General features: G+C 41.6%; 3 protein-coding genes across 3 annotated transcripts; 2 read left to right on the forward strand and 1 right to left on the reverse strand.

Moving 5' to 3' along the window:
- Positions 1-16,121: 16,121 nt before the first annotated feature.
- paqr3a (progestin and adipoQ receptor family member IIIa) lies at positions 16,122-23,901 on the forward strand. The gene is made up of 8 exons (XM_070904317.1): positions 16,122-16,185; positions 17,078-17,309; positions 17,531-17,693; positions 18,702-18,857; positions 22,179-22,376; positions 22,771-22,861; positions 23,156-23,327; positions 23,753-23,901. Exons 1-7 carry the CDS (start codon positions 16,125-16,127, stop codon positions 23,296-23,298), a joined length of 1,044 nt encoding a protein of 347 aa, XP_070760418.1. The 5' UTR covers positions 16,122-16,124; the 3' UTR covers positions 23,299-23,327; positions 23,753-23,901.
- Positions 23,902-27,984: 4,083 nt separating this feature from the next.
- On the reverse strand, positions 27,985-67,595 carry bmp2k (BMP2 inducible kinase). The gene is given in 16 exon segments (XM_070904316.1): positions 27,985-29,411; positions 36,940-37,074; positions 37,421-37,584; positions 38,241-38,491; positions 40,180-40,359; positions 40,489-40,646; positions 40,912-41,060; positions 41,330-41,409; positions 41,496-41,599; positions 42,047-42,179; positions 44,406-44,487; positions 46,098-46,219; positions 48,270-48,412; positions 49,274-49,379; positions 50,960-51,078; positions 67,096-67,595. Coding segments are annotated over 16 exon segments (3,483 nt in total). The 5' UTR covers positions 67,247-67,595; the 3' UTR covers positions 27,985-28,005.
- Positions 67,596-77,316: 9,721 nt separating this feature from the next.
- LOC139284231 (phospholipid-transporting ATPase ID-like) lies at positions 77,317-113,206 on the forward strand. Its single transcript, XM_070904434.1, has 28 exons — positions 77,317-77,380; positions 89,507-89,595; positions 90,635-90,693; positions 93,606-93,719; positions 96,411-96,509; positions 99,676-99,737; positions 101,378-101,450; positions 101,878-101,948; positions 102,236-102,318; positions 102,770-102,928; positions 103,130-103,218; positions 103,793-103,986; positions 104,096-104,304; positions 105,180-105,223; positions 105,408-105,573; positions 105,762-105,950; positions 106,051-106,166; positions 107,215-107,379; positions 107,504-107,615; positions 108,390-108,495; positions 108,585-108,726; positions 109,337-109,520; positions 109,837-110,060; positions 110,585-110,668; positions 110,788-111,033; positions 111,126-111,264; positions 111,951-112,081; positions 112,871-113,206. The coding sequence occupies exons 2-28, from the start codon at positions 89,553-89,555 to the stop codon at positions 113,198-113,200; spliced, it is 3,633 nt and encodes a 1,210-aa protein (XP_070760535.1). The 5' UTR covers positions 77,317-77,380; positions 89,507-89,552; the 3' UTR covers positions 113,201-113,206.
- The last annotated feature ends 7,948 nt before the right edge of the window (positions 113,207-121,154 follow it).

Below are 121,154 nucleotides of genomic sequence, written 5' to 3' on the forward strand. Positions count from 1 at the left end.
TTGGGGCTGATGTGGTTGATCACACTGTAGGAAAGTGAAGGTTCACCACGTCACAAGTAGACTGGTGAGCACCTCTGAGTACTACAACAGGGGGAAAAAAAATCCCCCAAACTGCCTTTAGGTGGAACGTTACAGAAGTGGAATTAGGGTTCTATAACTCTTTGCCATGGTGTTCCTCAAGGAACCTTGTGGGGTTCCCTGTGGTTTTAATTCCTCAGAGCTCTTTTACATTGTGAGATAGCATTATTACATCATAAAAGATCCTACTCAAGCTGCTTTATCTAAAAAAACAGTTCACTTGGATCATGAAAAGGGGAACATAAATTCATGTATTATGTTAGTAACATAATTTAATACTAAAAATACTGAGTGACCCATTAGCAAAGCAAATTATTATTTATATAGAAGCTTTCAACACAGTGTTGTTACAAAGTGTTTTACAGAAGAGGCAAAAGATAAATATTTAAAATCAAAAAAACAAAGAATAAACTACAAAATACAGAAACTCCAACACGACATGTAAACTGATCTTCATGTGTAGATTTGGTGGAATTCCCTTTAAATGTCGACCAGGTGGGACTTCACTGTGGCCGCAAGTGGCAATCACAAGATAATGGCACATTGAATTTCCCATGATTCTCCTGAGTCAGTCGCTTTAGTCGTAAAAGTAATTTTAGTCATAATTTGAGTCATAAAATTCACCAAACTGTCCCAGTAATGTCGGTTACACAACAATATCTAAGTAAAATTAGCTAACGTTCACTGACATTAGCCACCGTAAGCTACTAATCATACCACAACAAGTCAGGCTGCAGCAGCAAAGTGTATTAAACTGTTTTATCACCTAGAAATTAAACATTTCATTATATTTATTAACGCAGTCTTGACCTTAATAGGACTTCCTGCTTAGATAAAGACTGTTATTCATGTTTTTTTTAAATAAGGTTTGTGTTAACTAACAACCTGTCGTTCGTGGACTGTTGTTCCATCTTTCAGCAACACTATTCTGACTCAGTGCCTTCAAGGATCCTCCAAAAAGCCTCCAGCCCATTACAGACATTCATGTCCTCCTGAGGCACACACAAACCTCCCTCGCCTCCTGGAGGAGCATCTGTCTGGATCTCCAGCCCTCAAGGACCAGACAAGATGGCGGGAGATGAGCAGGGAGATGCTCCATTTGCTGCCAACAGGATCCATTTTTAATGCTTGGGGGCAATTTAAAGCCTCCCTTTAATTACATATAGGTCCCAGTATACCAGGAGTCATGGATGGAGGGAATGGGAAGTGTTTGAGGGCTCACTGGCCTCGTAGGTGCTTTGGTTCTGGTCTGGGGACCTCAGTGAGATGCTGGAGTTGACGGCTGACCTCGGCACTGTGAGTTCTTTAAGAAGTTAAAAGCCCCACAAGTGCCAGAGGGGAGGATGAAATGGTCTCCACTTGTGTCTCTCAGGGACAGATGCAGGACTGAACTAGCTGGAAAAGCACTTTCCTGCAGTTGCAGAGGCAGAGCACCTCACACTCGTCCCACCGGTGGATCACCACGATGGGTCAGGACTGTAGACATTAAGAGACACTGACACAGGTGGATTTTTACCTCTCAGGTGCTCACCTGCCGCTGACCTACTGAAGGTTTCAAACCAACAACTCACTGTGTAGGAAACGGACGCAGCGATGGCTTCAAACTTAGAAGAACCGGCATAACGAGCGCTGGGCTGTGAGGTGATTTCGGTGTAGTGGCCACAGTCGGTACTGCAGGATCACATGACGGCTACTCGCCCAAGGTGAAGATTACCGTTCTAAAGTTTTAATCGTGGTTTAAATTCTGAGATCTGTGGACATGGAACCAGTATAGCAACACAAACGTAAAAAAAATAACATGTTATCCAAACATGAAACATATATTTATTGTGAACATGTGCAGAGCTACTTCCTGGTTCGTCTTACCATACTTACCGTACCCACTGTTTTTTTTTTACCTTTGTTTTTCCTTTCAACTCATTATTTTTATATAATATAACTATAATATGATATATACATCTCAGTTCTCATGTTTCTCACCCTAATTTACTGCAAAGTTGCAATATAAACTGCTGAAATAAACTGCTAATCGCTATTAAAACCAAAAAGGTTTGAAGGCAAATCTCAGAGAATCCTTCGGTGTGTGATAGAAAATGTTTTGGCTGCAGCCTGAAGACCTTTGAGTGTCTGTTCAGCAGCATTATGCTCAGCGCCATACATCATCCTCTGTATTACACCGTCTCTCTGTTTGTCTGCTCCGTCCCCTCAGCCTGCTGTAGCTGAACTCTGGCCGCTGCGATGCATCACGGCCTCCGTTTGATCAGCGGGGGGGGGGGGGTCGCGGGCCGAGGTCAGACCCGGTCTCAGACCCGGGTCTTCTCAGTCTCTGGCCTCTTAGAACATCAGGGCGTTTAAGACAGCGATGAAGCCGTCCCTCTGGTGGATTGGGTCACATTGGCGTGTCTGTCACTTAGCCCGGCTGACTCTCCCCTCTCTATCTCCCTCTCTGTCTGCCTGTCAGGATGGCAGATGACAGCGGGGGCCACCGGGGATTCGCCGGCCCCCGGTGAAGCTCCATTTGCTGCCCTCCGTGGAGAATCCCCCCCACCAGCTGTATTTCAAGACCGTCACACTGCTGTCACGGCAAAGACTCCGGCAACAAGGCGAGGCCTCTCCCATAAAACATCAAAAGCGTCCGCTGCAATGAAAACACAAGTGACGGGGGGCCTTGTCAATCTTTACAGCCCTTCGTCTAAGCGACTGTTGCCCACCGCCACGACACACAGCTTCCACGCCATTCATTCATTTTTCATGCTGCGCAGTCGGTGATCCAAACTGTGCCATCTATTCTGCAGCTGACATGTCCAAATGTCTGAGTTACCGTATAATGCCGCACATAACGGAGCTGTCTGTGAAAAGTTTTATGATATGGAAATATGTTGAGAGCCTCTGTGATGAATAGACATGATGGGGCCAGAAATAACACAGCGCAAGCTTTGTTGTGGACATTAAAGCCTTTTTTTTTTTACATGACACTAATATTTAAATGCTGTGCCAAACATTTGAAACCCATTTTTACTCCCTGGTATTAACACTGAATCGTTAAAGTGATTGAATATTGTTAATAGGGTTTAGCAGCAGTGCATAGTACAGGTGTGATACTAAGCACAGTCATATTGTTCGGTGAGGGTTTGGAACAGATTACCATGAGAGCAAACGTATTCCATATTTGAACTGAAGTATGTGCAGTAACAGTGACATAGTGCGGTATCTATGGCAACTAAATTTGCATGTCACAGCTTTCATTTAAAGGCACCCTGTGGAGTTTTGTTACAGTTATAGTTGTTTTCACCAAAAACACGAACAGATTTGTCGAAAATCTGCATTACGTTTCCTCATAAACTTCATACAAAGCAAAGCTTTTTGATATTTTTTTGTAAACCTGCTTTGTTTATGTCCATATGTGGCACATTGTTGTGTTTCTGTGCACTTTACCACCAACTGTTGATCGCACGGTTGTAGTACTCACCGTTACTTACAACCTTAAAGGCCCCATGAAATGACATCTATTCTGTGCTTCCATCATGTGATGTTGACGAGTGTGTGAACAGGGTGTTATATTGGTTCATAACACCGTGAGAGATCCACTTCAAGGGAAACCCAACGGGATGTCAGTTCTGGAGAAAAGGGCTGTTTGGTTTGAAGGAGAAAATGCCTGATGTCTATTTTTTTTGGTTGAGGCGGACTTGTGCAGAATGAGGTCTTGTTTTCTAAGAGGTGACATTGTTCCAGGATGTTAGTCTCCCATTTGAAGGGGTCTTTAAACATCAACACCGCATCCGCACAATATTCACTAATCAATGACCCAAAACCCAAGTCCTGACCCTAGAGCAGCCCTGTAAAGAACTGAGAACCATCCAAAGTGTCCTCTTCTTCACTCTGAAGGTCTACAAGTCAACCTGGTTCTCATAGAGATAGAAGCACAGGAGCTCACACACACACACACACACACACACCACCCCCACAGAGATGAATCCTGTATGCATTATGTCCAGACTGACACGTAAAGAGGCCCTAGATTAACTGCTCCCCCCTCCAGACTTTTTTTTTTTTATCCCCTCCGTTCCAGGGGCCACGCTCATTTACATAAACAGATAATACTTGATAAAAATTTCCATTAGACAAAGGTGAAATGGATCAATTTCTGCTGCCAAGATAAATCTCACGTTTTACACCGACAGGGTCATTACACAAGCCACATTTCAGGAATAATGTATTTAAAAAGTCCGCCGATAGCGGCCATTTCCCGCTTTCCAATTACCTTAAAGAAAAGCTTATTCTGTGGACAATAAAGCACATTACGGCACAATATGATACAGTCCATAAAGATCAGCGTGTTTGATGAGAGGTTAGCGAAAGCTCAGCATATTTCGGAGGGGATGTCACAACCCCGTGGTTATCGCTGACACCTCGCTGTGCTCGCCATGCAAATGTCCTATTATGCCCAGTCCAAATAGATTAAGAGGCCTGTTCAGAAATAAACAGTTTTTTTCCTGTTTTTCTTTTTTTTTTTTCGCTCTCTGCAGTGAAAGTGGGAAGAGAGGAAGAAGATGGGAGGGGGGAAGAAGAAGAAGAAGATGGGTTGGCTGGTTGAGGAGGGAGGGATGGGGGAGGGGGGGGGGTGAGGTGGATTGACAGGAGAGCGAGGTGATGCCAGCGGTCCGGGGCAGGGAGAGAACGGAAAAACTCATTAGTTTGCTTCCACCCCAATTCGCCGCTCTGCCTTTGACCTTGAGACATCCACTCCCCTCCGTGCCCTGCCCACTCTCACCCCCTCCATCCACTCCCCCACCCCCCCAACCCCCCGTCTCCTATTTTAGGTGAATCACACTGCAGGGTTTGGAGTGAGGGGGGGGGGGGCGACAACGGGAGCTGAATGAGGCTTCCTCCACGCTGCAGAATATTTCAACCTGTTTCCCACAAAAATCTACTCGTTTTTAAGAATTTTCTAGAAATTATCGTCCGTATCCTAAAATAGAATACTACCAATAACAACCTGACACGCGTTCATCTGCGTTCGAAGCTGAAATATTGAGCACAAGGTCCACTTTCAGCCACTTCTCTTCTCAGCCTGTTGTGGGACCACCTGTTATCACATGACCAAAACTTCCAGGTCACGTGACTGTGGCCACTGAGCCCACTTCATTTACTGAGAAAGGCTAACAGACGTGGCTGAAAGCTCTGGAAAAAACGAAGTAAGTGTCGGTCAGAAAGCTGGAATATTCTTACTTTTTGAGTTGTAGGAAAATAAGGCTTTAAAGGGAAATTCATGGTATCTTTTTGTCTCTTGTTGAGTCCCTCAACTTTATGGAAGTACAATAGGAGTTCCCCTTCATACTCTTTACTTGAATACAGTTTGGATTGCAGGACTGTTCATTAACAAAAACTAGAGTTAATATGGCTTCCATAAACGCCATACATGGGTACAAAACTAGATGTTGGAATATTAAAATATTCGTCAGTGTTTAAAGACATGACATGAAGAGAAAGACATCTGTTTGCAAAGCTGGAACCTAACTTAAGTACATTTACTCAAGTACTGTACTTACACAAGTACAATGTTTAGATACTTTCATTGAGTGTTTTCATTTCCTCCTACATTTCAGAAGAAAATATCCCTTTCCTTTCACTACATGCAGTAAATTCACACATGATGCATTGCTAAATATTTCAAATATATAGTAGTACTAGTAGCTGTGAGTCTTTCTTTGCACCACCTACTGTAGACTGGCTACAACATTAAAATGCTGCTTACAGGTCAATGCATCAGTACGAATCTGCACGATGAGTGCTTTTACTTTTGTTACTTCAGGGACACGTTTCTGCTGATACCTTTGTCCTTTTATTAACTTGTAATGGAGTTTGTGTTGCGTTGTCACATTCAGTTCGGTCACAACCTGAAGCCAAACACTGAAACTGGATGTGTACAACTAGTGGAGTCAGTGTCCTTCATTACTGTCCATCTGGACTCGCTGCCAGTTTACATTGTTTAGTGATCGTTTACATCCATACAGGTCAGACACGGCCACAGATTTGGAAATGATGGTGATGTTTTTGGTATGAACGCAGCCAGAGTGCCTGAAACAGATCCAACGTGACCTCTCCTGGGGTGACAGGTTGAGGGCTAACCATCCCCACTGTCTCTCTCTTCCTCTCCATTATAGAGGCAAACAACCCTTCTTCTTCCTCTCTTTTGTTCTGACGGCCTCGCTGGCTGGAAACCCCACATCTCCTCTTCTGAGGTATTCATTTTGCATTAAGACGAGCTGTAATTGTCCCTGCGTGGCAGCATGTGCTGTAGACTCGCAGGGTCCAGATGCCTGCAGAGATGAGGGAGGAAACAAAAGAAATCAGCTGCAGAGATCTTCTCTGTCCCACCAACCCCCACCCCCCAACGCCAGGAGACATGAAACCCATTATCTTGATGGGATCAGGCAGCATCCATCTTAATACTGGATTGCATATGATGACAATGATGATCCTCGGAGCAACATGCCACCGGCTCCAGAGCTTCCTGGCGGCAGGTTTGGAGCGAATCCCACGAGAAAAATCTTTTTTAAAAACCCACTTTACAAAAAGGCTCGGCTTGTATCTCAATCTGGTTTAATCCGACTGTGAATTATTTATCAAACCAGATCTGTCTGCTAGTGCGTCTGTCCATCCACGCATCCATTTTTCATCGTCCGCAGGTCCCAATCCTTTCATTTCCTCACTCATGACTTCAATTATTGCCCCGATCTGATGCACTAACTTTTAATAAATCATACCAGTTGAAACAGCCACCAATTGGTGTGTTATTTATCATTGGCCTGATGCAGGAGCCAGTTTTGGGGGTCTCATACACTTAAGCTCATGCAGGGAGTTGATGTCTCTATGGAGGACCCATAACGAGATACCATAGCGCCACCTGCTGCCTTCAGGGGGAAGTAGAGGCTTCATTTTCCTCTCAGTCTGGTGTCTGATTCATTGCTCTGCAGCTGTGAGTCTTTTGTTGTAGCCACACAGCGAAACAGCAAGTAACAACAACTGGGTTCAGTCTGTGATTCACTGTCCTTCACTTAGCTGCTCATTCAGACATTTACTCTAGCTGAGATGAACGCTGTTCGGGTGATTTTGGTGTAATTTTATTTGCTTTTAAATGTAAAAAAGCACAGAATAAGTCAAATTGAAAACACAGTCCATGTGGCCGAGGGGTTTAGGATGCTAAGATCTCCAGTTTGAGTCTTGCCACCTTTATTTCATGTCATTCCTCTTTTCTCTCCCCCTCATCTTCTGTCAGCTGTCTGCTGTTAACCAAAGGCAAAAAATGCTTTAAGAAAATTGCAAAATAGCATGTAAAACAATGATAAAAATGATGCTATGAATTAAAACAAATTGGAAAATTCCAATTATTCATGCTGTAAAAGACGAGGTTGACTAGTGCTGCTCAGTGCTGACTGATGTGGTTAAGATTCTTCATTCTCATATTTTATTAAGCTCCTCCACGATCGAACTGAAAAAGTACAAAGAAGGAAAAAAAAGGAAAAAAATGTCAAATAAAATAATTTGCGAAAAATTACAAACACATTTGCTTTTAATGATTTTGATTACTGTACATTTGAGGTGGTGAAGAACTGAATCCAATGAGCAGAATTACGTTGAAATATAAATTCTAATGATGATCATATTTCTCGTTATATCCTTCTGGCCACACACTGTACAGTCGGCGTCTCCTCCTCACTGACAGACAGATTAGATCCATCAGTTTAATGTTTTATCTGAAGCAGCTCGTGTTCACTGGGTGGCCTTCTGCTGCTGCACTGACGTCCACAGCAGGTGCAGAGCGACCTCCACAGGACGCGGACTGAACTGCAGCCTGATGTCTTCACAGTCAAAGCACATCTGAGAAACACCGAATGATCATCGATGATTTCCAACAGCAGCTCAAGTTCATTTATTTTTACTTTTTAGTTATTGCAGCGAAGAGTCAAAGAGTTAATATTCTAAAAAAAAAAAAAGAGTTATGTTATAAAATATCTTGCATGTTTAATGGATGGAGTGGCACTGAATGAGAGTCTGTTAAGTTGAACAAGTTTCTGTCTTTACTTTGAAGAGATCCGTCAGTTTAATTTTATTTCCGAGTTAGATTTACACAGCAGTTAACGTCAACAAGTTTGATACGTTTCACTGAAGAGGCTGTTTATTGCCGACACTCAGAAAGTTAGATTCTCGTACTCTAAGTAATATCACAAATTAATTCTGTCTTCAGCAGCCGAGTGATAAATAAGAGACATTACAAATTACTGCAGTATTTCCTCATGAATCTTCTTGTATAGTTTGACTAAATAGCTACAGAATGGAGAAAAAAAGCTTTTACTTTTTACAGTTTGATCCTGAGGCATGTAGTGATGGAGATACACTGACGTGGCGACATAAAATATAACACATCTCCGTGAGACTGGCTCACTGGTGAACTCTGGTACGTACACCATGTCTCTCGAATGAATGAAGTTAAATCTTGTAGCATCTCTAAAGTATGCATTTTTTAATTATTTGCAGCCAGTCTCCTACATATGTGCATCATTTTGTTCATAACTCCACCATTTAGAATTTAAAAAATAACCTACTCTCAAAGATGCAGCCCTGATTTTAGAAATACTGACCTCATGAGTCCAAATTCTGACACCAAAAACATTTGTAATATTTTTTCATGATTCATTTACTGCTCAGTAATGATTTTCTAAATGCTATTTCAAAGTCTTCTTCTGGTAGAGACGTAGTTTATCAATGCATTTGATTTGGTTTGTTTTTTTGCCTACAAACAGTCACATTTTAAAGACATTGTCAAGTCTGAAAAAATACGAGAATCTAAATGCCTCCTCAGGTTAAGAAAACCCAAGATGTCCAAAAATAATACTTAAGACATCGGTGTCCTTCCTACTCTTGTAAATCAGCTGTCCATCATCAAACATCACTGCAGTGAATTCACCTGATGAAGTTTGTAAATAAGTAAACGTGCCATCAGATAAGCTACAGAAGAAAGAAACCATTCATCTTTATTTTAACCTTCATTTAACCAGGTAACATTTTCAAAGCAATACTAAAAAACACATAAAATTATACCAAAAAAGGCCAAAAGACTCAACAACGGAGCCATTTACCATAGACTTCATATCAGTCGTAAACTTGTTCATTTCCCTCTGCAGATTATTCACAGTCGTAACAAGTGGAGCAGAAAACATGAAAACGTTCTATCCCATCTCTGCCTGAGCATTAGGGACACGCAGCAAATATACATCTTGTGATTTAAAGGAAATGTCTGCAAAAATAAAAACCAAAGTCCGAACACTTCCGTTTTTGCTCATCGTGTCAGAAACCTGCTCCCTCCGTCACTTCCAGCACTTTGGTCGGACGTATTTGAGCTGCAGGATTACGTGGCTCCGACCGGAAACAAGTTGTTTGAGGTGACTTGTTATAAAAGGTGGAGAGGTAGACGAGTACAAATCACACAATAGCAAAAAAAAAAAAAAGGGGCTTTTTTTGGGTTATGAAAAATACACAATTACATCATTTTTAAAATCTAAATCTTCAAGAAAACCAATCTTCGTCCCATGTAGCGCTGCAGAAAGAGGATAACTCCGGCAGCGCATATGCAGGTCTAATCTACAGTCAGTTGTATATTAAAGGGCTTATTTCGGTATTGTTCTGAAAATAAAAATAAAAAAATAAAGTACCCAGCATACAAAACTCTTAGTGTCAAAAAGCTTAAACAGTTTGTCTGAGTGATGAGGATGGACTTACAATTTCTGATCCATTAAGGATTACCAGGAAGTTTCGTCCAGCTGCAAAAAGTGCAACCCATCGCAGCAGTTGTTTCTGTTCGGAGGCATTAATCTCATTCCCAGCAGCAGCTAAATGTCCTAAAACAACCACCCTGCCCTCCTCCTTAATCCCTCCACTGTTGTAAAAATTGTTTTCGCTTTTCTTTGGAATCCCGGCAGGAATTACAAGATAGGGAACCAGATGTATCTACTAAGACTAAAAAAAAAAAAAGTAAAAGGAAGCACGGAGATTAAGACTAATGCTTTTCAATATTGTTATACAGATGAAACTTTCCACAAAAAAAATTAAACCCAAAAAAAAAAAAAAGTACAAGGAGACTAAGCAACAACGCCATTTCATTCCCAGAAAGAGCTCAGTGGCCCAGATGCTACGAGGATTCAGACATTAGAGCTGGAACATTTGTTGATGCAACATTTCATTTTTAGTTTTTTTTCCCCAGTTTGTGATGTGCTGCTCTACATATGGCCTCCACGCAGACAAATACAGTTGTTGTGTGATATTTCTTGCCTAATAGCAGCTTATTTTTTTAATCAGTTTATTATTCAATTATTTACATGGACGATGCACATTAATCAACATGGACATTTTGGGAAGCTCAGCAGCTAATTTGCAAGTCTCACAACTAAAAAGAGACAAAACAAATAAAGATTTTTTTTTACCAACAATAAGAATAATAGAAACAAATGTTGTTTTTTTGTTCAAGATTATCACATTAAACAATACAATTTTAGTTTATTTGACGAGCCTCTAGGAGACTTTTTGCAGACATGTACCATTTTACAAAAACTATGCAAATATAAACATCCCTCAGACACTGACATGATTCAACTAGCTGAGTGGAAAAACACTTGAAACTGTAATTTCTCCTAAACCGTCCACCAACGTTTGTTTCTGAGCACCTACAAACTGAGAAAAAGGCGTCACAATTACAGAATCAGGTGCGTAGCGGAGCTATGTATTTAACTGTGTGTTCAGTGGGTGTCTGGTGTTCAGTAATGAGAAAATATTTATTCTGAAGGGCTATGAGTTAACAGTTTGAGTCGAGCATAGAGGCTGTTTCGTGTGCAGCTCTGGCGGTGCTGATACAACAGATCGTGAGCTGCAGTTTCCGCGGACAACACTCACCAACGTGAGGCGTTGTGGTTCCTTTGACAAGTTTTTTTCTCATAAATTTACGACTTTAATTTTTTGCTTGGCCCTAATACACCGTCTATGGACGAGCCGTGATAGCCCTATGACGACTTTATGAGGAGGTTCCTCAGGAAGCGTAACTGGGCTCCGTTATAATTATACAAGACTCCTCCCCATGAACTGGACTAAACACGGACATCTGAGTTACATAAAAGTGTTGTTTCAACTGCATAAAATGACTGTGTTTCAATGTAAAACAGGTCCTAACCACATGTTGAGATATATGCTGTGGACTTCTGCTTACTGGGTCAGTGTGAATACAAATATTACATTGTGTGTCCACAATCTGCAGCAGAGATGAACCAGATTTTGCATGTTTTTTCGGTGTTGTTTCCTCATGAAGTGCATCTTTCTCAGGTTGGTTCTTTTCAGGAACATGTAAACAGAGTATTTTCACACTCCCTCCCTCTGTGACAATCTGACTTCACCCCCCGCTCGGTGGGAAGAGCAAAGAGCTGTCCCCGGCACTTTGTGTCAAGGCCTGAAGCACGGTCAGCCAGAGACATCCAGACGTCCTCGATGTGAGGAGCAGAGAACGGGAGAGGAAGAGAAACTCTGTGTGACACAAAGGGGGGGAGGAGGAGGAGGAGGGGGAGGAGGAGGAGGAGGGGGAGGAAAAGGCGAGGCCGCATCAGACGACTGCCGAGCTGCATCCAAGTGTCAGTGTCCCAAAATAGTGGCGAGCAACGACCAGACTGAAGACACCAAACAAACAACAGCTCTCAGATCAAGTAAACATCGGCTAACACACGAGACACAACAAACTGTGAAGCCTCCCTCTGTCTTCCGGTCTCGTTAATCAGAGCTGCGGAGAAAGCAATCGGAGGGGACACCCGTCCTATTAGAGGAGGCTGCAGCCGTCTCTCCCCTCCTCTGACTGGGGTCCTCGCAAACACTTTGCCTTCGAAAAAACGTTGACAAGCTCCCTCTGTGCGGTGCTGTGTGGACACAGAGGACAGAGTCTCGTCTCCAGCAGATGTCTTGTGGCGCCGACTATAAATAAAGCCAATGAGACCAGCCGGCCGCTGACGAGCACAAGCCGCCGCGAGGCCGTGTGAGCTTTGCAAAGGGCCTGTCTAGTCTTGGCACGGCAGGCGGGCTAACATTTGGCGGGGCCTGCGTCGAAGCCTGTGATGCCTGTGAGCTTTGTGTTCAGGGTTTGAGAGGAAAATAAAGATCCCAGGATTTGAGGTTTTATCAAAGTTGTTGGGGCAGGTGGGAGAGGAAATGGTGGAAGCTGAGGTGCACGAAAGAAGCTCGGCGGAGAGACGCCCGAGGAAACAAAAACATGGATGCGGAGGGAAACACGTCGTGCATGTACAGTAACATACAGTCAATTTAGCATGCGTTTAACATCAGTGAGAAGAAGTATAACATCTAATGTATTTACCGTAACGTAATGTGGTGCAACAGTCAAGAGAGGAGTGCACCAGTGTAGCCTTGTGTTTCATTGATGACCCTGACAATCCCAAAGGACATTGGTAGCCCGGGGGCCTGTCTGTCTCTATTTAAACCAGTCTAACAGCGCCTTGTTTGGAGAGGAGAGACTTTCACTTGCCAAGACAGTGTAGGCACCCTCAATTAAGATGTAATGCGGTGCCATTTTATTGCACGTGTCATTGCAGGACGCATCCTCAGTTAGCGCTTCATGAAAGAAAATATACCACGGAGGAACACTTACAGCATCTCTGCGATAATCATCACAAATGAGATGTTTCGACACTGATGAAATGGCCGAAACACAAATCACCTCCTGCGTTTATACGAAACATTCAGAGATTAAGTAGGAGCACTTTAATTTCATGTTCCATTACACGCCGCCTTAGCGCACAATTACGTCGTGCCACATTTCTCCACGTTAAGTCTGACAGAAAAATGGAGGACAGAAATCACGCAATCAACGATTCAGAAAAAAAAAAAAAAAAAAAACGGGGCCGACGACAGATTGTCACAGTGAATCAGTGAACAGTCAGGAAGAAGGTGGTGGGGCGGGAGAAAGGGAGTCGTCCTTCAGTGCATGCGAGAGGTGCGTCCTCTATCATGAATGGACCAGGGTCGGATCTTAAATCCTCTTTGGGTGAACAGCTGCAGTGACGGCTGTAATCCCCTGAAGGAAACACCCAAAAACTCATGAAAGTCTCAAATCAACCATTTCCGACCTTTGTGAAAACCAGCAGGCTCGAGGAGGTGCTGTTTGGACGTGGTTTCGGTGTAGTTGGATGTTCGAATAGTATGTCCTCGTGATCTCAACGGTTACACCCTAAATCACAAATAACTGACTGAATAAATGACTTAGACCACTGAAAGATGAAGCCAATGTGAAAGTGCTGGAAGCTTCCTCTAATGGCCACTACACTCCAACAAAACTCCAACTCTTTATAGGAATAGGTCAACATTTTGGGAAGTGCACGTATTCCCTTTCTTGCAGCGAGTTAGATGAGAAAATCCACACTCAGCCAGGAGGCTATTGGCTTAGCATAAAGCAGCTCCAACACCATTTCTCTTTGTTGATTTGTTCTCTGATGGTGAAGAAGTGAATCATTCAGGAAATTCAGATAGAAAATGCACCTTTAGAGGACTTTAGAGGTGCTGGTACTGTAGGTGTATTTTCTACCTTTGGACAGATCCAGGCTAGCTGTTTCTACCTGCTTCCAGTCTTTATTCTAAGCTAGGCTAATTGCTTCCTGGCTGTAGCGCCATACTTAACACAAATGAGGGTGGTATCGATCTTGTCATGAAGACATTATGGTTTTAATATTTAAAGAAAAATTCTGTTTTAATGCAATCTGGGTTTTAGTTTTGTAGTAGTGGCCATCATTCGTATCACTAAATAATAATATTGAAATCACTAAATAAATAGATGAGATCTGGGAGCGAGGTGACACTGCTAAAATCCCAGATCTTAGCATTTAGTTTGGTAAGTACAATGTTATCATGAAGGACGAAACTACAGAAATAAGTAAGTAATAAAACTGGAATCATCCTTTTATGTAACTTTTGAGAAGAGGGATTTTGAGAATCGCTGTCTCAGCTAGAGGATATCAAGATTGTTTTAAGGAGTATTTGTTTGATTGTCGGGGGACTCAGCGTGTTCCATTGACAAGATTTGGATTTTATGGCTTCTGGTTGACTGGAAAAGATGACGGCAGCAAAAACAACTGAAGTGAAAGATGTGTGTTTTATAACTGATTCAGAAATCGGTGAAAAGAAAGTAGAAGGAAAGGACATATTGTACATTTGCCTGTTTTAGCTTCTTTCCTATGAAAATCATTTGTAGTAAATCACTGCCAACTCTGAGCCTACAAAATCAATTACTAACTGTGAGCAGCGACTGCAGCAGCAGGAGATTCTTGTTGTTTGCCCTTGCATGCACGAGCTACTATCTTAACTTGGCAGCTGACACTTTGCCAGAGTGGATGTGCTGAGAGGTGTATTAGAAGTGATAATGAAGAACACACTTCCAGTTGAGAATGAGGCAATTAAAGAGGGGTGTAAACAGCAGAGGGCGGAGGACTGAGTGCGACTCCCCTCCTGAGGGAATCCTCCAACATCTCTCACACCTGAGAGGTCTGTGGAGAACGCTCGCTCTGATGAGGATTCCCGATGACAGTTAGCGACAGGAGGATGTAACACAGTGCAGCGGGATGACAGCCAGGAGACTGGGAGCTGCCTACATGTAACATGGCCCACACCTGAATATTCCAGCATACCTTTAGGTGTCATATTTTATAAATGATGAGACCTTGCAAGAAGCCTACGGGGCAAGACATCAGACATTGTGTAGCTATTTCCACAGGCCGGGTAGAGCTACGTCTGACGAGTAAACTGAACTGTATGCGGGAAATTGGTGGCGTGCCCCTTACATTAACACATAAATCCCATTAAACGTAAATTTAATCACTTAAATGTAATCTGGGAGCAACATGGTGGCCTGAGGGTTTAAAATGCCAATTGTAATCCCAGTGTCCCCACTTCGAGTCTGGCTGGGCACCATTATCTCAATAAACACTTGAGTTACTTAAAAATAAGATAATCTGTGAAAAAAAGCCATAGGTCACAAACCTTAAAAATAAAAACAATGCAGTGTGCTTGTGTAGTACTTTTTACCACAGACGTTACCACAAACACTAACAGCAGATACATTTTCTTATGTCCTGATTTAGTCAGTCAGACTCACTCAGGCTACAGACGGAAATCATTAAGAGTAATTATAATTTCAAGGAAAGGAAAAAGAGCAGAACAAGAGGAGAAGAGTGCTGCTTTTGCTTGTCTGACACATGTCGATGCAATCTTGTACAGCTATGTAAAATTATATTAACGTTATTATTGACTGGCTATAAATAATTTACAGAGGAGATCACCATTAAGATTTGGGGAACTGATTCAATCCATAATGTTTACATTGTTGCTTCATGTATAATCATATGATAATATTAGGGGTTATAGTTTGTTTTCATGCTAAACATGTCATTTGAATATTTCTGTAACAAGTGCCATACTAGCTTTTTTTTGCCAATTAAAATTGAATTTCAAAGAAAACTTGAAAACTTGAAGCTTTTGCGAATGATGTGAATATTATCTTTTCGCCCTGAAAACGAAATGTAAAGGTTTGTCACGTGCCAATGTAGGATTAATACACAAATATTGTTTATTTTTATAACCAGGTATTTCTTAGTATGTTAACTTTCAGTCAATTAATATTCAACATATTTTGTAAGAGAATTATTGTATGTATTCAATACATGTATTCTTAATTTTGAAGAACAAATCTTAACTCAGGGTCCACTTACTAGTTTTTCCAGCGCTCTCAACCGCATCTCACGGCCTTCACCAGAGGAGTTTGCTCAGTAAAAGTCTGGTTTGTTACCCTGCACACAGATCTGTTTGGGTCTATTCTTTTTACTCAGGCAGTCCTCGGGCACAGTGGACGGGGTCCATTAGTGATGACGTCTCTGGTGATTTGGAAGATGTTGTAGCCGAAACTTGATCAACACTGCGTTGTTTTTGTATTTAGTGTTAACATATGTTTACAAATGCGTAATATGTATTATAAGTCCCAAAATGACACAAACTGCACATATACCAAATTGAAAGGTGAGTTTGTTGTTAAAATCTTGACTCTAAACAAAGCGACATGCTAGCTAGCCGGTAGTAGCCTGTTCAGACAGACTCTCAAACTGGGATTAGTCACTAGTTGCCAAAACGCTTTGACAATTCTGTTATTTTAAGATTGACTTGGTTAACGATAGTATTATTTATCTGGTAAGACTTAATGAATGGTTTTATAGTTAATTTGGTTCTTTGGGCATAGTCGGTTTATAATAATTTACAAAGGAAGCCCGTTATGTCAACAAAATCTAAATTTTTGTAGTCAGTGATGCAATGCTCGCCGTCGCCCTCTATAGTGTATCATTAGCTAACTGTCAGTGTCGATACATTTAAACTTTATTGTTAAGTGTTACTTGGAGTATCAGATGCTTATTGGATTAAAGTCTTCTTAAAAAAAAACTATTGAGCCATGTTTCGGGGACGTTAACATTTGCTTGCACGTCAGGCCGAAAATTGCCATATTATTGAACGGAGTTTGGTATTAGTTTTTCTCTTTATAATCAGAGCGGAACGGATACGCTGGAGATATTTAATGGAGGTAACATAAGATTACATGCAAGACAAGTCGGTGGCCTGTAAAGCAGCTAATTACTGTTAGCTATCTGATATTAGCTCCATTCACGCAGATAATATGGAGATATTAACTTTCCCCTTACGTTAATTTTTGCTCTGAATTCAGGATATCACTAAGATACAGTTTCAGTAAGTTGGTCGCTTGTATTCCTCTTCCACCTGACGCAGTGGCTAGTAGGTCAGACAAACTGACAAGCCACAGCCAAAATGTAACAGCATTTCATTTACAATCTATATGTTTATTGACTTGTAAGATGCAGCAGCCTTGATTGATTCTGATCTGGATCTGACTTTTTGTTCTCAGCTTCAGGTCAGACTAAAGCAGACTCCTCCGGCCCAGCCATGCCTCAGAAACCGCAGAAGAGCGCCCAGACTTCACACTACATTGAGCTGGGAGGTTATCAGTATTGGCCCGTGCTGGTGCCCCGAGGTATCAGACTGTACACCTACGAACAGATCCCAGTGTTTCTGAGGGAGAACCCCTACATCACAGATGGATACAGAGCCTACCTGCCATCCAGACTGTGCATCAAAAGGTGAGAAGCAGAGAACAGAACCTTGGACCTTGCCGGAGCCAAAGGATTGACTTTCTGCATGTTCATACAGCATGAAGATGTTTGAATTTATGTATACATTGGGCTGTGTGGTGTGTGTGTGTGTGGAGATTACTGATCTCAGTCTGTAGTAATAGATGATTTTGAGAGGAGGAGAATGACGTGTTTTTTTGGGTTTTAAAGTTTGTAAATCCTCCGTGCAGCCTCTTCATTCTGTCCAATGAGACGGTGAATATCTGGAGCCATCTGTTGGGCTTCCTGCTCTTCTTCTGTGTCGGGGTGTACAACATGGCCTCAGTGCTGCCGTCCTTCGGCGCCTCCAGAGAGGACTACGTCATCTACTCCATCGGGGTATTCTGCTTCCAGGTACAGGTCTAAGTTTTCCAGTTTGCATCAGCCATGACAGTTGGTAGAAATGTCTGGCTAGATGAATAGTTTGTGGGTTATCAGACCAATTTGGTTGCTTATATCACAGTAAGACTCTGCTTTGGTTAACACGCCAAAACCAGTACAGTAATAGCGCCTCACCTTTGTCAGCTATTCTCAAATGTTGATCATCTTGTTGGGTCAGACCTGCTGCCAATAACGTCTGCTTAATATAGAACAGGAGAATGGCAGAGACAGTGGTGTCAAATCATGTGGATGGTTGAGCGGACAAAATAATAGATATTAAAGATTCAACACAGCTGTCACCTCTGAATAACTCACTTCTGGAAATTGTTTTGAAACTTACACACTACAGTTTTATTTTATGTATGTTTTCATTGTATGTAGTTTAAGTATAAATATCTATATATAGTCTATCTAATGACAAAGCTTTTGAGACCAAATTCCAACACTTTGTTGTTCAATTAATAAACAATGAATAAGTGATTAGTTGCAAAAGATATTTGTTTCTGTCGTCTTTACGTTTGGCCTTGTTTACCTCGGCAGGGCTTATTTTACGTTATGTTATGTGTTCCAGGCTCAATTACAACCAGGTTTCTCCTCCTGTTAAGCAATGTGGTGGTTTCAAATTAGCCAAATATCTTGGGAACATGAATATGTGACAATTGCATGGTGTTACCTTAATCTGAGTGGCTACAGAAGGACATCAGACCTTATCCAAAATATTGGCAGTTATTCGTAACAAATGAAAAATAATCAGTCCAGCAGTTGGCTGGACTAGGCTTGACAACCGGAGTCTTCAAGACCAATTTAAAAAAGATATAAGTCTATAAAAAAGGCAGAATTTTAGCTGAAAAGGCTTAGGACCCTTCTTGTTAAATCATAAATATTTTTCTTCTTGTTGTCTTGTTGTGCATATCACATCCTTTGCTGTTGTAAAAACCCGACTCTCCCCTTGTGGTCTCCTCTGGATCTTACCGTCCTCAGCTGTGTATGCTGTGCTCGGCGGGCTATCACCTGTTCTGCTGCCACCGCTCAGAGAAGACCAGCCGCCGCTGGATGGCGCTGGACTACGCGGGGGTTTCCATTGGTATCCTGGGCTGCTACGTCCCCGGAGTCTTCTACACCTTCTACTGCAATAATGTAAGTTCACCTGCAGCCTGCAGTTCACTCCTCTGATTTGTCTGCATGCCAGTTTATTTCTGCTGTTTTCTTTATGTTGACAGCGTAGGTGGTAAAGCAGCGTCAAGCAGCAGAAATAAAAGAATAGATGCAAAGTATAGACAACTCTGAAACAAGAGCACCTACTGTACACAAATGAAGCATGAAATAAAGTATATAAACCTGCTATAAATGGGAACTACAAAGAGAAATAAGACAAAAATAAAATGCGGCGACACGAAATTTGAAATAGCTAAATACAGAAATTGCACTTGCAAGAATGATGTCTGGTTACGAACAAAAGTTTCATTTGGATTTCACATTCTTGTCCCACTAAATATCAGAATTTGCCTTAAGATTGGTGCTATTGATTAAACAAAAGCTTTTGTTAAGCTTTTTATCTGACTCTCCTGAGCTTGACGATACGAGAGTTTACGTGTCACTGTTTACGTCGGCCAAAAAAACATTTGCAAAAATTATTAAATTTAGTCCAGAAAAAGCATAAAGCTTTAACAACAGCTGCTCATCTGAACTCTTATCTCCTCATGCGACGCACCGCCGTCTCCCTCTGGAGCTGCATCCAGAGCGCCAGTTTCCTTTAAAGACGTTAAATGTGAAAAGCTGCCCTGCGATCCGCTGTGACTCAGTTACACTCCGGCTCAGTTCATTCGCTAACGGCTTATTCTCCTCGTGGACAAACTGCTCCACTGTTTCATATCCTGTTTCCATATATTTCCTCTGTACTCTCGACTATTTTCTTCTATCTGCTTCTCTTCAGAGTTCATGTTTCTTGTCCTAACTCTTCCATGATCTCAGAAAATCTGTCTGACTGCTATGGCTTTTTGGTACCAGTACCAAAACAATACTCTTTTTGACACCTTTACTGATATATGAAAAGCCTATTTCCTGTTGGGAGGGGGGTTTGTTTTGTTTTTCAGGATAATGAAAGAAATGTCTCTAATTTAAGAGCTGTCGTTTTAGTAAGTTGACGACAAACTTTACAGCGGCGTCAGTCTCATCCATGCTTGTTGCGGTTTTTCATGGATGTAGTTCAGTAGCTATGCAGGAAGATGACATTGATGTTCTTAATCTCTCCTAAGAAACTGTGGCTGGTCAACTGTTCCTACAGCAGTGGGCTCGACAACAGACTGATGTTGAAAGGAGGTCTGGACTCAGACAGTCACTTATTCTGTGTTTCTGGATGTGTTTCGGACACATTTTGGTTCATATCATGTGGCTGAAAGCTGCGGAAACACAGTAAGAGGACCTTTTTGATGAGACTTGTTTTTGTCAGACTGCTATTTCCTGGCTCAAGAATTAACTTTAAATGAAAAAATTATGATTCAGAATAGGGACTATCTGATATGAGAATAAGTATGACCACATATTTTGGTACCTATGTGATGCTACAGTACAGACACATTTTGATTGGTCCCAAAAAAGTATGGAGATTTGAGTCTTATGTTACTGTTCTACTCATTGCAGCTTCGTGCACATTATAGATGATGTAAATATGTTTATGTGAGCTTCACTGCGCGCATCATCGCTATAACGTCTAACCACCGTCCTCCCTGGAGACTTCTTAGCTCCACGTCCCCGGCCTGAGAAGCAGTAATTGAATAAAGCTGAAGTGGAGCCCACAGTCTGGCTCTGCTGATTGACTCATTGTTCCTGGTGAATAAGCAACACGACACCTTTGCTGCGCTCGCCGTTTGGAAAACAGCCTCTGATGACACAAGCCTGTTCAGTTCCTTATTCCAGCCGCCCACCACCGTGTTATATGTTTTTTTTTTTTTTTCTTTCCTGGTTGTGCTTCTCTTTTCATTTATTTATTTATTTAATTTTTTTTTTTACTCCTGAAGTATTTGGCTGTGCTCCTTACTGTTCGCTTTCCCCCGCATATTGGAAGCGCCGGGTTATTTTGCCCCCAGAACGCAGCTGAAATCTGCTCAAGCCCAAACCAGATGGCTGCGTTCACGGAGCGGTCCGTCACTCCTGTTCCCCACCATATGACGTTCGCAAGTCTGGGAGCTGTCTCAGCGAAGGGGCCCCCCTGTCCTTGCCAAGACTAGGGCTCCGCTTCTGGGTGGCTCCACTCCTGTGGCAAGCCAAGTCCCTAAAGAAAAACTGCTTTTTATATTTAGCCATTCAAACTCTTGTCTCGTCGAGTGTTTTAGAAATGCAGATTTGGAGGAGAGAACATGGCGTCTGTGAGGAGAAGAGCTTAAAAAATTGGCTGGAGCCAAGCGGGGCCTTGTTCCTGGTGCAAATTTATTCACTGTGAAATTCAGCAGGACTCGTTACATGAGGACGTGTGACTGGACGGAGGCCTACATCCACACAAATGGACAGAAGGGACTGAGACGAGGCTGTCCAGACTGTGCACAGTTACTTATAGAAGTTTAAGTAACAGCGAGGACTTTTAATCATAAGTATGATAAAACACAGTCGGAGACCTTTTTTTAGCACATAGATCTTCACTGAGGAAGTTTGTTTTATCATTCTTTACCACGTCATCTTTGGGTTTCTTTTATCTGCACAGGCAGATCAGACGGTAAAAAAAGCTGAAAATTACCAACAAAGTCTCAAGTGATTTGGATTCATGGCCTCAGCAAACAATTATTTTTTCAATCAAGAAAATTGTTTTTAAAAAATCAAATCAAACTCAAGTTCCCAGAGCCCAAGATGAAGTCTTTAAATTTTGTTTTGTCTGACCAACAGTCTAAAACCCAAATATATAAAGTTTACTGTGATATGAAACGAGAAGCGTTTTGTTTGGAGCTCTAAGAAATAAGTTAAAGTCAAGATTCAGTGCAGAGAAACATACAAAAACAATGAACTCTAGGTGGGTTTCTCTGTGCTGCACATTCACTGGGTCAGCAGTGCCGTGTGCAAAACATGCATTTGCAGTTTACCTGTTTCTACTTTTAATGCATTAACTGAGTGTTCAGTCAGAAACGTGCTGCGGTACCAGCTCAGCCTTTGTTTTCTTTTTTAAAAGATCTTGACTGAATTCATTTCCTTGTAGGTTTTAGTTTGACTCTGACACTGTGTGTGTGTGTGTGTGTGTGTGTGTGTGTGTGTGTGTGTGTGTGTGTGTGTGTGTGTGTGTGTGTTTATGTATTAGATTATATAGTTTTTTCCTCCAGGGACTCTTGAACCTGCAGATACCTGCAACATGTAGATTAAAAAGCCTTGAAATTAACCTGCTTCATTGGAAATGTGAGAAGCATCCGTAGGAGTGTGTGTTTGTAAATGTGTAGACCGTGTTTGATTTGACCTTTGACCCTCCTGTCCCTGCAGTACTGGCGGCAGGTGTACCTGGTGACGGTCCTGGCCATGATCCTGGCCGTCTTCTTCGCTCAGATCCACCCTCATTACCTCAGCAAGCAGTGGAAGCAGCTGCGCTCGCTCATCTTCTGCTCGGTGGCCGGTTACGGCCTCATCCCCACCGTCCACTGGATCTGCATCACCGGAGGCTTCTCCTCGGAGCTCGTCCAGGTGAGCACGCTCAGCGTTGCCTCAGTAACTGGAATATTCACCGCTCTGATTCTTTGTTTGAGAGCTTACATTTGATGCATTGATGTATCTGTAGTATCTGTAGTATGCAGTAATAACACTGCTCAAATTAAAACACACAGCTCTCCTCCAGTACACCGGGCTTTATTCACCTAATATGTTCAGCCATCTTGTCTTTGTCTGGGTGGTAAATTCCTTAATTGTGGAATTGCTATTCTCATATCGGATGAGCAACTCTCTCAGCAGGGTGCTGCAGGATTGTGAGTCTGTTTCAGGTTGTTGTTTGTTGCAGTCGGCCATCCATTGGTATTTTGTTGTGAGTTCTCTCTGCACGTTGTGTCCTCACACTGACTGAATAAATATTTCTTCCCTTTAGGCTTTTGTTCCTCGGGTCCTGGGGATGTACTTCCTCGCTGCATTAGCTCTCATTTTCTACGTTTCAAAAGTTCCTGAACGCTACTTCCCAGGTGAGACTACGTTTTGATTTTTGCTCGTAATCAAATGATTACAACCGGAATGACTTACAGCTCCATAGTTGATCAATGTTATAATACTAACCAGTGAAATGTTCAAAAGGTTGTAGTTTTATTTTTGGAGGGAAAGGTGTCTCAAACAGCTCTGAGCTTGATAAAAATCACACAATATAAAGACAAATGTTAAAGAACCCTTTAGATATCTTCACACACATTACTGTGTTATATCATCACTTATGATCTGTCGCGTGTTTCTGTCTTTGACTCTGGTTTTGCTTCCACCTGCAGGTCAGCTGAACTACCTGGGCTCCAGTCACCAGGTGTGGCACCTGCTGCTGGTGCTGATGTTTTACTGGTGGCACCAATCGTCATGCTTCATCATGGCGCACAGACACGAACAGCCCTGCCCCGACGCCCCCCATCACACCTAGGACGCTGGGATCCCTGACTCTGTGAAACTGTGAGCAGCACTATTACTTTACAGTTTCCCAACTACTGCTAAATATTGTAGTTGCATACGAGAGCTTTGGTATTAGTGCACTTATTCTCATTCACAGATCTTACGGTTGGATATCATTGCAAGCTTTTCGATGCTAGTTCTGATGTAGTAGCAGAGTTTCTATACTAATTACTTTGGAAATCTAAATGTTTATTTCTGTAAAAACTCTTGGATTCATTTGACAAAAGAAGTCAAAGTTCTTAAATCTTGTTCAAACACAAAGCATCTGTACGAGAACTTTAAATGAAATAATCTAAAAGCAGACATTTTGAGCTCTCACAACCTGCTTTTCGATGGGATGTGTTCCAACAGGTGTTGAGGTTTGTTAGTCCGAGTTATGATCATTTTATTTGTTAATGATCTCACTGTTTTTTTTCTCTCTTTAGGTCGGTGAATGTCTGCTCGGGTGGAAGGCGGCGAGACACCATGGACGACGCTTCAGTCCGTCTCAGTGTCACCACAGATGGACTCATTCTTACCTGCAAGTGTCTTCAGTCCACCCGACCTGTGACCTCCGGGATGTGAGGTGACGCGTGTCGAGTGTATATTGTTGAGATAAAACTGGACCTCCTGAGGGATTGTAGGTAACAGTGCCTGAAACAAATCCTGAATCAAATCACTGAAACTACTGAAGCTCCAGCATTTAAAGCATCTGCACGGCGTTCAAATTGACTTTAAAAGCAGCTTCCATCACAGATGCAGCCGCAAAAAAAGTGCCTGTTAATGAAACATCATGTAGCTCTTGAATTAACTTCTGTAAAGTTTTGCTTCCAGAATGCCAGAGCTTTCAACTGATTCACTTATTTTTTTAAGGTACACCATCTGAGAGGTACCCCCCCCCCCCCCCCCCAAAAAAAAATCTATTTTGAATATCGTTCTATTAAATGCTTTTAAAGACAGCTCGTTCTTTAAATTAGGTTAACTGCCTTTGGGCTTCCTTCAGTAAGTAGTCAAGTAAAATCTCCTTTAAAAGGGAAAGAATGTGTGAATGTGAGTAAACAAATCAGTTTTTACAGTGTTGAGATCAGCTGAGCTAAAGTCGACCCAAATCATTTTCTTTCTACTTTGTGGTGAAACTGTGAGGTACTTCTCACGAGAACAAGCAAAAACTAACCAGTATCTTTCAACGCTATTAATGTTTAGATGGAAAAGACCAAAGGCTCAACATGTTATCTTATATTACATTTAGGTTTTTAATAGTGCTGAGTGAGACAGGACGGTGAAATGTACTTGTACTACAGAGACTCAAAGTACCTGATGCTCCAGGTGCTTGTGCTGCACTGCCTCTGTTCAAACTGACATTTATATCAGAAAAGTACAGTTCATTAAAAAACGATGTGGATTACCTACCAGAAGCTTGTTAGAAAGGTGAGTGGTCAGTTTTTCGGGTGTGAAGGAGCAGCTCGGCCTCTAGGGGCTGCTAGTGAGACTTTTAAACTGTGTCCCAATTCTAAACTTTAAACTAATACTGATGTCTACACCATGGAGTAATGTTGACGTGTACGCAGCTGAACAGTAGTAGTAGACATTTCAGTTGCCTGTATGTATCATCCTTCTACCTTCTGTACTTTCATTGTATAGTAACAGAAAAGATGAACAAACTTTTTTTTGAGCACTTATTTTGAATTTCCAAGGATTTACTACCTTCAAGATGTAGCATCGCCAGCCATAATTTCATCCAAGCCTCATTATCAAGAGTGCCCATCATCATATTGCTCAAAAATCTATTTATTCTACATGTGGGCATTTTTTATTGTATGTAACTGTGACTACTGTCAAGCTAAAATTAGTTTGAAATTGGGACACAGTTTTGTATTTAAAGGTTCAAGCACTGATTTAACATTTTGAAAATCTGTATCTGCGTGCATTTCAGTTCATATTGCAACTGCAACTTTTCTCTATACTGTGCAGCCTTGTTATCTACTGTAGATTCAGATTACTCCACTACTTTGCTTTTTCTCTCGACTTTAGAGACTCTTCCACTGTCGGTAAACTCAAACTGTTTTTTCCTCTCCAGCTAATTTAGGGTAATGTGCAATGTTAAAGGTCAACTGTTGTTTTGTATTTTAATGGCTTCATTCCAAAATGCAACACATCCATGTTGGAAAGAAGTCATCTTAACTGAACTGCTCAAAATTTCAAAAATATAAATGTTTAAATTCTCTAAAATGTTGAGTCTTAATGCTTCAAACTGAAATGCAGCATCATTTTATTTCAGTAGGTGTCCAGTTGAATGGTAGCTGTCTCATTTTGGAATAAAAGTCATTCGTTCTTTGTGATATTTAATGTTTTTAAGTTTTAGATTATAGATACAATTTCAGATTCTTTTTGTTGTTCTGTATTTAAATTATTATGTGCTGTCTGTAATGGTTTCTATAAAGCGTGTTGTCTTTGCTAAGCTCTGAGAGACATCAGCTGTGTGTCCAAGACTCATTTTGTAGTAGCTGACATTTTTGTATCTTGACTTTTCATACATGAGCAATCAAACTGCTGAACTTGACTCTAAATAAAATTAACCATGAACTGTTTAAAAAGTGCAAAACTGCTTTGTTTTAAATTCCTCACACTGCAGTGAGATGACTCTTTGTTTATTGCATCAAACAGCAGTATAGCATGATAAATACAATATAAGATTTACCCTTGTGAAAAAAGAAAGAAAAAAAAAAAGATGGAAAGTAGTTGTAGAAATGGTTCGAAAACACAGCAACCTGCAGGTTTAATTCAAACAATGTGCCAATGGTTGTGTAAGTAAATGCAGTGTTTAAGGCTGTCGACGTAGAGTACACACAGAACTAGTTCATGGAAGAATTCTGCACTGAAAAGTGCATTAATGAAGACAAACGACCTGATGTCACATCACAGATTTCTCCGTCACTATTGATGTTTTTCCCTTTTATGAATACGCCAATTCACATTCTGCAGCAGAAAAAAACGTGTTAAAGAGTAACTCTGGAGATATTCTGTACTGTTGTTATTGTCAACAAATTGTGTGTGTGTGTGTATCTCTTATTCCTCTTTGCCATAGAGCACCAAATATGTGTTAATCTGCAGCTGAACGTAGTCCCTAAAAAATACTCCTGTTTTAAGTAAATTACTGAAAATATATATTTGTGACCTGTTTTTAAAGGAATAGTTTGACATTTTGTAAAAAATGTTTCTTTCTTGCCGAGAGGTAGATGAGAAGATCAATACCGCTCTCACATCTGTTCTTTCAATAAGAAGCTGGGGCCAGCAGCCGCTTAGCTTAGCTTAGCTTAGCATAAAGACCGGAAGCAGGAAACAGCTAGCCTAGTTCTGTTGAAAGACAACGGCCTACCAGCACCTGATTAATACATTACATCCCGTTAATTGTTGCACACTAAACTATTTGAATTTTACAGGTTCTGGTAGATAGATTTTGGTACAGGTGGACCCAGCCAGGCTAGCCATTTCCAGTCTTTATGCTAAGCTAAGCTACCTGTCTCCTGACTGTAGCTTCACAGTTATGAGAGTAGTATCAATCTTCTAAACTATCTCTCAGCAAAAAAGTGAAAAAATGTTTTTACTATTACTTAACTATTCCTTTAAAGATCTACACCTTCAGTCGGTACCAATGGGGTTTTGGCTTTTTCCTGGGATTTATTAACAATAACAAAATGTTCAGAATACCGCCAGCCTTATCCTTTCACCAAAGGAATTCCCATTTATTCTTAAGCATAAATTATTCAGAAAATATTACAACATCTAACGTTAGGAGCGCTTACATCGCTGAGAAAACTGCAGATCAGCTTGCGAGTTTCTGTAGGGGTCAAAGTTCTTCAAACACAAACCTAGGCTAGTGGTCTAATGTGGCTTTGTGTTTTATTTCTTCCTTATTTCTAACAGAACGTGCTGAGTTGTAACTTAATAAAAAAGAAAGTTAACAGTACATAGAAGTTTACTGCTAGAAAAAAAAAAAAAAAACAGTTAAGACCCTAAATTTAAACCTGACCCAATTAACAGATCCATAAAATCCGACCCCTCCTAGTATTCAAAGTGTAACGCAACACGTATCGCAGCCACATTTGGCTGCGTAAAGACTACTGTGAACTTATGCATAGAGAAAGGTCTAATAAGGACAAAACAAAGTGGTTAAGGTCAACTCCCAAATGATTCCTCCGACAGGAAAGGCCAACGCCGGCCGATTGTGTCGTGGTTTCCGAGGTACTGTGCAGCAAGGCAGAGCCCAGCTCGGGTAAGGCTTTGTGGTGCTAAAAAAACATATTGGTAGATCAGAAGGCAGGCCATAAAGAGCTTTTTGCAGTGAGTCAAGCGGTCAAACGTTAAGCTTATCATCACAGTACGATTTTCGAGTGGGTTTTCCGTTTCTCCCGGTTCAAACGTCTTTAAAAGCGTTAAGATGCAGCATAAAAGGCTTCTCAGCAAACAGGTACAGCTGAAAGATATGTGGAAACATTACTCGCACTCCACAGGATTTAGGTTTTTGTTATTGAAAGTGAGAGATGTATAATCTTTTTGGATTCTTTTTTTTTTTTTTTTAAAGAAGCGTTAGGACATTGTTAGCTTGTCATTTCATGATTGGTTGAAGATGTTCCCAAGCCAAAAAAAAGGTCAGGGGTTATTTAACAGCAACTGGCAGAGTGGGAAGATGCAAGAAAAGTCACTGCTTCGTGGGAAAAGGTGCACATCCGAACGGGTCGAGCTCCAGCGGCTGTGAGGGCGGCGGCTGCTGCTGCTGCTGCTGCTGCTGAGGTCCACTGTGGATGACCATTTCTGTGAAGGGCACCGCCCCGAAATCATCCATGTTTCTGCTTTCTCCAAGATCACTGTGAAGAGAACCCGTCCAGGACTTGCCATTGGCTGTGCCCATGTCGCTCTTGCCGTCAGTGAGTCCTTGATACTGGCTGTGACGGCTGCCATCCTGAGGATGGAAAGGTTTGGCCCCAAATGGGTCTAAAAGGGCCTCATCCACCGGCAGAGAAGCTCCTTTGTCCTTCCCCTCAGCCATGGTTATATCAACGCTGATGTTCTCTTTAGAGTCAGAGGTGCTAAGGAACTCGTTGCTGCTCTGTGAGTCTCTTCGACCAACCTTCTTGTGTCTGCGGACTCGCTCAGGTGTGCGGTAAGTTGGCTTGTTGGTCTTGCGGCCTCCAGTCGGCGTACCGTGGTGGCGTTTGCCGTTGCTGCCGCCTGCTGTGGCCTCCTGCTTGGTTTTTCTCTGGCGTGACGACAGCTTCTGGAGGCTGCGCTGCTTCAGCCTCTGTTGCTGAGGGCTGGCCGACTCCTCAAAAGACGTCCGGAAGATATCTTCTGCGCTTCTAGAGGTGGTTGGAGGCGGTTCGGTGGGGCCCGGCTGGAAGGGAGAGAAGCCGAAAATATCAATGCCCTCAGGGGAAATGGGCGGCGTTTGGCCCATGGGAACATCACTCTTGCCTGACTTGGAGAGGTTCCGGTTGAATGGCGCTTTGGTAAAAACATCAAACTCATCTGTAGCTTGCTGCTCATGGCTGACTTGCCTGAAAGGCGCTTTGGCAAAAATGTCCGAGCTTTCTGGAGGTCCGACAGGCGAGGCTCCTCCGAGGAAGGGAACAGCACCAAAAACATCCACTGGATCCACAGCTGGAGCAGCTCTCGCTCTGCTGGGCGACTCAGGCGGGGTGATCAGAGTCATGTCAGAATCCTCCAGAGGACTCCTCCTGGTGGAGGCCAAAGCTGCTTTACCAACCAGAGCTTTCTTTGAGCGACTCTTGACCCTGCTGAGGTCATAGTCGGAGTCAGAGCTGTGCTTGTCTTCATCCTCCTCTCCCTCTTCTTCGGAGTCCATCAGCAGAGGCCTCTGTCCTAAAATCTCTGGCTCAGTGTCTTCTCCATGCTCACTGTTCAGGCCTTCTTCCTCCTCTGGCTCCTCGTCCTCGCTGCTTTTCGACGAAGGAGGGTCAGACTCGAAGTCGCTGTCGGACTCTTCACCTGGTCTGCAGTTGCTCTTCTTGCCTGGCTTGTGCTCCTTGGCCGCCACCGGCTGCTGCAGATCCTCTGCCGTGGTTGAGACGGGGGCAGGAACGCTGACTTCCTCATTGGTCTTTATCACATCTGTACCTGCAGAAACAAGGCAAGAGTTAAAGATGTTACCAGTCGTCTTGTATTTTTAATATTCTCTTGAATGTGCCTTTCAAGTTTTGCTTCTTGAAGACTTCTTGATGGTTTTAAGTTTGATGTTTTAAATAAGATGAGTGACAGAAGGAGAATCTTGATGCCAAAAGTACAAGTTTTCATTTCATGAGAACGCCTCATGGCCCCTCTGACCTCCGTAATATGTGGCATTGCTGAAATCAGGATTACTTGGAAGTCCACGAACACAAATCCCAACAGTTTGAAATCACAAAACTCAATATGGTCTAAAAGCTGCTCTGACTTCTCTACTCTGACCCGGCAATAAGAAGCGCAGGCTTAGAGGCGGAAGAAATGAGATGCCCGGCTTTTCAAGATTCACAAAGATTCATTGGTTTTAAATTTAAATCTCACGGTGAAAAGATTTAAACTGTCAGTCACCTCCTTTAGACTTTTATTATTACAACACCATACTTCTGCATTTCTATAAATTCTGACGCACATTTGGCATTTGCTGAAAAACGTGTGCCTTGTGTAAATTTATTTCCAAGACATTTGCATAATGACAATTTAGAAATTAGCCTAATTAGCAAGTGGATAGCCTCCAATTATATTGAAAATAAATTGTGCCATACACAATGAGCCAATTTATTGTTCCTTATTAGTGGAAGCTCTACATCAGAAAGCAGAGAAAGGATCCCCTGCTGTGAACACAAAAATGGAAACCTCTCCACGTCTTCAACCGTCCAAACTGGCAGGACGTGATGACAGATTAGCCAAAAGCTTTGTTAATGACAAAAGAAACAATGCAGTAATAAAACATATTACTGACGAGAGGTGCTCTGCATCTGTTCGCGCCACCCGACTGATTCCCACTTGTAATCACGTTCACAATCTCACACTCTCACAATAGAAACATCTTTAATCATGAGAGGAGACCACAGACCGACACACAGATTTGTTCTGTCGATGTTCGTTTGGGGGGGGAAAAGCTGAAGGATTACACACTGCGTCCGATCTCTTTAAGATACAGATAAGTGGTGGAAAACATGCATGTGATTGTTCTCTTGTCTGATGGGAGATAAAATCTGTTAGAAGCGTCTGACGGGCGGGCAGCAGCTTAGAGAAGTCTCTTCGCTCACCCAACAACTACGACTGAACCGAGACTGATTTGACGAAGCTGCAGAGAGACGAACATTTACGAGACTGAGGGACTCAAGGCTGCTGAAAACAAATGACACAATGCTAATTTTATTACATAACAAATAATTATGTAGTTGGAAAAAGCTCCTTAATCAACAGTTTGGAAATTGTCATTAATGCCAAGTGTTACTTGTATCTGCTTCTCAAATGTTAATGTGCTATTTATGTCATCCAGTCAGTGTAAAATTATCTCTGGTCAGATTTAAAAAAATAAATAAAAAAAGACTTGAAGACGACACTTTGAGAACTTATTTCACATTTTCTTTGACATTTTATAGATTCAACAATAAATCATAAAGGAAAAGAATCATTAGTTGAGTCTTTAATTACGTGTCATTGTGGCTGGAATTCAGCAACATTAAAGAAATAAAATAAACACATACTTGATAAAGTACAGCACATTTTCTCATCATATCCACTGAATGCAGAAGCTGCTTCCCCCCCCACTTCACTTTCTATCCCTGGAACTGAGAAACAGATGTCTCAGATTTTATTCTAACAAATCGCTTAATTGAGGTTAATTTGTTTTTACTTCACAGGACGATTTGTCAGTCTGTCAGATGACCTGTAGAAATGTAAATGACCCCAAAATGAAAATAATTTTTAATAAAAGATACTGTATGTTAAGTGGTTGAGATAATAACAAACTGAATCCGTGTCTGTTCAGGCGAGAATAACGGGATTAGATGGATTAAAATATCAATAGGAAAAGACAATGAATTATGAGCCTGTTTGGGGTCACGTCGCTCTGGAGGACTCACACTTTTAACTTTACAGTGCATCATGTATTTTTAGACCGTTTACTGACTGTGTCTCGTAAAACAGGCTGCTCTGTATATTTAATTTAAATAACAGCATGTTAACCTGATTATTCAATTTCAAAAATGAGAACGTAAGTTATTTATGTAATTTGAAATATGTATTTCAAGGCAGCCGTATAAATCTGAGGAGTACTCACACGTTTGAGGAGTTTTAGCACTTTGTGTCTTACAAACATCTGCTGACATTATTTTACCATCTTAAAAAGACATTCTGATGCTTCTACTTGAATGCGACATCTTTAACGGACTGTGTGTTAGACGTAATGCGACTGCACACAAGAAATAACACTACAGACAGAAGGAAACACATGAAGGAGCACAATTACAGATAAACGTGAAGAAATTTAGGTCATCCATAATAAAGTCATGAAACCTGGAAATATGCCCCTTTTTTTTTTTTTTATGTATTTGAAGGGAAAAAGAGTCAAATGAAAAATGTTAAAAACTTACATTTCCTTGTTTATCACCATGAGGGCTTTAACGTGAACGATGCAGGCCAATGCATCTCAAAGAGTAAAGCTGCTTATGTTTTTATGTTTCACACACACACACACACACAGTCGACATCATTGTGCATTAATGTTTGTTTTGACCATCACTGTACATCCGTTTAGTTTTGTTGGCGTTAGATTGGACGACCGAGAGCTCAAACAAAGACAGCCATGTTAACAACAGGAACATCTTGCACGTGGTGTAGTGGTGGAGAGACTCTAAACTTCCCAAAACTTTAAAAGAGCTATAAAAAAGGAACCAAAGTGAATTTTGATTTTGAATGTTTTTTATTTATCAGTAACATTCTATAAAGAAATACATTCACACTCACAGTATGATACAGGACCTTTTACATAGTCTGTTGCAAAAACAAGATATGTATTAGACAACGTTTTGATCTATAGGTTGTATTCTTTCTGCAGGAGAGGTACCAGGAGCTGCTGATATCGAGTGTAACTAAAACTTATTCAACACTTCTAATGAGAATGACTTAAAATGAAAAGTTCCCAAAGTTTTAGTGATCTGTTCTGGGGCTCCTAAGGCCTCAGCAGGATGTAAAGCTGATCTAGAAAGGGGGGGGGGGGGGGGGGAAACCAGACCCCGAGACAAAGAGGACAAAGCACAGAAAATTTGCAAATGTAAACAATATGTGACAACATATTCAATGTCTATGTTTGCTTGTTCATCCCACAAGTCCTGGGATAATATTTCACGTTTCCTCGCACTTTAAAAAGGAAATAAAGTGCAGTTAATGGCTCTGGTCATCCCTTTCACTTTGATGGTTCGCCTTTTCAAACTATAGATCCATCCACCAATACACATGAACAAGATGTTTCTGAGTATGGCTGTCTTACTAAATGACAAACGAAAAGAAACAAAGCAAATAATAAAATAAACTGAACTGGAATGAAGCAAGGTTTTCTCCACAGAGGCAGTGATGTGAGCGGAAACATGAGGCGGGACATCAGGCAACATTTACTGTTCTCCAAACTTACCTTCAGCTAAACACATGAATTACATCTTACCAGTTAATGTATTTGTACAAAAATGTGTATGATTCATGTCTGCATGGATGACCGTCTCACTTGCTGCTCTAAGGCGGAATAACAGCAGCACAGTGAGGATTAACAAACATACAGCCCTTTAGGATTGTATGGATTTAAAAAAAAGAAACAAAGAAATCAAAATGTTCACCATTTTGACGGATATCATCAGCACGCTCTCGTCAAGCACTCCGTTCAGCACGACAATTTACATTTACACTACTGAATGTGCCATCAGCCAGTTGTGTTCAACATAAAAACAGAAAAATAACACAGTTTAGAGTTTCAGAGTGTGTCAGTTCTCGTCCTATCAAGCAGCTCTACGTTATGTGGGAATAATGCTTCCTAACATCAAGTTCGCGGCAGAATAACTTGTTCACCAGCCTCCAGTATTTTACCAGCCAACGTACTTTCTAATAAAACCTCTCTGACTGTTGGAAAACTCCTCAGTGCCTCATGCATTTCATTTACCTGCCAGCTGATTTGAATGTCTCACTGCTGCTCACTTCCACTAAACATTTAATTCTTCAGCTAAATGTCGTCCGACACTAAAACACAAATCTTTTGTAATCGCTGCGGGACACAAAGCTCTGTCAGCCGTGTTGGTCAGGTAGATAAAATGCCACACGAAGGCACTTTGTATCTGGGAATGGAAACCAAACGACTTCCACTATGAAAGAAACCCTGATTGATGCTTAAAAAATTGCAATAAAAAGAGGAGTTGAATCAAAATGTGCAGTCACACCGCCAGCAACTTCATGGCTTCATAGCTGCTCAACAATTCTGCTGCCATCACAATATAAAATTCATTTTTTAAAGCTGCTATTTGTAGATTTTGTTTTTAATTATTCAGACAGATTCATTAAATGAGACAATCTTGTAAAATGTGGTGACGTTGCTCTGAGGCAGAGTTGCACTGGGTTGGTTGAGTTAACCCGCGGTGGGTGGAGCCTAAGAAAGACCCGCCCATACATCATGCACAGACAGTCATCTTGCATGTCACACTGTGAGACGGGTCTGATAAAAACCTTGGTCGCGATCTGTCAGACTGTACAATACAGGAACGAATGTAAGAGAAAAGTCATCAATCGTCATCCGTCTGTGCTGCTCTCTTGTTTTGAAAATGCAGCAAAATAAACTTTGGCCATAGTCCTGGATTTATATGGGATGTTCTGTTTTTGGCACTTAATGTCACATCAGCGAGTGTATTCTGTCATCTGCAGATGAGGCTCGTAGCGGCAGCCACATCGTGAGAATATCGCCCTACATTTTTAACAGCGTCAGAAAACTGATGCAGGCCGTCTCTGGTCCCCAAAGCTCTACATCAGCTGTCAGAGGCTTTGTCTCAGTGAGGTCCAAGCAAAGACTTCACCACGTTTCCTTTCCTAACTGTCAACTTTGCTATTACTGGGGGAAAAAAACATCAAACAGCTGATCATCAAAACCGACCAAAGTTCACCCAAACAAGGACACAGTGGCACTACCACAGAAGATAAACCCGGGCTTATTTATGCTAATGACAGGATGTTTTTTTTAAAAAGTTGCTAGCGGCGTGTTTGCACAGGAATATTTAACAACCCAAGAATCACCTGGACCCTAAACAACCAACAGACACACTGTGATGGCACAAACACAGGAAGCTAAAAAAGGCTGATCAAAAACTAGTTGCACATTTTTTCATGCCAGCCTGAAGGAATGACACCCAGTCCCAACAAAGTGGGTCCATTTGACCTTTCTGGGTTTTTAATTCAGTACAAAAGTCCCTTCAATCTGTTTGGTTTCTTTCTCTCTTTTTTTTTTTTTTGGTTTTTCCTTTGATCCAATTTGAACTCAAACAGAATTGTATATTCATTAAGTAACAAGTGAAGACAATAAAATATTTCCACACCTACATTCAAGTGCTTAGAGGGTTATATTGCATCATTATCTTGTCTTATTCTACTCTATACTGTAGCCACTGGACTTGCATTAAGCCTGCATGTTTAAGGACACAAGAGATGAATTTACTGTAGAAAAAAAAAAAGTCTTCTCTCACTCTCCTCTAGAAAATATCTAAGTGTCAAAGCGTTGATGCTGTTTATCATTAAATATAGTCTATGATTAGTTACAAACAGCGTTTCTAAACTGCCTATCAAAACGGTAACTAATTCACATTTAAGGAGCGGAAAGAGTACAGAGGCACAGAAGCTTATTGCTGCCACCGATGTAATATATGTAGAAATACTGCACTTTGATATTCACATTGTTGTAGCACGGCTATGATCTGAGTTCAGGGTTAAACCACATGCAGTCTGACTGGTTAGTTAAGCCGAATGAGAACTAATTATCAGGTTATATTAGAGTGGATGTTAACATCGGCCTCCACAGTAAAGTGCACAGTCCACACGAGAACGTTTGAGGCTTCGTCCCAACTATTAAAAAAAACTAAAATCATATTTAGCAATTTGTGAAGAATCTTTGCATTGCAGTTTCAATGGCCGACGAGGGTCAATGGTCTTTTAATGTAAACAAACGGCAAAGAGCCACAACTTTGGAAGTTCAAGTGTTGCCTTTTTTTTTTTTCCTCAATTGGAGTTTATTAGTACCAGGGCTGAGCGATGTTTGGGTTAATTAATATTTGAGAGACATTGTGGATGTGGATTTTACTATGAATGACTTACTGAATCTACTGAACGGGCCTGAAGAGGGAGGGAGGGGTTGGACAGGGCTCTTGTGTGTCACTGGGCTCAGTACCATCATCTTTTACTCAACTTAAACTCCAAAAATCACAAGCCTGTTTGTACGACTTGGAGCTGGGTCATTAGAGCATCTGAAAAAGGTTCAACAAAAAGGTAGAACGTGTGTAACAGCTAGTCAACATGAGAAATTATTTCTCTGGGGGGGGGGGGCAGAATTAGCAACGATCAAAAACACAGGATCAGGCACAAACCATCGAACGAAAGCAAAATACAACCACAGAGTCAAACTGTCTGACACAGAGTCAACCGTCGCAAGCTAGCTGTAAGTAAAATAAAGTGTTGAGCATTGGCTGAACACCTAATGAGGACCTTCATGAAGAGAAGGGAGCTCTGACAGCATGAGAAAGCCTTGAGAAATCAACAACCGTATGCTTGTGATTCATGAAATCTGCTCAAAGCCGTGGTTTTTAATTAGACTGCCTGTGTATTCATTCTTGTAAACCAGTGAGGGACAACTACACGCTATGGTTTATATCATTGTGCACTTCTGACAGCCCTAATTAGTACCGGCTATGTGTCGTGTTCTTCACGCTGACAGGTCGTCACTTCAGCTTTCACTCGTGTTCATATTGCTTTTAGTGCCGATCGAACTTTTTATCCAGCTGCGTTCCTGGTTGGACACAGCGAGTTGGAAGTTTTTCTTCTTTGTCACCAAAGTTTTTTTTATGCACTGAAATTAAAATTGTAGTTTTATGCAAAGCGTCTCACCATGAGCGTACACTGCATAGTGAGACCCCTGTGTGTTAGTAACTTGCTCCAGCCACTTGATCTGGACAGGGAATGTAACCCCAAACCCAGGCAGTTAGTGCCTTGCTTCACCCTGTGAGCTGTAGCTCCAGCTGACTTGCATAAAGGTTTGTTACAGCAGGGCAGTTAGAGATGATCACCACCAAGCTCAGTATCAAAAGCCACAGCTGATTGCAGTGAATTCAGAAAGCGCTTTAAGCACTTCACTGATGCACCCGCTCACGCTTTTCTTCCTAATTTAAATTTCATACTGACAACAGAAGCACAACTATCCTGCTGACTGACAAACAAAACAAAAATCTGCTCATTGGTTTTTAACGCCCCACTGTGGGGTCTGTGTGGCATAGGAACAGAAGAGCTGGACAGGGGGGGGGGGGGGGGGGCAGGAGAGGGCAGAGAGGGGGCAGGTGGCTCCACAGTGTTGGGTCCTCACGGTAGAGACTCCTCTAAGACTTGCCTGCGCTGGCCACAAACGGGACTGAGCCGAACAGGTCCTCTGGTGGGGGGGGCTTTGCGGTGGAAGCAGCAGGCTGCAGTCGGTCCGTTTCCACACTGGCTGTTCTCTCCGCTGGCTTTTCTGTATGTTGGAGGTCACAGAGGGGAAGATACTTAGATCATCCACTGCTGTGACACAGAGGCAAGGTATCTGAACCACATGGATCTCTGAAGGCATAAACACTAAGTCACCTGCAAATATGGAATTATCCTATTGTGGTTGTCACATCTTCTTCAGAACACCTTGTTCTATTGAACCATATCATATGATTTCTTTTGTACAAACTCACAGTTATGACAGTATATACTAAACTAGAGCATTCAGAGACAGAAAACCTGTGTTCAAGACTGCATAAAACACCCATCACTTCCATTAAATATTATTGACATTTTACAACACTGTAGAAATAATCGAAGGGGTCACTTGCTTGCTCTGAGCAGGTCGAACTCCCGGTCGATCAGCTCCTCCTCGGTCAACTTGGAGAAGTTGTCCTCTCCGAAGGGGTTCCAGCCCGACATGTCGGGGGGGTTGCTGACTGTACAGCTCTGAGAGGGAGGCATGATCCCATCTGAAGCTAGCAGAGGGTTTCTACTGTGGAGACAGAACAGCAGTGATGACCTGTTATTGTTAGGATTCACCTCCAGCACACATTGTTGTTGCAGTGATGATATTAATGCTGTGAGATAATATCTAAGAAGAGTTTCGTCTGACGCACGTAAGTTCACAAATCAATACAGTATATACAACAGGCAGTGGGACAAATGAGAGCTTTTTTTTTACATTTTGAACTCACTTTTTGCACGTTGTAAATGAAATGCTGTCCTTTTTATGATCCCACTGGCCTCTTAATATTCCTTTTACCGTTTTTTTTAAATTGGCAGGTAAGCAAACTTTATGTAGCATATGATATTATTAGCTTATGACAAAGTCAGGCTACTATTTGCTCAGCTATAAAATATTTTCCTACAAGAGAGATCTAGGCTATCAAGCCTACTAAATGTTCTGTACAGCGCTGGAGGATTCAATGTGTGAATCCTCATGTTCTGTTGTTGTTTGTGCTGCTATTGCACACGTAAAAATAAAACTTTGTAGGCCTACTGGTATTTTTTAATGGGTCACAGACATTCGTCCATTCTAAATAGTACATTTCAATCGTTATATATGCAATATATAAATTAGCATCTCTTAATAAGGTTTAAAAAGAGAACACAAGTGTCCAACAATACGATAAGTTCAGGGGACATCACCTGGGGTTTGCATATGAGGGATCCACAGGTGACGGGCCCCCCATCTGGCCAGTTCCAGCTCCAGTTCCAGCAGTGGGCGTGGTAGCGTTATAGGAACCCAGCGGAATCTGGAACTCAAGAGGGGAGGACATATAGGGGAGAGGCTGCTGAGCGGGATGATGCTGCTGCGGCTGATGTTGTTGATGATGCTGCTGCTGCTGCTGTTGCTGCTGCTGCTGTTGCTGGACAAAAGCCTGTTGGTACTGGTGCAGCTGTTAGGGAAGGAAGAGAGGGAGAAGAGGGGGAAGGGAATGAGGGACGGACCTTTGATTTCATGGCGCACAATGATGGCAACAAGATGATGAAATGTTGTTAGAAACCAGTTCTGGATTTGGAAAGCTGGGGACAGAGTGGAGGGGAGGGATGAAGGAATGAAAGTCAAACAGCACGTAGGACACCAAACTGAACAAATGAACTCAGTTCCAAACGCAATAAGGATCACCTCAAACACTGGCTGACAGTCTTTCATTTTTGGCCACTTAAGAGGCAGAAAAACTAAACAAAACAAGCTGACTGATGAATAGTCTTAACATATTATCCATAACAGCTGATAATATGTTAACAGTTAGTCACCTATTTACACATGCAGGATTAGCATTCAGTTGAATTCCAATCGTATTCTCCTGTTAACTGTGGTTTGGTCTCTGCCAGCTCTTTCGAAAATATCTGACTCCTTAGCTGCTAAATGTTCCACTTCCTTCTCAAGATAAAACATTTATCCCCTGATGGATCTGGATCAGACTTCTTCAAAGCGGCTCCTTCTCCATTAGAGAATTCACATTAAAAAAAATAAAACAAATCTGCAGCCACTACAAAACCAATGTTAACTTGGAGTCTAGTAGGGCTGTTCAGGGACTAAAGCGCAGATACACAATACAGCAGCTCTGTGCAGATCTTTGAATATAAGAATTAGTTTTATGTGAATTCTTTTAAAAACGTTTAAAACTCAAAATGTTTAATGTTTGTTACCCGTTGCTATTATTTCATGCCTCTAACCAGGTTCTTGTTACTTTAAATCCTAATTTTGCTGCTCCATCCTCTATCTCCTTTTTCCTGTAAAGCACTTCTGTACGCACCACTGTTGTGCTTTTAACGCACTGTACAAACAAAGTTGATCTGATGTCATTACACCATATTACAAATTTGCAGTCACTTAGCAAAGCTTCCTCACCACAATAAGGAGAAGGTCTAAGGAAACGCTGCTTTTCAACATTTAGCAGGTATCTTGGGAGTAAGAACAGTAATTTTGAGCGGTGCTCTCTTCCCCTGCCTGTGAACTGCTTCATATGTCAGGATGCAACACAGAGGAAACTGCTCGATTTCACCCTCTGTTCGATCCCCTCGTGGCTTCCCTCAGACCAGATTGCCTCTGAAATAAAACAGATGGTACGCGTTCGATGGGAAACAGACTAAAAATTGCGTCGCCCTAACAGTACGCATTTGGAGGACCTGTGTTTGTGTGTTTGATTCAGTAGCTGCGTAAATACTAGTTTTCTGAATATTTGGACAGAGTCAGTAGGAAGTTTGAGCGTCTGCTTCCAATGCTGCTTGGCACAGACATGAGGCGATTCGACTGAAGAGGACTGGCTGCCAGTGTTTGGAACAGAGAGAGCAATTTTAGGGCATTCTGATATTAAATGAAATATTCATCTCCGTGTTATTTCATGCTGTGTCTCCATGTGTTTCGCTGTCATTTGCTCAAACTATTTATTGCAGTTTTGGATAAAATCTTCTGCTCTGAAATCCTGTCATGATTCTGAGGTAGAAGCATCCTCAAATGCTTCAGTGGGCTTGTACACGAACAAAAGCAAATTCAGTTTGATGAATGTCCATTTTAACGCAGACTGCAAATTGAATTCAGGCCTCGACAGCTTTGGTTCCAGGTTCTGACAGAACTCACCATGGCTGCGTACTGAGCCTGGGCCTGGGCCTGAGCAACCTGCTGCTGGTACATCGGCTGCATCATCATCTGCTGCTGCTGGAGCAGAGCCTGCTGCTGCTGCTGCTGCTGCTGCTGCTGCTGGATCAGTGCCTGCTGCTGCTGCTGCTGCTGCTGCTGCTGGATCAGTGCCTGCTGCTGCTGGAGCTGGAGGGACTGGTGCACAGCCTGTTGGTACTGAGGAGGGTTGTAAAGGAATTAAAAATCTGAAATGACGGTTCCAGACTTTGACTTCTTCGATGATGCGTTTTGTCAGTGTGGTGGGCGTACCTGGAGGTATTGGAGTTGCTGTGCATGTTGCTGCACTGCCTGTTGTTGGTGGTGGTGTTGTTGCTGGTGCAGCTGCTGTAAACGCAGGTCACCAGGCTGTAGCTGTTGCAGGACTCTGTGCTGCTGACTGCTGGGCTGGGGCTGCATGGATGTTTGCCCTGAGCCAGGGGTGGGAGCTGAGTGGACAGGTATGGATTGACGGATTGATTTACTACTTTGAACACAACATTGAGCACAGAAGCCAGTATTTTTTTTCCTGAAAGTACCATTTGAAACGTTTTTGTGAGTATACTGTAGTAACTGTTGTCAGAAGTTACCACACTTTTATACACATTTTTTTTGTGTCGAGATAATAACATACCTTCAAGATGATGGCAACTTCTATAAATATAAAATATCAACCTCACAAATGTTCCAACAAACCTTTCTGGCCGTTGCTGACGGGTGCTGAAGGCACGGTCATCTTGACGGGGGTGACAGTGTTGGCGAGGGGCAGGACGTTACTGTTTGCCGCTTTTGGCCTCTGTCTGGGAGCTATAGATGTTTCCGTCGGGCCCACGGACTCTGTTATCCTGAAAAGAAGGATCAAGTTGAGGTTTGAATTTCTTTTGACAAATACCAATAAACCATGTCCCTCAACAAGTTCATATGTGTGTACAGGGAGGTTTGCCTAATACAGCACCAAACTGTTAAATCATTCTTTAGAGGACATAAATGAAATGAAAATTATCAACATTTTCTTCTATTATTATTTTGTAATGCATCTATCAGTACCAGTGCTTGTTTGTATGTAATGAAAACACTGAAATAAGAAAACTCTGTTCCCGTCAGTGAGCAGTACCTGGCTTTCGTCATACTTTTCCTCGCAGCGACCTCACTAGCTGTTAGAGGCTCCGGGAGCGACGTAGGGATGGGAGAGTTCTGGAAAAAGGGGCAGGAGAATTATGTTAATAAGAAACAACTGCAAAGGCTAAAACCATGCTGATTGCTTCAGTCCGGTGACTTACAAAGAGATTTGGCACTGGACAGTCTTTTCCAGCTAATTTGAAGGCAAAGTAGGACACTTGGTAAATGTCTGGTCTCTTCTCCAGGTCTGGTTCGAGCATATATCCTGGAAAAGACAGAGACGTCATTTTAGACAGCATGCTGTGCGGAACAACAGTGGCTGATTGACAGAGGTTAATGCGCATCTTCTCTCTTCGGCCACTTGGTGGAGCTGTTGGTCAAATAACTGAAGATCCACTGCAGGATCTAGCTAATGACTGAAACTATATCTTTGCAGCATTCTGTGCAGTCGTGTTATTGACTATACTTTGACACAGTCGAGCCTCCAGTCTTCACCTCAAACACGCCTTTCCTACGGTCATAACATTATAAACTGAAAACAGAAAAAGTACTAGTACAGTACTTCAAGAGTAATCATAAATAACTCTGAACTCTTCAGAACAGACACATACTGTCTATAAAAAAAAGAGAAATATACTAAATAGCTATAAAAAGTGATTCTGCTGTATCATTACACACACACACATTCTGACATGTTAAGTCTCAAACTTACTGATTAAACAGTGCAACTTGAAGGAGAATTTGGAGTTATCTGGAACGATAAAGGTTCCATCACATATGGCAACTTGACTCTCCCCAAATGGAAGTGCGAAGAAACACAGCTTGTACAACAAGCATCCAAGTGCCTGCGGAGAAAACAGAAACAGTAACTTTTAGGGCTGGGTATCGCTTGAAATGAGTTTAATGTGTTCTATTGCACCATACACTTCTTTCTGTGCCTTTCTTTGAGAATTTAAAATATTTTCTATAAAACCCTTCCATATTTTTAACAAAAAGGCCAAACCTCAAATGCATCACAGCTTAATTTTGTCAACACAACAAAGCTATAAAAGAAACTTAGCCTGAATAAAAAATTATTATTCAAAAAATAAGTGAACAAGACTATGAATCTGACCAAGCATTTGATGCCAACTTGCGCTACGTTTCTGATGCTCAGTGCTACAGACGTATATTGTTTTGAAGTCAAAAAGTTGACTTTGCATTTTGATATTCGGCTAGTAATTATCTAACAGTTTAAAACATTTTAACTGAAACTACACGACACTGGAGCTGTAAACCTCCACTCTGGCCAGAACTTAGGTACTTCCCTCATTCCCTGGAGACTATGAAGATACGGACCAACAAGAAGTCTATTTATGAGATACAAGATGTAGCTAGCTGTATATTGTAAAACAAAACTAATCAATCTGTACTTTTCATATGGCTTGAAGGAGAATTATCTGTGGTATTCATCGCAGATAACACATGAAAAATAGACTTCTACAACTACTTAACATGACAAGTAGTGTCCATCCTTGCAGGAAGTGAAGCCCTGACCCTGGCAGTGTTGCTGCCTTTCTCCACCCACTGAGACACACAGGACTGCTTAGCAAAGAATTGACGTTCCTTATTTCAGAGGCTAAAAAGCTGCTTTTAAAAAACAGGCCCGGAGTCTGCTCCCCAGGCAATATGACTGTCCAAACACATCCACATGCAGAAGTGCACTGCTCCCAAATCATATATTCAGCTGGCACTATATTTGGCTCCGGCATCTTTTCGTTGATGATGCAGTTGGAGATGAAAGAGACTTTGGAATTAGCCACAGCGTTTAGGGAATATTTTCCTTTAAGCGCTCTATCAGGAGACGGATATTCTTCACAGTTCTCCACTCAACGAGCTAATCCAGTCTGATACTTAACTCCTAATCTGAGTCAGACAGCATATCTGCCAACAAACCCCAAAACGAATGGATAAATGCACAACGTTTGTGTGAGGGACAATGTATAAAACAGCAGAGTTTCAAACTGGCTAAACATAGAACAGGAAGTGGGAATGCAGGGGGTAGTCCACAGGAAGCTGCTGTTTTTGTTGTACGTCTCACAGTAGTTGTCTTCCTACAACCAGAGGCCTATTTAAAGCTTCTGTTTATTCATTTGCTAATGTACACACACACATATAACTGCCAGTGCAGACTCATACAGATTTATCCACAGTGGCAGGTTCATTAAACATGAAAAGACTGGTTTCAATGGCTGAAAAAAAACATTGTACTTGGAAAAGAGGGAGACCCCTTTCACTGAAACTTGGCTGACAGCTTTGATAGGCACCAGTGTTTTGTTTGAGGGAAGATATTTGAATATCTGTTTTTGGTTTGGTAGTGTCATGTGTATTTTAATTTGCACTGATTTACATAGAGTATGCTCATATGTTTAAATATTTTGGTGCACATAAAAGAAGCGTTTCTTAATAATAAAAAAAACATCTGGAACAACTGATCATTTCAGCAACACTCGTCTTTTTGCGTCTTGATTCAAAGTTGTACAACAACAAAACGGGAACAGACCCAAGCAAAGTGCACATGTTTGTATGCACAAAGTGTCCAATCAACAGCCACATCTTTACACGCCGGCTGTTTTAACTCCCTGGGTTTCAGTGCATCAATTTACAGCACTCCTCAAAATGGCTGCTGTCCAAGTCCTTGTTCCTGCCTCTCCACCTCGCACCTATAAAAGGCCTATTTCACACAAGCTAATAAAGGTCCTCAACTGGGCCTAATTATCTCAAAGGGAGGGGGAAAAAAAAGAAGAGGACAGGCAGCAAGGAGGGAGGAATAGGAGGAGGCGGGGTCCTGGCTTTGTTGTGAATGTTGTTGCTTAATGTTTTATGAGGGAAAAACGCTGTTGGAGAGCTGGTGGACGTAAACAGCTCGGGGTGAGCCTGGAGACAGACAGAGAGAAGAGGAACCTGTCGGAGCAGAGTGACGCCCAGGACACTGCCAGGACAAACCAGCCCTGCAGGGTGCATAACACACACACACACCACACACACACACACACACAGTTACTGTACACACACACAAAGTAGGACCTTACCCATATATCAGCCTTAGTGGTGATGGCTTTCCCTGCGTACAAGTTAATCATCTCCGGCGCCCGATATGAAAGGGTTGTGTACCTGTGAGATACAACAACAGGAAGCAGTCAACGGCAGGTCAAAGTTTAAATGACTAAGCAGTACATTTACTAAAGTAATGTACTTCAGCACAGTCTCGAGGTACTTGTTCTTAATACTTCACCACATTTTAAAAAGGGAAATATTGTATTGTTTTACTGTAGTGTATTCTTTGCCAGCTATAGTTACTTGTAAAATGATTTTACATTAAAAAAAAATGAAAAAATGTGAAAAAAAACTTTATGAATTGATATAGATTAAATTACCCAATATATAAAAGTTAAAATTAGCTCCACCTCAAGCAGCTACAATATTAAAATGCTGTTTATATGTTAATGCATCATTAAACCTGCAGTAACTGGTTTCTTTTTGGCCACTTGGGGACATCAGAAACAAGTTTCCTCTCCTTTAGCTCCGTTTTTTGGTCTCTACCAACTCCTGATGGAGGTATCTGGCTCTTCAGCTGCTAAATGCTCCACTATATTCACCAGCTAGTCTCTAACTGTGTCTGTCTGCCTTTTGGTGCGTGCACTGTGGGTTTTTATAGAGCTCTTTCCCTGAAAACAGTTGCCTGCTGCAGCCAAAAATGACGCTATGAGAGCGGTGAGAGTGAACCAAAACAGTTGCAGCTGGACAGATGTAATAGAGTACTAAAGGCTCTGAGTATTTCTCTCACCACTGCCGAAACACATTTTTCTTTGATGATGCAGCCTTCCAGCAAAGGCTGCCTGCCTAGTTCACCTTTCGGAGTAACAGAGAGTGTTTGTTTTCTACTCAGTCATTCTGATAATAATCAAAGCAGCTGGTTGTGTTTGGAATAAACCCAGCTGAGTTATGAAAATGCAAACAGTCACCACAGTTCAGAGGACTGATGGTTTCTGTACGACCAGTGTCATGAAGACAGAGTTTACACGTGGTGATATACTGCCGATAAGCAGCACACACTGCGCTTTATTGCAGCTATAAATGTGGGAAACGTTAACATGCCAGATCTGTGATTTGACACTACACAGATAGAATACACACACTAACACTGCATCAGACACCGCAAAGCCAAAGAGCAGGAGTTGTGACCACAAAGGAGGGCCACACACCACCTCCAGGAATTGAGGAGATCCAGAAACTAAATTAGAAACTACAAGTCCCTTTTGTGCTTTCCTGTTCGCATTTCCACTGCATCTGAAGAGCATGAAAGACATTTCCATCCCACAATCCATGTAACAATCTTAAGGCAATCAATTGACCAGTCAGCGACATTCAGTAGTGCAAACTCCATCAGCACTCTCTCAGAAGCAGGGACTCTTTGGGGGGCAGGAACTAAAACTGAAACAACACATTTTCTGCAGGTGAAATGCAGGTAAAGTTCCTGCTTTTCTTAAAACAGTCCTGGCTTTTCAAAAGTTTCCAGTCCCAAAGTTCCTGTGATGCAAAAGGCCCACTATATGCTGGTCTTTCACGTGACGGTGTCAACTTCACACACCACCACTACATGACAAGTAAAACAATAATGTTCCAGCAGCCAGAATATAGAAGTGGCAGGTAAATATTATGGTTTTACCAACTACTGTACTGAGTGACACGTGAACTCGTCTTTCACTGACGCTAAAACTTACTTCTTAATCTCGTCCTCCACGGCGGTCACTCCATCTTTATGTGGCAGCAAAACCTTGTGAGTGGCACTGCCAAAGTCACATAGCACATAATTTCCCTGGTCATTTAGCAGGATGTTTTCAACCTGATAAAAAAACAAACAGACAGAGGGTTTAGACATTTTAAGAAAACATGACTCAAATATTGCAAAGGCATTAATTGACAATGACCAAACAGCTCTGCGTTCTGTACAAATTCGCAAAAGGAAGACTGTGGTCATGATTGAGACGCATTCACTCTTTCAAAATCACATTAGCTGTGAAATAGTTTGTGACAGACAGACGAACAAACAAACAACCCTAGCCGAAGCTCATCCCCAATTACATCATAATGGACATGGATGACAATTAGTGGATAAAGTCGCTTGTAAAACCTCACAAATCCCACACCAACACCCAACACTGATTTAACACACAGCGATGGAGTAGTGAGAGAAGGCTTCGTTAAACTAATTCTGCCAGAGGAGTCCCATCATTAGCTGTTCTGTGGCCCAGTAGACAGAAGGCAAATTTAAAAACGGGTCTGTTTCTTATTTGTAGGTTATCAGATGCGTTTCTTTTTTGTTTAAAAAGGTCTCGATTTTGAGATAATACTTTTATTTTAGGGCCACGGCAGAGAGATTCCAAGCATGATAACAGGAGTTAGTCCCGCCCGTGGCACTGATCGCCAGTCCCCCTGCGAGCTCATTGAATCGATCGCTTTTCAACTGAGAAGCTGTTCTTTCATGTCACGATGCCAGACGAGAAGCCGTCAACTCGGTGGAGTGGGAGGATTCAAAGGTCTGGACCCAGGCAAAGGAAAACCAGTATGAGGAATAATTGACCAAACGATAGAAATAAATGAAGGCAGGTGGAGGAAAGATGGCAAACAAGCAGCAAAGACAGAGAAACAGACAGACGAGACTGGCTGAAAGGGCAACAAGGGCATAAAGACGTAACATTTAAAAAGTGAACACCTGAAAATAGAAAGCCAGTAAGGCATTTGTAGGAGACGTGACACAGAAGAGGATGAGAGACCAAAAAGATTTCAAACTCTCCAAAAGGAAAACTGAGCTAATGAAAGTGTCTCAATACTGTTGACAGCTCAGGGTTAAGGGGCTTTTTTTGCACTCTCACTTCCCCTGGCAATGCGTGACTGGGCCTCCTTGGTCTTTTGTGTCCCTGCGATGTTATGTAAGCCATGTAGGCTGAACAGATAGACACAGACAGCGAACAGAGGACAGGCCTGTGGAGCTGAAGGGACCGCACTGTTTAGAGGCCTGTCCAACTGGACAGAGTACAGCGGCCCAGTGATGGGGCACTGAGGAGAATTTAACCAGGGTGGGAAATTACCACCCACAATCAAGTTAGCTGACAGCTAGTGAGGAATTTCAAGATGTACCAGCTACCGTGGCCTGTGCCAAGAGTGAGTGTGGTGCTCTTACAGGAGTAGGTGGAGGAGAAAGAGGAAAAGGAGGTGGATGAGCAACAAAGGGGGGGGGGGGGGGGTATCGGATGAGAGGAAGGAGAGGAAATAAGAGAACGAGCTGGAGGAAGCGGGGGAACGTAAGAGGAAGCAGAGGAGTTAGAGCGAGCTGTGAAGTGAAGTTCTGCTGACCAAGCAGATTCACATCACTCATGCTTCTAAACATCTTCTGACATTAAATTTAATAAACAACACGTTCCTCCTTTTGATCCATTGCTGTGGATGTTGTGCAGAGCACCACGCTTCACAACTTGCGTGCGGGTAGAATTGAGACATCTTTTGGTTTCAGTTCAGGAAGTTTGTAGGTGACTAACTCGCCGGTTATTCTTTCACCGATTCTCTTCCTGTTTCCAGGAATATCAATTTTCCCTTTTTCCCAAAGACCTTAAAAGACCTACTGGGTGAATGTAGAAACTAGATAGCTTGTTTATCAAGCAGATATTCAGAGAATTCTCTGTCTGCAGATTGTGTTTCTTTATTAAATATCTCTGTAAATTGAAAATATTTCGGGTTTGGACAGTTGGTCTAAGAAAACACGCAATCTGAAGATGTGACTTTGGGCTCTGACATTTTATAAAATCAAAAAAGCACTGATAATGAAAAGAATCAATAGTTGCATCTGACCGGTAAATTAAGGTGAAGGGAGAGAAAGGGAGTAATTCCCTCGTCACCTTGAGGTCTCTGTGGATGATGGGTGTCTTGCATTGATGCAGGCGAGCCACGGCCTCGCAGGTGTCACAGAAAATGGTGAGGACCTCGGCCTCGCTGAAGCCCACGTTCAACCGCTGGTTCATCTGCTTCACCACCTGACCAGCTGGGGGAGAGAGGACAGCTTTAGGATTCAACACAGCACCAATACACGCCAGCATGTTTGGTGTTTTGAAAATTGCAAACAAACTTTTCCAATGTGGATATTTTTCAGTTGTCCTGTATTCTTACATTCTACACCCTCAAGTTGACTTGATTAAAACTCAATATTTAAATTATGGCGAATGGTATCTAAATGCTTACATCTTTAGCTATTTTTAGCTATCAGTATAAGTCAGCTACGGTCATATTTTGTGACCATAACAACAATAAGACACAAAACAAAAAAAAGGGAAATGGCACATGTTGTTTGAGTACATGATAGTACCTTCTGCTTTTAGCTTACACGCAGCATAACATTTCAAGGACAATAACACGTGTGCCAGAAAAGTCCAAATGTTTTTGTCGTACTGGGTCTGTTACCAGACGGCCATGAGCAGGATCAATGTTCCTTTCTAAGTAAACAAAATACGTCACCATGTAAAGGCTTCATCTAACTATCGGGTTATTCTCAGTAACCAGAGTAATGTTTGCATGTAAACAACAGACTTTTTATCTAAGAGCAACTTTAACAATATAGCCCGGTAAACTAAACGTAGACAGTTGGTGAATTCGAAGACCAAACACCATTCATCATCTTTACTACAGTATATGACAGGACCAAAAACATATAAAACTCAAATCATTCATTCATTTCATTTAGTTTATTTGTACCAAAACCCAGACCCAAATAAAACTCAGAGAGAACGTCAGATATTACAAACAAAAACCACAACTTCAATGAGGCTGAACTGTGAATGAGTATAAAACATGGTGGTCATATCGTGGTTTCAGATCATGTGTGTATTCACAAACAGAGACGCTGTACCTTTACAGTACTCCATGAGGATCAGGACCTCCCAGACGCTGTCTGACACTGCATTGATTGTGGAGTCCAGGTAGCCGACAATGTTCTTATGGCCTGACAGCTCCTTCTACAGACGGGATGAAAAGATGGAACTGATCAGGACAGAAAGACACAAAAGTATTGAGCAAGAAGAAATAAAGATAGTACTAAATATGGAAGCTGTCTGTCTACTACAGCTCCAACTGCACACACCTCAAAAAACTAAAAATACAAGGTAGCTATTGAGGCGATTACAAAGGATATATGAGGGTTGTGTACACACACTTTTGCCCCTTTCAGTAAATGCTGATGAGTGTTCATGTTTGGACTTTTCTGGACTTTTAGCATTTCTGCTATATTTGTTCAGCAGTGGGACGCTTCTTTGTGTCTTTGTAAGTGGTATAAGCAACAACGAATGTAAAGTGCATTAAAGAGGACAGACAAATCAATCATGTTAGATAAGTTACAGATAAACCAATTAGATTGCCTGAAGTTGCAGACATTTTAAACAGATTTGTTTAGTGCAGTAAAAAACACCAACATGTCAAACTTTGAAGAACACAAACTTAAATTCTGCCTCATAAACAAGCTACTTGTGAGTCCCTATGACAGTTCTTTACACTTCACTATGTATGAGCAGTGTAGATCTATGGAAACCATATCCAAATCTGAGACCAAAGAAAAAATGCCAGTGATCTCAAATAGTTCAACATCAAGCTGAATTCAGTCCAGTCTTGTCTTAACAGTCAAGTAACTTTTTATATTCTTTCATGTTCTTCCACCAAGCCGATCTCTTAACTCCATTAATCTTTCTTACATTAATTCATTCGGGGGATTAAAGCATCCCCGTGTTTTTGTTTGTTGGTTGGTTGCTAAATGCCAGCATGAGAAGAGAGACCGCTGTGTGTTGTGGAAACCGACACACCTAAGGCTACGTCCCAACAGGCCGGGCTGTGTCAATGTTTAAGGTCAGCTGTGTGTGTGTGGGTCTGTGTGGGTGACTATTACACAGCTGATGAGGCAATGAACAGACACACAAAGCTGGCCAAACAGCTAAGAGTGAGCTGTTCACTGACACACTGGGGTCAAACGTTCAAGACGAAACATCTGCTGTTATCCAAGTCGTACATGTTCTGGTAGATTGCAGAATAACTGAGAATATTTAACTTTAAATGACACTAAACACCTTGAATCATCTGCAGTAAACATGGCAGTGCCAGCTCTGTGTGGCAGATCAAAAGTGTTTGTCAATGGACCAGGTGCATTAATACAATGTCACCCAGCCCACAGCCAAAAGCCTTTCGCTCTTGCCAGACTGGAAATGCTGGAAAACAGGATGGGTAAGAAAGATGGCATCAAGCCATTTCTATGCACCTTGCTTCATGAGAGCGTGCGTCTTTATGAGGGCTTGTGTCCCATTAGAAACACGAATCATGTGCTTAAATTATACACCTGAAAACTGAGAATGCCCTCGTGAAATTTTCAGATAATGAGCACAGCGTCTTCAAGTGCAAATTAAGCCCTCTTTGCACAAAAAATGAGAGAAATTCATTTTCCAGCCAGGGAAGGACTGAAAGTAAATGCAGTTTGACAAAACTAAATAAAGACAATAGACAATAAAGACAAGCAGGAAGACTTGAGAGATAATGTCTGTGATGCTGCTCTCACCATGATAGTGATCTCTCTCTTGTAGACATTTAGGTCCGGGACGTTGTTGACATACATCCTTTTGAGAGCGCAGCGGACACCGCTGTGCGTACGAGCCAGAAACACCACCGAGAAGCCTCCTGGAAAAAAAACAAGACGACAAGAAGTTAGCATTACATCAGCACACTTTGCTGAAAATAAAACGTATTTTATGGGGTAATGGTTATCAGGGTTCACTCAGAGACATATTGCTCATTTACCATTAAGGATAAATTAAACAATGCTCACATGAGACTAAGAGTCTAAGACTTAAGGTTAACTTCCACGTCGCAAACTAACTTAACACATACATGGTGAATCAAAACCCCAAACATCTCATTTTGCTGCCCATAAACAGACACTTTAATGCTCAAGTGGTTCAGTTGTCTGTTGACAGGGACATGGTGCTTAGCTGGGGGACCAGTAGCTGTTGTCACTGTCCTGTGTGCTTCTCTGGGTGAGTGGACACTAGCACTGTGATGGGACAGTCCCCAGTCTCATTAGGAGGGCTTCACTCAGTCACTGAGTGGTGGGCATCAAAGTCCACCGGCTGAGGAAGAGAAAGAAAGGATCAACAATAGCGCGCTTGTTGCCCAATAAGTTACCTTAGGTCAGCTGAAAAACAGCATGGATTTGGGTTGAATGAGCAGATGGGAAGGGGGGGGGGTGAAGTGACCAGTGGGCACAAAGGCCTTCATTGAAGAGTGCATCAACACTACGTTTAAACAGATCTCAGCAATACGTGGGGACAGTGCAACACGAAAACCCCCAAAGTACAAATGATTCACGCAGGTTACGTCTCTGAGTGTGGCACTAAACAGGCAGAAAGTCAGACAAAGCAAACATAAACAAACTAAAGCGTAGTGTTTGCTTGTAAGTAGTCACAACAGTGAGTTACCGTAGCAGACATCATTGGATTAGAAGGAGTGACTGATGCTATTCTGCAGCACAGAGGGATGAAGAGGCAGCTAATGAGACAAAAGACAACCTGCTATAGCAGAGCTGCAGCTGATAAAGCAAGGCAGAGCATTCGATAGTGTAAATGACTGGGATTGATTATTCTGGCTATTCTGTTTTTTTTTGCAGAGGCATCAACAATGAGCAGGATCTTAGATTAGCACCTCTACTGCTGACAGCCACAAGGTCAGGTTAGCTGCATATATAGACAAATGATAAAAACCAGAACAAAGACAATGAAAAATACAAACTGCTGATGAGACGACAAAACAAGCAGCTTATAAAACGTTGAGCTGATGCTGCTGAAATGGGTAACGTACACAGAATGACATCAAATGCCCACTGCAAAGGAAACATGACACAGGAGCAGAGATGTGTCAGCGAATTGACTTGCAATAACTAAATTAGAATAGTTAAAATATTGTAACAGAATAAAAAGATATTTGCTGCCTGTGTGAATGGAGCTACCCAGCAGTTGTATCCTCAGACCTGCTGCCATCTCAAAAAAAGACCCAACTGAGGCAAAACAAAGTACAAGAGCCAAAGTTGTTTACGCTGGATGCTGTTCATCGATTTGCCTTGGTCTGCCCTGTGTGCTAAGGTTAGCTTGATGGTCACTCCAAACTGTGAGCCAGGCTTAAATTGATTTCCTATAAAAAAAAAAAAAAAAGGGCAGTTGAGCACAGAGCCATCCAGAGACTTGGGGGGGGGGGGGGTGAGAGTGAACTTTAGGCAGAAACCTGAATCATGACAGTCTTGTGAAAGAGCTACTTTTAAAAACCGCAGGATGCACTTATTTATGACTTTATGTGATGCAGAGTCTGCTTCATGACCCTGCCGTATAAGAAAAAGCTACCTGTGAGTCAACTTGGACAAATCTCAAGCTTTATGTACTTCTTTGACACAAAGATAGAGGATGCAGACGTGGTAAAGATCAAACTTAAATCAAGAATGGAGGCAAGAACATGTGGGGGTTGCATGGGCCGGATGACAAGGTGAAATCCATTTGCTCGGGCGAAGAGGCAGAAAAGAGCAGCTTGTTTAAGCATGCATGGACGAGATGCAAAAGAACAGCTAACCTTTGCTCAAAAACAGAAAACTGAACAAAGTGGAGAGCTACACTTAACATCCCAACTAAATCCACTCCCACTGTGTTGCCTTAACCTAGAGGAGGCTTAGAGGTGCACAAACAACACGTGTGATCTCAGACGAATATTCCAGTCAGAGATCTGCAACTGGAGCGAATAATCTGCCCATCTCTTGTCTACGACCCATCTCCACGATGCCCCAACTACAAGCATCTTGTTACGGTCTACAATTAACTACAAAACTCAGTTATGAAAGTGTCGGACAGCTCATGACAAGGTCACATCCTTAAACTGAATTCATGACAATCCTTCCAGAGATCCCCCGACACCAGCTGTTATCTGTCGGTCATTAGAAACCGACTATTTCACAGATCCTGGCAGCCGGTGTTGACTCTCCGGAGGGGAGGTGGCTTTTGGAAAGTTAAGAGACAACAGAGGCCTCAGCCTGGGCCATCCTACCAAACGCTTTATGTCTGCCTGCTCTGGGACTGACTGGGGCCAGTCCCACATGCTCCAGGATCAGGTTCTCACTAAATCACCACCCTGGGGCTTTTGTTGCCGCCCATGACTATGCCAGCCACGGAAGTGGTACGCTTTTGAGTGTATTATTCTCTTGAGTGGCTCTGGATGGAATGATTTGTTTTAGAGGGGCTTTGTGCCCAGCATACCAACTTCTTGGACAAATAAGGGACCCCTAAACAATACAAAAGGTCCCTCACTGTACAGGAGACTGGCTTCAACCAATGACAACAACATAGCTGTCTGGACTAACTGACACTGGCTACACAGATGCAAACACTAACATGCTACGTCAAACAATGAACGTGAGGAATGCAAATACCTTCAGAGCAGAGACTCCCTCGAAACAGAGATAACAATTCCCGACATCAATGACTTATGAAAAAATTCTACGAAAAATAAAGAGGAGATTTCATCCAATTTTCATCCTCATGTTTTCTTTTTTTTTTATAAAATATTCCCGTTTTTTTTAGCAGTGAAAGGGAACCATTTAGCAAAGCAAACATGTAATATATCTAGAAATTAGTAGAAAGTCAATCCTTTGCGTTTTATTCTTTTCTCTTTATCCTTCCACATCTTAAATATCAACTTATTTATGACTTTTGTAGCTTAGTTAGTTAAAATGTAAGAGCCAAAAGGCTGTAGCTCTTTTGAGAGGTTTACTGAGGTCTAATAAATCTGCACATTTTTATTCCATATTTCATGAATCATCTGCCTTCTCATGTCCTCACAGTCTCATGCAATCTTTAACTCACTACAGCAGAATGACTTGCTGTCACCTGTTTTGTTAACAGATGACGACTTGCTTCAAGTCAGACTGATGCACAGACTGATAATGCATCAAAGCAAGTTTCCTGTGCACAGGAGTGTAACTGAATCCTTTCAGTGTATTAAAGCATCACTGATGGGCATGTCTAACCTCAGTACTCAGCGGCCATTAGTCACATCTCACTGTTATTGTACCTCCCCTCCTGCTGCTCGTCTGTTAGCTGGCTGCACTGTGGAGAGGGGATAGAAGCACTTCACTGTGAGGACATGGTCAGTTGTCAGTGACAGTTGAGAGGAAAACCCCAAATCCATCAGGCCAAGAAGAAAGGAGGGGGGGTACTGACATTAAAGCCTGGTACTGAGCAAGGGCTGTAATTACTGGAGAATTTTCCCCGGCCCTGCATCCAGCGCTAGGGACCCTGACATCACTGCAAAGCCTGACTAACTAGGACAGTCACAGGCAGCCCACATGACAGCCTGTGAAAGAGGATCTCAACAGCCTTTGCAAAACAGATACTCAGCATGCCTTGTGATATAGGCAAAAGAGAAAAAAAAAACTTCAGAAGTGGTAGAGGAGTGTCTCAAAGAGGGAGGATTAGAGGATTTAGTAACATGCAGCAAACAGAGATGATACATTTATGGTTTCTGCTCACAAGGCACAGATGTTGTTCCTCTGAAGCACTCGTCATCTGTGATAACAGACCACTCTGACCGAGACTCTCTGTTCATCTCTCTCTCTCTCTGTCGATGTCACTCATTTCAACGCACAGCTTTATACGTGAGTTAGCATGACATCTCTGCTTGTTAAAAAGCTACAAACTAAGAACGTTGTACAATCTAAAGTGCCTCCTTCGGCTTTGGAGCTGCTTTTAAGAGGCGAGAATGCCATTTCTTTTGGAGAGCATCTGGAGCAGGCTTAGGTATTTCCTCCTGGAGGCCCCCATCCCCTAACATGAACCCACAACACTTCCCTTACACGTCTTAACAGTCGCAAAGCTGGAAGATAAGAGTAACTAGCTTAAAACAATGTAAAGTAGCCTGTGGTTGCACTACATTACAAAAAGTGTGCATTTTAGCTTGCAAAAAAGTTAAAATAAGTAAAAGTGGTTATCTGAATACTTGTATGGTTATACTTGAAATCAGATGAAAAGTAAGGACTGTGCTTTGTGGAACTATTCACTGTTTTCTCTGCCTCCCTTTGCCAGCAAGTCTACTCTTGGCCTTCTTCCTCGGCTTCTACTGAAGTGTTATTTCAGAAGAATTAAACCTGGAAAGGGATCCCCTTTTGGGAAAACTCTTGACAAGTTGGTAATTTGTCCACTGAACTTAAATGAATAGGGTGAAATACTTCAGCAGTGTCATTCCTAAATAAGATATCATCCAACGACAAACATTGTTCCATTCTTCATGTAGATCGACAGGTGCCATTTTTCCACAATAAACGTGGGACTTGGATTTCCATTGACAGGCTTCAAGGTCTTTGCCAGTTTGCCACGCTGTGCCAGCTGCTCTTGCTAATTACCAATAATGACTTTTTGATCCCCAGTGCTTTAGCAAATCCTTTGAGATTTGGAATTATACAGAACTAATGCGGGAAGTACTTTTGTTCTTTGGCCGGGTAATGTAGTAACCAAACATGCCATTCGGTAACTGAAACTAGAGTTACAACAAGTCTGCATAACTGAAAGTAAAAGGAGGCCGCAAACATGTTTCAAAATGTACAACCAACACATGTCTGGCAGTTTCACACTGGGACACTTCATACTTCATACTTCATACTTATTTTCATCTGCAGCCCAAACACAGACCATCCACCCTGAGAGTTTTCACGTTCTTCAGGCACTGACAGACATATCAGTTTGCAAACATCAAGCCCTTGTAACCCACTTTAAACTAACGACTATCCGTTAAGAACGCTGCTTAATCTGTTTCCCTTGAGTCCTCAAAGTTAGTGTAACGACACTCACAGAAGCATCAGTGGCATAGGTTGTCGGCCTGAAATAGGCATGTACTTGCTTTTAGCAAGCAGTTGAGAGATTCCGCACTCGGCAAGCTTTTTCCTGACAGAACACCACACCACCATGTCATCTTTTCTGGACCTTTCAAGGTAGAAATCCTGCTTTGGTTGTTAGATAGATGAAGATGTTTGAAATGGACACATTTTTATTCTAAAATGTATAGCAAGTTAATTATTAATTGTGTCAAGTTAAACATAAACAAAGATAACGCTGCACTTAACTCGCACGTTTCTCATCTCTTTACCACAGTTAACCGAACCAAACTGGAAAGGCTACAAACGCTCTGTCGCTCAAGTTTCCTCCTCCGGCCACGTCAAGTATGCACGGCCATACCAAGGAGATAACCAAGGTTAGTGCAGGTCAGATATTTTTAAACATTTGGAGGTGAGGGAGGCACTCTGCCAAAACACAGAGGAGATAGTGGGATGCTGCAAGCATACTGGACTACAGTGAATGAATGAAAGGTGCATTCAAGAGGGGGAAAACAACTGAAAACCTCAATCTGGCAAATGTTCAAACATCTGGGAGTGACTTGGTCATAAGCAGCATGAGCACGCTAACCGCATTTCAATGTTACACGTTTGCTCGTCATAAAAAAGGCTGGTGAAAAGAGAAAGAGATAAAGATAGTTTTAAGGAATCCAGATCATTCAGAGGGGTGCATTAATTATCAGTATCTTAAATTATCATTAAGAATACTTGGTTCTCATCTAATCAAAGGTTTCAAGTATCTCTGATTCTCTTCATCACACCAACAGGTACATCTGCTCTGTATTCAGCGTCACACTGCTCTTCCTCACAATGGAGAGGTCACTTTCAGCTGGAAAGTGCCTCGTGCATCTGCTTAGTACCAGTGCAGAGTTTAAGCATGACAGCATTGCATGAGCAAACTCTGCCACTCGCTTTCTTTCCTATGATGACGTACTGTCCAAAATATGTAAAGCCATTTGTCCTGAGCGTGGCATTTAAAGGTTCCCTGTGGAGTTTTGGACATCTAGTAGCGCTACGGACCGTTTTTTCCACTGACCTACAGGTGGTGGTAACATGCCAAGAAATGCAGCAATGCACCAAAAAAGGCAGGCAAAAGAAAGACTGCAAGCTAATAAACATGGAAGTTAATGCTGGATTTAAAATGCTTCTAAAATCGGCTTTGCAAATGTTTTGTGAGGAGGGAAATGCATTCAACGCATTTGCTAGAGCTAAAAAAAAAAACCCACACAATGCATTTTGGTGAGTACCACTGAATGTAAACATAACTATTGTTAGTTTACAAAGAAAACTTCACAGGGCACCTATAAGGAAAGGCCACAGAGGCAGGAAATAAGGGTTTATTCATTAGGAAGCTTTGCAAATTTCAGCAAAATTCATGTAAATCTGGTTTCTCGATTACACAATATGTTACATGCAACATTTTATACTACAGCAACGTTTCCTACATAAGATACACGCAAGTTACAAATCTGTCCATGTGTTTTATGCCAACTTTCAGCACTCAGCTTTTGATACTCTGTGCTACAGACACATTTCAGTCAGTACCAAATAAGTGCTGAGGTTTGATAGCCAGCCTTGGGTTGTGAATATGTTGAAATGTTGGCCTACAAAAGAGGTCAGAGAAAGATTCATCCTCTGTGACTCATAATTATCCAAAGGTTGAAATTGAAATCCAGCCATTGGTTTTTGAGATCCTCTCTCCATCCACAATCTTGTTGGTAACTGTCAACACCATCTCGCACTAGATAAAGAGGTTGGACAGACAGAAGGACAAACAAACTGAATGAACAGTCTCAAGTCTCACTGCTGTCAGGGCAGAATAAAATCAGCCAAACCTGACTGGTGAAGAATGATCTCAGAGTCTCAAAGAGTAAACACGAGTCAAACCTACAAACAATCCTGCCTGCTGAAGAAAGCACACTGAGAAGAGCCACAGGAAAATCAAACAGCAAAGCCTCAGTAACAGTCAAGGAAATATTGGCTATTAAACAACGAAAAGCCAACCCCAACTCTGAGCAATGCCCTGTCAGCTTTGTTTTAATCACCACAAATCTACCTCACCTATCTCCCCCATGACACACACCTCAACTCCGGTTTGCACAGTAACTTCTGCCTCACAAGTGAGAACTGCAAACACCACTGCAGACACTTTGTGGTATGCCTCACGAAACTGTCTACCCGGACTACGACTCCCCCCTCCTTATTCAGTTTTCAGTCTTCCACTTTGGCCTATGTGTTAAGCACAGGGGCAATCAATCTCATTTCCAGCCTGACTCAGGTGAAAGATGCAAAGCACTTTAAAAGACAGACACAAGTGCGTGAAGAAGTCTTTCTAAGAAGCAAGTCCATAAAAGGTGATATGAGGAGGTGCAGCGATGAGCGTAGGCCTGAACATCCTGGGCTTAGTGAGCTGGAGGCTTCTGGCAGTCAGCTCTCATACATCTTACCTCAACAGTGTTTACAACTGAGCTGACAGACATAAGTGGCTGTGCTTTGGAGGCTTTATGATGAGACTGGGAAGGAGACAGAGGAGCTGCTGGATGAAAAGGATACACAAGGGTGAAAACATGACAACAACAGGGTCAGAAGTGAGTTCAACACCATCCTGATGTACAAAAGGAAAACAAGAAAGGTGGAGGGGAAAAGACTGCCTTCTTTAAATCAGTTCGGTTATCTGATGAAGTCTCTTTCCAAGATGACATGAAAAGCTGTATGTTCATGTTCATTAATGTTGACCACAGTCTAACGGTCAAAAAAGACCAAAAGGATCAAGGTGTGACTTTGAAAATGTAGTGGGGAAAAATGCTAAAAACAAACTTTGACTTTGAGCAATCAAAAATCCCGTAGTCCCATCACAGTAACATGAAAACTGTGCATAATTTACGATACTGCCAGACTGCGATGAAAAAGAGTTGTAATTTTATCACCTTTTTTTATCACAGCATCTTGAAATGCTGCGTGGACATACGTGAACACATGCCGCTGTGGTGGTGGGAAAGTCAACAGGTAGAGCCGCTTTAACACTATAAATTACTCACCATACAGTAGCCAGTATAATTTCAGTGCAGCAGCAGTTCTTTTGACTCACGCCATACAGTGTAGGTTTAACTTTGACGAGGCACACCGGCTCTGTCGGCTGCAGACCAGTGGTGCTTCGTTAACTGACATGGACGAACCACGTTTTGCACCAACCGATAAGGACGGATAAGAAAGTCCATGTCCTACCATGTTTTTGTAGCTCTGATTTGACGTTACACCCAGAAAGAGATGTATTTTACCACCGAACTGATGAATCTCACAGAGGCAACTATAAATCTTGCATAAGATTACATAGCATTTTTAATGATTTCATATTCCAGTGTATGCCACCCAACAAGCACACAATCACCTTCAAAACAAAGACTGAAATCCGGCCATCAGAGCCAGACAGCCATAAGACTGGCTTTTCCCTTCTGAAAAGGTTTCATTTGATTGTGATAGATGGATGCCTGTAAATGATTCTCCATAACAAAGAAGTGTTAACAACAGGATTAGAATTATAATACTATACTATAAAAATGTTTTTCAGATTCCATGTACCCTCTGGCAGGCCGGAGTGTTGTTAAGGGTGAGGTAACCATTCATCACTTCTGACTCGCCATCCGATCGAGTGTAGTCATGTAGTCAGGTGAACTCACATAAGCCTATGATCAGTTTCCAACCTGTACTTAAGTCTCCCCGGAGAGCCAATTTTGACTAGGAGCAGACTTGGAAACATGTTTTATTTTTGTCCACAAGTCATGATAGCTTATTGACATTTCTAATGTATTGTTTATCACAAATAATATCCAGTTTCTGGTTATCAGAATATTCTATGTTGACATCAAAATGACAAATTTGCAAGCTGCTAGATGACAACCTCTGACTGACAGTTAGGTGCTGAAGAAACTGGCAGAACAGAAAATAACTTCCTGTCCACAAGAAAACAGAAACACTGGACTGGTAGCAACTGTCCACTCCGTTGCACAGACTGCAGACTACAGTCCTTTATGAGGAGTCTGTAAACTTTGAGCTTCTCACAAACAGCACATAGAAGTTGTCCTCATTCAAGGTCAGTACAGCCATGAAAAGAGGCAATATGGCATCCCGATGTGCTGCTGTATTTGATTTGAATTTGTCATTACGCTGCATTAAGTTTTAGACTACTAAATTGAATCCTACATATGTGTCTCAAACACGGAGTGCTGATAAATCCACAATTTGTCAATACACTGATCAAAGACATAAAACGGTCACTAAAAGTGCACTGAAGCAAAATGTTGTAGTGGACAAATCAATGTCCTTCTGTTTGGCATCTCCATATGACCCGGGTTCACTCCCACATTTGGCTTGACGCCCTCCTCACATCGGGTGATGATGAATTGGTAGAAAATAATTCATTTGCAGTTTCACAAAAAGGGTAGGGACGGCAAAGCAGAGAGGCAGATACAGAAGGCCTCAATGAGCAAGCACAAAGGCAGCGATACCCATCACGGGACCAAGTGCTGCGTCGTACCAGCATTCTTTCTAGGGTGCTAGAATAAGACAACAAAGGGGCACAATGTGCCTATTCATCACCAGTACAGTATGCTAATAATGTAGATGGGATGCATTCTCACCGCCCTCCCCTGGCAGAGAGGGAGGATCAAATAGGTGATTCAAAAAGACATTATCAAAAGGAACGCTCTGACCTGCGCTGCTATGAGTGATGAAGCCTCTCTCCAATCATAAGAAAGAAAAGTTAAGACCAGTAGTTTCAGTCAAATTACGATGTTTTTTTTATACGCAGCTGTTGGCAAAGTGAAAGCATTTCAGTGTTTGCAAAAGAGCTTTATCCAACTCACGGTTGAGGGGTAATCAAATAGTCATTTATTTATCTACTTTCACTGGAATTGTATCATGATGACATAATGATATTGTGTTATTATTATTGAGCAAAGTATCATTAAACAAGACTAAGGCTCTGTAAGGCTGCACTACTTACATGGTAAGTGCAGTGGCTAACATCCTGATGGTAAGCAGCCATAATGTTCACAATCTTAGTTTAGCATGTTGACATGCTCACAGTTGCTACTTAGCACAAAACACAAATTACAGCTGAGGCTGATGGCAATGCCAGTAGTTTGCAGAAACTAAAAGTAATGGACAAATTGAAATTTTGACCTGATGGTGGCGCTAGCCGAAAAGTCATGGGATTACCAAAGTTATTACAATTCATCCCAAGGAGGGCTTGAATGTGTGTACCAAATTTCACGGCAATCCATCCAATAGTTGATGAGACATTTTACTCAAACCCACAACTGTGAAACTCACGGTGGCGCTAGAGGAAAAGTCAGTACCAACAAAGTCAGTATGGTTCATCGTCTGTGGATCAATAATGTCTGTACGAAACTTCATGGCAATCCGACAGTCGTTGAGATATTTCAGTTTGGACCAAAACCTTCCAGAGTCGTCTCTTGCGTTGTTTTAACACCACACTCAGTTAGATAGTACCCTCTAACATCATCGTAAAAACACCAAATGAGGGAATATGTGTTCCATCACTCCATCTTGGAAAAATATTGTTATTAATACCATGATACTGATTTCAACCATATCAGTCAGACCTCAGCCAACTGCTTTTCATTTCATCCAAACTGTGTCGGACCCAAAAAGGCAGCAGATATCTACAGTATATTTACTTAACATTTGGCTTTAGCTTTCGTTCATCATATTCTCTGAAACAAAGCAAACACTGCAGAGGAAATTCACAACAAAGAGCTTATCAACTGTATTTCACAAACTGTTTTTCGCATGTCACGTGAATTTGCTCTGCAAATTTCTAATAGAGCAGACGCAAAAAGCCTGTTGAAAAAGCCACATGTTCACTGTTCACAGCTGTTTGCATTTCTCCTGTTTACATGATCTGTGCCTTGTCGTGTTCAGGGAGTCCCTGCGACCAAGGCTGAAACACTTACACTGCTCTCATCTCTTCAGCCCGTCACTTGCAGGACGCCACTATTAAACCCCAGCGTAAACATTTCAAGATTCTGCTGACGGCAAGCAAACCGGGCACATTTGTGTGAAGTCAGCATGTTCAGGGAAAAAGTTTTTTTTTGTTTTGTGACAGGCGTGTGTCACTTGAGGACCAGTCAGCTGAGAGTCAAGCTTGTTTTGAACCTTTCTATAAGAAGAAGGTTAAAATAATGCATGAAAAAAAACACATGGAACCACTAAGAAGCACTACGTCTGCAAAATCTCAGCTGCTTAGAAGATGGACGTGACTCTAATTAGATGAGGCAGTGATGAATTATAACCTTGTTGCTTGTAAAACTGCAAACAAAGGAAGTGAAACCACTGAGCCAAGGTCTTCCTGTTAATTAGAAAGAAGCAGTAACATTTTAACAAGAATTTACCAACGCATGCAAACATGAACTGTTTGCCTTGTACCTCCAGTGGCAGTAGGTACAGCAGCCATGTAACGGCCGTGGTCTGTTGGATAAATAACAGCGACGTACGGGCTATTATGCAAGTTAAGCTGACAACAAGACAAGTTCCAGAGGCAGTTATCTGTTAAATGCTTAGCGGCTGTTCAGCAAACTGCTTGATTAAATATTCTGACTGCAGGTACACAGCGATCAGTTTGTCTGCCCTCTTACCCAGTGACTTTAAGCATCCTAAATAAAACCCAGAGAGGTGTATTCACCAGAAAAACTGGCTTTGTTTCCTGTGGATTTAAAAATACAAGGGTCAACAACATTTAACATGTGCACTCATAAATCCTGCCTTCATGAATCAGCTTTTGTTGACACTGTTTTAAAGAGGTGTTATGATCATTTTGGAGGCTGCAGTTTGTGGTGCTGTTGAATTTCATAATGATATTCCGAGCTGCTTATTATTTTGTCCACTCCATTTATATCAATGAGGGTAGGCTAGATAACAGAATCGCCTCTCTGTATAATGCAATGCAGTGCAGCATGAAACAACACACCCCAAAAGTATCATAAAGTTGAACCAACACCTCCCTACAGCAGTTCCAACAAAAAACTATTACAACCTTGCTGCTTAGGTATAGCTAGACGTGCCTAATAAACTGGAAACTGAGTGTAGATGAGTAGGTGTGACATCTGTACACTTTTCCAGACTTGAAAATCATTCTACAATACAGTTCATATGTGCCTATTATGACGGCCCCAAACTTTGTCGGGCTTTTTGTGCAGCTACCAAACTTTCCAAATCCACAATTTATCAAATTTCTATACATTTCTGAAACTTCCCAGCCCCGACAAGGAACCCTTAATGATAAGAGTTCGTGGAGAAAGGGCGACATGCTCGCAGATGCATCCTGTTCCTACATGTCATTTCTGTGTTCCTCTTGGAGACACCATCAGATAGAGCTCAAGAGAAACCACAGAGGCTAAAGGGGAGAGGAGGGAAATGACTACGCTCCTACTCAATGTAGGAAGAGTCCAGCTGTGCAGATATGTCACTGGAAAAAAATAGCTAACTAACCACATGGCGTCAAGAGAACATTTGAGCTTAACGAAAGTCTAATTTTTAATATATTTGGAGGAAGTGGTGAGATTTGCACTGTTTTGAACAAAGATGTCATTCAAACGTATTTTTATCGGTTCCTCTTCTCCTGCAAACTATAGTTGTGCGTTTGGCTTTAAGGGAATCTCGTGCTTTTCATTAAACTGGCACAGCTGCTGGATAACAGCTGAATAAGGGAGTGGGAGATGAGCCTCTCAAAAACATCACGTGATCTACACAGTACCTACACATCGGTCACATAAGTGACCCAGTGGCACACACTGTCCAGCAGCAGGTTTGTCTGCCTGATCAAACCTGTGCACACGGAGGAACCTCCCCGGATGAAGAAACTAAATCACACAATTTGACTCATCGAGGAAGAACACATCAACATGAGCATCATTCATACTGTGGTTTTGCCTCGTCTGATTTTGTCACGCACAACGTTTTGTCAATGAGGAACGGCTGATAACATGGTAGCCCTGGTTTCCCTTTGCACATAACAAGTCACGCTGTGGCAGACTTCTGCAGTTAATTCAGATTACAAACTGCAGTTCAAAGTGCATGCTCAGTTATTAACGAAGTTACTGACTTCAAATGTCATTCATCTGGTCAAAAAGGAAACCTAAATGAGTAACACTTCTGCAAACATACCTGATGGACAGTTACTTGGTGGTCTCTGGGCCACAATGGCAGGTATATCCCAAAATTAAACTTGACACTTTTACTTTGTTCCCAGTAGGTCTTTAAATAGCCAAGTGGTTCCGGCCACAAACCCCCAAACCTCAGCAAAGAATTAGCAGCAGTTGGTTGGTGGTTAGAGGTCCTGTGCTGCCGAATGGGCGACACATGGGACCACCACTGACTCCCTTTACACTGATGACACTGCAAAGTGCTTTGTTTATATGAAAACCTCCTCAAGGTGCTCACGAAAGTGTGTATTTACATCATGAATGCAAGTGAAGCGGTGGTAGATAGAAGTTTTATTGTACTTGATTACTTGATTGACTATGGTTACTGTAATATTTTCTGGAGTATTTTTCATAGTTATTCTATTTCTACCTAAGTAAGTTTTAATGTGGTACTGCACTTCATTTTAAATCACATCCAGTAGAGTACAAATGTTGTCAGTCCATAACATAAAATGGGTCACTTGTACTGAATTCCAAAATCACGGAAGACAAGACTAATCTGCTTCAATTTAAGGTGCTTTATTTTGTAATTTCTTCTTCTTCTAATTTGAAAAATGTAGTTTCAATTGTCCTTTCCGCTTTTTGGCCCTTTAAATGTCACGTTTTTGTTTCTGGTTTCACTCTGAATAAGTCTTGAAATGGCTATTTACGTTTCAGGTTTTATTTTTTTTACACCTAGCACTTTCACGCCACCTTAACGAGAGGAGCAATATTCTACTTTTGAAGTCTTACTTCCATCTTTCTAAATGCAGCAGGCGCTGTAAGTGAAATGAAATAGACTATTATATGATTAACTGTGCAGCCCAGACAGGCGCAGACACCCAGCTCTTACCTTGGGACTGAATGATGAGCAAAGGTCACAATATAACCTTGTGCTTCTGGTAACAAAACCAGCCACAGCCACTTCACATGATTATATCACGACACAGACTCATGACTGCCTGCTGCTTTGGTTTTTTTTTTTGTTTTGGGCGAGTGAGATCAGGTTTACAGTTTGACTCAGATTGTTTACAACGTTGTGTTACTTGAAGAGGCATGCTCGTCACGCCTGCAACAGTTAGCTGCTGTTCTTTATTCATAGTCACAGTCACTTTCAAAGAATGATTATGGTTTCAGTAATGATATAAGTACGTACGTACACAAAATGTACTTACTAATGTCTCTTAACTTTACATTTCATTTGATTTTACGATTAGAGTCATGTGGGAGTAGCTCTGCATTTCTTTGCCTGTTAGTATAGTTTCACTTTCACCCAACTAAACTCTTCCAAGTTTATATCATTTGGGCTGACCTTGACTTAATAAATCCTCAAACAGGAGAGGCAGAGTTTGAGTAATCAATTTGTTGATTTATGTAAAAAAAAAATATCTGTCAAGCTGTCCAGTGCGATCATCCCTCCGTTAATATCTAGTGTTCATTACAGACTAAAGCATATTTGTGAATGGTATTTTGATGGGTGAAATTTAACACTGTAATAACATCTGTAATAAAGAGCATAAAATATATATACACATATACATATAATATGACTAACTACTTCCCAGTAAAGTTAAGACCATAGCGACCAATTAGCCGACTAATTGGCTGAACTGGGTTAGCTGGTGCAGCTTTATAAATGATGCTTCTAATTAATACGCCGTGATGAGCACTGAACCATTTGTGAAAGAACAGCTGTTTTGAGAAACATGTTTCCACACTTCCTCATTTTTCTGCTTGTCTGACATGGAGGAGATTCTCATTTCAACATATTCTGAACACAGGGCTTTGTTAAACCATGAGGGAAATTTCTAAGATTTCCAAGAAGCCTGTTGACATCCTTAAGAGCTGTACTGGGTAGACACAGCCATTGCATAAGTAGTCCTTTATGTCTTTATCCAGCAAGCTGTTGTTACTTGTTTTAATGTTAAGCAATCTAATCAACTTAGTACATGTTGACACAAAACAATAGTGTCTCTCAGCCATGCTATGGAGAAACTAGTCTTTGTAAATTGTAACATCTGCAAGCACAGCAAAACGTTTCATATCCCCTAAAAAAAAAAGCAAACTGCAGAAGAACTTGCATGAGCATGTTAGACAAAGCAAAGATTTTTTTAATGGCTGGATCTTTACATGCTGTATGTTGACACAGGAGGCTTGGACCGTTGTTATCCTGGGGGCAAACCCCGCAGTGGAGCAGCTGAATCAGGATGTAAACTACAGCTGTACTGGGGAAAAGTTACCAGTTTTAATTCCAGCTATGTACCAAATCCCTGGTGCCCCAGTTTAAGCACCAAAGCGTCCACAGCCTGGAAGAGGAGAGCGACCTATTTCAATCACTCCACATATAATTTCTTGGGAAATAAGCAGATGTTTGGAGGGGGGGGGCTGAGCTTTCACAGTGGAGTGCAAACCAATTACCAACCCATAAAAGGAACAAAGCTGGAGGAGTTGCTTCACTGCTGCGCCTGTGAGAGTTATTCTCTTCAAACAGGGGAGGACGGGTGTGTCCCAGAAAACATCATGGTGCTTCAGTGAGAAAAGACTTACTGGACACACTCTGTAATCTGCAGTACATACCCTCTGCAACCAGCTCTTCCACGGTGACTTGATACCGGCCGACCGCAAACACTTTCCCGAAGTAGCTGCTGACTCCGGAGCTGGATCCGGACCCGGACGCCCCTCCGAGCCCGCCGCTCTCGGACTTTGGCATCCTGGAAAACTTCTTCATCCTTTACTTTCTGTCAGTCCGGCCACCAAATGCAATCCCTGTTTGGTGGCAAGTTAACCACACAGTCCAATACAACTCGGTTGTGTCCGACGTCCCCTATCTACTTATCTGAAATCTTTTCTTCTCCTGCATGCTCCGCGTCTGGTTCTTCTGGAGGGACTACTAGCTGTCGGGTGATACGACATGAAAGTACAGTTAGTACACGGGCGTCACGGTGGGATGATACAACCCCGTCGGTCTCCCAAAGCTCGTACCAGTGACACCATCCACTCGGTCAAAAACAAAAACGGTGATAGGCTCGTTAGCTAATGTGACACATCACTCTAGCTGGCTGCAGCCGCTGCTAGCATGCATGGACTCAGCGGTGTGCGATGAGGACGTTCCGCCAACAATGAGAAGAGGGCAGGGGGGAGAGGCACAACAATGCAGCCGGCACCGGTATTGATAACACCACCTCGGGCGGCAACGAATCCCTCCCAGGAATATATCCAACTCAGCAGCCCTCCAAAAGTAGCGTCGGCGTCGTTAGCATCACACGCCGCGACTTGTTCACTTCACTCGGGCGAAGCGGCTAGTTAGCTCGCTAGCTGCGGTAGTTAGCGGCTAACGATCTCCGCTAGCAGCCACAGCGGATCCTCTACAAGACGGTGGCCACCCCGAGTGCAGGTGGGCTAACAAAGTAGGAGCCCGAGCCTCACACGAGTAAGCGTCCGTTTCTTATCAGAACCACTCCAGCGAAGTCGTTTTCACTCGGTTCATCTGTGTCATCTCCACTAACCTCTGTGTCATTTTCGTGGAGCTTCGCTTACGTTAAACTTCTCGTGACTCCCCAACGGCTACAAAATAAGTGGGTGGTTTGTTATTTACCCAATGAGAGTGACAACCTAACCTGACGTGGCCCCGCCCCCTCCTATTGTTATGATTGGTGTAAGTGGAGAATGTATGGAAGGCCGTGAGTGCCAGGAAGAGAGAAAAAGGAATGAATGAAGTTATGCGTGATATAAATAAAAAATACTCATGGTGAATCATAATTATGTGATACCAAGTTTTTATTTTATTTACTAAGTCAAATTTATGAGATAGTAGACCTTTTTCAATACACGATACACCATGTTCGTTCTCAGGTCTTTGGGATTCAAACAAAGGTTTAGAAGTTAGCTAAATGGCAATGGAAATTTTATTTATATAACACATTTCATGAACTCAATGTGCTTTGGACAAAATATGAAAATATAGACATAAGCATGAGAACATAGGTAACATAGGCAACATGTATATAAACATAAGAATATAAAATGGGAGGATGCCGTGTTGTTGCTTACATCACCAGCTCATCCATGCTCTGGTAATTACACTTGTAAAACAGTTGTGACAAATAATCTCAACTATATAGATACAATTCAATTTGATATACAATATACTCCCTTTGTTTTCATTTATATATGCTTATTATCTTTTATTGAAGCCTGGTGAGGTCTGTACATATTCAGAGCCAAGAGTACACAGAGGCGGTACATGAACCTTAACTTTATCCTCAGACAAACGCACTTCTGTATGTAGTTGTATTTCTGTATTTGCATATTCCTTTCTAAATGCTGCTCATGTGTTGTCAAATTGGTGAAGATGTTTTCTTAATTTGCTTAATAGTTAATTTTTCACCTGAGAAAAATCTCAGAAATTAATAATTTTTAATTTGGTGACAGGGTATGAGTTATACAAAAATTCTAACAGCTTTGAATTTGCCTCATATTTTCCGCCATCACCTCTGGTTGATATAAAATGCATGCTGGGATACTTGTCTACCCCAGGTAGAGCAAGAACTGATGCTGTTTACTAGAACAGACAAGAACACAGGTAAAGAAAGGCAAAGACAACATTTTAATTACTTAGTCAAAATAAAGAGATGGTGTGCCAAAATTATGATTTACCATGAGCATTTTTTTCATGCCTAACTTCATTCATTGAACTTCTTTTTTTTTTCTTTTCTTGGTGGCAATGGGCTTCCATAAGAAGCACCCAGACAATGCTCATCTATAACTGGGCAGCCTGAGTGACAGACAGACGGAACAGTCTGGTTGAGGAAGGAGGGCACAAAACAGGCTGGAAAGAATGCCGTGCATGGAGAAATAAACAAACCTCAGGCTGTTAGCCTCAGTCACATTTATCATCCTGTTCATTATTAAAAATTCTAAAACTCTCTCCTCAGCTGTGTCTTTGTTCCGCCCGTTAAACAGTGCTGGTCTTTTTTAAGGCATGGGTTAGGCTGTTACTTCCTCAGCATGCGTAAATTGATCTCACGTCATTCCCTTCAATTTTAATGATCATCCGCAGTGGAAAAAACAATGTCATTTTTAACCAGGCTCTGCCAACGAGGAAGTGCTGGTGACATCTGCCTTTTGGGCTTTTTGAACAAAGGCATGTGTGTAGGCTGGAGATTCCACCACACAATCCTGCAGACTTTCATCCTTTTGTCGTCGAACTCATGTGCAACATCCCCCAAAGTCACCTCTGTCGTCTGTACGTCAGTCGCTAGAGGTGGAAAACATCTATTTCTGCGGGTAACTGGTCACAATTACCATTATTCAGGTCAGTGGTTATACGGGGAGCACATGGCTGAGATGGGGATTACATAAGAGATGAGGAGGAGCAGGGCGGGATCACATGACTATAAACCCCCATGTCTGGACACATCCTGCTTCTGCAGGGGGGAATCTTTCCTCTCTGACACACTTATTGTTGTCTGGCTGTGTGTGTGAGGTGTATGCTGCCACCTGTTGGTGTTTGAATACGCACAGAAACACACAGTTCAGATAAATCGTCATTCAGCAAGTAGAATATGTCGACAAACGTCCACCCAGCTGGAGTGTCTTTTAGCAGAACATGGAACCAGTTCTAGGGCTGACCTCTGACCTCCTGGAGGTTTAGGGCGCAGTCTCCCAATGTGTGTTTAAAATACAAAACCAGTTCATACCAACAGTTCAGAACAATCAACAATCAACAACAACCTATAATCACATTATTTTCTGCCAAAGTTAGAATATTAACTGAATTTTTGAGTGTTAAAATTAGATTATACCTAAAGAGGGTTTTTTTTATTTCTGTTTTTTTAATAGGAGAGAAATACTTCAGATTAAGTTTCAGTTCAGGGGCTTTATGATGGTTTGATGCTGATGATGAATGAAGAGTGATGAATTGATCTGAGTTAAAGTGAACTGTCTGGAAACAATAATTAGGACAGACCTGTTACACAAAATGATGTTCACTTTTATAGTTTATTTTATTCTGACATCTTCATTCACCTCTTTGGGCTTCTAAAAAAATCCTTCAAATTAAACAATGTTAGAGGAAAAATCCCTCTGTAGTAAACTGCTGACAACTCATATCTACAGTACGTATGGTACAGGGTCACCAGTATACTGTGAGTGGCTTAATTTTAAGGAGTCATAAGCTTAAAGGGTCAGAAACTACTGTCTTCTTCCATCTTTACAAACCTCGTTAAAAATCTGGGGATGCCAAAACTTCCAACATGTAGATTTGATTCCATTTGATTAAACTCTTGTTTGATCAGAGTCTTGTGTTGGAATATTTAACTTTGTGTTAAAGAGCTGGAACGAGCTGATACCGAATATATTTATACTGTCAGACAGTGGACTAACATAATCTTTCCAACCTTAAAGCTCCTTCTGAATGGCAGTCCAGTTTATGAATGGAGACTTTTTATGTGGGAAGAATGTAATTGGGGGAATTCACGGACAAGCTTACATTTCCTGGATGCGTGTCAGGAGGGATGAAAGCTCTGGTCTTGAATTCTGGTCTGTCACACTTTACACTTGGCATCGCACACCAGTTTGGAGTCCGGAGCGCGGACGAACTTGGCCTACATTTCTTAGTTTTCCCCTGTGAGTTTTCGTTTTCTTCACTGTGTCTCCACACCACATTGTCACTGAAGATACAGTCACGAATTAGAGGCTACAGTGATGCTACACACAAGCTAACAAAGCTGTCAGTCCATGCAGGAATGTCTGAGGGAATCTAATTAAGGCACGAGAGAAATGCACAAGGTATTCAGTATAGGATTAACATGGATAGGATTTACAAAAACACCATGCACAATAGGTCAAAATACTTATATATTCCTACAAGATCATATTTTTTAAATACACATACCAGTCGTGCTATCTATGATATGCTATAACATCTCCCACAGACCTGCATTCACTTCCAAACCCCAACTTCATGGAAGTGCAGTACTAAATCTCTAAATCAGAGTACCCCTTTAAGATTTACAGACACGGTCCGATGGAGACAATCACTCTTTCAGAAGCCAGAATTAATCTCCTTTTTGAAAACAAGAGGCTCACAGGATAACCAGACATGTGTACATATATTCTCCTGTAAACAAGGGGCTTTAAAGGATCAGGTTTTACTGACTGATTTGTTTCTTGGCTACATCTGTGACAGAAGCAGGAAGTCTGTTAGAAATGCAGCGTGGTATCACGACTTTTAATGCCTTTATGGGTATCTCTCCCATATAACCAAATCCTCACTGTTGCATCTTTCTCTCCCTCGTTTCCTGTCATCTCGCTGCTTTTTGCTGATAAAAAGTGAAGCGTGGTTCGTGACCTTTAGGTCTGGGTGGAACATATGTGTCAGGCTTTCTGTTTTGTTTTCAAGGCCTCGACTACGAACACTTGGACTGCGTTTGAGGAAAAAGCTGCAGCAGAGTGTCTACTAAACTGAGGCAATGCATCAAAAATGATGGCAAATCATATTTTAATGAAACCTTGGTTGAAACACAGCGAGCTTGGATGGTGTATATCTTTAATTAACCCACCCATTGACCCTATTTAAGGAAACAAGGCTGCAAAGTATTCAGGCCAAAAATCATGTATTAATGAGTTACAAACATTTTTATGCATTTCATCAAAAAATGCCTTTAAATAGGTCACAAAACATGGCTTCTAATACCTTGTTTTTAAATATCTTTTGTACTGATAACCCCCTTAACTATCATACTGCGTGAACACACACACACAGGGGGGATGTGAGTGGAGGCTGTCAGAATATGAAGATGTATAGATGTAGCCCTGCAGCCTCTCCTTCCTGTTTTCCTTCAGTTCAGATAAAGAGAGAGAGGTGGGGGTTGTTGGGGGGAGGGGGGCAGAGTGAAGGACTCTTGGTGATTACTTTGGCTTTAATGAGGAAAACGTCTTTGCCTCCAGGCTCTCATCCACCTCAATAGTCTGCGAGTGCGTCTGGCCCGAGTTTAAGTGTCGGCTCCCTGCAGGACTGGAAGTCATAAAGACATGAGGCGGCGCTGCAGAGAGAAGATGAATGAAGTCTGTCGATTTAATTTGGAGGCTGCAGCTGGTGTGTTTTACAGCATAAATGAAATATCCAGGAATTTGTGAGACATTCTACTTCCTTTCAGAGGAGTCACGCCCGGGCAGGACTCAGAGAAACGGATCCATTCTCAGGTTAGATTGCTGTGATGGTCTTTCCTCGGGTCTCCCCCCAAAAAAAGCTCCTCAGCTCCTTCAGGAAGCTGCCGCCGGAGTCGTAACGAAGACCGAGAAAAGTGAACACATCGCAGCTGTTCTCAGGTCTCTTCACGGGCTTCCAGTGTGTCAGAGAATAGAGTTTAAAGTACCATCTATAAATCTTTCAGTGGCGTAGGACCAAAATAGGTATTTAGTTTAGTCTGTGCACCACAGAGCTGGAACAAACCTCCAGAGGATATCAAACTGGCACCCACTTTGACCACCTTTAAATCCAGGTTAAAGACTGTGATGTTCATCATGTAAAGCACTTTAAACTGCCATCGTCTATAAAATGTGCTGCAAACTTGCCGTCCTTTCCTGGAGTGGATCAGGAGGCCGACTTCTCTCAGTAGTTTCGCTTCGTTGACACAGACTGAAGACCAGCTGAGTAAGTAAGTAGCGACTGGCAGCTGTGACGTCAGTGTTTCTTCTTACTTTCTCTGGAGCTTTCGACTGTATTACACGGTCTTCATCAGCAGATGGAATTTGCTTAATTGTCATGAAACTACAGATGAGTCATTGGCTGCTGACCCTTGTGTATTTCAACTCATTCCTTATATTATCATATTTGTATTTTTTATTTTATGTGTGTGAATTGTGAATTGAATTGGAACCTGACTAAACTGCGACTGTTTCACAACGTTGACCACGTGTTAGAAACAATTTCTGTCAGGACGCCTAACCAAGTAGTTTTGGTGCCTAAGCCTAATAATCTATAACATTGCATCATGATTTATAACTTATGTGTGTTATAATGTGTTTTATATGAAGAATCTTAAACTGCAAAGTAACTATATCTGACAAATTAATGTAGTTGAGAAAATGAAGTTCCATAAAATGGAAGTACTTTTTTAAATTACCAAAACTTGTATGTGAGTACAGTACATGAATAAATGTACATCTGTATTTTCCACCGCTGATTAAGAGGTAGGAGAAGAAGAAGACGAGGAAGACGCAGGAGAAGAAGAGGATTTTTTTGAGGCTGCGGCTCCAAACACAGTCAACAGTTTCCTAAACGTGTTCGTTCTGACGACAGCTTCCTGTAAAGGCAGAATCCTTCACTTAGTACGTCCCTTTATTTTACCCTTACAGGCTAAAACTGGGCTTGAGAACATCCTCAAACCTGTTAATGTCATTCACAAACCATCCAGGTCGTGTGTCCGTCCACCATCAGTTTCTGTTCTCAGCTTTTATCAGATTATTGAAAATAAAGTACAATCTGACAGATATGTAAAGAAAACACAAACTTGTTGTCTCCAAGCTAAAAGTCAAGTGCGTTGACTCATTTTGCCAACTGTGTGTTCTGCAGTAACTATACTAAACATAAATCTGTGATAAAACTCATTTTTGGGACACTAAATATCATGAGCTCAGCAGTTAAAATGGGATCGTTAACAAGAAACATCTGGAAAATCCAAGATGTCTGAAGGGAATAAAAACAAATCAACACTGAACAAATATTAAATAATCCAAAAGATGTGTTTTTATGCATTCTGGCGACACCTTGTGGTCACATCATCAGTGAGCCCGTAACCCCACGAGCCTGAAGTGATGTGCAAGTTTACTAAATGTTTGAATATGTTTACTCGTTGGGGACAGTGATGCTCGGTGGTTTATACGAGTTGTGTCAGTGAACATCGCTTTGTGTGCCCAAAGTTTTCATGGAGGTAAAGTAAGGAGGTAAGTATTGAAACGCTGAACTAAACTCAAGTGAGTAAAAAGTGAGTAAAACTATATCTATATGGCACAAACAAACAAAAAGACCAAAAGAAAATGGTTATGTATCATAATATGGACACTATTTAGATTTCCTTTCATTTCTGTAAACTTTTAATTCTTTATATCTGACGTCTTCATGTTCTTCACGAGGAAGGAGAAATAGTTTTTACAGCAACTTCAGGAGGTTTCCAAACCAAGAGAAAAACGCAGCTTTGCCACTCTCAAAACAGAGTCTGGGGATACCGAAGAGTACCTAAAAGATCTCTGGACAGCTGGTAGAAATTGGAGAAAGCAGTTTATGGAGGAGGACAAAAAGGCTACGAATGGATTTATACATTTAATGGAGTCCTGGTTCATTTTGGTTCATTGTTGCAGACCTTCATGCATTCATTTTTGTCTTTGTTCAGCACCTTTTTAAACTGTCTTTACCCTACATGCATAGTATCATTTCTTTTCTGGACAAACTCAGCCACCAGTCTGACTCATCATTTCGTCAATTTAACAAAGTATAAAGTTGCCAGAAACCGAAAATACAAGAAAAATGACGTGGAGAGACACAGTCGCTCAAAGATATTATTATAGAGGGCTGTGAAATATGTTCCATCAATCAAACTTTATTTCAGACTCAGAGTCCAAATAAATGACAGGACATTACATAGAATAAATTACATGAAATAAAAGAGAGAAAAAAATACATATTAATGTCTTACAAAGTCCTAATGTCTCCACAGCTTGTAGTACTAAATATTATGTCTGTTAAAACTGTTAAATGGTTTCATTTTCAGTGGCAGTTTGGAAAGTACTGACTCCTGCAGCCACAAACATTTCACTTGCACTACGTCATCTCTGTCTTTCAAGTGATATTCTCATGCCGTCATTATGAGCCACTTGTAGTCTCCGTAAACTTTTTGTAGTTTGACCACAAGGGTGCAGTATAGGGTGTACAATATGCTCTGAACAGAGACATCTTCACTCCATTGCCTAAATACATATCATCATCTGTCATTTCCTCTGTAATAAAGTGTCCAAGATATTTTCTATCTTTATCATCAGACATTTTAGACATTTGTCCTCTTTGGTTCTACAGATCTTGCCGGCATCGTATTTGTTATCAAGTTCCACAGCGAACATACAGGAGCTGCTGGAGACTAAAGACCACACGATCATCTGCATCCATAATGTGGTTCACTAGAATATTACCGATCATGCACCCAGTGTTACAGGCTCCCAATTGCTTGGACAAGATCATCAACATACAGATTAAAAAGAAGAAGACTTGCATGGCCTGGTGGGCACACCAGTAAACCAGAATGTGTGTGGGCACCGCTCTTTGACTCAATTTGAGGAACTTTATTGATTAACACGATCAAAAACGTTGAAAGCATCAATAAAACACACAAGAACTGATGATATATATACAAGTCATCGCCAAACTGGTTATCTGTGGAGCTGATAAACTCATTGAATCTGTCCAGCAGGATTCTTTCCAGGACCTTTGAGAGTATGCTGGCTGGAGCTTTTGGCCTGTAGTTATCTGGTATCATAAAGCCAGTGAAACGATATTGTATTGTATTATTGTTTCACTCTTCATACACACAAATACAGCAGAAAGACATAAGAAGTAAAAGGTACATTTGATTCTTCCATTATAACATTAGTTTCAGCCAGGTGTACCTAATAAACTGAGTAGTAGATTTTGAGTGCAATATCACTTTAAACCACAGTGGTGTCCTCCTCTGGTGGGGGGGCGGGGGTGGCAGAAAGAGACACTGCAGAGACGACAGAAAGCTAAGAGACCGCCAAGAGGGACATAAGAAAGTCAGACAGAGTTGACAGAACCAGACATGGGACAAAAAAAAGACAATTTAAGAAAATAAAAGAGGGAGGATGAGAGAAAAGACAATTAAGGTGTGAAAGCGTTCAACTGATCTGGACAGAAAACTAGAAAAGCAACTGAGTACATTTACTCAAGTACTGTACTTAAGTACAATTTTAAAGTATGTGTATTTTACTGTAGTGCTTCCATTTTCTGCTACTTTATACTTCTATTCCAACACATTTCAGCTGGAAGTATTGTACTTTTTACTCCACTGCCTAGTAGTAGTACATGTGTATATCTATATATATATACACACACACACATATATACATATATATATATATAGTTACAGTTACTTTACAGTTTCTGTCTTGTGACCTCAGTGGATTAAACTCTCTAACTGTATGTAAAGTAGCTCAAACTTGCTCCACCAGCTGCAACAGTAAAATGATGTTTACACATTAATGCATAAATAATAATCTAATGATATAATACATAATAGTATAACAGTCACCAGGAACATTTTACTGCATTGAGTACTTTTACTTTTAATGCATTTTCCTGATTATACTACGTTTACTTTAGTAACTAAGTATTTGTACAGTGTGATATTAGTACCTTTACTTCAGTCAAGGATCTGCACTCTGGGAGTTTCATCTGTGAGTTCAGTCATCGTTGATCCAAACGTCTTAATTACCGCTAAGAGTCACGTGACTTATGACGTTATGTCGCCCCTACTGACTGAATAGTTCGCGTTAACGGACGTTTCCGTGTTTTCACGGCAAGAGTGGAGTTTTAAGTGAGGAGGACGAAACGCTGCGCCTCCGGAGGGGAGTGGAGAGAGAGGGAGGGGAGAGCACAAGAGAGGGAGGGGTGTGGAGGAGGAGGAGGAGGAGGAGGAAGAGGGGCGGCTGGTGGGAAGCCAGGAGGAAAACATTAGCTCTCCTTTCTTCTCGTAGTTTGGAGACTTTCTTGTTTAATTCCGCTGGAGACGCGCAGCTCAGCCGGGACGCACCGCACCGAGCCGGGACGCACCGCACCGAGCCGGGACGCACGGTAAGAAGTTTCTCTGAGCGGAGGGGCCAAGGTGGAGCGGGGAGGGCAGGGCAGGGCAGGCTGAGGTGGACTTTGGGGGTGAAAAGAGGAAGAGATGGAGGAGGAGGAAGAAGAGAGAAAGGCGCACAGGCGAGCAGGAAGCTGCAGTGAACGAGCCAGCGTTGTCTCCGCTGCCCCCCCGGGAGCCCTGAGCTGAAGTAACGGAGAGAATGAAAGAGTTGAAGGAGGAGAGGAGGGTGTGAAGGTCTGGGTTAGGAGGGGGGGGGGACCTCTGCTTCACTTTCCTTCTTTCTCCCAGAACTACTTTTGTTCTAGTTGGTTTAGCTGAGCTGCCGGTTGCGGGGAGCTTCTTACCTGAACTCTCTGTTTTAAAAGTGTGTGTTGTTGTTGTTGTTGTTGTTGTTTGTTTGTTTTTGTGATGGAGCCTGAACACCGCAGGACTGTAGTCCGCGCTGTGGCCTCCAGACAAAGTGTTCAGTCTTTGGTAGTGTTTACGCATGAAGATGAAGACGGTGATGCGTATGAAAGCTGAGATTGTACAGTCAGATCCTGTGTCAGTGATGCAGATCGTTTAATATTCACACTGCAATTATATTTACTCAAGTACTGCACTTAGTACGAGTTTGAGGTACTTGTATTTTACTTGAGTCGTTCCATTTTATGCTGCTTTACACTTCTGCTCCACTACATTTATGTCACCACATTAGTTACGAGTTATTTTGCAGATTTAGATTATTAATACAAAATATAATCAGTGTATTATTGTGGATTAAGGTACCCAGCAGTATATAAAGGAGTTAAAAGTAGCTCCACTTTTAGCTGCTGCAGCACTGAAGTGATGTTTCACATGAATGCATCATTATAATCCAGTGATGCTGTATATATTATTCTGAAATTAGTACTGTTACTTTTGGTACTTTTACTTAGTAAGTAAGATTTTGAATGCAGGGCTTTTACTTGTAACAGAGTATTCTACACTGTGGTATTAATACTTTTTATTGAAAAAGAGTACTTCTGCCACCTCTGCTCAGTTGTTCAGCTGTAACTGGAGACACTTACTGTAAAACACAGGTGGCGTAGCGACAAACTGAACGTCCCCTGAAACGTCTTAAACACAGTGGGACTGACCATCTGGAGCACTGGGAGTTTTCCCGCTTCACAATTGGGGATAATGCAAAATATACATATGTTTAAATAACTTCTGAAGTCTCTTGAGGTTGATGCAGCCAAATGTTTTGATATAATAAAAAAAAAAAATCATTCGTTACCAGTCAGTCATCTCAGCCCAGTGAGCCCGAAGGCTCTGGCAGCGGAGAGAGCAGCCCAGTGAGACCAGTGAGACCAGTTCAACTGCTGGTTGCAGCCGAAGCGGTAACACAGAAGACGTAAGGAGGACGTAATGGCTCTACTGGCTGTACTTAGGCACAGTGGTGCTGACATGCTGATGCTTATGTACACTCTCTTAGTTGTGTAGAGTGTCAGCTTACTAATATTAGCTAATTATGTGTTATGTTAATCCATCAAGTAGTTGTTGAGATATTTCAGTCTGAACCAAACCAGTGGACCAACATTTTTAATTTGATCTCAGTCGTTCATTTAATGTGGGTCAAAGTCCAAGTTTGCGTCACAGCTCGACGGCCGTTTGTTTGTCGTTCAGGTCGATGTGACGATGCTGCGTCTGCCAGAGAGTCTTTGTGGTACATGGAGGACATCATGAAGCTTAAAAGGTCAATCAAAATGTCAGCGTTTTATCAGGTAAGACGAGAGGAGGAGTGGCTCCGTGGCCTGAGAGGTCAGGTGAATTATTCAGAGCTTGATTGTCCGGGTGTTTCGGTGCAGCGCTCAAAGGGCCGTGACTGTATTGTGCCCTCGTGTCATAACTGCATCTCACTTTTCCATTCTTGCTTTGTTACCAGCTGCGACACAGTGTGACTCTGTGTGTGTGTGTGTGTGTGTGTGTGTGTGTGTGTGTGTGTGTGTCATCAAACTATTTTACTCTATTACTTTGCCAGGTGTTTGTGTTTTGTTAGGGCTGGACCCTGGACCCTGTTTAACATGAATATTCAACTATGCGTTCCTTTTTTTCCATATAGATTATCAAGCAAAGCTTTATTAAACTGCCAGATTTTTGAATGGGGTTTGGCGGGACGTTCAGGGTGACAGCGGCGGTCAGTAACATAGTAAAGAAGCCAAGTTAGCCCTCCGAGCTAACTACGCCAAAGACAGATCAGAAATGTGCAACAAACAAAAGCCTTCCTTCCATCTCACTGGGACTCTCCCTGGGTCCGGGTCCGGGTCCTGGGTCCGGGTCCACAGGTACCTGTACCACTCGCAGACATGTTCACCAAGCGGACGGGATGTCTTGACGTAGTGGAATGATTTGACCCCAGAGAGCAGCGTGAACGTGAGGAGCGCTCACTCTGCAGCCAAACACACTGCACGCAAAAAGAAAGAAGAACCTCAGTCGACTGATGATTTGAAACTTCCTCATTCACTGAAAGTCAGTCATTAATCAGTAACCCACAGGGACCTTGAATACACTCTCCATCCACCTTCTATTTGTTTATCCAACCTAGTTGTTGGTTAGATGGCAGCTGATCTTGCGTCAGTTGTTAAACATTTTATGAGTGACAGTCAGGACTCTGGCTTCGCTACGGCTGCGTGGCTGCTTTTGCTTCTTTGTCAAGAGTGGTGGAAGAAGTTCTCAAAACCTTTACGAAGGTTGAAGTAAAAGTACCAATACAACAATGTAGAAATACTCCCATTACAAGTAAAAGTACTGCATTGAAAAGCTCACTTAAGTAAAAGTGCGTAAAGTAAACGTACTTGGCCCCTGTGACTGATAAATTGTCAAACAGCATTTTACATTTTTTGATGTAGCTGCTCGAGGTGGAGCTCGTTTTAACTGCTTTATATACAGCTAGCTAGTTGAGCCCAGTGGTTCCCAACTGAGGGGTCGGGCCCTCCGAAGGGTCACACAAAATAAATCTGAGGGGTGGTGAGATGATTAGCGGGAGGGGAAAGAAGAAGTTTTGATGACACAAAAATCCGTTTTCGTGTTTTGGAATTTTTCTTTGCGTTTTGTGAAATGTATAATGTCGTTTATAATTTCACCTCCTTTGAGCCTCCAACAGTTATTTAAATGGAACAACGTGAGAAGTTTAAAGAGGAAGTTTCTCTTTGGTGGAACCGATAACAATTCACAGATAACTGGAACCTCTGGCGGAGGAGGAAGGAACAAAACACCAAAACACACAAAAATAAACATATTTAGAATAAAACTGAAGAAAAAATCTCAAATGTTAAACGTGGTCTGAACACAAGCGGCTGAACAAGATCTTGGCCCAAATAAAATAGTAAATAATTGTTGATTGATCAACGTTTAATGCCTCTTTTCGGTGCAAACATAGCTTGTCGGTGCAAACATAGCTTGTGAGTGCTATGTTCAGCTTGGCTTGGCTTCCCAACACAGATCCAGACCCAAGCGTTTGTGTTTATTTGCCCCAGACATTCAATGTAACGCCTGTACTTTAACTGTAAGCTAAAATAAGCCATGAGCGGCCTCATCGAACACAAACCCACCGTACGTCAGGGTGTCGGTGTTCAGCTCAGCCTCTGACTGAATTCAGAACTCAGCAGAAACTTCCCTCCAGTCTCTCAGAGGCCTTTACGTGTCATCAACTCAGACTCTGCAGTCAACTTGATAATGAATATATGAATAAAGACAAATGCAGGAGTCATTTTTCCACACAGTTTTTCTTGGGGATGGTGAGCAGCAGTCAGCAGAAGTAAAGAAGCAAAGGCCCTGAGCTCAGGGTGTAATGAGGGTGTGGGTTTCAGTTGAGCTGTGGTTGAGCTGTGGTCAGGTGAAATCCGGAGCCCTCTGCCGAGTGACACTTTGACTCATCTTTGTACTTCATGTATGACGTGGACGCACCTTTTTCTTTAGCGTAACAATACATGTAGGCTTTTGTTTAAATTCGCTTAATCAAAAAAAGTGTTTCTGTTTTGCTTTAAACCTCAAAATCTCTGCAGCATCTTTTTGTTTAAGTGTCCTTAAACACTGAGCGTCCTTACGGTGCCTAGAGAACATTTAATCTGCAACTATTTTGATGATCGATTTCATCAAAATTCCAAATATTCTCAGTTCCAGTTGATATTTTCCGGTTTTCTTAGTCTCCTGTGATGTTGAATTCTGTGTGTTCTGGTTTTTAAATGTTGGTCGGACAAAACAAGACACTTTTGTCATGATTTTCTAAAATATAACGGTTAATCGGTAACAACAGTAATCTTTAGCTGCGTCTCTAATGTAAAGCAGACGTGAAAGAACTTTATATTTTTTTATACGTTTTTTTTATCCAAGATGAAACATTTTAAGCTCTTAATATCTTCATCTAAGTTGGTGCCATCTTTCCGCTAACTTTGTATTGAATCTCGCCGCCTCTAAATGTACTTTTTTACTAAACTCACGGCCCCTTTTTAACGGCACACAAGCTCCGTTTTCCACAGAAGTTGCCGTTTGTGGCAGTTAGCAAGAACGCGCTACGACTGCTTCTTCCCGCAACTTCCTGCAATTGTTGTAACAGATTTGTGGACTGAAATCTGAAAGCAGTTAATGGTTTTCACACGAGAGGGAGGTTTGCTTGTACAGAAAATCTAAATGATCAACTTTAGACGGTGAATTTCATTTCATTTATTATGTCTTGTCGACCGAGTAATCCATTAATTGACTACCCGTTGCCGCTCTTCTTCTCTCTTTGGGAGGCTTTATTGCTTAGAGTTCATGGGCTCTGAAAAACACAGAGTCGGCTGCCAGCTATTATTAGCTAGCAGCCGGATAAGACAAGTACCTGTTGATGGAGATGCAGCAGAAGACGCAGGCTGCTGGATTGAGGAATGCTGAGCTCAGACCTCAGACAGACAAAACAGGCAAAATGACTACAAACCCACTACAGTAGTCTTTTTCAGTCTGGGTTTGTCACAGTCTCCTGTGTTGGAGGGGGGGGGGGGGGGGGGGGGGGGCTTTTACATGTCTGTGCCCAGGAGACTTTAGTCCGTCCATGCTGCTAATGTTTGTAGCCTGAGAAGTAAAGTTTACCTAAAGCTCTTTGTTTATTCTGAGAGCACAAGAAGTCTCAGAGCCACGATAAGTTTCTCTGCTGAAGCAACTTTTGTAAAGTAACTCCCCTCAACTCCCCTCCCCTCCTCTCCCCTCCCCTCCCCTCCCCTCAACTCCCCTCCCCTCAACTCCCCTCAACTCCCCTCAACTCCCCTCCTCTCCTCTCCCCTCCCCTCCCCTCCCCTCCCCTCAACTCCCCTCCCCTCCCCTCAACGCCCCTCAACTCCCCTCAACTCCCCTCCTCTCCTCTCCCCTCCCCTCAACTCCCCTCCCCTCCCCTCAACTCCCCTCAACTCCCCTCCCCTCCCCTCCCCTCAACTCCCCTCCTCTCCCCTCAACTCCCCTCCTCTCCCCTCAACTCCCCTCAACTCCCCTCCTCTCCTCTCCCCTCCCCTCAACTCCCCTCCCCTCCCCTCAACTCCCCTCAACTCCCCTCCTCTCCTCTCCCCTCCCCTCAACTCCCCTCCCCTCCCCTCAACTCCCCTCAACTCCCCTCAACTCCCCTCCCCTCCCCTCCCCTCAACTCCCCTCAACTCCCCTCTCCTCTCCTCTCCTCTCCTCTCCTCTCCCCTTCTCTCCTTTCCTCTCCTCTCCTCTCCTCTCGTCTCCTCTCCTCTCCTCTCGTCTCCCCTCCCCTCCTCTCCTCTCCTCTCCTCTCCTCTCCTCTCGTCTCCTTTCCTCTCCCCTCCTCTCCTTTCCTCTCCTCTCCTCTCCCCTCCTCTCCTTGCCTCTCCTCTCCTCTCCCCTCCTCTCCTTTCCTCTCCTCTCCTCTCCTCTCCCCTCCTCTCCTTTCCTCTCCTCTCCTCTCCTCTCCTCTCCTCTCCTCTCCCCTCCTCTCCTTTCCTCTCCTCTCCTCTCGTCTCCTTTCCTCTCCTCTCCTCTCCTTTCCTCTCCCCTCCTCTCCTTTCCTCTCCTCTCCTCTCCCCTCCTCTCCTTTCCTCTCCTCTCCTCTCCCCTCCTCTCCTTTCCCCTCCTCTCCTTTCCTCTCCTCTCCTCTCCTCTCCTCTCCTCTCCCCTCCTCTCCTCTCCTCTCCCCTCCTCTCCTTTCCTCTCCTCTCCTCTCCTCTCCTCTCCCCTCCTCTCCTTTCCTCTCCTCTCCTCTCCTCTCCTATCCTCTCGTCTCCTTTCCTCTCCTCTCCTCTCCTCTCCTCCCCTCTCCTCTCCTCTCCTCTCCCCCTCTCCTCTCTCCTCCTCTCCTCTCCTCTCCTCTCCCCTCGACCCCTCTCCCCTTCCCTCCTCTCCTCTCCCCTTCCCTCCTCTCCTCTCCTCTCCTCTCCCCTCAACCCCTCTCCTCTCCTCTCCTCTCCTCTCCTCTCCTCTCCTCTCCTTTCCTCTCCTTTCCTCTCCTCTCCTCTCCTCTCCTCTCCTCTCCTCTCGTCTCCTTTCCTCTCCTCTCCTCTCCTCTCCCCTCCTCTCCCCTCCTCTCCTCCTCTCTCCTCTCCTCTCCTCCCCTCTCCCCCTCTCCTCTCTCCTCCTCTCCTCTCCCCTCCTCTCCCCTTCCCTCCTCTCCTCTCCTCTCCTCTCCTCTCCTCTCCTCTCCTCTCCTCTCCTCTCCTCTGGTTGCTATTGGACAAAACACACAGAGAGGAAACATGCTGCAGCCTCTGAAAACGCAGCAGCTCATTGGCTTATCTTTTACTACAGGTCATTCTGTGATTGGCTGATCAATGGAAACTATTATGCAACAACTCCTGTCTTTCCCCAGTTGTGTCAAGTATTTTTGGCCTTGTTCAAGTCAAACACAACACTCAGTTCAGAACTGTTTTCTTTTTCTGTCTGGGGGAATTTAAAATACAGTTTTTCATCATCATTTTCTTTCTTAATTAATCAGGAGATGAGGAGACCAATTATTTTTTTACAAATGTACAGTAGCTTAAAGAAATTGTACAACATTTTGGGGAAACATGCTTATTCGCTTTCTTACCGATCGATACCACTGAAGTACGTAGCTGGAGCCAGCTGGAGGCAATTAGCTTAGCTTAGCGTAAAGACTGGAAGCAGGGGGAAACAGCTAGCCTGCTCTGTCCAAAGTTTTAAAATAGACATGTACATGCTTCATTTCTTTTTAATGAACAATTAGGGAGCTGTAGTCTGGTAGGTGGTGTTCGCAGCCGTATTTCTGAACTTGGGGCCGAGCCTGGCTAGCTGTTTCCCCTTGGTTCCAGTCTTTATGCTAAGCTAAGCTCCATACGGACATAAGAGCAGTATTCATCTTCTCGTGTAACTAAAGAAAGCGAACAGGTGTGTTTCCCAAAATGACCTCTTCCTTTAAAAGGGTTGGCCGATATAATAACACACACCAAAAGATGATGAACTGACTTATTTACAGGATTTACAGGATTTTTTGCGTTAATTTGACAAAGTCCCTATAATAATATGTAATTATATTTACTGTGGTAAAATATTTCACCCACCAGTAATTCATATGCTGTTCTGAGGAGGTAAACTACAGTGTCAGCTCTTACTGGAGTAAGAAGTGGCAGGAAAACCTTTTTTAAACCTTACAAACACAAAAGGGCTCTTCAGCCGTTTGGATACACAGGCATCTGCCTACACACACACACACACACACACACACACTTACTTACTTTCTTTCAGCTGCAAACAAGCGGTCGTTGTTGGTAATAGAGCACTGTTCAGTTGAGAAACCAGAGATCACTAATCGGACAAGACACTCATTCATCTGTGTGACCTCTGACCTGTTACTCCAGTCACAGGTGACTCTGACACTGGGATACTGTTACCCACCTTTGTTTGGCTGGAATAGCATTAATTCCAGTGTTTGTTGCCCACACTTTAAAAAGTAAGCCTTTGTGTGTGTGTGTGTGTGTGTGTGTGTGTGTGTGTAAAGACAGATAAGCATGACATTTTCAAGTCATCACTGGGTTTCATTGTTAAAAGTGGTTTAAGTTAAACCACAACGTGTTCTGATTCAACCTCCCCCTCTTTCCACTGTGGCTTTAAAGCTACATGTGAAACACCTTATGACCTATTTAAACACCACGAGTAGCATATGAGATATGTTTTTGGAGTTTTGATGTAGTTACACTAAAAAGTTTTATGTTCCCCTCCAAAACGCTACCGTTAGATTTAAAAAATTCACACAAAAACAATTACAGAATATGCAGCAAAGTTCTGGGTCCATAAAAAAGGTCTAAACTAAAGAAAACTTCTTAACATAAAGCGAAATGTACATAACAGACTGATCATGAAGGGGAACACACAGTATATAAAGTCTGATCGAACCATTTTAGAAACAAAGTGGTGACACAAAGACAGACACTACCAACTAAACTACAAATACAACAAAACAGGTCGCGCATCTGCATTTGTGGAGGTGGGGTTAACAGCCAATAGGAACGCCGTCTCTCTTAAACGACCTGTGATTGGCCAAAATCTCCCGTCACGGGCTAGATTTTCTGAAGCCTGAAAACAGAACCACGAGGAGGTGCAGAAGTCTAGTTTCCTCTCAGACTACTTGAATTACAATATACTGAAAACTTAATAATAAAACCCCAGCTTCAACTATAAACTAATAGAAAACTAAGATGGGTGCAGGAGGGTTACAGACATTTAAAGGTTAAGATCTTAAAGACTATACTTGTGATTTGTAATGTTTCAGCCCATAAACTACGTGTCATGTGTACTCTTCAGCACAGCTGACCATTCTGCAAACCATGCTATTGTGTTTTTGACATTTTATTGAAGTTCTTATCAAACAATTTCCCAGGCAGAAATTGTTGTTAATCCGTCGCAGTGAACATCAAGTTTACATTCATCGTTGTCAAAGTTACATCATTGTTTCACTGAAAAAAAAAATAAATGCATACAACAAATGCATTATTGTGAAGGATTACACTCAATTTACTTTCATATTGTTCAGAAAATAAAAATAAATGGAAGTCAACGGCTGCGTGGGACAGTAGGAAAAATGAACAAAAAAAATCTCTGCTACTGTGTAGCCTGAATTTGACGATGGTCTGTAAACGTAAAGTTTTTTTTAATGCGGCAGTTCCTTCACTGACATCGCTAAATCATCCCACACCTGTTTAAAGATATAAATTAGATTATCACCGCAGCCTCGGTGCCACAGATCAGATTTGGTAGGAAAACGGTGAGAGCAGCAGGGTTTACTGGAAATGTGGTATTGTAGTCTGTGTTGTACTGTGGGCAATACATACAGTATTTTTGATTATCCAGAAGTTGTGTATTATTGGCAGGTAACAATATGTACCATCCTCATTGTGTTACAGTAGTCTTTATAATGAAGGAATACGTAGTCCTAATGCAACAATATGGCTCTTTGAATTATGTTTTTATTTGTTTTTACATGGCAGTGTCGTTCTAACTTACTTAGAAGATATATCAGGCTCAGCAGGAGGGTAAATTGTTGGTTTTTGATCATTTATTAAATGTGCAAATAACACCAGCATTATCATTAAATGATCCTGAGTAGATTCTGGTTTCAATTTTACTCACACAGGAGATATTGTATTCAGGATAACTTCCACCTTATGCGAGAGCTGTGATCGTCTTCCCAGCATCTCCATAACTCATTCTGTGGAACCAGTTTCGTCTGGTGTGGTGTGTCGGCACTGTAGTAAAGCCTGGAAAGTCAGAGTGTCTGCCAAATCCGAGAGTGTGAAACTCCCCAAACAACTCCCCAACATTCAACAGTCCACCCACCGTCTGACATTCATATTTAAAGCCTCGTTTAAATCGTCATGATGACTGTAGTGAGTTTAAATGTCACTTTTTTTCCCCCGTTAACCGCGCTGGAGACGCCCCTCTCGGTGTCGGGTCACGTGACTCTGTGTTTGGCTGTGGAATCGACGAGGTGGTTAATCTAGTGGAGCTTCAGAGTGAATGAAGAGGTGGACTGTTTGCTTTTGGGGGTTTTTACGGTGGGACTTTGTCAAAGGGTGGACACGAGGTGGGCGGTTGCAAGTGTGTATTAGTGTGCATTTGCTCTCTATATACAGCTGTGTTAACATGTAAGCTAACACAAGAATGAACCCAAAAACACAAGAGGGATCACCTGGACACACAAAGATGCAGACAAAACACACACCGCCTTGCCCGTGTGTCAGGGCATGGGTATGTGTGTGTTATCCAGAGCCTTGGTATTCCTGTTAAAACACACTCATTCTTCAGCAAACACATGTGGTTGATATTTATAGCCCCAGTGCTGACGTCACCATGGCAACCAACACTGAGGGGCGGGAGCTTCCTGTCCGAAAATACGCAACATGGGCAGAGGGCACACACACACACACACACACATTTTCCCCTCACTTATGAGCATATTTGCACTTTGTTAAGTTTTATTAAGTTCTGCTCTCTGGTGAATTTTGCAGTTCACTTTGTGCTATTTTTGTACAGATTTCCGGGATCTCGTGTCTGTAGAAAACGCATGAAACACAGAAAATCCTTTACATACCTGAACACACCAAAACACCTGGCAAAGAAGTCAGTTATCTCCAGGAAGGGGCTTGATGAAGAGACGATGAAAAAAGGCTTTTGTTTGTTCGTGTGCAGGAGTGACGCTTAACTGAGATTGGGATTCACTCAGAGACATTACTGCAGTTACCGCTGAGAGGACGGGCAGCCGTCTTCCATCAGGTTGGACAGGCCGGAGGACTCAAAAGGCAGACTCGTTTATCCGTATTCAAAAGGGGAAAGGGGGCAGGAAGCTACAGGGTTTATGGGAAATGTGGTGTTAATGATGAGAAAGAGCAGCACTGACATCACCACTGCTGAGAGAAAGAAGTCATCATGACCGTCGTGATTTCGTTATTAAACTACAGAGGGTTTGCACTGCTAATGGCATTTTGTTTTATTGATTTTAATCAGATTTGAACACATTGTTTTTCTCATTTTTACAAGATAATTTTCACAACATAACATGATATTTTCACGTTGTTATGACACCGTTTTCTCTTTATTGCTACAAAGTGTTTTAAGTTTTAACAAGAAACTTTTCTCGTAATAACAACATATCACTTTATGTATATATCTTGTTAACAGTCACAGCCGTCTCGTCGGGGTCCTGACCAGTTCAACTTGCACGATCTGTGCAGGTGGATTCAGCATTTGCATTTCAGGCCACTGATAAAGAGCCACGGTGCCACAGCTACAGGTCACTTCTGATGATTGTTGACTTGGTGTGTCAGGGCTGAAAGAGAGAAACCACTAAAATAACGGTGGCATACCAACAACCACTTTTCGGTCTCGCCATCGCCCGGCTGAGAGACAGACCACAGGGGCCGGACACGGCTCTTGAACTTGAACTCTTGCCGTCAGAAGGAGGAGATAGCTGAACGAGTGGATGTCTGGCCTGAGAGGGGAGCCTCCCTCTGAGTCACTCTGCCCTACAAGGGAAAAACATTAAGAGGCTCGAGGGCTGATGCAAACCTGAAGTAAGGTCTGTTGGGAATGAAAGGGGAAGTGAAGGCAGGACTCTCTCTCTCTCTTTCTCATAGAGACAAACATATTCACACAAATAGATACCCTGGTAGAGGGTCAAAGACGAACAGATACAAAGCTTAAACCTGGACTTTTCTTCTTTGTGTGTTTTTTAATTAAATTCTTGTGGCTGTTTGTTTATCATGTTCCCTGTATACTGACCATTTAGCTCATGCAAACACACCCACGGTGTACCTTTGACAATAAATGTCTCCTACTTGGTCTCAACAACTTTCCCAGTCAGAAATAAAATGTAGTGGGGACGTGAAATCTGCTTTAACCTCAGTTTAAGAAGCCGTACGGCTGGATGAATGATTACCTCATAGAGCACATTATGGAAACTGCCCTAATGGCAGCTGGCGGGCACTCAGTCATTCTCACTTTAACAGCAATGATGTTCAAACTCTCATTTTCCAGGAGAAAACCGGTGACTTAAGCAGTCGGGTGTGTTTATTTCCCGGTGATGAAGATATTATGTGAGTCAGATTTATCCTTTGTTCAGTCACAACGTAACTGTAGCTTTCGCTCCTTCTTCTTCACAGATTCGGTATGATGGATAGATAGCAGGGGGAGGAAGAGGAAGAGAAGATGTCGTTCTTTAGCGTGGACTGTGTCAGGAAGAAAGAGAGAGGTAAGCCTCAACCAGACGGACAACCTGAGCTTGACTTAAAAGCGTCTACTCATTGAGCTACAAGTAGCTGTCAGTGGCTATTCAAGAGCTTTCAATCATACTACATGAACTTCCTCAGCTGATTTAATTGCCCAATTGTCATTACAATGCTTAAAGTTATTATGTTATTAAATTGTATTTTTTTATTAAGTTATTATTAAAGTTTTAAGTAAAGTGGTCAGAAAAAAAATCTACATTTCCATGAAAACTCCATCTGCAGAGGAAGATATGATTGAAAGCTCCAGAACAGCGCCTGAGGGGAGATTGTTTTTGTCAGTTTTAAATGTACTTTTACAACAAAATCTCTAAATTAGTACTCATTTGCAACTAATATAACTCGTGTTTCCTGCTGCAAGAAGTCACAGTAAACGATATAAATGTACTGTTTCTAAGCAGGGTTGTAGTGTATAGTGTGTTCACACTGGAAAAGTGACAAAATAAAGTATACTCACAGTACACAGCATGCATAATAAATATGTGCGTTTGGTGCACACTATTCTCCCACAATGCAATGCACAAAGGAATCTTCGGGAAAACACTTTTCTAAATCTGCTGTTTGATTCACACGAACTGTATCATTGCCTGTTGGTATGAAATGTTTAAGCATGACGATGATGATTTTGTAGACTAACGGCTAAAATTGTTTACAGTGACGATGAGTATGTGTGTACTACTATACTCTAGTCTTACTACAGTGACCAGCTTAGTTTTTTTTTTTGACATTCCCACATTTTTCAATTATCAAAATGAACAACAAAACATTTTTTTCTTTTAAAAGATAAAAACTGAAACTTAATACAAAGTCAAACAGTCATACCGTTTCATGAGATGCTCATCACTTGAAATTAGAGCGTGGTCTCAACTGCTTGGGTTTGTTTCCTGTTATACGTCTCTGTTGTGATGTGCTTTAGATAAAACCTTCCGAAGAAGATGACATCAGTGGACACTTGACAAATTCATGTATGTTGATAATAATAATTTCTCTGTCTTTTCAAACCAGAGCTGGAGAGGAAACTCCGTGCCAACGACCGCGATTACAACCTCTCCTTTAAATATGCAGTAAGTATTAATATGTGGACATGTGTGTTCATCGATATGATATGAAGGGGATGTACAGCGGATTCTGTCCACGTACCCTTTAGACGAAACAGTTTACTACGACATTATGTCAGTGCAGATGTTTACAAGAGAAACTCTCTCTTGGGGTGTGTCCGGTTGTTATCAGGAGACTGGTCGTCAGCCAAAGTCAGAGTTGCTTCTGGGTAAACTCATTCTCTTCAGTTTGTTCTCTTAGTTGCTGAAGTCAAAACTCACTGAAATATTAAGTTCTTGAAATAAATACATGTATAACTTGTTTTAGCATCGTAAACACACATTTAGATTTTTGCTGGTTGGTTCTAAAAGGGTTGCATTGGCCAATGAGTTGTGCAGAAATAATGCAATAAGAGGTGTTGCTTCTACAATGGGTATGTCTGCTACGTATGTATGGAGGATAAAATGGAAAAGAAAAGAAAATCGTAAAAATAAATTGCTATTTTGCTCTTCTACGAAAGATAATCGGGATGTAATGCAATGTTAAAAAGCAGAAAAGGAAATTTGATATTGACCTGACAAGTGGATATTTTGAAATGGGAATTTATAATGAAAATAATAAACTTTAACTTTAACTTTAATTAATATATCACTTTTCAAAAGAGATCTTAAGTTGAAAACATTAATGGAAAATGGAAAAAGTTGACTAAATGTGTTTTTGTTCCTAACCTTTAAATAGTCATCCTCCATACAACTTCAAGGGGATACAACTAGTGGAAAATACCAAAAAGGGTGTTACAGTCATTTCCCCTGCTTGTGTATTTAAACGTTTACAGACAGAACAAACTCTCTAGTCTGTGGGCGGCGTTGTTAGTAAAGAGATCCAGTGATAAAATGAAATGGGAGTCACAGTCCGGCCGTCCAGAGCTTTCAGCCTCCTGATAAGATCCACCTGGCATACAGCAAATACCTCCCACCAGATTACACTCTCATGAAGTCTGCAAAGAACCCTCAACGATTCTTCATGTAACCTAAGAGACCTCATGAAGCAAAGCTGTGACCCAGAGATTTCGAACACGTGGGGGGCAATTCTGAGTGATTCCTTTAGGGATGTTTTCCGAGGATCCCCAAGCGGGTCTCTGGTTCTGTTTTGGTCCTCAAAGAACCTCTCATTGACCTTAACATTTTAGAGTGGGCAGATACATCCGGAGATGGTGGGGTTTTTTTACCCTCGTGGACAGTTTCAACAAAAGCTGAACATTATAACGATCACGAAGCAGCTCAGTGTGTTAGGTACAGAGGAAACAAAAGGTAAACACTGCATTTTAGCTAGTGTTCGATTAATATGTGTTTCTAGAATGTGTGGTTCAAATTAAAGAGAAGAAGATCATTCTGAAATGAGTGAAAAATACTGTGAAATAAATATTTTTTTTCTATTTTTAGCACTTTCTGCATTATCAGTTTTGAAGGCAGCAAGTGTTTAATCACACATGAAGAAAATGTACTGTTAATGACAACAGGAGAGGATATACATCATGAATGTTATAGTTCATGACATGGTTTTATAGCCCTGGACTAACATGAACGTTACCTAAAGTCACCTTATATTTAATTTAGCAGAGTATTTCTTTCACAGCTAACAAACTACAAGAGCTTGTTTTTTGGGGATTGTCCCCAACAAACATTACATTTATGTTAATATTTCCTCATATGAGTAAAAAATTCTCTGAACGTTGTCTAATCTTGTTAAATAAAGTTCTTGGGGGATGTGAACAGTTCAAGCTTTGCAAATGTTTCATGAGATGGAGGTAGTACATTCAATACGGTTGTCAGTCCATTAAGACATGTTCAGTGTAACAGAACATACCTGTGGAGATAGCGTGTTCATGTGTATTCATTTCTCGCTTAAAGTAGAGCAGAAAGAGTGCTTTCTTTCTTCAGTCAAGAACCTGGACCATTTGGTTAAAAGGAAGGTGTCTGTTTTACAGTATTTGTTCTGTAGATTATTTTAACCCTGTCCTGCGCCTTGAATTCCCCCCATATCTACCATCTGTCTGTCTGTTAACATTACCCAAACATGGGTAAATATTTGTTCAAGCCATGAACGTGATTATGCACCATGCATTTGTCTTATCGTCCCGGATGCATAGAGCCAGCTTTCCATAAAACAAGCCATGAAGGTTTTATGACTTCACGTAAACACCGTCCACAGAATGACACAAGCTGCACACACTGACCTAACAAGTGGAGTACCAGGCTCTATTTTTCCCCTTAGCTTAGCTTATGCTAATGTTGCTTTAGCCTCATGCTTCATTAGCCGATGCTGGATTGCAGCTAGCTAGATGGATACCCTTTCATGCTGTAGGAGCGACAGCAAGTATAAACTGCATCTTTTTTATTGCCTCTTCTTCCCTGAGAAAACAAAGAAAATACCTCAACACACCTTAGTTCAAAAGGTGAATCAATATATATTTGTCCTGTATTGATCTTAGTGTTATCTTCTTTGTCAGGAAGAAGGAAACAATAATCATGCCCGCACCAAACAGTCATCATTTATTAACTAATTCGACTGTAACATTAATTATTAAGTGTTTGTAACTTTTACAGGGATCACAGAGTATGTTGTAAATGTTCCTGCTGTCTTCTGGTTCTGATCAAGAGAATTTTTGTTTCCTGTTTTGGTGGTTTACCTCACAGACGAAACATATTCAGCAAGTTAACCACCTACACTTAAGAAACTAGAACCTGATTTGAGGTTCCTCTAACAATAAATACAATTTTCACAGAAACATATAGCTTGATATATCTTGAATATCAATCCAAAGAACCCATACATTTCCTGAAATCCTGTGTATGTCAACCTTAATATTATATAATATGTGACACTCAATCTTATATCTTTCTGTCACTTATTCTCCCTCCCTGTGCACCTCCTCCAGACGAACGCCATCAAGACCAACAAGTACAACCTCTTCACCTTCCTACCTCTTAACCTGTTTGAGCAGTTCCAGAGGATCGCTAACGCCTACTTCCTGTTTCTGCTGGTGCTCCAGGTGAGGGAAACAAACGCACACACACATGCAGGAAATGTCTCAAATAATAAAATGCAAAACTAGACTTATTTCTCTCAAATGGGTTGAAGACACACTGAATGTTTGAGATTCAGAAAGAATATTATCATGCTGGACAAGCATTTTGACTCCCAATTTGAGTGAGTTGTTTGGTATTGAAGAGGGATGTGTGAAGGAAGGGGTTTGGGATAGAAATTACACTGGTCACAACAAGTTCCTCTATGAATGTATCAGAAAATGGCGAGTCAGCTTTGCTTCGCATTTTCCCCATAAACAACCATTAAAAAAAGATGTTTCTAGAAGTGTCGAAAGAACACCTCGAACAGCAAACAAGGTAAATTATTACTCTTCGTAACCATGAAAAATGTATATTTGTAAAACTTGAAAAGCTATTTCTATGTGTCCGACATCATCTCAGAGAATCAGCAGGTACCAGGAAGTGAAACCTTTTCTTTTTAACTTATTTCTGCATTATCAGCAATGTCAGCAGAAAGAAAAACTGAACCAAGATGGTTAACCCTCTGATGCAAGAAATTATATATATATATTTATCATGTTAGGTATTTATATATTTTAACAAGTGAAACCAGACATAAGTCAATTTATTTCTATATAGCCCAACATCACAAATCACACAAAATAAACAAACGTAGATTGCCACTATAACAGAGGTATAGCTAACTTTTGTTATTTATATTGTATGTCTTGTCGTTTCATTTCTAACATCTTGGGACCGTGTTGGAAATAAGTGTTTTCATTTTAACATGTTATCCTTCATATTTTTTTTATGTCTACAATCCATAAATACCTCATGTCATATCATAGCCAAACCAAACCAGATTTCACTCCTGACAGTTTATACATGTTTTCTTGAACTTTATTGATTAAAGGAGGCGAAGCTCATGCTTGAAAAGGTACTTTTTGTGAAATCCTTTGCTCCCGTGTGAGCTGTCTAATGGTAGAAATGGTTTCATCTCTAAAACTTGCTCTATGCACTATTTAACCGGTTAGCTGATGTTAGCTTAGCCCTCCTAATATTATGTTAGCCTAAACCTTTTGCTCATTCTTTTCCAAGTCAACAAATGGTAAAGATGGTGTGGCTACTTAAAATGAATAAACTTGCTGATAGCGGTGTAAACTGCTGGTCCTCTTATTGTAGCTGTTCAGTTGCTGTTAGCTTAGCCCTGCTAATATTAGCCTCATGCCCAGTTTGCTAATGTTGGATTGCTAGCACAGTAGCTTAGTTCCGCTAATTAGCTTTGTGTCCTATGAGCTTATCTTTGTCGGATGGTAGCTTTGTTCCAGTAATGTTAGCTGCTTGTACTGTTAGCTGACTGTTATTTCTATTATTTACATATTTATATATTTCTAAATAATTCATATTGTTACCCCAGCAGCTCACATAGTGAGATAATAGCAACAATGCATACATGCTCTTGGTATTGCGACATAAAATTAATCAGTTACTCTACAGGCAAGCTTATAAAACCATCAGATGTATTGATTACAAGTAAAAAAGCGTTTTATTGGGAGACAGTTTTTCAGGAATCGTATCAAAGATCGTATCGTACAGTCGTGAGAATCACAAACATAGAGTCAAACATGACACGTCGTCAGCAGGCGACTGCTCTTTCTCACAGTGAAGCTGTGTGTTAGCCAAACAGGATGTGGATGAATCAAGTGCAATGAGATTAAGGAAGTATAATATCCAGCACAGGAAATTGCCTCATCGTGTGCAAAACCAGCCATGTTGCACCACAGAGGTCGTCTGCAGTGACTGTGACTGCTGACAGACAAGAGAAAACTGGAGCACAACAGCAATTATAAATGAATGATACGCAACATTTTCATATATTTTCTGTATAAGTTAACGTTAACATTTATGCATCAGAATCTATCAGGGTTTGACACTTCATGACTCACGAGGAAACAACTTAAAAATGTTCTTGGATTCACATCAAAAACTAATCAGTTCTTCCTTATCACATGGCTTAATTTTCAACCAAATTTCACTGAAATCTGGAAAAAACAGATTTCCTGCTAACAAACAAAGACAGACAAACCAGGATGGAACGGAACAAAACCTTCACGGTAGACATAATGAGCACATATTTTTAACCAAGACAAACTATATTATTTTTCGATGTAAACTCGTCTTACAGGCCATATTTAATGCAAGTACAGTACACAAAAGCTGAACAATTGATCAAAAAATAAAGACATAAAAACATACTTGTACACAGAGGAAAGTACTGTGTTTACGTTTTAAAAAGTACTAAAAGCATTTTTAAAAGAGTATGTATGTCTGTTTTTTGTGAAGTTTAGGTTTTACTTAATTAACTTAATGCACTCACACGAACATCTTTCCTTTAAGTCTTTGAAGACACACCCACAGCTCACCTCTCTCTGCCACAGTCTGTCCTTTCAGAGCAGTTTGAAATAAATATCCTCTCCTGTGTTTGTCGTTTGTGCATCATATTGATCGTTTGCTGTTCTCCTGCATGTTGTGCGTGTTTTCATTGTCTGTAATTGTTCGCCCACATTTTCTCTTTCAGTTGAAGTGTCTTTGCATTTCTTTGTGTCACCCACACAATTTGTACCTTATTTCCTGCTGTATCCAACAATAAACACTGAAGTGAGCTGAAGACAGTTTTCTCTCTGTGTGTTCTTCAGGTGATTCCTCAGATCTCCTCTCTGTCCTGGTTCACCACAGTCGTGCCTCTGGTCCTCGTGCTGTCAGTCACCGCTGCCAAGGACGCCACTGACGATATCGTAAGCACATTCGAAAGAAGTCTTATGTGTAGAATTTAAGAGGTATAAGTACAGTAAACAAACTACAAGCCACTCAGAGAGCCCATACCTCTAAAAAGCCAAATAATCTTCTAATTTATTTATTTTATTACTGGAAAATGTTTAGAAGTTTTAGATCTGCATGTGAGTCTAGGTCTGCATATACATATAATACATGTACCAGATATTTCTCACTTTCCAGTGCAATGTTGATGGACTCTTTAATGCATGTTGAGGTTTCACTGCAGGTTTTATAGCCCTGACTGTTATTAAATGATCGGCTCCGCACAGTAAAAGCTATATATTAAATATAGCAATTGTTAACACTGACCTGTACTAACTAAATAGATCACAAGATGAGATGCTTCATTATCTGATTCAGCTCAGAGAGTGGTGCAGGTTGACTGACAGATTGATCGAAGTGGAAGTGGAAGTAGTGGGAGGTTGACAGTCCCTTAAAGTGTCAGGGTGGACGTGAGGGACCAAAGACCGGCGTTTACCAACAGCCTTGTTTCTTTTAACCTCGAACTGAAGGTGATCTGTCCCTAACTTTAACCAACTAGTTTTCGTTTTTCCTAAATTTAACCACGCCTTAAAGGGAGTAGATCAGAAAAAGGCTTTAAAAAACATTTTTGCAATGGTCATATGGGAGCCATGTTGTCATTTACAGTAGGTTTGAGTAAGATGTTGCTACACAGACCGACTCCTCTGAGTCATCTGAAAAATAAGTGAGGATAACATATTTCCCAGCTGATCAGGGAGGAATTTCTGCCGAATCTGACGTCAACCACCTTGATGATATGTCGTTTTAAATACTGGCCTTGAAACATATAATCCGCACAGTATATTGGTCCAACTGTTTTTACAAACAGACGCAGTACTGTGTGTTATTTCATGTTATCTTGTGTTGCTGATAATCACCGTTTACTCTGTGACTGTGGGAAAAAAAACAGTTTTGCTGACATCCGCAGTCTCATGCACAGACCACTTATTATTTTCAGTGCTTAAACCTCGGTTGTTTGTTAGAACGAGCGTTTTATCAGTCTGCTCAGCGTCAAATTAAGGTTGCCGCGGCGACTGCATCTCTGTTTGATTAACTTTTGATTCAGGCACAGTTTAACCTCAGTCGACCTCAGGCTGCCATTTTGTTTTTCCATTATTTTAAGAAGCATTTTGGCAAACAGAAGCCTAAAATTTGAAAATCAACGTACTACTGTAAACAGAGATTTTTTTTCCCCTTTCTGTAAAGCGATTGCTCAATAGACTACATCACGGAAATGGCGTGATGTAGTTCTCCTTAGGTCATATGAGAGTTGAGACTGATGAAGAAATAACAGAAGTTCCCCTCTGCCCAGGCTCACGCCTATATCACAACAGAACCACACTGCAAGTTCTTCAGGAAGTAGATTTCGTTCGTTAATGGACGGACTGTTTTCTTTTTCTTTCATCACTTTATGGGAACCGAAACAGAACGAAATGTACTACGAAAACAATGAAAGGAAAATGACTTTTCGTTTCAGCCGTCAAGGACAACCGAACAATTGTGTGTTTGTGTGTGTGTGGCACATAATGCCTACTGCCAAACCACCAAGAGGAAATAAGTGTTGTCATGGGTTAAACATTAACTTGCTTCAGGCTTGATTGTTAACTTGTCAACTGCCGGCTTTCGGGCCACATTGGGCCTGCCAAAGTTTCCCGTCCGGCCTGCAGAATATTTAATAAATTCAGAAAATGTGAGGAGGAAAAAAATGCATGCAAGGTATTTATAATATTTGGCATTTTTTTCTTTTTATATTGAAGAAACTAGATCGGGGTCATTTTGCACAAATATGTGCGTTCAACCCGCTGGCTCTAAAGACGTCGTGAATCCATCTGTCAATCATTAGCGAGTAGGCTAGGCCACACAACCCGATGCAGGAGTCAGGCCTACCTCACTCACAAAGCTGTGCTTGCTTCGCTGGTTGTGCACTGAATAGCAGTAGCCTCGGACGAGTGAAGCAGAAACGAATTCCCCTCTTTTATGAATGGAATGCGGCTTGTGCCATATCTTTCCCCATGCGAGGATGGGGACAAACTCATAGCTCATAGCATAATAACGGTGACTCATAATAACAGCCAAAACTTCTCAGTCAAAGCAAGAAAAGGAAGACCAGTTAGTTTGATTGACATTGCAAAAGAGAAGAGCATGGCCAATGCCAGCCTTGTGTGACAAACGGATATAAGGCTGAAAGAGACAGGCCTCGGTTACTAGAAATGTTGCTTTCAAGAATCAGTTGAACGGAGCGGCTTCCTGCAAGACATCTGTACAACGTTAAGTAGACCATGTCATTAAACACTGAATCCCATGAATACAACGAAATACTCGCCTCTGATACCAACTTCTTAACATCAGGCTTGGCAGCTATTTGGCTTATTCGCAAGCAGTCCTCCAAAGATTGGTTTGACAGTCAGTTCCTCTCATGCGTCTTAATGGGGTTCATCTTTGAGTCGCATGTAGACCTGTAGGCCGACCCGAACATGGTGAGCACATACATAGCTAACGTCTTCAGTGTGCCGTCGTCTTGTTGACAAGCCACCCAAAGAGAGCTCGGGCTTTCATCGCCACGGAGGGCAGCTTTCATTTGGCTGGAGGCCTGGATGTCAACTAGTTCAAATCATCACTTTGTCCAACAGCATCACCTTCTTCACTTTAGTTCCAGTCTATATTTTGAAAAAACTAATGAAACACTGCCCAAATTCAAAAGTTGTGTTGGTGATCATAAAAAGGAAACCACTTGTCAGCGTTGACTGTCTCCGTAGCCGCCTATGTGTCTCACTCAAAGACATAAATAGTGATCAGAAACTTAACCAGAGACAAAATGAGACAAGACAGAGGAGGCTTTATCAATGTGACTCATCAGCAGTTAGAAGGGAAGAAGCAGTTTTCAAAAGAGTCAAAGGTCAAATTCAGGTGAATATCTCCAATAGGAGAAACTCCAACAACATATCTACTCCCAGGCATCGACACCTCAATTACAACACAATCTGTTAGTTGCTGAGTTTCATTGGAATTTTCGTCAACTAATCAGTGATTCAGCGAACAAATTGAGTTTCTTGTGAACTCGTGACTCTCATGAGTGCAGTTTCATTGTGTGTGTCTTCTTTCCAGAATCGCCACAGGAGCGACAATCAAGTCAACAACAGAAAAGTTGAAGTCCTTATTGATAGAAAGTAAGTTTGTATGTGTACATACAAGTTTGTTCATGTGTAATCAATCGATGGAAATACACCTGTGCTCATTTATCCAAAGTTTCAGGTAGCTACATCCTAGTTTTGTGTATTTGTAGAGGTACCTTCAGGGTCCCTTAACTTTTCTGTACAGGTCGGAGTTCCTCAGGGAATCATGTTGGGAGCCCTGTACCTTTATTACAAAGAAGACTTTAAAAAATCCAAGAAGTAGTATTTGCTTTGTTTTAGCTCTAAGGAAGGAATTAAGCTCATATGCCTATCAGATCCCATGTACAAATCAAACACACCTCACATATTTGAAATAGCAGCCTTCAGGTCAACAGGATAAAAAACAAGTGCTCACCACCATCCTGCAGCTGCTTCCTGTGGCTGTACAAGATAGAGATTTGTTATGTAGCACGCAAGGAATACACAGATGGGTAGAAATACAGGGATATGCAATATAAATATACAAGAAAGGTCAAAAATGTCTAAAAACAGAAGAAAGGAAAGTCATACAAAGGTGAAAGTGGGCTTGAAATATGCATTTTAGACATTAGGGTCCAAATTTCCAGGTTTATCTCCCAAGGTGAAGGTCTAATGGCTGTTTCACCTAGCCCGATATAAATGATCTAATTTTATTTAAATGTAACCTTGTAACTGAAAAAATTAACAAGATATGGTCAACCAATTGATCAGTCAATACTTTGCTTCAGTGTTTCTGTACAAACATGTGATCAACGTGTTATGATAAACATTTAGACATTGATGAGTCTGCTGGGCGGTAACTCTGTGCCCACTGTTTATGGCGCCACAGGAAGCAGCTGCAGGAGGAAGAGTCTGTTTTCTTCCTGTTGGCTCGATGCTTTTGTTAAATATGTAAGGAGTTCTATATTTTGTTCAAACATTTCAAACATGTTTCCCACAGTGTGGGTCCCTACATTCATTACAGGGTTTGTTTGGGTTTTTTTTTCAATTTCAACCTATATAAATAAATAAATATTAAATGGAAATTGAATGGAGCAGATTTTATTTCCGGCAAAGTCTGTGAATGTGAGTATTATTATCAAAAATTTGATAATTATATTTGAGGTCTGATTTATTTTTTAATTCAAAAATAGGCCAAAGCTAGTGCTCAAACTAACACGTTTCTCGTATTTGATGAGTGTATTTATTATTTTTTCAGTTGCTTTATTAATCAATTAATTTATAAGACTTAAGACTCTATGAGACTTACTATAGTGACTATGAAATTACTACAGGAGATGTTTTTCTATATAACAGGGGAGGAAAGAGAAGAGAAAACATTTAATATATTGTTTTGTAACATTGTTTTTTACATTGTGTTAACAAGTTTATTTAAGTTATGACCACCAGCAAACTAGAAAGAGGTTCAAGTAAACAATGTCTCCGGAAAACCCTCAAAAGCATCAAAACTCTCGCTGCTACTGGGAGACAGATAATACAGGAAACTGGCCGGAACATGCAGTGAAGGACAGTGGCTAATATTAGGATGACCTTGGTGTTCAGGGCTTATTATTGGTTTATTTCCTGACAGTCCTCAAAGACTCTGAACTGCACACACACACACACACACACACACTGTGCAAACCTCCACTCACCAGGCTGTTTCCTGTTCTCAGACTGCGGAGCGAGAAATGGATGGAGGTTCAGGTGGGAGACATCATCAAGCTGGAAAACAACCAGTTTGTCACTGTGAGTAAATTGGTGAAAATAAAAGCTTCTTCTTCTTCTTCTTTCTTTTTTTACATCGTGGCGTGTGCAAACAAAGTAAAGCATCATGTTTGTCCGACGAAGACCTCGGAAGATTGAAAATTATTTGGGAATATTCAGTATTTGGACAACCTCTGTTTTTTTTTCCTTTGCAAAAGAAAGAAAACCCACGACGCTGTCAGCTGTGTGTTGACTTACAGTAAATTCCTGCAGGGATCCTTTGATAAATTAGATAAAAGATAATGTGTTATTGTTACCAGAAGACACTGCATTTGTGTCTGTTATTGATCACAGATTTACAGTAATGCAGCTGTTGGTCTAAATATGTGGAATGATGAATAAGAACATTGACGGCCTTCATATTTCATTTGTTTATCACACTAACAACAGATTTTCGCTGTAATTTCAGGCCGACCTCCTGTTGCTCTCCAGCAGCGAGCCCCTCAACCTGGTCTACATCGAGACGGCAGAACTGGATGGGTTAGTCTGTTTTTTGTCTAACCTCGTGATGTGGACTTATGGTATAAATATAAATAGTGGCTCAACAGGTTTGCACACCGTTATTCATTGTCTCTCGTTTATGTTCTGCTTCATCTCTTCCTCCTTTTCCTCCTTTGTGTCATCATCTGTTTCTGCTTCTCTTCCATCTTTCCTCACCCTCCTCCTCCTCCTCCTCCTCCTCCTCCCTACCACATTCGCTTCCCTCTTTCTCTTTGTGTCTTATCCTTCCCCTTCTTTCTTCTCTTCGTTGTCCTCCTCTTCCTCAGAGAGACTAACTTGAAGGTGAGACAGGCCTTGACCGTGACAGGGGACCTGGGAGGCGATATCGAAAAACTGGCAGACTTCAACGGTAGGACCACTACAAGACCGCCGACTGCTGGTTTCTGAGATTTCAAGCATGCATAAACCTCCTCTATCACCTCAGAGCAAATACACAAGACACATCCTCAAGGAAAGGGTCACATTTAGAAGACAACAGTAAGAATACAGGAATGTTAATGAGATTATATAGATTTCTCTTCAGTTGCAAGAGACAAATGATGTTAAAGGGAGTCAAAGTCTGTACTTTTAATTCTAAAACAACTGGATCGTAAACTATGTAATGAATAAAGAAATACGTATGTTTTTCTTTCTGTTTTTCAGAAACATGCATTTGCACATTAATGTGACTTAAATTGATTTGAAGAGCCTATGTGTTTTGGGATTTTAAATTCCTCGTGGTACTATGACCGTAACATCTCCTAATCCGACCCGGGACACTTTAACTTCAAACCTGCCGTGTCGCCTCTCTCTCCCTCAAGGCGAGGTACGCTGTGAACCCCCCAACAACCGCCTCGACCGCTTCACAGGAACGCTGAGCTACGCCGGTCAGAAATACTCGCTGGACAACGAGAAGATCCTGCTGCGAGGCTGCACCCTGAGGAACACCGAGTGGTGCTTCGGCCTGGTGCTGTTTGGAGGTGGGACGTCTTTTTGATTAGGGAACTAGTGGAAACTGTAAACCCTGTAAACCAAATTAGGAGAGAGGAATGAAAAACAAAACTTAAGCAATCTCATTTGGCTCTTTATTTCACCTCAGAATACACTGAGACGGTTTTAATGAACTACAGGAGGAAGATCTGAGATCACTTGAGGTCTGAGTTTCTGTTCCTCGCCTGCAGGTCCAGAGACAAAGCTGATGCAGAACTGTGGGAAGAGCACGTTCAAGAGGACCAGTATAGACCGTCTGATGAATATCCTGGTCCTTTGTGTGAGTCCTCGGTTTATCCGCCTGTTTATCTGATCTCAGGACAGCCTGTGTTGATAATTTAGGTGCCCATTTTCAGTCCATCAGCTAAATTAGATCATTAATCATTCTTTAAAACGTCAGCACTGCAGATGATGTGTTTAAAGTCAAACAGCGGCAGCAATTGTGGTCTAAAGATTCACAGACATGACTGAAGAGTTTGACTTCTTACATGAAAAATCAATCTGGCTTTTGCGTCTCGACTGATCATGCTTGAAAATGTAGACGTGCTAAAACTGTATTTACACGTCTCCAACATTTCAGATGCATCAGAGAACATTAATAACTTTATTACACACATTTATTTATTTTCTGGTGTTAATTGAAGTTAATAAAAGTTAAAAGACGTGTCAGTTTGAGAGCGATAACAAGTTCCCCTCGTTTCAGTTTTTGGTAGTGGGCTTACTTTTGGATTATGAACTGAACCTTTAAGTTCAGGTGTTCAGTCATTCTTGCTTCTAACATATTTCTGTTTCTACAGCGTGCAGTGCGAGCATGCCTTTGACTCCCAACTTAACTCGCATTACTTTCCCTGCAGATCTTTGGTTTCCTGGCGTTCATGTGCACCGTCCTGGCAATAGGAAACTGCTTCTGGGAGATGAACGAGGGCTCAGAGTTCACAGTCTTCCTGCCCAGACAAGATGGCAACAACGCTGCTTTCTCCGCCTTCCTCACATTCTGGTCCTACGTCATCATCCTCAACACCGTGGTGCCCATCTCTCTCTATGTTAGGTAACAACCTGTGTCTATTTATTTAATTAGATACAAACCTTTGGGTGTTAGGTTTTAAAGGAGCTTTCAAACAAGATTATATCTGCTTCTTCTCAATTCCTGCATCTAGTGTTGAGATCATTCGGCTGGGGAACAGCTTCTACATCGACTGGGACAGGAAGATGTACTACGCGCGGAGCGACACCCCCGCCGAGGCTCGTACCACCACGCTGAACGAGGAGCTCGGCCAAATCAAGTACATCTTCAGTGACAAAACAGGGACGCTCACCCAGAATATCATGATCTTCAACAAGTGCTCCATCAACGGCAAATCTTACGGTAAGATTCGAGACAATTAACCTGAAATTTTCTGTAATTACGTTGGTTTCTGGTTCTGCGAACTTCAGTGCTTCTGGATTCGTCAGCAGCTGTCGAGACTGGGGCTTTCTTCAAGCGTTCAAAGAGGGAGCTATAAGAAAAACCTTAAGTTTGTGAACGCTCAGGGCTCATGAGCTCTTTGTAAGGAGCTTCTCAGGGTAAACTATACATAATGGCTAACACACAGTGAAGACATACGTACATTACGGCATTTAATACATTTAAATGGAAAGAAAAGAAATGATTCTGCTCACTGTCCCTCGCTTGTACTCACTTCACTGACAATATTTCAGTCCGCAGACCTTCACTCTGAATTTGTGTGACTACAAATCAATGAGAAAGTACAATTCAAAAACATTTTGACAATATTTATTGTCACTTAACATTGAACTCTACAGATATATAATACTGTAGATAGGTATAATGTCCTTCTCTCATTAACTAAAAGAATTAAGGCTGCATTTAAAAATAAAATAGAGAAAATAAATAAAATAGCTTTTGAAAAATTGTGCGTCTTAAAATAAAGTGCTTAATTTTAGAAAAACAAAATGAAGTGTAGCAGCCCCGTCAAAATTTAAAACCCCTTAATAATTTATTGATTATAGGTCCGGGTCCGTATAGGACGGCGTCTGGGTCAGACACTAAACTTAGGGAATACACAAGAAAAAATAATACCAGAAGAAATATATATATATATATATCAACAAGAGAAATGTATCCTAACAATAAAAAGCAGTGAGTCACTCATTTCTCATCATGTGTTTCTTTCAGGTTTGCAAAGGCATTTGCTTCTATATCCATCATGTATCTGTTTAATTTGTGTCTCTTCCTCTCAGGGGACGTGTATGACTACACAGGTCAAAGACTCGAAATTACTGAGGTGAGTTGGATTCACATCTAAATGGCAAATTATGTCATTTGTTAGTGTGTTTTTACATTTTGCATTTTCCAGCTTTCTGTTTACAACAGTGTTACTTTGTAGAAGATCAATGGATTTAATCAGTGCAACAGTTACTTAACCAAAAAAACATCTTCCTCTTCTCCTCCTCCCCCTCTCTCATCAGCACACAGAGACGGTGGACTTCTCCTTCAACCCGCTGGCCGACCCCCGCTTCGTGTTCCACGACCACGCCCTGGTGGAGGAGGTGAAGCTGGAGAACCCAGAGGTCCACGCCTTCTTCAGGCTGCTGGCCCTCTGCCACACCGTCATGGCCGAGGAGAAGAAAGAAGGTGAGGACAGACAAAGTGTCTCTGTCTCTGACCGACACATTCATGCAAATCTCATTCCATTCAAAAGCACAAGTTCGGGAACTAATCAGCCGCATTTATAATGTTTCTTGTCGCTTTACTGAACCAGAACTTGGAGAAGGATTTGTCTCCCTCAACTGAGAAATAAAACGAGCTTTTTGCTCCTGCAGGTGAGATTTTCTACCAGGCCCAGTCTCCAGACGAGGGAGCCTTGGTAACGGCGGCCAGAAACTTTGGGTTCGTCTTCCGCTCACGAACACCAGACAGCGTTTCCATCGTGGAAATGGGACAGCAGCGCAGCTATGAACTCCTGGCCATCCTGGATTTCAACAATGTCCGCAAGAGGATGTCCGTCATAGGTACATAACCCACTCGAAACTGATTGTTGGTAAAAAAAAAAGGTTCCTATTTAGGGTGATTTCTTCTCATGCATGTTTACGTGTGTTTGTGTGCATGCAGTTCGGAGTCCAGAGGGGAAGCTCTCTCTCTACTGTAAAGGTGCAGACACAATCATCTATGAGAGGCTGCATCAGTCCTGCAGCAAGCTGATGGACGTCACTACAGAGCACCTTAATGTCAGTAATATTCTCTGAATGCTTCTTGTGCTTTTTCTGCCTTTTTGCTGGATGTTTGTCTCTGTGTGTTGGCTCTTCCATCATGTGTCAAGTGTGTCTGTGTGTGTGTTTATACATACAAAGTTCATCCTGATGTGCATGTCCTCCATCTAGCTGTGAACATAATGTTGGATGGAGTCCACAGAGGAGTCATCCAAAAACTCTCCTGCTGCCCTGGAAGCATAAATAATTGAATTTGCATGCTTGGACTTCGTAATGATAAAGATAATAGCCTTCATTTGTGTAGCACTGTTGTAATGACTCAGGCGATGCAAAGAAAAATCCAAAATCGGATACAAAAGCTCATAAATTACTGCTTGAGCAAGACCATAGAGTGCTTTAAAGGTAATGAGCAAACCCTTAAAATCTACTCAATTGGAAATCAATACAAAGAGGCTAAAAGGGGGGTTATGTATGTGATGTCTCTTACTTCAGTGTCAGTGTTCTATATTATTCTTAATGTCAACAAATCCCATAAAGAGACCAAAACCAACAAAGCATTAGTCCGTCTCGCAGAACTTTCCGACTTCTCTCCAGTCTGTGACGCTCAGCTCAAAGTCCACTGATTCCTACTGAAGACGTTAGAAGTCGTTAAAAAGAGGTCACAGATATGTAGTAATTAGTCATTTCTTCAGTCAGCTGGACACTGTAGTTTTTAGCAAACATTACGTTAACAGGAGGTTAATGGTGCATTTTGTTGGGGACTCTTTCCAGTTCTTGTTGTAGAAAACATCTGCGTATCTCCTGGTTGTCTGTTTGTCCTCTCTCCTCTTGGAGTTTTATTTCCTAGATCGCAAAATGTACACAGCCGGGCACATGAGTTTGACTTTTGTTTATATTATTTATATCAGTGTGTGTGTGTGTGTGTGTGTGTGTGTGTGTGTGTGTGTGTGTGTGTGTGTGTGTGTGTGTGTGTGTTGGTTCTTCCAGGATGTGTTTGGTGTATTTATGTGTGCGTGCCTACATGTGCAGTGTTCATCCATATATGCGTGTGCGTGCCGATCTGCAGGAGTTTGCGGGGGAGGGCCTGCGGACTCTGGCGCTGGCCTATAAGGATCTGGATGAGGAGTATTTCAACCAGTGGAAACAGCGCCACCACGAGGCCAGCACCGCGCTGGACGACCGAGAGGACAAACTGGACCAGCTGTACGAAGAGATAGAGAAGGACCTGCTGGTAGGAGGAAAACAAAGTCACGTTTCAGCTCAACTGTTTATTCATTTGAATGTTTGTGATGATTGTGTGTGTGTGTGTGTGTGTGTGTGTGTGTGTGTGTGTGTGTGTGTGTGTGTGTGTGCAGCTGCTTGGAGCGACGGCCATAGAAGACAAGTTACAAGACGGAGTACCTCAGACTATTGAGCAGCTGTCCAAAGCCGACATCAAAATGTGGGTTTTGACCGGTGACAAGCAAGGTACAGAACTTCAAATGTAATTCATTTATAGCTTTTTTTTCTTTCCACAGGAATAAGTCTGAGTCTAAGTTTTGTCATGTGCAATAGTTCAGTTTTATCTGTAGTCATCTTGTTTTGTATGTAGATGAATGATTATATCAGTTTATCACAACTTGGGTCTGAAGTTTGTAGTTTGAGTCTCATGATCGTACGTTTGGGTGATCAGAGTGGTCGTAAACAAGCAAACAGTTTAACAGCCAACGTGATTATGTGAACCACTTTATTTGGAGGTAAAGCAGAAAGTGAGCGCGCATGAGATGTTTGTGATAATCCCCGAATGCAGAGAAACACGACCATGTTGAGTTCGGTCGGTCACACAGTAAACTGGGAGGGATTCTTACAACCAGTTTATGTAATAACTTTTTTCCTTTGTTTCTCTTCCAAAGAGCTGCTGCAAAAACACATTCACTTCTTACTGATGTCCAATTCACCAAGTCAAGTTCACAGTTTAGATTTATGTCAGCTGAGGACTTCTTTCATTTGTAACTGGGAGTTTTAAGCATTGCGAGTCTCCCTCCCCTCAAAAAACAGTGTCCATTTGGACATTAGACATTTGTTTTCAGGTTCTGTAAGCTTGAAATGATACGATAGAAACTTAAAATCAGACTACAACACCTGAGCTGTAGTTCCACTGCTCTATGATGAAAGATCCTGGCATGAGCGTCATGCAGAATTACAGCAGCTCATCATCTGTGGTCATTGTCTACGTACTGATGTTGATTATTTGTGTTGCAGAAACTGCAGAAAACATCGGGTACTCGTGCAACTTACTGCGGGAGGAGATGAACGAGGTCTTCGTCGTCTCGGGAAACTCACCTGAGGATGTCAGACAGGAGCTGAGGTCAGAGGGCTGAACACGAGTAACTGAGTGGCTGACAATGAAATGTTTTCGCGCATCCATCTATTGTTTTTTATTTTCTCGTGGAGCAGAAATGCACGGACCTCCATGAAACCAGACGCAGTGGAGGATTCAGTGTTTCTGCCAGAAAGGACTCTGGGTAAAAGTGTGAAAGTGATCACAGACGAGGTGGCCAATGGAGAGTACGGCCTGGTTATCAACGGACACAGCCTGGTGCGTCACATGTTTCCTGATATCAATGCATGCTGCAAGTTTTGTGACTTCCTCGTCACTTAAGTCGACGGGAAAAAGTGATATTTTGATGTGAAAAACCTTAAAAATCCATCATGGAATACATAAAATGGAACATTTGTGTGAAAAATTAATTCTTCTGGAAGTTCAGCAAACATATTTAACAAAGACGTTTTTAGCAACAGTGGAGAATATTTGCTTTTTTATGACATATTTGATCCAAAATTAATCAACACTTTAATCAGAGAGAAAAAAATGACACCACAGTTTTGGGTTTGTCTTTGTTATGTTGTTATTTGTTTTTCATACCTGCATAACTGATTTGTTAATGATTAACAATCACCAAGCGAGTAAAAGTACCCCGACCTCTGTCAAATCAACCTTGTTCCGTCATTTTAATTTGTTTTCTTAGCGATCGTATCTGATCTTTGACCATCTGTCAGCTTCCATGCTCTTATCGTTTTTATTACCTCCTGTTGGTATTTTAGCTCCTGTACAGCTGCTGACACTGCACAGCTCGGTGGTAATATTTCAGCTGTTGTATAATTCCTGCCTTTCGTCGCTTTCCTATTTCCCGCCGTGCTACCCTCAGGCGTACGCCCTGGAGCACAGCATGGAGCTGGAGTTCCTGAGGACGGCGTGCATGTGTAAGGCAGTGATCTGCTGCCGGGTCACGCCTCTGCAGAAGGCTCAGGTGGTCGAGCTGGTCAAGAAGTACAAGCAGGCAGTAACACTGGCCATCGGAGACGGAGCCAACGATGTCAGCATGATCAAAGGTATCAGCAGCTTTATGTGTGGATTGAGCTGCTGGATATTCAGATATTCTTCTCAGCAGCTGGTGGATGTAAATGTAGAGTGAATACATCTGGAAACAGGACTCCAAGTGAATGATAGTGTTTCTTTGTGTCTGCTGCTAACATGTCAGCCATAAGAATTGAATATGCCATGATATGTATCTCTCAGCTTGTTTTGGTGTATCTCTGCCCCCTAGTGGCCTAAAAGGGATTAGCAGCTTTAAGTTGTAGGATATGATTTGTGTTTGCCTGAAGCCCAGTTAGCACCTTTTTCCTCTCCCTGTCTTTGTCCACCCAGCGGCTCACATTGGCGTGGGCATCTCCGGTCAGGAGGGCATGCAGGCCGTGCTGTCCAGCGACTACTCCTTCGCCCAGTTCCGCTTCCTGCAGCGCCTCCTGCTGGTGCACGGCCGCTGGTCCTACCTGCGCATGTGCAAGTTCCTGCGCTACTTCTTCTACAAGAACTTCACCTTCACCTTCGTCCACTTCTGGTACGCCTTCTTCTGCGGCTTCTCTGCACAGGTGAGAGAGACAGCGAGGTGAGGTGGAGGGAGGGAGAGAAGAAAGGACTGGGATTACAAATCTGAACGGTTTGAGGGAAGAAAAAGGAAAAGAATAAAGTAACTAAAAGAGGCTCGTTGTTTTGAAATTCAAAAAGGAAGTAAAGTCTTTTTAAATACAAACAATGAAACAGTTAAAAGATGTGACAAGACTGAAGAAGCCCGTCTTATACAGTGGTCCCTCCCCCCAAATTCAAAAAAGAATATTAAAAATAAATATTGAGAACAAAAGAAAAAATTAACAAAGCAATGCAGCACCAATCGTCCGATTAAAGTGGGATAAAACTGAATTTAACAACCAGATTAATTGTTAATACAGTTTGATTAGACAATATGAATAAAATGATATCAAGCTGTGACTAATATCTAGGTTGGTGTTTCATATATTTGCACTTCTCAGGAAATACTGACCATAATATCTAAGTGAAGATCATCAGACTGTCTTATTAAAAGTTATTCAAAGATTTTCTGCTTTTGACTTTTCAGACGGTGTACGATGAGTGGTTCATAACACTCTACAATCTGGTGTACACAGCGCTGCCTGTGCTGGGAATGAGTCTGTTTGATCAGGTGACTAACTGCTGTGTGTCTGTGTTCATGTGTGTTTGTGCCAGAGAACAAAGTCAAAGTGGCAGATTTGATAATAAACTTGTTGTTGAACCCCCCCCCCCCCCCCCCCTGCTGGTCAGGATGTGAACCACGTGTGGAGTTTCCAGCATCCTCGGCTCTACGTTCCCGGTCAACTCAACCTGTACTTCAGCAAGAAGGCCTTCTTCAAGTGCGCCCTCCACAGCTGCTACAGCTCCTTGGTGCTCTTCTTCATCCCCTACGCCGCCATGCACGACACCGTGAGGGGCGACGGGAAGGACGTCGCCGACTACCAGTCCTTCGCCCTCCTCACCCAGACATGTCTGCTGTTTGCCGTCAGCATCCAGGCAAGAGGAGCTTTTTCTTTTGGCTTGATCTTGTCTTTTGTCAGGCTCAGAATAAAAAAAGAATCACACGCATTGTCTCTCTGTGTCTACAGTTGGGCCTGGAGATGTCTTACTGGACGGCGGTGAACACTTTCTTCGTGCTGGGCAGTCTGGCCATGTACTTTGCCATCACATTCACCATGTACAGTAACGGCTTGTTTCTCGTGCTGCCGTCGGCCTTCCCTTTCATAGGTGAGTGGTTAACTCATTTAACTCACATATTCTGTGTACATTTCCATATTTCTGCTGGTTATTAACTGTTTGCGTCCACGTCTTTTCCACGAAAAGCTTTGTTCATTCTTTTATACGAGCGACAATTCAAATGAGTTGAGTTCTACAGTGTCTGAAATGAGTTTGATGTGTTTGCACAGGCAAAATATCTGCCCTTGAAAAGACTGTTGCCTGTTAGTTTGTCACCAAGATCATGTGATCAGTAGCGCCAAGTACTGAGCTTCAACACTCCACCACATCCAAATTCGGGTGTTGTTTCTGCAATCGTATGTAAAATATTCAGACAATATCCAACCCCTGGATATCGTAGATTTGTCCCTGAACATGTACATGAATTTCTTCTCTAAAAGTAAACTCCATCTATACTTAAACTACAGTAAATGTCTTGAAGATAATCCATCTGATATGGACGCCCTGAGTAGAATGACATTTCTTTGTATTCATCGGCAGCTTGACAGCATTTACAAAGACACGAAGTATAGTGAGTATAGTTTTAAAATTTACTGACCTCTAGAAACAGCAATTGTAGAACGTGTCTCCCTGAACTGACTCAGGCCAGTATACAGTAGTATTCCTATTAGCACTGTCCATAATAGATCCTGACAAACGTACAAATACAAATGTTGTATATGTGTGTGTTTGTCCAGGAACAGCCCGAAACTCTCTGAACCAGCCCAACATTTGGCTGACGATCCTCCTCACCTCCATCCTGTGTGTCCTTCCTGTGGTGACCTACCGCTTCCTGTTGATTCAGCTCTGCCCCACCATCAATGACAAGGTACAGATGGTTATTACTATTCTACTCTCACCACTTAACTCTGCTTGCTGGCTAAGATACAGCTGCACTTATTATATATGAATTGCTTTGAAATCTCCCATTTTGGGAACTTCAAACTGTGAGACTTTCACTTTCCGAGGATGTCATTATCTCCGATGTCCTTCGCAAATAAATGCCCAGAAATCACAGAAAAAATGACAGTAAATTCAGAACTTGCCCAAGAAGAATCACATTTTTAAGTTTTCTTCAGTATCAAAGTAATGCAGTGATAGTCGTCTGTACATCCATGGGCACATTGCAAGCAGGAACGGTTAATAGCTAATTCTGCTTACTTTTAATGGTGCCAGGCTAAAAACACGGGGCTCAACTTGCAGCCCAAAGCTAACTGACTCCATGACAACATTATACTTCCTGTTTAAATCCCCCAAGAAAAGCCAAATTATGAGCTGTAGTTACAAAACTTGCAAGCAAATAAAAGTAGGACAAATAATACTGATTGGAGTGACAAAATCCATTAACATGTTGCACTATGTTGGAGGATTATTGTCCACCCATACAATTATGATTCAGTTTTTTTTTGTGTGTGTGTTCAGGGATCAAACCCTGGCTCTCTGAGGAGATGGCCTAAATATTCACCCATTTTTTTAGTTTGACCTCGAGAAAAGTCCGACTGTAGCAAACGCCTGGCCTCCAGTAGACCCAGCAGCTTTCCAGATAAATCCCAAGTGTTTGTAAAAGTGTGCCTCTATCCAACATTTTGACTTTGTCGCTATCTGCCCAAACTTTCAGGTGATGTTCAAGGTGAGACAGGCCAAAGCAACACCTCCCCCTCCGCCTCGGCGCGCCCGCATCCGCCGCACCAGCTCCCGTCGTTCAGGCTACGCCTTCTCGCACGCGCAGGGCTACGGGCACCTGGTGACATCGGACCGCTTCCTGCGGCGTCCTGCTGTGTACCGATCTTCAGGCTTCCCCCTCGTGGGTCGCGCCACCACGGGCTTCAGTCCCATGGGACGATCGGCTGGATACAGCCCGACGGGACGCCCCCAGAATACCAAAGTCCCGGACGTGGAGGTGACATCGCTGCAGATGTACAAGACTATCAGAGATCCTGCCCTCTGACGGACAGCGGGTTAAATTTAAGATGGTGTTTGGAGAAGATCTGGGAGAAGCAGTAACTCCAACTGGACAGCTGTTTGCTGCTGGCAGTCGGAGGCGTTTAAAGCTCCGCATCAGGACATTTGTTGCCAGGAGGAACTTGCTCGGGCTCTCCAGAGAACTTCATGATTTTTCATGATCCGTCTTTCATCTGCCAAGACCAGGTTTGAAAAGTACACGACTTTTGCTCCCAGCATTTCATTTTGTAACGGTTTAACAAAGGGAACTACACGTCTGATGGATGTGTGGATCATGAGTGTTCATGTAAAACATGCCTCATGCAACAGATGAGGGGTTTCGACACGAGAAACAGTGCCAGGATGATTTATTTTCAAATAGGAACTACCACAGAAGGGGAACAGTTCATGAGAAGGACAAAGTGTCATCATGTTTACAGACTTCCCAGCTTTTCTTAACCCTGGGAGTCCAGATGCAAAGCAGAGTTTTAGAGGATATAACCAGCAAAGCTATTTTGCATAAAAAATATTTTAATTTTGTACTTTTAAGTGTCTTTTTAAAGCTTTTTTATTTTCCCATCTTGAAAGCTGTACAAGCAGTTAGCACTTTGGCAGCGTCGCATGGCAGTGGGAGACGACTGACTGTGTTGTAAACTGAATCTCTTCAGTGGCTCCGGGAAGAAAACACGTTTTTGCAGCAGGATTCAGCATCGCGGGCCCACCCAGCTTTTGTCGGACATTTTTCTTCTTACTTTCTTTCCGTGTGCTGAAAGAATTTCATGCAACCTATTTTTGATTTACACTCAAAACACAGGGACATTTAAATTACAATCACCAGTACCGCTGTGCAATGAGACATACTTTATACTTTATAAGTTGTAAGTAAAAGTTTATTGTTGGTTAGAAATTTATTATACTAATTTGAATACAATGTGTCGTCCGAAGGTTTGCATTTGTACATTAAAAGCTAATACGTTCTTAATAACTGGATTTTGGTCTGGATGCTCTTCAAGAGGTGTCCAAGTGTCCAGTGGATTCGTCCTCCTGCATGATAAATTAAAGCGCTAGTGAATGCTGGAGGATTATCCATCCATACAATCATCTATACTCACTTATCACTCCCAGCATGCACTGGGCGGGAGGTGTGGTTCACGGAAACCAGCCAAAGGGACTTTTCACAACCTGGCAACCCAAAAGTTCCTCAGTTATAATTAACAATTCATGAAGAATGTCTCATTACAAAGCGGTATCAAATCTTCTCCAGTGCAGCTTTATAGGAGCATGAAATGTCAGTTTTAAGGTCTGGGTTTACATTTTGACTTGTTTTTCCAACTATAGCAACTGAGAGTCCGAGAGGCTCAAGCCCTGCACAGGACGTGAATATCACCAGATAATGTCTACATCCACTTGAGAGGGATCGTAGTTCAATACGTGCACCAGAATGTGCTTTAAATGCACCTCGAGTGACTTACGACCAGGGAAGTGGGCCACGCCGGCTGTGTAGGAACTAATCTTGAAAAACATCATCATCTGCTTGTGTTTGGGAGGTTTGTCGTACTGTACACACACTACAAAGTGAACTGGGTGGAACACATTTGGGGTCACGCATGTCCACAATAGTTCATCAGTGCAGTCAGAGTCAACGACGTGTGATCAGATCACATAGGAAGCATGTAAACGTGGCCTAAAAGCAGCTTTTAATGGTGCTGCATGAATCTTAATGATTTATACCTCATTTTCATATCAGTTTATCAGATATTGCATCACATAATAGTTATTTCAAAATCACATCAACAAGCTCACTATATGCTGTATGCCTGACAATCAGCTCGGTGGTTAGCACTATTTCTAATCAACAAATTAAAAATGCAGTGTATCTTAACTGTTATCTGGCTTGACGTCTTTCTCTTCAGCTTAATGAAAATACGAGCTAATATGAATATCTAATATTAATGGGAAAGGAAATTCCTATATTACGCAACACAGAAACAATCACGACAAGAATTGTTTGATGGAAGATTATAAACGATATGTTTTATGCTAACCAGTCAAGGACTAGCAATGTTTTTATGTTAACATTTTGTCTTTAATCTATTATCTGGTGTGTGCAGTTTCAAAGAATAGTCCAAATGGAATTGGTTAATGTTTAGTATTTGATAGGTTGAATTCGCTCATCAGTTTGAATTCAAAGCATTAACACGGCTGACGTCATAACGTTGTTGAAGCACCTGTAGTGTTTGTATCTGGGCGTCTGTTACCACAGTGTGATTCAGTCAGCTGTTGCCCAGAATTGAATGTACTAACATCTCACCCTGGTGTCGAACCAAAGACGTTTTAAGGCTTTGTGTGTCTCAATTACTCCAAAGTGAAATTCATCATCAAACAGACATCTGATGCTGGAGGTCATCGTGCTGAAGCTGACAGTGCAGTTATTATTTACTGTAAAGTGTTCGTTACGGACATATTTTGAAGTTTATATGCAGAAGAAACTTTTAACAAAAGTTTTATTTTAAATCAAGTTGTGTCATGAAAGTCCTACAGTGCTCTTGGATGCTCATATGTGGGTCACAAGTATGGCATTTGTTTTGATTAGAGAAATGTGGCATAGTGAGCAAGAGGAAAAGAGCTCATGTTGCAAATCGCAGGTTGCATTTTTGAAATTATGAGCCCCAAAATCACATTCAGCAGAGCTTTGTCTGCAGTATTAATGCAGAATAAATACGCTAATAGTGGCTGCCACACAGTCCACTCATGTATTTGTCTTTTTCCCGTGTTTCTGTGGTACTGTCCAAAATAAACTGAAGCCATCATGAAAACTTCAGATATTTATCAGTATATTACTACTATTATATCTCTAGCCCTGAAGGCTGAAACTGTAACATAAGGGATTTTTCCTCAAACTTGTTTTTTAACCCTGCTCTTCCTGATAATCATTTTGTATCATTTTGTACTGCAATAAAAACATCTAAAAGATCCACCTGTCGAGAATAAGATAATTCTTTGTGCATCTAGAGTTTTTCTGTTATTGTTTAGGGCTGAATGGATTGGTTTTCAGCAAGAAAATACAACATTTCGTTGTAGTTTGTGTGTCAGAGCCGCCTTAAACAATTTTGTTGATGTATGGAGGTCCAGTAGCATATTTATATTTCAATAATGCTTTAAAAATATGGCATATTTGGCACCGCCACGCTTTTTCACCCCAGATGCTCGATTGGACTGATATCTGTACTTAATCAGAGCGTGTGTTCATCCATGGATGGCTTCATGAACGGGCCTGCAAGCCAGAGCTCTTTTATTAAGTGACTGCTGTTTGCAAAGTCAAAAGTACTACAGTGCTAATCATGGTTTTTCTTCCAGCTAATCATAATGTTGTTGTTGTATTTTATGTTTATTTGTTTTACCTACAAAGCTTTATTGTGCATACTTACACTTAGTAAAACCTTTAGAAAGTGTAATCTGCACTTCAGGCTTTCTTTCTTACAACATTTTTACTTTGTATGATATCTTATATATAATATATTATGTGTGTGGACGCTCTTCATCTCCAGCATAAATAAACTGAAATAAAGTTCAGGTGCAGTTTTCAAGCAACAGCAGCACTTTACAGTTATGGTTAACCTGCAAAATGTTGCTAAAAAGAGACGTAAGATGACGAGCGGCTGCGTATCTCTTCACTCTTTCAGGCGTCCGTGTCCTGGGGCCCATTTTCTCACAATCCATCCATGTGTTCCTTCTTAGAGAAATGTGTCACATAAAGATCTACTGGATGTCAGTAGAAGTAAGGTGGTAAGTTGAGGTAAGATTTCTCCTGTACAAAAAGGACATATTAAATACTTTATGTAATATTTAGAAACTATGCTGTTTATTCATGAAGCGTAATCTTTGTCTAACAAACAGCAGAGCGATGTGACTCTACTGTCAGATAAATGTCATTTTATGCGTGCAGCTCGTCACCAGCAGATGGTGGAATAACCCTTCACACCACAGCTTCTACATCTCTGTCAAACCACACAACAACAGCAGCCTGATGTTTCCAATTATTGTGTAACACTGAAAGGGTCTCATCGTGCTGGAACTGTGCTGGAGATTTATTATGGCTCAAACTGAACATGTTTTATTTGTTATTTACAAACCCAATCGGTAATATGTGCAGTATGTAATATAATGTGATTTATGAGACTGCACTGCACTGAACATCACGCTGCACAGCGGTGCATAAAGGGTGAAAATGAGCATCATATATCACAATATAGAAAGCTCTGACTGTGCTCCATCTGAGGGCCAAAAGTGCCCATTTGTGACCATAAAGAAGATTAAAATAACAGGACATTTGGTGCAAAAGTGTAGCTCAATGCTGCTGCTGCTGTTAGACCGTACTGTACCAAGACCACAACATATATAACATTATAACATGACATTATAACTCTCCCACATCGATGCAATAAGGCAATTTAAGTCCAAAATGATGAGAAATTAAACTGCTTGAAACATAGAGGGGAAATGTTGCATCTAAAATGTATGAATTCTTTAAATGGATATTATCTATGTAAAAGTTAAGAATGAATGACTTGATTTATCTTTGTCTTTCTGGTTCTGACCCTCTGCAGTCTGACAGAAAAGATCAGAGCATCGCAACAGGTCGTCTTTATCTTGACCTCATTAAGTTGAATATTTTCAGACCAACGGGCCCCTGAACGCTACAACCAATCAGAGCAACGAAATGTGTGACATAGTGGTAGGCCGCTAGGCAAGGTGGCTAGTTCTAACATCCAATTCATACGTCTCCTAGTTCAACATAAGACACAGAGGGTTAGGGTTAGGGCATCTGCCAGAGCAAAGAAAACATGAGCTCACAGATTCATTTGGTACCCAGTTATTGTCTTACAAAGCTGACTCATCAGACTTGGAAAAAAACATTTTGAATCAATATTTTGTTGCCTTGAAAAAAAAAAGATGAAGAGTCACGCTAGAGGCTGTGTGAGGCTGTAATTAGGCACAGCAGTGCTTTGAGCTAAATGCTAACGTCAATATGCTAACATACTCATAATGACAATGCTAACATGCTGGTTTTATGCAGGTATAATGTTTACAATGTCCGGTTTAGCACGTTAGCATGCTGACGTTCGCTAATTCGCACGAAATGTCGTTAGTTTTGCAGGTGTTTGTTCATAAATCAAAGTATTGGACAAAGGTGCTAGATGAAAAGTCAGGGGGTCACCAGCGTTATTACAGTTCATCCTGAGGGGGACATGAGGGGAATGTCTGTACGTTTTACGACAATCCATCTACAGTAATAATGTAGTTGAGATATTTCACAAGTTGAGGGGAAAAGTTTGACCTGCTGGTGGCACTAGAGGAAAAGCTAGGGGATCACCAAAGTCATTAGGATTCATCCTGTGGGGAACATGAACGCTTGTACAAAATTTCACATAAATCCATCGAATGGTTGTCGAGATATTTCAGTCCAACCGACAGTGACTGTAAGCAGAATCTGTGATTTTCCTCCTCTTCAGCTGGTATGTGTCACTTTTGCTGCTTTCTTTACTAAGTGCAAAATGATGTGCTTCAGCTGCTCCACTAAAGTGGATGGACACATTCCAGGATTTGCTGCTTTTCTCACTTTCAAATCATTGTAAACTGAGTATTTTGGGGGTTTGGACTGTTGGCCTTCACCAATGGTGGAATGCAACTAAGTACATTTACTCAAGCCCCATATTTAAATACAAATTTGTGCTACTTGAGTGTTTCGATTTCTTGCTACTTCATATTTCTAATACTTACACTTATTTTATTTTTATTTTTTTCATTTTAATATTGTACTGTATACTGTTGTAGATTAAACTACTCAACAGTATATAAAATAGTTAAACTGAGCTCCACCTCGACCAACTAACAATAATAAAATGCTACTTACATGAATGCATCAGCATTAATCCAATAATATGATAACAATACTCACAGAGGCTATTTTTAGTGTTTTTACCTTAATACTTTAAGTATATATTTCTAAAAAAGTACTTTTGCTTAACTGACATCAAAATATCGCTGCGTTTACTCGAGTAAAAGATCTGAATACTTCACTTTGACTTCTGACAACTTGTGATGCAGCATTTCTCACAATTTTCTGACATTTCATAGACTAAACGATGTCAAAAATAAGTGACAGATCCATGAATGATCAAAATGATAACTATAGCTGCAGCTCTAGGCTCTCTCATATCTTTACAGAGTGCCACCTGAAGGGGAGCAGACCACATCAGATATGATGCTAACACCGGTTTACACTTCACCTTGACTGAGCATGGACAATACAAATCAAAGTCATAATGAATCTCAGAGAGTGAAAGGTCGGCAGGGGCCTCCTGCTCTCATTTGTAAAGTTTGTTTCCCAGTAAATTGACCAGGGTGTAACCTGCCTCTTTCCCAGTGCATGCTGGGATAGGCTCCAGCCCCCCGCAGAGCTGGAAGGGGATAAACAGTTTAGAAAATGGCCAGATGGATAAATGGATGGATGGTTTCTCAGTGAATCGTGTTCTCACACTCTGACATCACCGGGGATGATGATGACTTTTTCTCCCACCAAACTATCATCATGTTTAGTCTAAGAAAGAAAGACCTGGTTCACATGTGCTGTATTTATTTAGTTTTCAGAGGCAGCCACTGAAATGTGATGTTAGAAATCTCAGGCTGCATCTTGTTTGCCGTACTTTCACATTAAATGTTGCACCTTGAACAAGTCAGAAGCATCTAACAGCATCCAGGATTGTCCACAACGGCCAAACCGCAAAGTATTCAGTCTTCTTTGGAGACTAAAATTTTAAAATTTGATGCCCCTTTCAACTTTAACTGAAGTTTAAGTTAAAACATGAAGTCACAGTTTCAAGTTAACTTACGTTACCTTTCATATTTCCTTAAATTGTCTTTTGCATTAATCTGATCTTAAAGAGATGGTCAAACAATACTAAAATCAATTCTTGAAAAGATGATTGTGCCTCTATTGTGGCAAATATCACGCATTCAGAAAATCCAGAATTATTCATTTTCTATTTATAATGTGAATATATAATCTGTTGAATGACAAACTTTATAAATAGAATCAATAAAAACAAAGAATGCTGTGCACACGCCCCCTTCAAAGGTGAGTATTTATATATATATACTGTATCTTTTACAGTTCATAATGTATTTTTGTTTGTATACATATGCTAATCTTGTTTCATGTCCTGTCATTGGTCCTATTTTCCTCTGTAGTGTTGTCATGTAATCTATAAACTTCATCATATCATTGTCATAGCAGAAATGATGTCCATGGATAGAAAATAAAAATCAAAGTAGAAATATAAATATTTGATAAATGTTTGTGTGATTCTTCCATTCTGGATACTCTGTTATGATCTTATGACAGAGATGTATACAATATATCAACAATAAAGAAGAACCTCAATTATATGTGACATTCAAAAGACCAGATAAGTGAAGAAAAACAATACAAATATGACAAAATAATGAAGTATTTACATTGCCAGGTGTCCAACTCTGGTCTTGTGATCATCTAAAATGTTATAGGGCAATAATTTCTTTCTTTTAACTCTTTTAAATGCTACAGACAGTATTGGAGTAACATTTTATTCATTATAAAAGTGAAAAAATGGGCATGGACTTTGACAGGTTTGCTTTGTGGATATTATATCTTCCAGAATAAAATAAACAACTGAATTATAAATAACATTTTAATTACGAAAAAGTCTTTAATGCCCAAATGATGTGCTTAACTGTGATTAAAATAAAAGTGAAAGCTTTGCTGCCCTCGTGCGAGCGACGTAGCTCCACCAACTGACATTAACCGATGCTGCATTTAAGGCACGTAAAAAGACGGTTATTACCGCTGCCTCGACTTTGCTAAAAAAATTCTGGAGGGGAACAAACCCCAATGTATTTGGATTTTTTAATATAGTAGAACA

Source organism: Enoplosus armatus, chromosome 4 (assembly GCF_043641665.1).
Source record: "Enoplosus armatus isolate fEnoArm2 chromosome 4, fEnoArm2.hap1, whole genome shotgun sequence".
NCBI classification, from domain to species: Eukaryota; Metazoa; Chordata; class Actinopteri; order Centrarchiformes; family Enoplosidae; genus Enoplosus; species Enoplosus armatus.

Coding starts and splice junctions, on each gene's coding strand:
- LOC139284231 (XM_070904434.1), top strand. CDS start 89,553: ATGTCGTTCTTTAGCGTGGACTGTGTCAGGAAGAAAGAGAGAG. Junction 107,616..108,389: donor TTTGACCGGTGACAAGCAAG/GTACAGAACTTC, acceptor TTTGTGTTGCAG/AAACTGCAGAAAACATCGGG. Junction 111,265..111,950: donor GTCGGCCTTCCCTTTCATAG/GTGAGTGGTTAA, acceptor GTGTTTGTCCAG/GAACAGCCCGAAACTCTCTG.
- paqr3a (XM_070904317.1), top strand. CDS start 16,125: ATGCGTAATATGTATTATAAGTCCCAAAATGACACAAACTGCACATAT. Junction 16,186..17,077: donor CACATATACCAAATTGAAAG/GTGAGTTTGTTG, acceptor TTTTGTTCTCAG/CTTCAGGTCAGACTAAAGCA. Junction 17,694..18,701: donor TCGGGGTATTCTGCTTCCAG/GTACAGGTCTAA, acceptor TACCGTCCTCAG/CTGTGTATGCTGTGCTCGGC.